The sequence below is a fragment of the Chionomys nivalis genome, chromosome 11 (genome assembly GCF_950005125.1).
Source record: "Chionomys nivalis chromosome 11, mChiNiv1.1, whole genome shotgun sequence".
Lineage (NCBI taxonomy): Eukaryota > Metazoa > Chordata > Mammalia > Rodentia > Cricetidae > Chionomys > Chionomys nivalis.
The window spans coordinates 14,332,138-14,452,719 of NC_080096.1; the positions used below are offsets into that span (position 1 = coordinate 14,332,138).

Below are 120,582 nucleotides of genomic sequence, written 5' to 3' on the forward strand. Positions count from 1 at the left end.
GCTGAGCTACTGCGAACAACTCTAGACCCCAGTGCAGAACCGGCCAGTCGGGAGAGCTGCCACCACCACCACTAACTCCAGAACTGCTCTTCCCAGGACAGCGGCCAGGACATGAATCCACGAATGCCCTTCACAGCACCGAGAAGCCGGGACCACGCTGGCACCAGGACCCACCTCTCTGCGGCTGCCACAAAAGAACCGAACAGTGCACCCAGATAACACAGGGTCACCTCTGCCTGGTATTCAAGTCCCCTTCAGACATTGAGACAGAAGTCCTGGCTGCCTGGGTGCCTGGAAGTTCCTTCTCCAGGCCTCAAGGCCCTGGAGCACAAGAAGCCATGAAGGCAGGCGTCTGGAGGGGCATCTCTGGTGTCCGCTCACAGCCCACTCATGATGATGGCAGGCGGCTGGAGGGACATCTCTGGTGTCCGCTCACAGCCCACTCATGATGATGGCAGGCGGCTGGAGGGACATCTCTGGTGTCCGCTCACAGCCCACTCATGACGCAGGCAGCTGGAGGGACATCTCTGGTGTCCGCTCACAGCCCACTCATGACGGCAGGCGTCTGGAGGGGCATCTCTGGTGTCCTCTCACAGCCCACTCATGATGCAGGTGGCTGGAGGGGCATCTCTGGTGTCCGCTCACAGCCCACTCATGACGGCAGGCGGCTGGAGGGGCATCTCTGGTGTCCGCTCACAGCCCACTCATGACGGCAGGCGGCTGGAGGGGCATCTCTGGTGTCCGCTCACAGCCCACTCATGACAGCAGGCGTCTGTAGGGGCATCTCTGGTGTCCGCTCACAGCCCACTCATGACGGCAGGCGGCTGGAGGGGCATCTCTGGTGTCCGCTCACAGCCCACTCATGACGGCAGGCGTCTGGAGGGGCATCTCTGGTGTCCGCTCACAGCCCACTCATGACGGCAGGCGGCTGGAGGGGCATCTCTGGTGTCCGCTCACAGCCCACTCATGACGGCAGGCGGCTGGAGGGGCATCTTTGGTGTCTGCTCACAGCTCACTCATCACTTCATTTCCACCCCACTTCCCCTTCCAAGACCTCTGTGAAAATACCATAAAGTGGTGTCACCCAACCTAAGGTAGGCATGTGCCAATCAAATAAGAACTGCTTTAAACTGGGCATTGTGGAGCATGCCTTTAATCCCAGCACTTGGGAGGTAGAGGCAGGTGGATCTGTGGGACAGAGACCACCCTGGCTTATATAGTGAGTTCCAGGATAGCCAGGCCTATGTACAAAGACCGTATCTTTAAAAAATATATAATAGCGTTATCCTTTGCTCCTAAGGGATCATTCACCATCCCATTGATTGCTGCACCCCACTCCTGCACGGGGGATCTGGGGTGATGTTCCTGTCTCCATGCTAGTCATGACTCCATTCGATAATCTACAGTTACACACTGGATTGTAGAGTTCACTAATCAAAAACCTCCCCGCCAAAAACAAACAAACAGATAACCGAAATCAAGGGTAACACCAGCAAGAAATTTGAGCATGAGAGATCAAGAAGAGAGGATACAGATTAATTCTGAGGTGCTGGCACACACACGCACACACACACATACACACACACACCTCACTCCGCAGCCTTGGCCTTCAGTGTGCCACTTGAACAATCTGAGGTTTGCCGTCACGGATCATCACACTTCATCGGGAGAGAGCCAAGGCAGGCCTGAGCCGTTCCTGCTGAGCAGATGTCACCTTCTATTAACTTTTACAAGTGGCCGAGGAGGTTGAAGATGCTCAGGGAGTTTCAAAGGATCTAGAAACAGACTTCTGGGTTTTCATGTGGAAGAATTGGTTACTATGCCAACCAGAACTCATCTCAGAGCTATTTATTCCCCCTCCCTCTCTCTGTGTCTGTCTGTCTGTTCAACCATGCATACGGAGTAAGGAATATGCAGTTGCCAGATGTGAGTCTCATCTTCCAAACCAGTGGGTTTTTTTTGTGGGGTACCCCGATGGAAACATGATTCCTTGGTGACGAAAATCTCTAAAGAAGCAGAGACCATGGTCTTAACAAGGGGGGGTGCCCTGGTTCCCCTTCTGTTGCTGTGATAAAATACCACAATTTAAAGAGCTGCTGAGCAGAGGAGGGGCTCGTTCGGCTTACTATCCCAAACTCACTATTCGAATTTACCATTCTGAATCGTTAAAGCCTCGCAGCAGGAACTGAAGCAGCTGGTCGCACCCCAGTCCCAGTCAACAGCAGAGAGAAATGAATGCACGCATGCTCACTGCTCAGCTCTCTCTCTCTCTCTCTCTCTCTCTCTCTCTCTCCCTCTCTCTCTGCTTCCCCAGGCCAAGCCCCAAACACACAGCAGTGTCAATCACGGCAGGATGGGTCTCCCCACCTCAACCACAGGCCAACTTGAGCTAGACAACAATGGTCATCTGTCACTGAGACGCTCTTCTCCAGTGATCCTAGGCTATAGCAAGTTGACAATTAAAGCCAACCATCACGGAGAGCAGAACTTTATGTTCCCTGCGCCATGAATTATGGAAGAGAAGTAGCTCCTCAGACTGGACTCTGGCTAGAGCATACACCAAATTTTTCACTGTGGATACATTTGAGGTTGTCTTCTGACTGACACTAACCACAGTGAGTTGTGTCTCCGACATGTAAAGCCAGGGGACTCTGGTAGCAAACTTGCCTTTACTTTTTTCGCTGAAAAAAAAAAAGGGGGGGGACTTCTGTTCAAAAGTGATGCTTTTTGGATCCCATGACATTTGGTGCTGATTATTTTTCAAGACAGGGTTTCTCTGTGTTAACAATCTTAACTGTTCTGGAACTCCCTTTGTAGACCAGTCTGGCCTCGAACTCACAGAGATCTGCCTGCCTCTGCCTTCCGAGTACTGGGATTATACCGCCTGGCCAACACTAGATATTTGTTCATCCCGCCTGAGAAGTATGGCAGGCAGAGTTAGAATAAATGTCTACTCCCATGGGGACCTATCTGGGTAACTTCCACAATGAACCGCTTCCAGTGTGACCAGCTGGCCACCAGATGGCAGACTGGCCCTCTCAGGACCTGGTACCATGCTAAAGGTTGAGTCACTGGTCTGGGCCTTTGGGCACTAGACTGCGGTGAGCAGAGACTACTAACTGCTAGGCGCTTCAGTAAGAACACCCTCACTTTATTCAGGTCACCCACATACTCAGCCTGAAGACAACTGTCTCTGGCTTCTTTGCTATTAGATAAAAGCTCATTCAGTTCGGGCAATGAAACATAAATGATGATACATCCTTCTTACCGCTCCTCCCACATTTCTTCCCTTCCCATTCCTCGGAATGAGTCTGTGAAGACTGGCACTTCAGTGGCCATCTTGGAGCTTGAGATGAATGCGGGGACAGTGTGCCACGGGGCACAGGTGGAGGTCAGAGGACAACTTGCAGAAGTCCATTCTTCCTCTACCATATGCGCTCTAGGGCTCAAACTTGGAGCGTCAAACTTAACAGTGAGCGCCTTTACCCGCTGAGCCAGCTTATCAACTGTGAGATAAATTTGGAGATGGAAGGCACAAGCTTAGAATTTAGAAACTGAATCCTCGAAGACAGTGTAAGGTACCAAACTTTAAGATAAATAAAGTTATATTTGATATAAACCAAGCTGGGCATGGTGGTGCACACTTTCAATCCTTGTACCCCAGAGGCAGAAGCAGGAGGATTGCTGCAGGTTGACGTGATGATGATATTCGAACCACTATTTGGAGTTTTCTGTAACCTGAGTTGTCTTAGAGTTTCTATTTCTGTGAAGAGACACCAAGATCACAGAGAGTGGGGGTGGCTTACAGTTCAGAGGTTCAGTCCATTATCATCACGGTGGGACAGGCAGACATGGTACTGGAGAAGGACCTAAGAGTTCTACATCTGGATCTACAGGCAGCAGACTCCCAGGAGTCCGTGTCCACACTGGGTGCACCTTGAGCATAGGAGACCACAAAGCCCACCTCCACCATGACACACTTCTTCCAACAAGGCCACACCTCCTAATAGTGCCACTCCCTATGAGCTTCTGGGGAACAATTACATTCAAACCACCACATAAGTCAACCTAGCATGTGGGTAAATCATATGTCATAGGAGAAATCCAAATGTAGCGATCAACTAGACAAGAGAGCCAACTGTTGCAACATCTGTCACCCCATTGGTCACCAGGGTAGATGCAACTCATCTGGCTTGCTAGGCAGCCGTCTCCTTTCTCCCTTGTATCTCCATGTTTGTCCCTCTCAACTCTGTGTGCTTGATTGAAAAGAATGACTCTGATAGAGAAGGGCTACTCTGTACTCCAGGGTTTACATTTACCGTATCCACTCCAGGGTTTATGGTATCCATTCCAGAGTTTACAGTATCCACTCCAAGATTTACAGTATCTATTCCAGAGTTTATAGTATCCACTGCAAGATTTACAGTATCTATTCCAGAGTTTACAGTATCCACTCCAGGGTTTATGGTATCCATTCCAGAGTTTACAATATCCACTCCAAGGTTTACAGTTTCCACTCTAGGATTTACAGCTTTCACTCCAGGGTTTACCACAACTCCACTCCAGAGTTTACAGCATCCATTCCAGGGTTTACTGTAGCTCTCTCTACTCCAGGGTTTACTATAGGTCCACTCCTTTTGGTTGTGGGAACCTCAAGACAAGCTCACAAATTACAGCAGCAGTGCCAATAAATGTAAACAGAATGAGGCTGCAAGGCATTGGCCTGGAATCCCAGCTATTCAGGAGGCTGAGGCAGGAGGACTGTAAGTTTAAGGTCAACCTGGGCTGCAGAGTGAGATGAGACCCCAGATCACACAATGAGACCGAATAGCTCAACGGTAGAACATTTGTCTAGCATGTACAAGTCCCTTAGTTCAATGCCCCATGCTGAAAACAAAATGGTAAAAGCATTAAGGGATTGCATGTCTAATCAAAGACAATTTCAGGGTTTCTTTTAATTTTTTTTATTTCCTATGTATGAGCATTTGCATGCACATATCTCTGTACCTGTGCATGGCTGCTGCCCTTACAAACCAAACGAAGGTGTTCGATCATCTGGGATTGGAGTTAGAGATGGTTGTGAGGTACCATGTGGGTCACTGGGAATTGAACCCTGGTCCTCTATGACAGCAGCTCCATATTCTTAAGCTGGCCTCAAACTCACAGAGATTCATTGACCTCTATCCCCCAAGTGCTGGCATTAAAGGCGTGCACCACCACCACCCAGCCAGCAGCCCCATGCTCTTAACCACTGAGGCATGTCTTCTGTTCTGTTTTGTTTGTTTTGAAACAGGCTCTCAGTATTTAACCCTGACTGGTCTGGAAGTGATTATTGACTGGCCCAATACTCAGAGATCGGAGATCTGCCTGCTTCTACCTCTCCAGTGCTGAGAGAAAAAGGACACGGCTATAAAATTCTCAAAGCCTGCCTCTAGTTACACACTTCCACCAGCAAGGCCACACCTCCTAGACCTTCCTAAACAGCGCCACCAACTGGGGACCAAGTGCTCAACCATCCAAGCCTATGGTGGACATTTCTCCTTCAAACCATCACATTCCAAGCCCTGAACCAGGCCCATCTATATTGTAGATCTCCAAGGAAAGGAGAATGTATTCTAATACCAGTGCCAGGATAAGTGGATATACACATGGGAAGGAGTTCACTGGGACTTCGGTTGCACAGCAGAATTAATAGAAATCAGTTCTCGTCAGGGGTTGGGGAGGTTGTGTGGGGGGGGTGTGCCTTTGGTCCCAGCACTCGGGAGGCAGAGGCAGGTGGATCTCTGTGAGCCCAGTCTACAGAGAGAGTTCCAGGACAGCCAGGACACAGAGAAACCCTGTCTTGGGGTGGGATGGACAGAAAAGAAAAAAAGAAATTCTCAGTGAATGAAAGCTTCGAAGAGAAGATTTAAAAAGCCTCCTCCTGCATATAGTCTTACAGATCCGCGCATGCACACAAAGGACTCGAATCTCCAGTTCTCAAGGTCCACACATCCCTCATTTCACTAGTTTCCAACAGACGGCCCCAGGCAGCTCCTAACCCAGGAGTTTGAGGCTTCCAGATAGCCCTCATTTTATTGTTATTTTTTAGACAGAGTCTCACTGTGTAACTGCAGGCTGGTCTGAACTCGTTCTGTAGACCAGGCTGGCCTTGAACTCACAGAGATCTACCCGCCTCTGCCTGCTCGGTGCTGGGATTAAAGGTGTGCGCTGCCACGATGCCCGGTTTCCAGTGGTGGAACACTCATCCAGTTTCTTTCTTCATGCCACTGTGCTGCCTGCAAAGTCACCTCACATAGTCCTCTCTCATTTATGTGGAAACTGACTAAGGAAATGGACCAAGCGCTCCCTGGGCAAGGGCATTACTCTGTTTCCTGATGTTTTTTACTGTTTCCCATGAGTCACCGTGTTAACTGTTAGAAAGGCCTGGTGATTTTTTTTTTCCTGTTTCAGTTTTTTAGCCTTCAGTTGTATTTCTTTACAGGGTTCTTTACTAAAGATAGCTTATTTTGTTTTGTTTTTTGATTTTTTGGTTTTGGTTTTGGGTTTGTTGTTTTTTTTTTTTTTTTTTTGTGGTTTTTCGAGACAGAGTTTCTCTGTAGCTTTGGAGCCTGTCCTGGAACTAGCTCTTGTAGACCAGGCTGGCCTCGAACTCACAGAGATCCACCTGCCTCTGCCTCCCAAGTGCTGGGATTAAAGGCATGCGTCACCTCTGTCCGGCGACAGCTTGGTTTTTATGTGGCCAAGTTTGAAGGCTTAAAAGCTTTGAAAAACTTTTTTGTTGTTTGAGACAGTGCTTCTAAGGCCCAGGCCAGTCTCAAACTCCCAACAATCCTCCTGCCTTAGCTTCCCAAACTCTGGTACCACAGGCATGAGTTGTCAACTGACTTCCTCCATGGAATGCCTGCTGAAGGCTTTGCCTTGCTTTTCTAGTGGAATGTCTGTCTTCTCATGGAGTTCAGGGGTGTTTAAATATGTATTATAGATCCTTATCCTCCGGGAAGCGTCAGTCCCCTGATAGTCTGGCCTACAAGGGTGCTTTTATTTTTACTCCTGTGCCCAGAGAATGGTGATGGTAGGAGTCTCAGTTATATCCAAGACTGACTACTAAAGCTGGGGTGATCACAGCATGGCTAAAGGGGTGCCGGGAGACTCTGATAGCATCTTCCGATACACCCACTTTGTCTGCCCCATCATTTAAGACTCCTCCCGGGCTCTAGTCAGCTAGAAAGCTTTTCCAGCCTACCCAGCCCACCCTTCCCTCCTAGACCATTAGTTCTTCAGTATTGTCATAGGCCCCAGGTCCTAATTGTGTGTCACAGTGTCTTACACCTGTTGATTTTCTGTCTCCTTCACTAGAGTGTGAGACCCTCGAGGCAGGTACCAAGTCTCCAGCACCTCTCATTGCCAGGTGGTGCCCAGGGCGAAGCCTGTCACACAGCCTTCATTACAATGTGAATTAACACGTGTTGAACCACTTGGTTCTAGCTAGCACCCTTGGGGCTGGGGATGGCTCAATGGCTAGACCGCTTCCTGCTCTTTCAGAGTTTGGTTCCTAGAACCCCCATGTTCCCCACATCCAGTGACTCCCAACCAATTACAGAGGATCTGATGTCTTCTTCTGGCCTCCACATGCGCCCACACATGTGTAGCATACACTCACACAGACATATAAATAAAAATCAGGAGGAACTCGTTCAAAAGAACAATAATCCTAGGAACTAGTCCAACACTCAGGTTGACAAAGACAAAACTAAAATAGGCCCAGGCTGGCGGGGAGTGTATGGGCTCCACTAAGAGGCAATCTAGAGTATGCCTTCAGGCCTGGCTGAGCTCCCAGAGTTTCTTCCCTCTCCTGCTCTCAGCCTTGTATCGCTTTGCATGCAAGCTCTCTGGACCAGAGGAAGCAGGCTATCAGCCATAGCTGCATCTCAGCTTACCAGCCACAGTGCCAAATACATTCCCGGGAGTCAGCTGAAAGAGGAGGCCTCTGATTGGCTTATGCCACCAGGACCTCCTGACAATGATTAGCAGCCCACCAGGGGCTCTCCCCTGGAAGCACCAAAACAAAAGCAGTGGAAAAGTCTCCCTGAGCAGAACTGTGGCCTGGTGGATCCCATTTCACCATGGGGACACCACTGTTATCCTAACTGCCAGTGAAGCAAGAAGGGCACAGGGCTCACTTGCCTAGGACCCAGAAGCTGTACACGGGAAACAGAATTACGTGTTCTCTGGCCAGCCCACTACGTCAGCTTTTCTGAAGTTCTGGGGTAGTTGAGAGCCCATTGGCAAACAAATCAGTGTTCTGGGTGGCGCACACCTTTAATTCTAGAGACAAAGGCAGGTGGAGCTCTGTGAGTTCAAGGACAACCTAGTCTACAAAGCTTGTTCCAGGGCAGCCAGGGCTGTCTTGAAAATCAAAAAGAAAGAAAGGAAAAGAAAAGACCAACCAAAGGCAACCCGGGGAGGAAAGTTCGTACAAGCCACGCCCACTCCCCCATTCGCTGAGGCAGGCTGATCTTCAGCTTCCTGCCTGAGCTTGCTCTCTTCTCCATCTTCTTCTCGGAGGGGCAGCTTCACTTCTGCCTCTCTCCCCACTTCTCCCCCCCTTTTCTCTTGCTCTGTCCTCTTCTCTCTTCCCTCTCTTCTCTTCTCCCCCTTCTCCCCTTTTCCTTCCCATTCCATAACTCAACTAATAAATATATCCAATTCTATTCTGTACGATGTGTCTATCCATGGCCGTGTCTCCTGCCCAGCCCGCCATGTGTCTCCCTGCCTGGGACCAGCTACCACTTGGGGACTGGCAGCCATCTCTGCCTGGGACTGGCTGCTCCCAGGGCCTGCTGCCTGCCGCCACATGGTCCGCTACCACCATTTGGGGACCTACAGCATTTCTGCTGCCTACTGCTGCCAGGGATCTTGCAGTATTTTTAAAAAATTATAATAGAAAGGGTTGATTTGACTGACATTTCTGTATCACAGTTTATCTTTGAGGGAAGTCAGGGCAAGAACTGAAGTAGAAGCTTAAAGCAGAAACCAGGAATGAATGGTCCTCACTGGCTTGCAGCTCAGACCACAGACCCAGGGAATGGTGCTGCCCACAGTGAGCTGTATCAGTTAGCAATCAAGGCACACCCCTACAGCTATATCAAATAGCAATCAAGGCACACCCCTACAGCTATATCAAATAGCAATCAAGGCACACCCCCACAGATGCCCCCATGGGCCAATTTGATGGAGGGTGTGGTAATCCCTCAGTTGAGATTCCCTTCTTAGGTGACTCTAGATTGTATCAAGTTGACAGCCAAAACTAACAGAGGCAATCAGGTTCTGTGACAATCAGCAAACATCACATGACAGAGGACAGATGATAAACCCCCAGGCCTCTGTCCATGGCCCATGGCCCACAGAAAGCATGATCATATCTTCCCACTCTTCTAATAATATCTGCTATGTGTCTCTCTCACAAGAGATACACGCATGTACACACACACACACACACCCCAAAGAAAGAGAGAAGGAAGGAAAGAAAAAAAAAGACTCTTCTTTCTCAGATACTCCTATTCTTTCAGATGGACAGCTGCCTTTTAATTTTGAATAAAGTAGAAATAAGAGCATGTTTAGAAAATTCTGTTAGTATTATTGATCTATATTTTATCTCTAATCAAGTTTCCAAGTCCTAAGAGCCATTCAACAGCCACCAATCCCTCTACAAGGATTCACCGAATCATGGCTGGTTCCCAGTCTCTACACAGCTGCGTTTACCATGGGTACAGTCTCCATCTTTGCCCAAGTGCAGGTTCAGTGCTTTGAAGGCTTTAACTAGTCTGGAAGTCATCTGGGTCCTAGTGCCCTGGGATCCAGAAGGGTGGGCCTGGGAGGTCCAGGCTTGTCAGTAGTACAAGGGACACAGTTCAGTATGGGCAGCCATAGATTCTAGGGCATTCTTCTCAGAAGCAGCTGGATTTGGTCTATGCCAGGACAAGTCAGCATGCAACAAGTGTGATTTTGTTTTTAAAAGGTATTTTGATTTTCAATACAGGATTTCTCTGTGTAGCCCTGGCTGTCCTAGAACTGTGCCTCCCAGGTGCTGGGATTAAAGGCGTGTGCCGCCACCAACAGGCTACAAACCTAAGATAAAAATGTGGGTCAAAAGCGGCTCTTTAGGGGCTGGAGAGATGGCTCAGAGGTTAAGAACATTGCCTGCTCTTCCAAAGGTCCTGAGTTCAACTCCCAGCAACCACATGGTGGCTCACAACCATCTGTAATGAGGTCTGGTGCCCTCTTCTGGCCTGATGGCATACACACAGACAGAATATTGTACACATAATAAATAATATTAAAAAAAGCGGCTCTTTATTGTGTTTTTTATTTTATTTATTTATTTGAGACAGAGTTTCCCTATGTAGCCCTTCTAACCTGGAACTCACTCTGTAGGCCAGGCTGGCCTCCAACTCACAGAGATCCGCCTCCGCTTCCCAAATACTGACAGCAAAGTCATGCCCATCACACCCAGACCTTGGAGGAATTCTTACTATGCACAGGCCACAAAGAAGTTAAGGCTTCCAATTTTGACTGTAAACAAAGTTCAAACTTTTGCTTGTGAAGTTATTGGAAGAAGAAGTACAGATTCGGAGACAAAAAGGATGCACAATTAATTCAAAGTTGGCCTGTTCTGACTTAAGCAAATTTCATTTCTCAACACTTTGGTTTGAGATATCTCTTTGGGAGAGGAAAGAGAGAGAGAGAGAGAGAGAGAGAGAGAGAGAGAGAGAGAGAGAGAGAGAATGAGAGTAAATTTGATCTTTATGTTAGCAACCTTCTCAGAGGCTTTGTTGTTATTGGGTCGAAATTCTTGATTCTTGCTAGGCAGGTGCAGAGGCAATTGCCTTTGATGCTAGCACTTGGGAGGCAGGCAGATCTTGTCAGAGACTAACCTGGCTTACATTGCTCTGGCTGCTCTTGCAGAGAACCCAGGTTTAATTCTCAATGTCCACACAGTGGTTCACAGCCACCTGTAACTCCTGTTCCCGGGGCTCTGATGCCCTCTTCTGACAGCCACAGGGACTAGGCAGACAGAGAAAAGATGAATACTATTTTAAAACTTCTTTACTCTCAGTCCTCAGGAGTGATGGGCTCCTTTCCGTCCCACACGTCCCCTTCACTCTCTCTCTCGTGTGCATACATGAGCAGATGTGTGAACTTGTGGCATGAGACTATGGGTGCATGCTTACCACAGCAAGCACGTGGAGGGTCCGTGGGCAGCTTTGGACCATCTGTTCTCTCCTCCACCTTTGCTGGGGCTCTAACTCAGGTTGTCAGGCTTGTTAGGCAAGCACATCACCAGTTGAGCCATCTGGCCTGATCCTTTCCTCTCTAATCTCAGGGTGGGGTGCATAGACGAGACTACTCATTGAATTCTCAGTCAGGCCTATCATGCCAAGGATGCCATCACCCTTTCCCAGTTGGGATTAAATCTGCCCCCTAAACGTCTATCAATAGGATCCACTGACCTGTCTTCATACTGGAAGTCCCCAGTCAAGGAGAATGTGCAACTGGATGGTTAGACACTGGGTGCCAAGCCGGAGGGGTAAGAGTCTCTTGAGATCTGGATATGGTGGATGGAGGGGAGGGGAACCTAATGGAGGGAGATGTGGATAGGAATGGAGACAAACCTTGCCCGCCAGGCATTGGCACTGCCAGGTGTGGCCTCCTCTGTGTATGGCTGAGAGCTAATGCTCCTGGATGCAGAGCTGCTGTCTGTGTGCAGGGGGAGATGCTGTCCTCTTCTCCTCTTCATCTCCCCTGCCTTCTTTTCTCCCCGTCCTAAGCACTACGCAAACCCCCACACAGAAATGTTTTGCTGACTCACTCCTGTACGGCTGGCCATCTGGGGACACTTGGACGTGTCTGGCTGCACTGCCTGGAATTCAGCCCATTCTATATGATCTTGGCCAAGTCACTTGGAGACAATGACCAGATTTGTTCAAAGTGTGCACGTGTGCCATTTCTAGATCCTCCCATCGGGCTCCCTGTACAGCGTTATCATCTCAGGTGTACAACCATCGACCCGAGATGTCGACTGTGCACCCATTTTGTAAATAAACGAAACCAAGGCTCAGAGAGGCAGTGCGGCTCTCCCCAGGTCATGGAGACAGCTAACAAACAGAGACCTGGGGTCCAAGCCGGAGCCCACTTTAATCCAAAGTTCCCGTGCTTTTTGCTATCCCTACTGTAGACAGGAAACTGCCAACATTCATCAAGGAACCAGCTAACATTTTTTTTTTTTTTTTTTTTTTTTTTTTTTGGTTTTTTCGAGACAGGGTTTCTCTGTGGCTTTGGAGCCTGTCCTGGAACTAGCTCTGTAGACCAGGCTGGTCTCGAACTCACAGAGATCCGCCTGCCTCTGCCTCCCAAGTGCTGGGATTAAAGGCGTGCGCCACCATCGCCCGGCCAGCTAACATTTATATGAGGAAAAAGGAACAACTGGGGTATAAATCCATTACCGGTACCACCAACCTAATTTACATGAAGAGGAAGGAAGGGAGGAAGGGAGGAAGGGAGGAAGGGAGGAAGGGAGGAAGGAAGGAAGGAAGGAAGGAAGGAAGGAAGGAAGGAAGGAAGGAAGGAGACCTACTTCCCTCTAGCTGACATGCTTTTAAATGCTAGGTTAGGACAAGGAGGAAATAAAGGCAAACCACTGAAAATAGAGACTTAGTTTCTCAGGCTTTGCGGACCTTCTGACTTGGAACACTGCCTTGGCTGCCCTTCGCTCAGTTAAAAAATAAAAATAAAAAAATAAATTAAAAAAATAAAGTCATTAGCTATTCCAAGGGCTCTGGACCCTTTGAGCTTTGACCTCAGGTCACAGAGCCACCCAGAATCCTCCTCCCTTGGACGGTGTGTCTACAGCCATCCACTGAAGTGGCACCAGCCCAGTGACCCACTCGTGATCTGTGTTGGCAGTGAGAGAAGTCCTTAAGGAGATTGCCTCACTCATGGGCACCACACATCGGTCCACCCTGGGACTCCCCAGCTCAGTCACAAACGCCATATCCTCGGGGTTCCAGTCCTAGAAGCCTCTGCTACCAAGTCCTGGCCAGCACCCAGCTTGGGAGCCTCCAGGTCTCTGGTCTCGCGCAGGGACACACCCCGGGGGAGGAGTCACCTCTCCTGGCCAGTGCAGGCAGACAGCCAGCATCGGTTTCCTCTCTCCACTACAGCCGGCTCACCCACTCCGGACCGACATGGCCCAGGAACATCCCTCCTGTGCCGTGGAGCCCGAGCACGTCCAGCGACTGGTGCTGTCCTCTCGTGAGGCCAAGAAGTCAGCCTACTGCCCTTACAGCCGCTTCCCTGTTGGGGCTGCCCTGCTCACCGGGGACGGGAGGATCTTCTCCGGTAAGGACTGACGCCGTGGTCCCCTCCCTGGCAACCTGGATGGGGCCCAGGTCCACGTGGAGAGGAGAGCAACGCTGTTCCTTCCTCTCTGGGCCTCTCCGGTCTCCTGCCCAGGCTGAGGGGCAACTCAACTGTTGTTCTACACAGTGGTTCTCTGTTCTTAGAAGTCTGGGGTGGTGAAGGGAGTTCGCAGGTAAGGCTGGAGGGAGTGGCCAAAATCAGGACCACCCACGACCCACAGGGCAGGAGCGGATTAAGACTTCCAGAAGGTCCTAGAGCAGATTAAGGCTTCCAGAATGTCCTGTATGCCTGACATTCACCTGCTCATCTGTAAATTCTTCCTCTGGCCTCCTGACCTAGGTTAGACCCATTTTCAGATAAAGAAGCTGAGGCAGAGACAGGTCCTGAGTCACAGGAGGCCCTGGTGATGGTACTGAGGGCTGGAGCCGCCCCCCCCCCAAAGCCTCACCTTCTTCCTGCATACTGGGGTGCTGAGACTAGCTGGTGAGGGATCTGGCAGACAGCGACTTGGAGGAGAGTATCCAGGCATGGTCTGGGTGTCCAGCTGTCTGCACTGAGTTTAACGTGGAAGAGCTAGTGTTCTTTAGCTTCTGGTTTTGTAGACACTCACCTAGGCCAGAGTGGGCTGCAGCTGGCGGTGGGGTGCTTGCCCGTAGGCACAAGAGTCTGAATGGGGGGCGGTGGGGAGAGGAAGGAAGGGAGAGAGGGCGAGAGGAAGGGAGGGAAGAGTCTTGGTAAACTTGAGAACACTCTAGTTGGGATACGTTGCCACGGGAGGTGGCTACAGTGCCCCTTTGTTGTGTGTCTCGTTGACTGAGGTTCTGTGGTTTCCTGAATCACCCGGGTGTTGTGCGACACTTTTCCTGGGAAGACGCAACCCATCTATTCACCCCAGATAGGGAGCTGGCGACAGACCAGCACAGTCGCCTCCAAAGTCCAACTTGGTGAACCAATGAGTTTTACTGGGGCTACTTAGAGAAGTACGGGTGAGGGGTCACTACAGGAGCAGAAATGACTCAAGAGCTGCATTGCCAAGGCCCACCCCAGCCTGCCTGACAGCTCACAAAGCTGGGAACTTGGAGCACACCGCACAGCCTGCAGGCCGCTCCACAGTTTGGAGTGTCCTTTTCATGTGGCTTATTGGTTCTAAACATCTTCCAGGCAGCTGGTCTGGTCTCACTCTTCTTTCCAACTCAACTTCCTTCATCTGAGAGAGCATCTCAGTTTTTACTGTTTACTCTGGCAGGAAGGGGTTTAGTTAATCTGGTCAGTTTCAGGGACTTCCTGAAGTTATTGTGAGTTCATTTCCTGATGAGGTTAATGGAGTACATAAGTATATGGCCCCAGGACTGTGGGAACAGGAAGAGGAGGAAAGAGACCTGGGGTGATCTGCCGGTCAGTAAAGTGCTGATCTCCAGAACCCACATAAAAGGCCAGGCTTGGTGGCACTCACTTGTAGTGTCAGGGCTGGGCAGATGGAAATGGATGGGGTTTGGGGGCTCTCTAGCCAGATAGCCTAGCCTAATTGGCAAGTACCAGGCTAGTGGGAGACTGTCTCAAAGAACAAGGTGGATGGGGTCTGAGGAATGATACTGGAAGTTGACCCAGTCTGGCCTCTATACACATATACCTGGACATACACAGAGGGAGGGAGAGAGAGAGGCAGGGTGGGGGGAGGCAGCGCTGGCGTTTTCTGAGAGATACAGGATGGAATGAAAGCAAAGATTTTGGCCATGGATTTTTCAGCCAGGTGGAGCAGGGGAATAATAAGATTTAAAAAAAGGCAGAGCTGGGTTGCGCTGGGGATGAGGTAGGCAGGGACCGAGAGCAAAGTTAGCAGCTACCATACAATGAGGAGAGCTCTGTGAACCCCATGGGAGGGCTCTTGGTGCAGGAGGGAGCCAGGGGAGTGTCCTGTGCGTTAGTCAGTGTCCTGTGCATTGGTCAGTGACAAGCCTGCCGGGTAGCGCCAATTTCAGGGCAGGCTGACTCAGGAGCTCAGTGCCATGCTGCTCTGTTTTTTTCAAGACAGGGTTTCTCTGTGTAGCCCTGGCTGTCCTGGAACTCACTCTGTGGACCAGGCTGGCCTTGAACTCACAGAGATCTGCCTCCTCTGCCTCACAAGTGCTGGAATTAAAGGCGTGCACCACCACCGCCTGGTTACCCCATGTCTTTCTTTCTTTTTTTTTTTTTTTAAATATTTATTTATTATGTATACAATATTCTGTCTGTATGTATGCCTGAAGGCCAGAAGAGGGTGCCAGACCTCTTTACAGATGGTTGAGAGCCACCATGTGGTTGCTGGGAATTGAACTCAGGACCTTTGGAAGAGCAGGCAATGCTCTTAACCACTGAGCCATCTCTCCAGCCCCCCCATGTCTTTCTTATGATGGATGTTTATTTTCTGTTACCTGGCAGATGGGTCTTCTCTATCCATTAGGGGACAAGGACGCGGGCAGCCTCTGCTCTTCATTCCCACGGCCACTGCACCCCACTTTAGATCTCATCCCAAGCTCAAGCTCTTTGGGCGGATTCTTGCTGCCTGGTGGACATGCAGAAGGACATGCAGAAACATTACCACTGAACTGAGCGAGGGTCCTTTTGTCTACAGGGAAGGAAACCACAAGGAGACTAGCATACTCTTTTAGTTTGATAGTACTGGCCCTCTAGTGCTCAAAGCTTATGGTGTGGACAGACTGATGCAGGACAGTCTGTCCTTAGCGAGGGCTTAGGGCTCCAAGTCTGGAAAACTAAGGTTTGTGGTTCCTCCAACCTAGAACTCAGAGACTGTAGAGTTTCAGATGCTCACACGGGAGGTACATGGCTCTGGGCTTTGATTGCCAGTAGCCTGGCTGGTACTCAGTGAGTTCCACTATGGCACCCATGGCCTTTAAGACTTGTCCACTACCTAGAGCTCTGAAGCCTGAGGCAGAGACAAAGGCGAGGCCTGGCTAGACCTTCTCAGTTACTTCCCTGGTGAGGTGGGTTGTCGCCCAGCCGCGCATCACTGTAACGAAATACCCCAGGCAGCTGAGTGAAGGTTAGTTTGTTGTGTGAGTTCACATTTAATCCTCAGGTTAGCTGGGGAAAAGAAGGAGTTACTAGTCGTAAAATTTCACTATTCGGCTATTTTTCGATGAGAACTGTGATTTGGTGAAGGTTTGCTTTGGCTCCTAGTTCTGCAGGTCCCTGTCCAAGGTCCAGCAGCCCTGTGCTCTGGGCCTCTGACCAGGGCTGCACACAGCACAGAGGCTCCACCACAGTCTAGTAGCAGCCAGAGAAACAGCTCTGACCCCGTGTGAGGCTCCTCCTCCACTGACCTAGGAAGCTCTCACAAGGCTCCACCTCTTATGGGGACCCAGAACCTCCCAGGGGTGCCACCTGGGGAGTACTCAGGTTTTGGGGAAGCATCTAAACCATAGTGGGTAAAGACCAAGACAATAGACAACAGAAAAATAAAACAAAAAAGATGAAGTTACTCCAAGTCTGATTTTTTTTTCTTTTTTGGAGAGAGGGTTTAATGAAGCCCAGGCTAGCCTCCAACTCGATGTGTAGCTAAGGCTGGCCTTGCTGATCCTCTTGCCTCCATCGTCACTTTCTGGAATTACAGATGTACATGAACTTCTGCATCTGCCTCTCTTTTTGGGAAGGTCAAGCAAGAGCTTCATTTCGATTTGGTGGCACGGAACATCTCAGCATGGGTGCCGTCATGTGAGGTTCAGTGCCTGAAGGGGACCCCCACACAGCAGAGGCTCCCCCCAAGACCCCGGATTAGACACAAACCACACCCAAATACCTGTTTTCACAGAGATCCTTTATTAAGTAGGGAAGAAAAGCTAAAGCGGCTGCTTTCTATCTCTGGCAGAAAAACAGCAGCAAATGACCTTGCCGGTGTCGTTTTAAAAAGAGAAAGGGGAGGGGGCTGGAGAGATGGCTCAGCGGTTAAGAGCAGTGCCTGCTCTTCCAAAGGTCCTGAGTTCAATTCCCAGCAACCACATGGTGGCTCACAACCATCTGTAATGAGGTCTGGTGCCCTCTTCTGGACTGCAGACATACACACAGACAGACTATTATATACATAATAAATAAATATTTTTAAAAAAAGAGAGAGAAAGAGGGGAGGTCTATGTTAGAATGGGCTAGGGTACAGGGGTACAGAAGATAGGGGGCAGAGGAGAAGGGGACGTGGGTAAGGAAGGGAGCAGGATGTTTGTCCCAGAGAGACAAAGTTCTGCCTCTGGACACAGCGAGGACAGATGTGGCCCATAGGCAACTGGCTGTTTATACGGATAAAATGAGAAACCCTGTGTGAGGATGAGGTGTTTAATTTTAATTGGGCATGTTAATTGGGGGGCTTTTGATAACTGTACTTCAGTACTTTGATAGCTGTACCTCGGTCATCAGCTGCAGGAGGAGGAAGTGGCCATATAAGGGAAGAGACCTTGGGGGCTAGCTTTAGGACTGTTCTTGGGTTGCCTTGTCCTGAGCAGTACAGATGCCAAAGCCTGGCAGCAGCGATAGAGATCCACATTGTCTGTTGTACACTGAGCAGTGCACAAGCTCACACAACCTCACCAGGGAAGGAACTGGAGAACATCCGGGCCTCAGGGACACCTGTCTACACACAGGCATTTCCTCAGCTCTCATTTGTGCAAAGGACCTCTAATGGTCCCTTCCTGAACAAACGACCAGCCTCAGGGCTGTTTCAGGGCAGAACAGATGGTTACACAGAGAAGAACCCTGATTGGTCAGTTTGGGTCAGATGCTCATCTGCAGGCCAGTCAATAGGAAGGCTATATGAGAAAAGATGGCAGCTTCTGCTTGAATTGCCTGCTGGAGTTGAGGTGACCCTTTATAAAATGGAGGAAGAAGAGCCAGAGAGATGATTCAGTCCATAAAGTGTTTGCCGTAGACCCGAGTTTACCTCTCCAGAATTCATGTACAAAGCTGTGTACCTGTTGTCCCCGATAAGGGCACAAGCAAAGACAGGACAGTGGGATCCCTGGGGCTTGTTGGCCACCCAGACAAGATGAATTGATGAGCTCCAGGTCTAGTGAGAGATTCCCGTCTTAAAAGAAATAACAGAGATCAATAAATAAATAAAGGCAAGGACTGGAGAGAAAGCTCAGCAGTTAAGAGCACATCCCTCTCTTGCAGAGGACCAGAGCATGGTACCCAGCTCCTGTGTCGAGCGGTTCACAACCGGGTGTAACTCCAGCTCTAGGGGAGCACATACCCTGTTCTGAACTCCACAGGCACCAGCACCCACATGTGCACAGACGCCCCCCCCACACACACGTGTATACACATAATCATAAATAAGGTGGGAAGTGATTGGGGAAGACTCCCAACATCAGCTTCTGAACATGTGTGCACACATATGCATATACACGCATACGTATATACAGACATGTGCACACACACATATACGCTAACAGAATAAAAAGGAGGAAGAGATGCTGAGATGTCAAAACAGTCAGTGCTCACTGCCATCCACCTCTAGCGCCACAGTGTACGCTTGCCCTTCTTCCCTGATGGAGGAACCTGTCGCTACCCGGCAGCTCTGAGCCAGCCCCAGCCTGGCCATGAGACACACTGGCTGTCCTCCCGGCACTCATAGCTGTGGCATCCCACCGAACATCTAGCGGCAGTGGATTTTTGAGGTCCCGGGAGTGATGAGCTACATAATAAAAGTATTCTCTCCCAGCATGCTAACACAGATCATGAAGAAACAGGAAAATCCGAGAGGAGACACCCGACTCTGGCAACAGCTGTACGTTCAATGAACTCTGTTTACAGCTTCCACATTCGATGACTACCTGGGAACAAAATACCACAGAATCATAATGAGCACCCAGACATGGACACAGGGAGTGAGACAGGCAAGAACAAAGTTGGTATGACAACTACAAACCCAGTAACTGCAGGAAGATGGTGCCTAGCGCTCTCTTCTCTGGCAGACCAGGAACGGGCTGCAGTGTAGACGTGTGGACTGCCTGGCTCTGTTCTGGAAATAAGAATCTTGTCCAGGTGTCCTACCATACACACTAGAGTGTGCCCTCCTGCACAGGATCAGACTGGCACAGTGTCTCATCCAAGGTTTAGCCTTTGCTGGACAAGGTGGTACATGCCCTTAATTCCAGGAGGCATAGGCTGGTAGATCTCTATGAGTTTGAGGCCAGCTTGATCTACAGAACAAGGTCCAAGCCAGCTAGGACTACATCCCGAGATCTGTTTCAGCAATACAAAAGAAAACCCAGTGTCAAGCCCTAGGAAGGGAAAGAGGAAGTGGAGGACCAGCAGTGAGTTTCTAGAAAGGTCACTGTAAGTCACTCATTACTTGTACTGCTTTCGTTAAACTGCATTCCTGGGCTGGAGAGATGGCTTAGCTGTGCAAACATCAAGGACCTGAGTTCAAATACCAAACACCCATTCATGTAAAAAGCTGGGTGTGGTTACCTTTGCCTGTAATCCCACTGCTGTTGGGATACCGTAGGGAGACATGTAGTAGGGGCTGTGGGCAGCATTCCCGCCCGGCTCCTGGCTGCCTGGATAGTTTATGCCCCAAAATAACGACACACAAATTGTATTCTTTTAAACACTGCTTGGCCCATTATACCTAGCCTCTTCTTGGCTAATTCTCACGTATTAATTTAGCCCATTTCTAATAATGTGGGTAGCACCCCAAGGTGTGCTTACCGGGAAGATTCTAGCCTACGTCCATCCTGGGTCGGAGCTTCATCGCATCTGCCCGGGAGAGGGGAGCTATCGAGTCTGAGCTCACTTCCTCTTCCTCCCAGCATTCTGTTCTGTTTACTCCACCTACCTATGTTCTAACCTATGAGGGCCAAGCAGTTTCTTTATTATTTAACGAATGACCTTCCTCCATCAGAGACAAGAGGCTGCTTGGAGCTGGCTGTCAGCCTAGCTCTCAGTTCTGTCTCAGTCAAATAAAGCAGGGAAGGATACAGCCAGCATCCAGTATCCTCCTTTGGCTTCCACAGAACGCAACCAGACACGTGCATGTCTCAGGCACACATTCAAGCTGGCAAAACTGCAGGACTTCAGGAAGCTCCAAGGTGGGCTGGAAAAGGTGGTTTCCAGCTGGGTAGCTCTGTGCCCAGCTGAACTCAAGTAGGAAGCAATGAGCAGCCTCTGTCCCCAGGCCTCCTTGCAAAGATCTTTTTCCCATATACAAAACACCCACCTACCACCTGGCTAAGGGAGGCCTCTGAGTTCAGAGTCACACAGCTGCCCCGCTTGATTCTTCTTGGGTCTGGATGTAGCTCTACTGGATCAGTGGCTAACGAATTGAACAGTTTTCTGTCCCCACCTCCCATCCTTTCCCACAATGCAATGTGGAGTTACAAATGGTGAATGACAATGGAATCTCCCACAGTCACCAGCCATGGCAGCTAATGAACCCTCAGACAGGAACTGTGATCTTTCTTGTCCCGGCACATTCCTTGTCTGTCGTCTGCTGGGGTCTCTAGCTTAGCTATTTGGGAACCTCTTTCTTGGTCATGTCGTCACTGTGACACATTTTCTGAGAGCATTGGGGAGCTAGTGTGATGGCTCATAAGTTAAGAATACTGGCTGCTCTCATAAAGGACCCTGGTTCAGTCTTCAGCACCCATATGATGGCTCATAGCCATCTGTAACTCCAGTTCCAGTGAATCCAGCGCCCTCTTCTGGCCCCTGTAGGCATCAGGCACACATGAGGGGTTCATATATACCAGCAAAACATACACATAAAAATGAGTAAAACATAAAAAACGAAAGCGTTCAGACCCATGATGGCCCTCGCTGCCACTTTCATCTCTTAGATCCAGACCTGAGGCTTCTCTTTGCTCCCTCTGCACACTGGAAGGCAATCCGCGTCTTCACACTAGGCAACTTAGCTCTCTGTTGACTTGGTCAAGCCTCAGCATCTCTCTTTGTCTTGAGCTTGACCTTAGGGATGCTGAGGCTGCTCACTGCCCAGTCGCGATGTCTCCTGCTGGGGAGCCAGTCTTAGCGTTAGGGAAGCGAAGACCTGAGCATTCTCAGAAATCCGCCGTACCGTGGGCCCCAGTGTCCCTCACTGCTTCTGGACACATCACCCCCCTCCTTTCCAGCTTTGTTGAATGGTGGGCCCCTCCCTGGCCTGAACTGGGAAAGCGTCCTTCTTAGGGTTTCTATTGCCGTGATAAAGACCAGAAGCAAAAGCGACCTGGGGAGGAAGGGAGGCCCCTCGGCCCACAGTTTCCCGTCATAATCCATCACTCACTGAAAAAAGCCGGAACAGGAAATGGAGAAGCCGCAAGTGGGGTACTGGCGGGGTGGTTCTTCCTCATAGTTTGTACCACCCACATCAATCATCAATCAAGAAGATGCCCCCACGGGCTTTGCTTGCGGGTGTGGGCATTTTCTCAAGAGGTTCCCTTTTCCCAAATGACTCTATCTTGTGCCAAGTTGATATAAAAGAGGCACTAGGAAGCTCTTACAACATCCGCATCGGGAGACAGTTCTGTTGTCCGTGATTACCACTGGTCTTTTCTCTCCCTTCAGGCTGCAACATTGAAAACGCCTGCTACCCACTGGGTGTGTGTGCCGAGCGGACTGCCATCCAGAAGGCCATCTCAGAAGGGTACAAGGATTTCAGGGCTATTGCTATCGCCAGGTGAGTGGGATAGGCCAGTCACAGCAGAACTTTTCATTCTTCCAGCTGATGTCCCCCATACACAACCCATTCATTCATTCACCAGACCCATGTCTATTGTACATGTTCTTCTTGGCAGACATGGGTAGGCCCTGTGGCTGGGTGCTAGGGATAAGGAGGTAAATAAGAAACAGAGTCTGAGGCTGGGGGCATGACTCAGTTGTTAGAGTGCAGAGACCCCAGCATCAAATAAAACTAGATATAGTTGCACACCCCTGTAATCTCAACACCCAGAAGATCAGGAGGTTCAAAGTTCAAGGTCAGCCTTGGCTAAATAGTGAGTTTGAGGTCAGCCTTGGCTCCTTGAGACCTTGTCTCAAAAAAGTCAAAGGGGCGTGGGTGTGGGGTGACAAGATGGCTCAGCGAGTGGCACACTTGCTGCGTGTGCTGGAAGACTTGAGTTCGATCCTGAACAAACTAGGTAGAAAGACAGTCGTGGTGGATTGCGCCTGTGACCCCAGCACTGGGCAGGTGGAGACAGGCAGAAGATCTCTGCAGCTGGTTAGCCAGCCAGTCTAGTCAAGAGTGAGCTCCAGGTTCAGTGAGAGAGCACCTTTCCAAAACCAAGGCGGGGACTGAAGAGCTGGCTCAGTGGTTAAGAGCACTGGCTGCTCTTCCAGAGAGCCTGAGGTTTGGTTCCCAGCCCTGACGTGATAGCTTACAATCATCTATAACTCCAGTTATCCAGAGTTCAGCACCCTCTTTTGGTCTCTCCAGGTGTCACACATGCACATGGTACACATTCATGCAGGCAAAATACCCATACACATAAAATAAAACAAAATACACACACACATATATATATATACATGTATATACACATATGTACCTATATATGTGTGGTGGATAATAACTGAGGAAAACATCTGGTATTGACTTCTATCCTCCACACATGCATGCCCACATTCCTGCATGCCTGCATACAGAAACACATACATACCACACACACACACAAACACAAGGAAAGATAATATTAAATCAAATAGACTCAATTGGCGGTAGTGTGACAGGAGACAGCCCAGAACTCCACCAGTAGTAGCCTAAGGTCTTCCCTTAAACTTTCAGTAGCCTTCATCTAGGTAGAACCAAATTCTTGGCTGAAGAAAAGCATTTTAAGACAAATCACTATGAAGTGGAATTGGAGTTTTATTAAAAGCCATTTGAAGTGTCTCTTAGATTTATTTTATGTGTATAGGTGTTTTGCATGAAGGTCGTATATGTGTGTGCATCACCTGCATGCCTAGTGCCTGAGCTCAAAAGAGGGCATCAGATATCCCGGGACTGGAGTTACAGGTGGTTGTGGCGCACCATGTGGGTGCCAGGAATCAAACTTAGGTCCTCTACAATAACAACCATTGCTCTTAACCACGGAGCCATCTCTCCGGTCCTTTAAAAGGTGTTTGAAATGAAGACTTTAAGCACAAAGGTTAGTAGAAAGAGAGGCACCCAGGAGAGAACGAGACTTACCCAAGAGCTGGTTATCGTGTCTCAAAGGAAACGCGCACTGTGTTGTCCCAGGGGTTACCTGAGGGATTTGGAAACTGGGATCTCGTCGTTCATCTGGTTTCTAGGGGCTCCTCCCTTCCTCTAACTTTTTCTCTCTCCTTTCTTTTTTTTTCCATTGTTGTTTTGTTTGTTTGTTTGTCTTGAGATGGGATCTTACTGTACAGCCCTGGCTGGGTTCACAGCTCTGAAACTCACTATAGACCAGGCTGTCCTTGAACTCACAGAGATCCTCCTGCCTCTGCCTTCCTCAGAACTAGAGATATGCACCAAGCCTGCCACATTCTTGATTCTCAGCTCCTGCGAAGCTTCAACCAGACTCCTGAGTGAGCAGCTTCTTTCCCTTTTCACGTCCCCTTTAATTCCCTGTCTTTCTGGTCCGCCTCAGACTCCACCCTCAAGGTTAGCCCACAGAGCAGATAGACCCAGGGAGACTCTGACACAGAAGGTGTGTTTCTGTCCCGACAACAGCAAGTACAGTGGGGTCCCCCAGAGGGACAATAGAAAGATGTCACACAGAAACAGCCGGAGGACCCGAAAGTCACTTGGTATAGACTCCCTTGCCACCACCCCACTTTTATAGACAAAAAATAAACAGACAAAACCCCGAGGTCTGAGAAGTTAAGGGAATTTCCAGGGAGTTAGCGGTAAAGCTGAGACAAAACCCAGGTCTCAGAGTCCACTGTGGTTACTGTGCCAGGAGGCCAGATGCTGTTCAACTCTGCTAACTTCAGCACCCAGGCGAAGGTGCCAAAACCAGGGTCTAAAACCAAGCAGGGTGGTGACCTGGTGACAGCCATGTAAGCAGTGGCTATGTGTTTCAGACTAATGCTACTCCAGCTAGACTCCAACTGGATAAGAATTTCAATCAAGGGCTTGAGAGATGGGTGGCTCAGCGGTTAAGAGCACTGACTGCTCTTCCAGAGGTCCTGAGTTCAGTTCCCAGCAACCACATGGTGGCTCACAACCATCTGTAATGAGATCTGGTGCCCTCTTATGGTATACAGGCAGGACACCGTATACATAATAAACAAACACACACACACACACACACACACACACACAAAAAAAAAAAAAAACCTGGCCGGGCGATGGTGGCGCACGCCTTTAATCCCAGCACTCGGGAGGCAGAGGCAGGTGGATCTCCGTGAGTTCAAGACCAGCCTGGTCTACAGAGCTAGTTCCAGGACAGGCTCCAAAGCCACAGAGAAACCCTGTCTCGGAAAAAAAAAAAAAAAAACCTGCAGTCAATGCTCTCTTGTGGCCCAGATGTGGTTGCTCTGACTCCCATGGACCTCCTCCCAGGGGAGTGTGGTGGGATCTTATTGGAGCTGGACCGAGACTGCTTGGCTAAGAATAAAGCCTGTGAGAATGGGTTCTTTTACTGGTTTAGACCCCAGTAATTTAAGGCTTTTGCAGTGAGCTGCATTTGGGTGCCCCTTTTATATTGACTAGGAGAGAAGGAACCTTGGCAAGTTAGTGGTTGAGGAAATTGACACAGGAAACGGTGAACCCAGTGAGCAGAGCCACTGATCAAGCTTCGGTCTTTAGCAGCGTGGGACACTGACTCTGGAAGAATCATTTCTTCCTATGAAGGGAGTTGTAGCCTGGGAGAGAAACAGGGGCTGTGAGAGCAAGGCTGACATGGTTTGTGCAACAGGAAGGACCTGGCTTTCCCAAGAGCCTGTGCATTGCTCCAGTCTGGCCCGGACGGGGTTCGGAGTACCCGAATACCATGCTGGAGTGACTGGGGCCAGGTACGCCCTTGAGAATCAAGGTGGCGATTCCCAGCTTTCTCTGGAGCCGAGGGTTGTCCAAGCTTCCCTGCAGCTTCCAGAGAATAAACAAGGCTGTGCTGGGAACTTTTTGTGCAGCTGAGAACAGATCGGGATGTGCATTGCACTTTATGAAGAAATGGGGAGAAATAACTCAATTTCAAAGCTGGTCCAAGAAAGTAATGATGTCCTGGGGGAAGAGAGGCCAAAACCAGCAGAATGATGCGGTAGCCTACAGGTTCTGTTAGCGTTTGCCCAATGAAAGGTTTTTTTCCTCTTGCTCCTCACCTGCTTTTATTTATTTATTTATTTTTGGTTTTTATTTTTTTTTTGGTTTTTCGAGACAGGGTTTCTCTGTGGTTTTGGAGCCTGTCCTGGAACTAGCTCTTGTAGACCAGGCTGGTCTCGAACTCACAGAGATCCGCCTGCCTCTGCCTCCCAAGGGCTGGGATTAAAGGCGTGCGCCACCACCGCCCAGCCTCTCACCTGCTTTTAAATATGACCAACAGGGGCTCACTGTGATCAGCAGATGTCCATATACAACACTCACAGTTTCCAGCACCCAGCTGGCCTTCTCTGGATCCTTAACCCATGACCAATTCCCCAGCCAGCAATGCAGTCATTATCATAATACTGACGTATTAAACAGAAAGCATGGATTTAGAGGAAGAGCAGGAAATGCCAGCCAGCTCATATTGGCACAGAACGGGGCTGAGAAGTCCTTGTCTTTCCCTGGGATCATAAAGGACAGAGATGCTGAGGGCATTGGCAGAGCCAGGTGACAGGAGCTTCTGTCTTACCAAGCTGAGCGTGACCTCATCATGTGACCAAGGTCTGCACAAACCACAGGAAACCCTTGATTGCCAGGAAAAAGAACCCAGGTGTGCTAGTTTGAAAGAAAAACGGCCGCCAAAGGGAGTGGCACTACTAGGAGGTGTGGCCTTGTTGGAGTAGGTGTGGTCTTGTTGGAGGAAGTGTGTCACCGTGGGGGCGGGTTTTGAGGGCTCATAAATTCCCAAGCCACGCCCAGTGAGATAGTTCACTCCCTGTTGCCTGCAAGATGTAGGACTCGCTTTCAACTCCTTCTCCAGCGCCATGTCTGCCTGCATGCCGCCATACTCCCCCCATAATGATAATGGACCAAACCCCTAAATTGTAAGCAAGCCACCTCAAGTAAATGTTTTCCTTTATAAGAGTTGCTGTGGCCATGGTGTCTCTTCGCAGCAATAGAACCTAACTAAGACAGCAGGGGTGGAGAATGAGGAAAGCCTTGGGGAGATGTCCAAATGCAGCCTGCGCGTCTGAGGGTTAGTGCTCACTCTTGGCAGGAATGTTGAGTGACACTTAAAAGCCCCGCCTCCAGGGTCCCTGCGGCTGGATTTCCATTCTTTCCCACTTCCACCTAAGGTCTTTGTAAGACTCTGAACCTGGCTGTTTTATTTTATTTTTTAGACTAAGTCTCATGTAAGCCAGGCTGGCCTCGAACTCACTTTGTAACTGAGGCTGTGACCCTGAAAGTCTAAGCTTCCTGCCTTCACCTCTTGGGTGTTGGGGTTATAGGTGTGTATTCCTGCTTTGTGTGGTACTGTGGATCAACTTCTGTGGCCTCTGTGCGTTATAGTCAACCCCGACTACAATCCCAGCCCTCAGCCTGACTGTTTTTCAAGACAGGATTTCTCTGTGTAGCCTTGGCTGTCCTGGAACTTGCCTTATAGACCAGGCTGACCTCGAACTCACAGAGATTCTCCTGCCTCTGCCTCTCGAGTGCTGGGATTAAAGGCCTGTGCCACCACCGCCTGTAACATGAGCGGTCCTGTTTGTTGTTGGCCTGGTTTTTTTAAGCTGTACAATTCACGAGAGGAACAGTACTCTGCTGGGCTGTTGGCAGGCTGCATGAAATGACTTCTGTGAGCTCCCTAGCACATGGTATGTTATCCATGAGAACCCCAGTTGTGGAGTTATCCTTAGGACTTCTGTGAGCCACAAGAAAAGCAAAGGCAGAGGGCATGGGTTCTGAGTTCAAATCCTGGTCCTGTCCCTGACTGGCTCTGTGATCCTGAGGAAGTTGTCTCTTTCGTGGCCTCTAATGCACCTCACATATTTCAGGGTGTCGAAGGAGTGGCAGGCTGTGTCCCGCCACCTGGCTCCCGCACGGCTAGCTTTACCCAAAATAATTACACGGAAACTGTATTCTTTTAAACACTGCTTGGCCCATTAGCTCTAGCCTCTTACTGGCTAATTCTCACACCTTTTTTTTTTTTTTTTTTTTTGGTTTTTCGAGACAAGGTTTCTCTGTGGTTTTGGAGCCTGTCCTGGAACTAGCTCTTGTAGACCAGGCTGGTCTCGAACTCACAGAGATCCGCCTGCCTCTGCCTCCCGAGTGCTGGGATTAAAGGCGTGCGCCACCACCGCCCGGCCTTAATTCTCACATCTTGATTAACCCATTTCTATTAATGAGTGTAGTACCACAAGGTGGTAGCTTACCAGGAAGGATCTTAACCTGCGTCCATCTCGGAGAGAACTATGACAACTGCTTCACTCAGCTTTCTTTCTCCCAGAATTCTGTTCTGTCTTCCCCGCCTACCTATGTTCTGACCTATCAGAGGCCAAGCAGTTTCTTTATTAATTAACCAATGAAAGCAACAGATAGATGACCCTCCTCCATCATTGGGGGACTAAACGAGCTGGTTGGCTGTCTCCTCTCTAGAGCCCGAGCTTAACGTTTGGCACCGTAGTTCACAGTAAAGTGAGCCACATTCTTCTCAGAGTCCCCGGCATGCACAGCTCAGAACTTTTCTTTCGTGGTTGCAACCACAGCTGAATCCAGCTTCCTGGTAGGGTGTAGGAGTGATCTCCTGGAGACTCCTGACTCAGGCCACCTTGTGCAAGAGAGGAAATGACAGAGCCATATCACATAGGGTCTGACCAACCGTGGAAGGGAGGCTGAGCTCCCTGGGCGACTTTTCTGGTCTTGCCCAGTCTGTCTCCACAACAGCTTTTCTTTGCTGCTTTGTCTTTCTGTCCAGGTGGTAAGGGCCCTGAGGGCAGTGATGAGGGCCCCGAGGGTCTCTGTTGCTCCTTTTTCATGACTGCCTGGTTTACAACAGGCCCTGAAGCAACACAGGAAAAAGGCAACAAAACCTGAGACAGTCTAACCTTGTAACACCTGCCACCCAGAAACCACATGAGTTAGCTGGATTCACAGAGCGTCCTGACAGGGGCCCCCATTCCTACATGTTCCCGTGGCTATTCTCCTGAAGTGGGAAGCCTCGGGGAGAACCCCACCTCTTCATGGAGCAGAACCGTTCTCTGATTTAACAGGCACAATAAAGAACTCCTTTAATCCCAGCATTCAGAAGGCAGAGGCAGGTGGATCTCTGTGAGTTCCAGGCCAGCCTGGTCTACAGAGAGAGTTCCAGGACAGCCAGAGCTATGAGTGATGCCATGTCTCAAAAAATCAATTAGCTAATTCATTAATTAAAATGTAAAACAGAAACATTCTTCGACTCGACCCTCAGATCGAAGCCAGTTATTACAAAATCTAAAAAAAGCCTCTGACTGCTCTGTCCCTTGTCCCCTGTTTTTTTTTTCTCCCTCCCCCCCTTTTTTTTTGCCTCTACTTGGTCAATTGCTGGCTGGTTAGTTGGCATCTTCCTGTCATCAGTCTAGAAAGTCCTGGTCACAGTATGTCTTTGTCATTGTTGTATCTCTAGTGGCAGCACGCAGTGCCAGGCACACAGGAAGTGCTCAATAAATATTTGCCATCTGAAATGAGCCAGCACCTGTAGAGCCCTCTGCAGGGAGGTGAGCGTGCTAGGCACACAGGTCCACAGCACGGCAGCTACTGTTAACACACAGTGAGATCAATCATAAGCAGCATAAAGCACGGGGTAGCTAATAAAGCGGGAGGTGATAAAGTATTAAAATGATGGCAGAGATTGCATGTGGAAGGGAGCAGGTGTGCAGAAATTAGCCCAGGCCATAACAATATAGCATTCCGATTCCGAGGCTTATAAAACCCTGGGTTGGGGATTTAGCTGAGTTGGAAGAGTGCCTACGTAGCATGCACCCTGGGGCGCATCCCCAGCACTTCATAAGAACTGGGCATGGTGGTGCATGCCTGTAATACATGAACTCAGGAGATGGAGGCAGGAGGATCACAAGGTCAAGGTCATCCTCAGCTACGTGGCAAGTAGACCCTGTCTTAAAAACAATAAAGTTTACACATCCTTCAGACATGTTATCTCATTTTGTTGAACCCCTGCCAAGTAGATGACATTGTTACCCACGTGTTCAGACAAAGGAACAATCCCCGGCGACTTAGGATGACTCAGAGCTGCACAGTGAGCAAAGCAGGGAGTTGGCCAAGAGTCAGAATCCAAACCCCATGTTCTTGTGAAGCAGTCACAGAGCTGTGGGCTCAGAGGACAGGGATGGTGGCACCAGGCACCACGATCCTGCAGTGAGATCTGTGTTCGCTAGGTACCGTCCTTTGTCCTCTGTCCTGACCGGAAGTCTGTGTTCCTGCCTCTCTCAGATGCCGGGAGCCCATTTTCTTCTTTGCTACACATACATGGTGTTCTTCTGCACCCAGGGCCTTTGTGTGTAACCTTTCTTCCTTTTTCTTCCATTCCCTTCTTTCTTTTTACAGACATTTTTACATATGTGCGTTGTATGTATGTGTGTGCACGTGTGTGTGCGTGTATGTGTATGTGCCAAGGAAGGTTTCAGCTTCTTTAGAGACAGAGTTAAAGATGGTTGTGAGCCCCCCTGTGGGTGCTGGGAGTGGAACTCAGGTCCCCTGAAAAAGCAACACATACTCTTAACCACTGAGCCATCTCCCCAGCCCCCCACTTCTTTCTCATATTTATTTCTCTAAGACACAGAGCACCTCCTGGACTTTAGAATAGCCTTTCTGATATTCATCTCACCAAACCTATGACCTCACTAATAAAACAACTCCCCTGATATACTGCTTGTTCTGAAAATTAAACCAAACGACACAGTTAAATGCCTGGTACAGTAGAGTTTCACTAAGTGGAAATGCATGACTCTGTTCTTCCTGCGAGGATAGGCTAATGCCACCTCCTGTGTGAGACACTGTCTCGCTCCAGTGGCAGGCTTATTACTGTGCATTCTTAATGCATTTTACTTAATAGTAATAATAATAACAATAATAAGTCACCTAGTTTTGTATCACCCACTGGGACGAGCCTTCTTATAAAGAATAGAGACAGGGCTGGAGAGATGGCTCAGAGGTTAAGAGCATTGCCTGCTCTTCCAAAGGTCCTGAGTTCAATTCCCAGCAACCACATGGTGGCTCACAACCATCTGTAATGAGGTCTGGTGCCCTCTTCTGGCCAGCAGGCATACACACAGAATATTGTATACATAATAAATAAATATTTAAAAAAAAAAAAAAGAATAGAGACAAGCTCTCTGTCACCCCTGTCTCCTGGAGTGTGGGTAACAAGACAGCTAGGTGTCCCATCAGCATGTACGAATACACTGATGAGGACAGCATTGCCACAGTGACTTTGCTTTCAGAAGTGTGGCCAGCTGCCAAGTCGCCTTCCCAGCCTCCAGGACACAGTGATTCTGGGAATCAGGAGTTGTCTGCTGGAGTGTGACCCGCTTTGCAGGAAAGGGACTCAGTATGTGAATCCCAGGCATCGGCCACAAGCCTTGTGACAGACATCCCTGAGTTGAGTCTTTGTTTCCCCAGTGACTTACAGGAAGAGTTCATCTCTCCGTGTGGAGCCTGCCGACAAGTCATGAGAGAGGTAAGGGTGTGGACGGCTCCTCCCCAGAAAACACGCCTGAGGTCTCTCAGGGGCCACACCAGACTCCAGTGTGGACTGTTACAGCGCCGTCTACCTGGCTGGCTGACTCCTGTGACCTTCCTGGGTCCACGTGAGTCACTGGAAATGAGTTCCTCTTCCAACATATGCATACCAACAGCTCTCTGGACATATACACACTATACATTACTATACATACCGACAGCTCTCTGGACATATACACACTATACATTACTATACATACTGACAGCTCTCTGGACATATATATACACACTATACATACATACTGACAGCTCTCTGGACATATATATACACACTATACATACATACTGACAGCTCTCTGGTTGTTGGTGCCAGCCCCTGAGCCAGCATGGGATGAGCTGGGCCAGGCTTGCCCTCACTGAGCTTCAAGCAGCTGTGAGAAAATACAGGAAAAGAAGTTGGGGGATAAAAGGACAGCAGGGGACAGAGAACAATAAACTCCAGCCTGCAGGCCAATCCCAGCATGCCTCTTGATTGTAGATTTTTCTGGTAGGGGCACAGCTATGGCCAATCGCTGCTGCATTGGCGGTGACCACTCTGGCTCCATGGTAGCAGGGCTGAGCAGTTACAGGAAGACCACACAGTCTGGGAAACCCCCCCAAAAAAATTTCCTATTTGTCCGTTGTCAGCAAAAGCTTTGCCACTTTCTGCTCTAGTGGCGAGGAGGGACCTCTCTTTGAAGGTGACATTCTAGTTGAAATATAAATCATGAAAAGCAATGAGACAGAGAGTTCTAGAGAAGGAGAATTCTGGACAGAAGGCAGCAGGTTTCACATTGACCTAGATGTTTGTTATGTGATGGACAGCAGAAGGGCAAAGGGCATTGGGGGAGGGGGAGGGAGAGCAATGGGATCTAGGATCACAGGCATTGGTTGAGGCCGGGTCAGAAGGCTGTACCAGCCAGGGAACAGAAGGCACATTTATTCCAGAATAAAGAGAAATGAGTTATGCGCTTAAAAATGACACAAATGGCAAGTTTTGCATAATGTGTGTTTTACTACCGTTTTCGGGAAATCAAGAAAAGTGAGGCATGGTGTTGTACGCCTGCAATCCTAGAACTCAGGAGTCGGCAGGAAGTTTGCTGCAGTTTTGTGGCCAGCCTGGGCTGCTTAGCAATTTCCAGGTCAGCCGTGGCTCTCCAGCAAGATCCTGTCTCAAAACAAACAAGCAAACAAAGAACAAAATTGAAAAAGAAGAGAGAGGAAGAGAATAAAGGGGAGGTCAAGAGAGGATATGAAGCAAGTTTTATTATTTTATTATTTATTATTTTTCATAGGGGTGTGTGTGTAAGTGCAAGTGGGTACCACAGTACGAGGATGGAGGTCAAAGTACAACTTTTAGGAGTCCATTCTCTCCTTCTACCATGTTGGCCTCAGGGATCCAGCTCAGACAGTCATGCTTGGCAGTGAGGACCCTCGCCCACTGAGTCATCTTGCTGGCTCTGGCAAGTTTTATAAAACGTACCAATACGAGGCTTTGGTTTTGTTAACTGGGAATACGAAAGGGTGGTTTGGATGGTGGGCTGGCTGACTGGTTGGTTTTGCTGTCCTGGGGGTGGATGGAACCCAGGGTTTGGTATGCGGCCAACAAATACTCTACACCGAACTCCTGCCCACCCCTCACCAGGGTTCTCATTCAGGCCCAGTAGGAGCCTGACGCTATTGTACACATTGGGGGATGTCAGGAAGACTTAAGTATTCTCAGAGAAGCCCATATCTTTTCTGATCGCCCCGAATGAAGGCCACAGCCCAGAGAGTCCCAAGCGTGGACCCTAAGGTGTGGCTTGCTATGAGAATACTCAGAACCTATCAGCTCCGTCAGAAGCCCAGGACAAAAACAGCTGCCGTCATTTTATCTCCAGTAGCATCAAAGGAGAGCCAGCAGTCCCTGAGGAGCAATGGCAGCCAAGGCTGACTCCAGGCTCCCTGCCCCTCTCACCACCTATGCCTCCTGCATGCACCCCTGAGCCACGTGCAGGAAAGTGTGGGGTTTTGCCACAGGGCAGGCACATGCTACCTGCTGTGTTTTGCTTTGGAACCCGTACTGGGAGAAGGGCAGTTTGGCTTGTCTGTCTTGTGCTTCCGGGCCCTGCAGTTCACAGAGCTCATCTCTCCCGAGCCCAGATGGAGAAGCCACCCCAGAGGCATTTAATTCCCAGAGTGACCTTCACCTCACCACAGCCATCCAGTGCAGTGACCATGTCTAAGGGATCCACCAGCAAGGACCAAATCTCTAGCCTTCAAGGTCCCAACCTGATTCGTGTGCTCTTATGGCCATTTCCTCCAAACAGATTATTAGATGAGGGGAGACGGGGGGAGAGAGAGAGAGAGATCTGGAGGGGAGAGGAAAACCTGAAACCAAATGTGAACAGTGAGTCATGAGGCCTGGGAAGCAGGGACCTGGCATCTAAACTTGCCCACATCAAGCTTGTGTCCGTACCCTCAGGCACAGCCTGCTGAGCAAGAAAATGTCCTCCCTTGAAACCTTAATTCTGAAAACCCCGAAAGATTGATAGTGTCTATTAACAGTTCAGTAATTCAGACAGATGTGTGGAAGACCAGGAGGCCATGGACCAGCCCCAGCCTCCACTGGCAGCCCACACATCAGTCATGGTGCCACAGCCTCTGTGAACTGGGTACCTACTAAATGCCAGGATCTGTGAATCTCACTGTGCCTGCCAGGAAGAAGCTGGGTCTGTTGACTTCATCTCTATCACTGACCTAACTCTCCACCTACCCAGTTCCCTTTCCTATCACTAAAACACCTCATAGATGAAGGCAGTGAGCCCCCAGAGGACCTGCAGCAAGCTAGGGCGTGGGAGAACGTTCTGGAGATGTGTTTGTCTTTGCTGATGTATTAGCAACTTTCCTATTGCTGTGATAAATCGCCGTGATCAAAGCGATTTAAGAAGAAACTGTTATTGGGGCTTATGGTTCCAGGGGGTTAGGGTCCGTAATAGAAGGGCCAGCAGATGGCAGATGCGGTAGCTGGAGCAGAAAGCTGACCACCAACATCTGGAACAGGAAGCAGGAAACAGTGAGTGCTCTGGAAACCATGGCTTTTGAACCTCAAAGCCCGCTTCCAGTGACACTTCCTCCAGCAAGGCCACACTTCCGAAACCTGCCAAACAGGCCTACCAACTGGGGACCAAGTATCCAAATACAACGTCTCTTCCAAACCACCACGGCCGACTTGATACCACTAAGCCTCATTTTCCTCAATAAAATGAACACCACAAGAGCCAGCACCTCCACGGGCAGATAAAGCTATAACGCAAACATAGTATGTTGAGTCTCGTCAGACAGACACGAACTCCTCCGAAAATGAGGCACAGAGATGAACCTGTAAGGGTTCTACAGCTGTCCTGTAGAAGGAAGCCTTGGGCATGGACTTTTTTTTTTTAATTTTAGTTTCAGTTATGTCTATAGGTCTATGTGGGGGTATGTGAATTCAAACACAGTTGCCCACGGAGGCCAGAAATATCAGATCTTCCGGAGCTGGAGTTGTAGGAAATGGTGAGCCTCCGAGTAGAGCACTTGGAAATGAGACTTGGCTCCTCTGCAAGAGTACTGTGTGCTTTTAACCGCGGCGCCATTTCTCCAGCCCAAGGCACGGTGTTTCAACGGCGGCTAGGAAGATGGCTCACTTGTGTGTAGCCTTGAAGACCAGAGTTTGCATCCCCAGGAACCCACGTGACTGCGAGGCAGTCTAGGCAGATGGTGGCAATCCCAGTCTTTGAAGGCAGAGACAGAATCCCCAGAGCAGCCGCGGTGGTGGCGCACGCCTTTAATCCCAGCACTCGGGAGGCAGAGGCAGGCGGATCTCTGTGAGTTCGAGACCAGCCTGGTCTACAAGAGCTAGTTCTGGGACAGGCACCAAAAGCCACAGAGAAACCCTGTCTTGAAAAACCAAACAAAAAAATCCCCAGACCAAATTGGCTGGCAGGACTAGCCCTAGGGGTGAACTCTGGGTTTGATGGAGAGACCCTGCCTCAGTGAATAAGGTGGCAGAGCCATGGAGGATGATTCGATACCCAACCCTTCGGCTTCTACATGCATGTGCTCCCATGTGTGCCCCCACACATGTACACACACACATGTATACCACACATACATGAAAATGGAAAAAAAAAGACATTGATCCCTCCTCAGGCTCTATGAATCAGTACAATTATTGTCACTCGCATTTGACAGGAGAGAAAAACCAAGGCCCAGAGGACCATTAGACAGAAAATACTAGGGTCATAGTCAAAGCCATGCTCCCATCGCCCTCACTCCCCTGACCTCTCTCACACAATTTTGCTCTTTTTTCCAGTTTGGCACCGATTGGGCCGTGTACATGACCAAGCCAGATGGCACATATGTAGTCAGGACAGTGCGGGAGCTGCTGCCGGCCTCGTTTGGGCCTGAAGACCTGCAGAAGAGTCACTGAAGGCGAGAGAGTGCCTGCCTATATGAGCCTGAGTTCCCTTCCTAAAGGACGGGCCCTGGAAGATTTCATAATGATGCTGTCCCTGGCTGGACCTGGAGACACCTGCCACATGGGTCCCAAATGGCCAGGCAAGGGAGACCTTGATTCCCACACTACAGTCTCCCCTAGAGTGATGGAAGTTGTCCCTCTGCCTGGGCCAAAGCCTGCATCCTTCTGGGGACTCCGAGCACTCTGCTCCCTCCTCTCCCTCCTGCTGGCCCTGGCATTCCAGGCCTGGTCTGCCTTCCTGCCAGCCTTTCAAGGCTCTGTCCTGTTCCCTGTGACTCTTCTGATTATAAACACCACAGAACATTCTGGCTGAGAAGAATGAGTTTTTAGTCTCCGTGTACAGCTCGTAGTGGGTCGTTCGTCTCATGGGACAGAGGATGTGGGTGCTTCTCTCTAAGTGACGTCTGAGGTCAGAGGCTCCTTGTCCCTGCGTTCTTAGATGGGAGGCTCCTAGGCAGGGCCTCATCTCAGGAGCCCACTTGCTACCGTGTGCACATGGGATGGAAGCTGGGTCGCTGGGGGCGTGTCCCTGAAGGATGCGGAGGCATCCAGACTTCTTCCTCCTCCTCACTTCCTAGCTAGCTAGTTAGGTGAGCTGCTCTTTACCACACTCACAGTGATGTGCACCTCCCCAGCCAGAAGCTGAAAGTCAAGGGGTCCACAGGCCAGACCCCCCTAGAACTGTAAGGCCAAATAAACCTCTCCTCTTCATAAGCTGATTCTCCCAAGTGTTTGGCGCAGGGCGGTTAGCTGCCTGACACACCATTGCTAGAGATCCGAGTCCTGATGCCACCCACGGCCACAGCTGTGAGAGACGACACAGTGTAAGGGGAAGCGTGGGTGCGGTGAAAAAGATAGCTCTCAGGACCCACTAAGTGCTGCATGCTTTGGTACTACTCTTTATTTTCAATGCTCAGTGGTTCCGGGAGCTGACTGTCACCTCCCTTTTTAGGTCATGGGGCAGAGTAAGTGAGAATTTATTCTACAACCCTCATAGAGCTCAGCAGAGAATCCCAGATTCCTCGGGGTGTGGTGGTGCACACCTTAATCCTGGCACTCCGGAGGCAGAGACAGGCACCTCTCTGTGAGTTCAAGGTCAGCCTGGTCTATGTAGGGAGTTTCAGGCCAGTCAGGGTGATATAATGAGACCCTGTCTCAACCAAAAGAAAAAGAAAGGACCCTTGGTCCACAGTGACATGGAAGTTGTGCGCTCTGCTGAGGTTTTTGACATGAAGGAACTCACTGCACCCTCACTTATCAAGCCCATAAATGGTTTTGCTTTCATTCTATCAATAAACACATTGAAGATCAGAGAGGTTAAATCATTTGCCCAAAGTCAAACAGCCAGCAGATGGCAGAGCCAGAACCTGCTCTGTCCGGTTCTGAACACTTTTCTTCCATTCTCCCATAGCCAGGACTGTTTACTGGGTGTCTCTTGTATGCCAAATATGCTGAATTCTGAAGAAAGAACAATGTAGAAGAAACAGGCTGCTCTTGAGGAATGTTCAGCATGAAGAGAGAGGGGGAGTAGAAAGATGTAATGCACGCACAGGCACTCACACCATAACTACCTAGGGAGAGACAAGGATGCACACTGACCAGGGAGGGACAGGTATTTACGCTAACCAGTGAAGTACAGGGATGCATGGTAACCAGGGAGGGACTGAGTGCTTTGTGCATTGGTAAGCACACACACATGCATACACATGCACATGCACACACATGCATATACAGACATGCACACATAAACATGTGCACACACAGAGGCACACATGCATGCATGCACTAAAAATAAAATTAAAATGTTTAAAGAAGTTTGTGCTTTGGCTTAAACAACCTTCAGGTCACGTGGTTTGGCGTGAGCTATTTCATTATTCTGAGGCTCCCTATCCTCAGCTGTAAATGGGGCTGTTGTGAGGGTCTGAATGAAACCATGCAAAATTGAAAGCCCCGTGTTTAAGCCACATATGGTGGTCCATGCCTGCAATCCCGGTGTCTTAGCTGGGGTTTCTATTGCTGTGATAGAACACCATGACCAAAAGCGACTTGGGGATGATGGGGTTTATTTCATCGTGTTCCTCACATCACAGTCCATCATTGTGGGAAGCAAGGGCAGGCACTTGAGCAGCAGCCTGGAAGCAGGAACTGAAGCAGAAGCCATGGACAAAAGCTTGCTCCCCACGGCTTGCTCAGCCTGCTTTCTTGTCCAACTTAGGACCAACCTGCCCACATCTATCATTAACCAATAAACACCCTGCAGACTTGCCTACAAGCAATCTGGTGGAGACAGTTTTCCAGTTGAGGTTCCTCTTCCCAGATGACTCTAGCTTCTTCTGTCAAGGCGACAAAACCTACCCAGGCAGGGCCCGGTGGCACACACCATTAGTCTCAGCTATAGGAGACCAGAGGCAGGCAGATCTCTGTGAGTTCAAGGCCAGCCTGGTCTACATAGTAAGTTCCAGAACAGTCTGGGCAGTATAGAGAGTCCCTGTTTCCACAAACAAATGAAACTAAATAGGACACCCAGCACGTGGGAGGCTGAGGCAGAAGAGTCATGGTAAGTTTAAGGCCAGCCTGGCAGCAGAGTGAGCCTGTTAAAAATCAGCAGCCCAGCAGCAGGTGCTCAGCAGGAAGCCAGAAAATGTCAGCGCTTGCCTTAGTCTAAGGCGAAACATTCCGGGCCTTTGAGGATGAATTTTACAATCAGGCAATCTTTACAACCAATTTAATATTCTCTCTCTCTCTCATTCTCTCTCTCAGACAGGGTCTCATGTAGCCCAGGCTGGGCTCAAACTCGAAGATAACCTTGAGCTTCTGCTCCATTTGTCTCTACCTCTCTAGTGCTATGACTACAAGCGTACACTATGGTGCCCAGTTTTATGGGTGCTAGGGCTGTGTGCATGCTAGGTCTACACTTTACCAACTGAGCCGCATGCCAACCCGATTCCCTTAACTACATACTAACAGCTCTGTGCTGGTGCTGGGACACAGCAGGGGATAAGTTGAAGTCCCTGGCCTCCCAGAGCTCAGTCATGTCAGCCAAGGGGAAGACAATGGCAGGGGACAGAAGGCACAGAGCTCCCCAGAGAAGACAGCCATATTTCAGCCAAGGGTCAAGACAGGTTGGGAGCATACAAAAGACTGTAGCGTGGAGCATTGGGGGTTTCGGGAGGGTGAAAAACAAGGCCAGACACAGGGACTCTGTGAAAGCAGGCAGGGGAAGTCATTACTCAATGGAAGCTTCCAGAATTAGTTGAATAGTATCTCCTGAAGAGCTATAGTTATTGGTCCAAGAGAGGCTGGGATGTTAAATCCAAAGCATTTTCACTTGGCACCTGGCTGTGCAGCACACATGCGCTGTCAAGCGGGGTTTTCAGAACCCCACCTGCTCTATTGTTCAGTGTGTTGGTGCCTGTAGAACCCTAAGGCACAGACCCAGATTCCGATGGAAATAAATAGAAGCATGTCTGCTTCCTCTGCTCTTGCCAGCTGCTGCCGCCTGCCTCCTTCCATCCCACGAAGCTGGAGGATTTCCTCTGGGCAGGAACAAGGTCACAGCTACAATGACAAATACCAGCAGTACACAGTGTGTCTCAAGTGAAAGCCACTATTCCTTAGCAAGTAGCTGGGCGTAGTGGTGTAGGCCTGGAATCTCAGCTACCCCGGAGGCTAACGTGGGTGGAACAGGAGTTCAAGGCCAGTCGCAGTTAGTTAGACACACAGTGATTTGAGGGCCAGCCTGGGTAATTTAGCAAGACCACACCTGAAAAAGAAAGGTTAGGACTAAAGATTTGGCTCAGTAGTTAAGAGCATTTAGCATGTACTGCTCTTGCAGAGGACCGGGGTTCAGTTCCCAGCACCTATATTAGGAGGCTCACAGCTGCCTGTAACCCCAGATCCAGGGGACCCAACACTCTTTTCTGGCTTCCACAGGCACCTACACACATGTGATGCACATGTCACACAGAAACACAAGTATATGTAGAAATCAAAATAAATACATACAAATAAAAAGTAATGAAGCAGGTGGATCTCTATGAGTTCAAGGCCAGCCTGGTCTACACAGTGAGTTCCAGGACATTCAGGGCTATAGAGAGAGAACTCGTCTCAAAATAAATAATCAACGAATTGGGCTTTTTATTTATTTATTTTTTGTTTGTTTTTTGTTTTTTGTTTTTTGAGACAGGGTTTCTCGGTGGCTTTGGAGCCTGTCCTGGAACTAGCTCTTGTAGACCAGGCTGGCCTCGAACTCACAGAGATCTGCCTGCCTCTGCCTCCCAAGTGCTGGGATTAAAGGCGTGCGCCACCACCGCCCGGCCGAATTGGGCTTTTTAAAAAGATTTATTTGTTTATTATGTATACAGTGTTCTGCCAGTATGTGCCCCTGCTGGTCAGAATAGGGCACTAAATCTCATTGCAGGTGGTTGTGAGCTACCATATGGTTACTGGGAATTGAACTCAGGACCTCTGGAAGAGCAGCCTCTGCTTTTAATCTTTGTGCCATCTCTCCAGACCAAATTGTTTTGTTTTTAGGGGCTAGGGACATAACTCAGTGGCAAAGTACTCACCTAGCATGTGCAAGGCTCCAGTTCAATCCACCATAATGCAAACGATGGGCTTGCAGGTATGGGGGGTGAAGAAGAAGAAATAGAGCTGGGAATGTAGCTCAGAGTGCTTGTCTGGTATGTGTGAGGCCCTGGTCTTCCCCAGCACCACAAAGATAGAGGGTGGAGAGAAAGAGCATAGAGATGGATGGATAGATAGATGATAGCTAGCTAACTAGCTAGCTGAAAGGATAGATAGATAGATAGATAGATAGATAGATAGATAGATAGATAGATAGATAGAGTAGTTAGATTGATAAAGAGAATAGATGGATAGATTATAGATGATTGATTGATGATAGATGATAGACAGAGAGAAAGATAAATAATAGATGATAGATAGGCATAAAAAGAGAGAAAGACAGAAAAACAAACAGACAGAAGATAGATTATAGATAGATGATTAATGATAGATTATAGATAGGTGATAAGTCAATGATAGACAAATGACAAGTAAGTAATAGATGATATAGATTGTAGATCATGATAGATAAATGATAGATGGTAATGGGCAATGATGATAGATAGATGATAGATTAATTATAGGTAGCTATCTTACTAAGTCTCAGACATGTACATCACAGAGGTTGTGCTAGAAGTCTGTTGATGCCTGCAAGCCAGAAGAGAGCACCAAATCTCATTATAGATGGTTCTGAGCTGCCATGTGGTTGCTGGGAATTGAACTCAGGACCTCTGGAAGATCATCCAGTGCTCTTTACCTCTGAGCCATCGCTCCAGTCCCTGCCTGATAACAACTTAAAGGAGGAAGAATCTATTAACTCCTGACCTCAGAGGTCAAGTGCATTGTGACCTGGGGGACCCAGTGGTGGACAGAAGCAGTCAAGAAACACACTTGCTCAGCTGGCTTTCTCCCCCCGCCCCCACTTGCCTTTTACTCTGTGCTGTCCCCAGCCCAGGGGATGGTGTCACTCACATTCAAGGTGAGTCTTCCATCCTCGCTTAATCCTCTCTGGACACACCTTCACAAACACCTAGAGGTGAGCTCCACCTAGGTGCTTCTAAACCCAGTCACACTGACAATGATGATTAATCACACATCCAACTCTTTCCACACATCCTACCCTAAAAGCGAGTTCCCGAGGTCCAGTCTGTATCTTTTGTGCTCACACGGGACCATAAATACCAGGTCCTGGGCATTCTAAAAATACAAGTGTTGAAAATGTATGTGGGCAAGGAAAAGAACAGGAGACGAGAAAAGATTCCAGTGGCAGGAGGGTCAGAAGAAGTAAGCGTGGCTGGCCCTGTGTGGGAGTCCACCTGACTGCAATGGACTCTGTCAGGTTCAAGACAGAGAGGCTGGGCATGGCCAGGCTAGCACCTGATATAGCCCCCTCTTCTAAATCAGGAGTCGCATGGCTGCAAGTGTAGCTCCCTCAGTATAATACTTGTCTGTAAACACCAGGCTCTGGGTTCCGTCCTCAGAGCCACGTAAGCAGTATGACAGGAAAACCCTGTTTCAAGGTGTGGGGGGGAACGGGATGGAGAAGAACAGCAGCAATGTAGTGGAAACTACTTAAAATAACAGTTCAAAAGTAAAATTTCATTACCTCTTGGGGTGGAAACAAGGCTTGGGGAGAGCTGGGACAGGAGACAGCTGCTGGTTTCGTCTTGCTTTAGCAGAGAAAGCCCACTGAAGGCTTGCATTCCCAGTAGACTTTCAAACAAGGGCTGGGGACCCAGGAAGCCTTTCATTAGGTGCCAAGGAAACCAGGTTTAAACACCACAGGCCCCGTTCTTAAAGAGCTCACATGTAGCACGGGGAGAGAGGAAGAGCTTCCAGTCCATTCCAGAGAAAGGCAGGGGAGGCTTCCTGAACCTTGAGTACGAACAGAGATTTGGAGAGGCATATTAGACCCTCAGGATCAGAGAGACAACCGGGGCCACAGCAAATGGTCCCAGTACTGCAGGTCCCTACAGGGAAAGCAAGGGCACAGTGAGATGCCAGAAGAATAGTGAGGAACATTCTGTGCCTAGGGAAGGAGCTTGGACTTTGTCCTAAGAGCAATAAGCCAGGACAGAGAGCCTGGAGAGGACTTTGTAGCAGGTGGCATGGGTGCTTTATCCATAAGAAGTCACTACAGGGGGCTGGAGAGATGGCTCAGTGGTTAAGAGCACTGACTGCTATTCCAGAGGTCCTGAGTTCAATTCCCAGCAACCACATGGTGGCTTATGGCCATCTATAATGAGACCTGGCGCCCCCTTCTGGCTTGTGGGCACACATGGAAGGAATGCTGTATACATAATAAATAAATAAATATTAAAAAAAAAAAAAAAAAAAAAAGAAGTCACTACAGGGCAGCAGAAAACCAACGGCACAAACCACACACCGCTGATCTTCTCAACAATATGGCTTCTCCCTGTTCCACTGCCCACGATGTCTCCAGCCTTCTTGGCCCAAGCACCACGGTGATGCTTGTGAAATGTGCCTCCCTGTCCACTGTGTTCTGATGGTAGCCTCTAAGGCCTCCAGCCAAGGGGTTTTAGGGGGCAGGATTTTGGGGGGTTTTAGGGGGCAGGATTTTGACGTGGTCTCAGCTTTGCTCTGTCAACAGTTCCAGGAGCCTGCCCCTCCCACTCTGCTGGAGTTCACAGATAGCCATTCTGAAATGGGCTGTGGCTAGAGGACATTGCTGTTTTGGGAAAATGCATGCATCCCTGCCAGGAGGAGTCAGTGATGAGCTGGTGAGCCAGTGCCAAGGGATGCTGTCCAGAAAGGAAAGGACAAACACACTCAAAGGCTGTTTTTTTTTTTTTTTCAACTCTTGCCTTTTCCATTTTTACATTAACATCAGCTTTTCCTCTCATGTCCTTTGGGAGAAGGTTAAACGATGCTTCTTAGGACTAATATGCACTTTACCAAAACTCAGATGTCTCGTGCGCGTGGGGGGAGTGCTGAGCAGACACAAGGATGCCCTTGGAAGGGAAGTAGACCAGAGATTGGTCCTGTGGCCTCCCTAGCACCCTTTCTGTCCTCTCATTTTTGCTTCTGAGCAGATCAGAGCTTATCTGGCACATAGCTGCTGTCTAATGTGCTGTGGATGAACGGTTCTCTCGTATAGAAATATTAAGCCTGCAACGTAAGCAGGGTTCTCACAGAAGGCCATATCCCATGTCCCCACTTTGACCTTCTTGGGTATCAGTGCCAAGCTGGGAGACAGTATAGGAGAACTGGGGATTTCCCCCCTCTGAGACCCTCGGTGGCACAGAAAGGTTTCCATCATAGGACAAAAGCGGGCTGGGAAAATGCCTTATTAGGTAGAGTATTTGCTGCACAAACGTGAGGACCTGAGCTCGAATCCCAAGGCCTATATAAAGGCTGGGTGCAACAGTGCATGTCTGTAAGCCCTGCGTTGAGAGTGGAGGGGCAGAGACAGGCAGATCCCCAGAGGTCACTGGTCATTCACTCTAGATAAATGGAGTGCTTCGAGTTGAGTGAGTGACCATGTTTTATTTTATTTTTTTTCTTTTTCTTTTTTTTTTTTTTGAGTGACCATGTTTTAAAAAGATAAAGAAATATTGTGACAGCAATAGAGGAGGATACCTGATGTTGACCTCTGGCCTCTACCTGCACAGGTGTGCACACAGAAGCACGTACCTCCCATAAATAAACAAAGAAAGGTGGGGAAGGTTGGAGAGAAAGGTACTTCCTGAGCCAGTCATCGATGACAGGTGGAGAACACAGGGGCCATCAGGCCCTGCCAGGAGCTTCTGTGTGCAGACCTCACCTGTCTGTACAGCTGTCTGCCAAGGAATGAGGATTCACGCTGTGCTTGGCTCAGACCTGTCCTAAGCAGCTAAGACTTCCCCTAAGAAGGAGATGTGAGCACAGCCAATTTATAGTGGCAGCGGGTTAATTAACATTAGTCTGGAGAATTCGCTTCCAGCAGGCGGGTTACCTATCCCGGTCCAGTGAGACTGCCTGCGGGGTTTAGGAGAACAAATCCCGAGGCTTATCACAAAGGCACTCCTGAACTCCAAAGGCTGTGCTTCTCAGGCCTCGTGGAAAAGGATTGTGTTACAGGAGATTAGAGAGCAAATCCTGCTGGGGATGGAGCGCAGTGGCTGGAGAGCTCGACTAAGGCAAATGAAACCTTGGGTTTGCTCCTAGGCGTTGTGTACCGCAGCTGGGTGTGCTAGAGCATCCTATGGTCTCAGGACTGGGGAGGCAGTCCGCCACAAAATCTTTATTGGAATAGTATACTCAGGACCAGTGAACGAAATGAATTTTCATCACATGGACACACAGGTCATGAAAGAGGTCACCAGCATCCAAAAAACTCTTCACATCCCTCTAGGAACTGCCCACTCAAGGACACTCAGTGTCCTGACCCGGAACACTACAGATGAGTCTCACTGCCTCTGAACATCATGTAAATTAAATAACAACATTTATCCTTTTATTCTTTTTGTTTTCCTAAGACAAAGTTTCTCTCTGTAGCCTTGACAATCCTGGCACTCGCTCTGTAGACCAGGCTGGCCTCGAACTCCCAGAGATCCGCCTGCCTCCACCTCCTGAGTGCTGGGATTAAAGACAAGCACCACCACCGCCTGACTTGTCCTTTTATTCTTGCCTTTAGCTCCTTACTATGTTTATAAAACGCTAGCCATGTGGTTAGAGGGCACTCATTCCTATGGGTGTCTTCAGTTTTACACTCTGTGGAATGACATTTTTTTATAGGCATGGTTTCACTATGTATCCCTGACTAGCCTGGATCTTTCTATGTATTTCAGCCTGTGGGCCACCACACTCAGTACTCTGAACATATGTATGCGTTCTGTGAATCAACAAGCAAGTGTGAAATTACTGGGTTTCCATCTGCATAACTAGATGCATATACCTTATACACACACCTTATACTTACCATTCAAATATGGATCCCTTTGCAGTTGCCTGATTTCTAGAGCTAAACTTCACACACACACACACACACTCACAAATATGCAAACAAGTAAAGTTTGCTTTGCAAATGTAAGAACCTGAGCTAGAGCCCTGGACCTCAGGCGGTTTTGTTGGTGGTGGTTTTGTTTTGTTTTTTATTTTATATGCATGGTTTTCCTGCATACATCGCTATTCACCACTTGTGTACCTGGTGCCTGAGGAGGCCAGACGACAGTGTTGGATCCTCTGGAACTGGAGTTACAGATGATTGTGAGCCTGGGGCCTCTGGAAAAGCCGCCAGTGCTCTTAATGAGTAAGTCATAACTCTAGCCCGTTAGGATTTTTTGTTTGTTTTAAGCCTGGAAAGCGTGTGGTGGCACAGGCTTTTCGTTCCAGCACTCAGTAGACGTACATTGGGGCCTTTGGTTGAGATTTTCCTCCTAAATCCTGAGTTCTGGAACCTCTACCTGTACAGGAACGAGGGCACTTGGGGGTGAGGGAGAAGAGACCAGGCCCTCGACAGCCAGAGCGGCTTGAACTTCAACCTCAGCTCTGATATCTGCATGCAATCTGGAAACAGAGCACTCTCTAATCTACAAAATTGGCACTCTTCTATCATTGGCGGGGGAGTTACATCAGTTTGAAGGTGTAAAGGGCCTGGATTGGTGATTGATAACAGGTATTAGTTTACCGGCTCAATTTCTCAACCAGGATCAGGGAAGTTTTTTGCAAACGCTCCATCAGGGTTCAAAGTGCAAACCAGCCAGACTAGGAGAGACTAGCGGATGAGCGCACAGCGCCCTCGCGCACCTAGCAGGGGAACTGCCGCGGCCCCGCCCCCCGCGCCTGCGCATAGGCTCCGCCCCAAGTTTGTTGTTGTCCTCTGCTTCCCGGACGTTTGTGGCGGTGGCGGTGGCAGCGGGATCGCCGCGCTACCATGGCGGTGCGACAGGCCCTGGGCCGAGGCCTGCAGCTGGGTCGGGCGCTGCTGCTGCGCTTCGCAGCCAAGCCCGGCCCGGTCTCGGGCTTGGGGAAGCCCGGCCCCGCGGGAGCCTGGGGCCGCGGAGAGCGTCCGGGCCGGGTCGCAGGCCCTAGAGTACAGCCGGGCCCGCTCGGGCTCCCCCTTCCCGACCGCTACCGTTTCTTCCGCCAGTCGGTGGCGGGGCTGGCGGCGCGGATCCAGCGGCAGTTCCTGGTGCGGGCCCGGGGCGGTGCTGGCCCTTGCGGCCGAGCAGTCTTCCTGGCCTTCGGGCTGGGGCTGGGGCTGATCGAGGAGAAGCAGGCGGAGGGCCGGCGGGCCGCCTCGGCCTGTCAGGAGATCCAGGTGAGCGTAGCGGGGGGCGGGGCCTGGACCAGGAGGAGGCGGGGCTAGGAGAGTGGGGCTGGGCCGGGGGGCGGGCCCTGAACCCTGGGTGCGGAGCCACAGCTAAAGTGGCGCTAGGGTGGAGGCGAGGCTAGGATCAGGGGCTGGAGTCCGTCGAGGACCTGGAACCAGACAGGGAGAGGCTACAGCTAGAACCAAAGCTGGAAGCAGGGGCGTGGAGGCCCCTCGAGTCAGTAGGAAATAGGGAACGCGGGTTTAGGGTGGAGGCGTGGCTAGGTGCAGGTCTGGAAAGCGTTTCTTGAGTCTTTAGGTTTGCGCCGCTGATTGGGGGCGGAATTAGGGGCGGAGCTAGCTGGCCAGTTTTGGCCTCAGGCTCGGAGTCTTAGTGTAGGGGCAGGTCTGAGGATGAACCAGGAATCTGAGATAGGGCCTGGGCATTTGGGAGGGGCAGGGCCCTGAGCCGTGATTGGGCAACTCAAGGGGTGGGGTACTCGCGGACCGTACTAAGTGGTGGGTGGCATTTTAGTTATGCCTCTAGGAGCAACACGTCATGAGGGCATACCTAGACCTGGTAGTGGGGGTAGGTGGAGGGATAACATAAAGATTAAGGTCTGTTTTTACTGAACTGTAAATCGGAAATCATCAGTTAAGTCCGACTTACTTCCCATTACTGATGGCCCGATAGGCCAGCACTTTGCATTTCTTTTACAAACAGTATGTTTTAGAAGAGATATTGCTAATTATTAGTTCCTGTTGCATTGTGGCAAGTGGCTTTGAGTAAATTTTTTTCTTTTCTTTTAGAGCGTGTGGCGGGAGTAAGGGGGCTGACTTGTTAAGTAGTTCAGGTTGGCCTTGAACTTTTGATCTTCCTATCCATCTCCCAGGTGCTGGGATTATTGGCCTGCGCCACTATGCTTTGTATTCATTTTCTAAAAATCATAATACTCTTATTCCTTGATGCAGTTGTCATCCCAATTTATGGAGGACACGTACTCAAGAAAGGTGAGATGGCTTACCCAAAGTCACACTGCTGGTTAAAGGTAGTGCCCAAAGCCCGCCCTCTCAAAGCCAGACTGCTGAGCCAGACTGCTGAGCCAGACTGCTGCTCCAGTTTAGACAGACGGTGGGCGAGAGGCTGAGCAGAAACTACAGACGAGACTGAGGGAGAACACAGCGGATCTGCCATGCTAGTTAACCCGAGCGGCTATCATTGGATACATGGGAGTTCTTCGATCTTTTCAACTCTTGAAATAGCACAGCGACCTCTCTTTCTGCTCACAGAGTCTTCTAGTCAAGGTCATCCAGACAAACAAAACTAACAGGGTGTATATATTTAGATCCGGGGACTTATTTTGAGGACTTGGCTCTTGTTGGGCTGGCAGATCTAAAGCCTGCAGGCAGGCCCGGGAAAGAGCTGGCTGTATAGTTCAAGTCTTTCCATTGTCGGCTGCCAGAATTCAGCCTTTTGGGAAGCCAACCTTTTTTCTGGGGTCTGGAACCATGTGCCGAGTGAAGGTAGCCCCTGCATCTTACAGGGTTGGGCTGAGGGGCAGAGGATGAAGCATCATGTTTAAAAACATGGATCAAAGAAGAACCAAGCAAGCATTTCCTCTACTTTCTGTTCCTAATACTATGATTCAATTTCTGTATTTTTTTTTTTTTTTTGAGACAGGGTTTCTCTGTAGCTTTGGAGCCTACCAGACTGGCCTCAAACTCACAGAGATCCTCCCACCTCTGCCTCCCGAGTGCTAGGATTAAAGACATGCACCACCACCACCCGGCTTCAATTTCTGTATCTTACATAACCACACAGTGAGACCCTGTCCCAAGCAAGCAAGCAAACCAATAGAAAACTATGTACAGGTGACAGGTAAGCATATGTGAAGATTTTCAGCACCACTGGCCAGGTGTCATGTCCACTTTAAAATGAGATGAGATATCCGTGCACGCTTACTAGAACAGCTAAGATAGAAATAAGGACAATAGCAGGTACCAATGAGGGCAGGGAGATGGGCTCTCTCATGCCTTATTGGTGGCTATCGCAGATGGAAAGTAATACAAAATTAAATATGTATTTACCCCACCAGCCTGTCATTGCAGTCATTGGCATCTACTGGGGGTAAGAAAACATTCATATAAAGTCCTGTGTGCTGCAATTGCTATGGAAAATGGTAGCAAAGGCTAAGAACAGAACCACTCTATCTAATCCCTCTCTCCATGGATACCCGACAGAATGGAAAGCGTGCACAGACCTTGCTACGCTTACGCTCAAGACAGCTTATTTACAGTAGCCAAGGGGTAAAGGTGACCCCACGTCCGTCAGTGCCTGAATGGACAGACAGAGTGGTGCATACACACAATGTAGGATATTATTCAGCCTTTGAAAAGGAAGGAAATTCTGGAACCTGCTGCAATCGGATGAACCTTGGTGACAGTTTGTGCTACCACTGTATAGGTGTTGCCATTGGGAAGGCTGGGAAAGGGCACCAGGGACTTTTTGTGCTATTTTTGCAACTTCTGTGAGAGTAATTGCTTCAAAACAAAAAGTTAAAAAGTATCTCGAACTCAAAACCCTGGATGATGGGGATTACTCTGCAGGCATCTCTCCTGCCCCTGGATCTTATGAAGCTGATAGCAAGGGACACCCATTTCCGTTGTACTGAACAGTTAGAAGTTTCAGTTCAAGGTGTAGTAGTTTCTTTCTAGGGACCCAGAGCCTAGGGAACCGCAGAAGGCATGTGTGACAGGTTGGTCCCCAGGGCTGGTTATGGAGTGGGATGACCTGAGCTGGCCTTGAACAAACAGAGGTGTGCTCGGCACAGCAAGCATGCAGAAGGGGGCCTGGAGAGGTTCATGAAGGAACTCGGGGAGAGGCAGCTATGGGATAAGTACAGAGTGACAGCTAGGGCTGGGGTATAGCTCAGAGACAGAGCACTTGCCTAGTGTTGGGAAGGCCCCAGCTCCCCAGAAATAAACAAATATAGGCATTCACAGCCTGGGCTGGCAAAGCTCCAGGACAAGCCAGAGTTGTCCCTTGGTGTCCACAGGGAATGGATTCTAGGTCCTGTTCAGATATCCAGATCAACAGACCCAGTTTGCATCTCTTTGGTCAGATAGTGGTTTTGTATGGACGGACCTGTGTGCAGCTCCTGTGTGCTGCACATCATCTCTTGATCACCGGCAGTGCCCGGCATGGCCTCACAAAGACCTAACACATGCCATGTGAAGAGTTGCTCACTGTGGTGTTCACAGAATAATGGCAAGAAAAACGTACATGTGAATTACTTGTTTAGGGTGGCAGTGGCGCACCCCTTTAATCCCAGCCCTCGGGAGGCCAGCCTGGTTTACAGAGTGAGTTCCCGGACAGTCAAGACTACATAGTGAAACCCCATCTTGAAAAAACAAACAAAAAATCAAGGTCTCACTATATGGCCCAGGCTCAAACTCGTGATCCTCCTGAGTGCTGAGACAGGTGTGCACCAGCATTCTGGACTGCAGATATAATTTTTTTTGAGACAGGGTTTCTCTGTTTAACAGTCCTAGCTGTCCTGGAACTAGCTCTTGTAGACCAGACTGGCCTTGAACTCCTGAGATCCACCTGCCTTTGACTCCCCGAGTACTGGGATTAAACAGTCTGCAGTTGTATTTTTTAAGACCCTTTTCACCACAGAGAAACCCTGTCTCGAAAAACCAAAAAAAAAAAAAAAAAAAGACCTTTTTTCAGTCTGCGGTTGGTTAACGCCACCGATGCGGGGCCTGCATTGGTGCATTGGGCTGTCTCCGATCACAGTGAAGGGGTGTCTGGGAAAGACTGTTAGACAGTGAGACAGAAGCAGGCTAGCCTGTACCCGGGACAAGCCCACCCTCAAAGTCAAGGTGGCGGTCTTGGTGAGGACCCTGCCTCACTGTGCCTCTCTCCCTCTTGTGTTTGCTCTATGGTGGCCTCACTAGAGCCCCCAAGATCACAGTGCCTTTTTCCTCACAGGCCATTTTTACACAGAAGAACAAGCTGGTGTCTGACCCCCTGGACACACGGTGCTGGCACGGCTTCCGTCTGGAGGATTATCTGATAGGACAGTCCATTGGCAAGGGCTGCAGTGCTGCTGTGTACGAAGCTACCATGCCCACGCTGCCCCAGCACCTGAAGAAGGCCATGTGTGTTAGCCTTCTAAGAAATGGTCCGGATATCCTCCCAAAGGGAGCAGATAGAGAGCAGGCTCCAGGGACCCTGGCCTTTCCCTTTGCCATCAAGATGATGTGGAATATCTCGGTAAGGATGGCCCTTTCATCTCTGAGTAGGCACATCTCAAAGTGTCAGTCTTCAGGGGCGGGGGAGGTTCTCACAGGTTTTCCTCAAGAACGGCCTGTGGGGTTAGATGTCCGCTCTCTTACGTGAGAGCTGGAGTTAGCAGTCTTAGACTGTAACATATCCACCATCCACCAGAGACTCAGCCCCATGACGGATTTGGATTCTGTCAGTCAGGGCTTGAGAGTCTAACTTTTATCCAGGTTCTGATGATGCCCAGGCTTCTGGTCTGTGAACCACTCTGAGTGGCAACTGCTTAAACCATGGGTTCCTGAGCTGCTGGTTATTTCATTTGAGGTCAGCCATATAACCATTCACCCCTCATGCCGTCTATGACTGGCTTCCCTGGCCAGGGGAACCATGTTTTTCCCCATACTTCAACAACCTGATCCAAGGCTTGCTGCCACCCTTCTGTGGCCAGTTTGAGCTGGAGGTGACCAGAGACATCCCTGTGTGAAGCATTCTGGGCTCTGAAATCTTGGCCTCTGTTCCTGCCCAGGGCCGCTTGACTGTACCAAGGGTTTGAGGTGTGGGAGGCATGCTCCAAGTGGTACCTCCCTCCAGGCTCCAGGAGGAACTATTTTTGCCTCGCTGCTTTAGAGAGGTTACTTCACCTTGACTGTCAAAGCCAGTTCTAGGTTGCAGACGTCCTGGTTTAGATCCCAAGCAGGCCGTGGACTTGACATTCCACGCATGTCTGTGGAATCATGGGTGCACTGTGGATGTGTTCTAGGCAGGTTCCTCCAGTGAAGCCATCTTAAGCACAATGAGCCAGGAGCTGGTCCCAGCAAGCCAGGTGGCCTTGGATGGAGAGTATGGAGGAGTCACCTACAGGTAAGCACTGCTTTGCCCACCAGAGCAATCACAGGTTCTTTGAGAACACATCATTCTTATCTCCAGCACTCAGCGCCATGTCTGATGTGCCACACAGCAGTGGGTGGTTATCGAGTGATGTCCTGGAAGGCAGTCTCCAGGTGGAAACACTGCTGATGTTGGCCACAAGCCTGATGATGTGCAGACTCCCATCTGAAACAGCCTGACCCTCCCTCTGCTTGTTCCCAGGGCTTTCATAGCCATCTGGCCTCCAGTCCTGTCTGCACAGGTGTCTCTGGTTATACAGTTACAGTTGGCTCTGCGTTCTAGCCTGGGTGTCTGTGCAGGGCACTAGCTGACGTGCTGCTGGGTCTCCAGAGAAACTCCCCTAAAGCACTCGGGACACGTCTACTCAGCCGGCCTTCGTCCAGAGGCCTCGGACTCAGCTCCTTGCTGCTTCTCCCACCTCCTTTTTCATCCTTGCCCGTTCACACCCTCCCCACTCTGAGTTCCACACCACTGTCCCTAGAAGTACAAGCTCTGTCTGCCATGTCAGGCTGCTCTCTGAGCACTGCAAACAGACCTAGTTCAGACATACCCTGCCCCTCTCCCATCTCCCACACTGCCTGAAGGCTCTTAGGACACCTGCCCTGGCGCTGCCAGCCTTCTGCTTAGGTCCTGACTTGCATGTCACCAGTGACCCAGGTGCAAGAACAGTGCTGTATAGTGCAGGGGACCACTCCTGTGACACAGAAGGGCAGGACAAGGGCGCATGTGCACTCAGCCACAAGGCTCCAGGACAGTGCAGGCATCCTCCTAATTCTCCTCTCCACCCTCAGTGCTGGTGTTTCTTCCCCGTGGCTTTTCCATTTCTTCAGCTCTTTGCTTCCTGTGGCCTTCCCTGTGTCCACTAAGAGAAGCGACCAACCTGCCCGTTCCTTTCCCCACCAGCCCAGTCTTGGTCCAGTCAGGCTTGAGGATCAGAGCTGGCACACAGGAGGCAGAGCCACCCTGTCCACAGTGTTAACCACTGTGCCTCTGTGGGGCCATGGCTGTGGGAGTGGACAAGGAGCATCCTGTAGGAGTGGACAAGGGCCACCGGGTGGCACCATTACAGCAGACTGCACCTGTGTTGGGGTGTCATTTGGGAAAGGGGATGTTAGTCCCTGTAATCAGGGAGAAGATTTGGACTGGATCCCTGTCCTCAGAGAGCTGACTTGGTCCTTGTCCTTGGAAAGCTAAAAGAATTCCTCCTGTGTTAGATCTCAAAGTGGTGGCTTTAGTGACTCTGTCCTGTCTGTGCACAGCTCCCAGCATCATAGCCAATGCCTGGTACTCAGTGCACAGTAGCGAATGCTAGACAAGTGGCCAATAGTGGGCACCAGCACTGCTGGGTGCGCACTGCTGAGCGACTCTAGCGCTGTGTGCTTGCTGACCCCTTGCATGGTGCATCTCTGTCGTAGTCCCCGTTTCCCACTCTGCCCTGAGCTTAGAGCACATGAGTGACAAGGCCAAGGACTGAGTGTGGCAGCTTCCAGGGTGTCTTAGCCATTGTGTTTGGCCACGTGGGATGAAAAGATGAGCCAAAGGGTGGACTAGAGGAGCCCTCGAATGTGAGGGGTCACCCCTGTTGGGGTGCCCCACGGTGAGTGCCCCATGGTGCATGCAGTAGCTGGAGCAGGGCAAACCTGCAGTGGATACTGGTCACTCTGCCTGAGTGAATGAGCGCCTTTGCGGTGGCCTTAGCTTGTCCTCCCAGCACTTGTCTCTGGTCCGGCCTCATCTGCTGTCCCATTTGCCTGAACAGAAGATCCAGAGGCGGTCCCAAGCAGCTGGCCCCACACCCCAACATCATCCGGATTTTCCGCGCCTTCACTTCCTCTGTGCCCCTGCTGCCAGGGGCCCTGGCTGAATACCCTGATGTGCTGCCAGCGCACTTCCACCCGGAAGGACTGGGCCACAGTCGCACACTGTTCCTGGTCATGAAGAAGTAAGTGCTGGTGTGTGGGGAACAGGGGCCCTAAAGCAGCCTCTCCTTTCTGGTGGGAGCTGGTCCCTGTCCTTGGAGCATAGAGCTTCTGGGAACACCGAAGCATGCTGTGTGCGGGAGACAGCTGTTGGGATGGTACAGACTCCCCATCTTCCAGAGTATATGTCCCAACCAGCGCTCTTATCAGTCACAGGTCCCCTCTCTATGGGTTCCTTTCTCTGTGCCACCCCTCTGCAGAGATGGATCTGAGGAGGTGGGGGGGGGGTGGCACTGTCATGGCTTCCGAGTTTCAGGGTCAGGAAGGGTAGGATCTTAGAGGATGCTTGGGGATAAAGAACAGAAGCTCCAGAAGAAGAAAGGCCCAGTCCTAAGAGTGGATGAGGCTTTGGGAATTGTGATGCCCAGCCATTCTGTCCTCCCGTCAGCTATCCCTTCACCCTGCGCCAGTACCTTCAGGAGCACACTCCCAGTCCCCGCCTGGCTACCATGATGACCTTGCAGTTACTGGAGGGTGTGGACCACCTGGTTCAGCAAGGCATTGCCCATCGGGACCTCAAATCTGACAACATACTTGTGGAACTGGACTCAGGTAGGTGCTGACCACACCAGAGTGCTCCAGGGAGATGGGGGAAGGGAAATGGAGACACTGAGGTCAGGGTTTGTGTGTGTACATGTGAGGTGCACATGTGGGGTCCAGAGGTTGATGCCAGGCCTCTGCTTCCATCATTCTCCCTTATGTTTATTATGTGTATATGTGTATATATATGTATGTATGTATGTGTATATGTATACATACCAGAAGAGGGTACCAGATCTCATAGATGGTGCAAGGTCACAGCTTTGACATGGGGCTGGGGATCCAAACTTAGGTCCTCATCACTGTAACCATGGAGCTGTCTGCCCAGTCCCTGAATGCTCTAAGATTCTGTACTGTCGTCTTTAGCTCCACAACAAGAGATGGTTCCCCCAGCATCAGATGGGTGACACAGGAGCAGCTCTCCTACAGTTCCCAGGATTCTCTCTGTGGCCCACTTGCGGACAATACCATTAGTTTGGCAGTTCTTCTCAAAACAGTGAAAGGAAGGTAGATTCTAGCTCAGTGAAGTCTGCCTGCACAAACCTGGCCTTCTTTGTCACTGGCAGCACTCAGGTAGAAGACACCTGCCTGGGGATGTTCTAAAGGAGTCATGGGGCTGGGGAGCTCAGTGGCTAAGTGCTCCACTCTCTTCCTGATGACCTGAGTTCGGTTCTCAGCACCCACAAGAAGCTCACAACTGCCTGTAACTCCAGATGATCTTTTCTGGCCTCCATGGGCACCTACACACACTTGACAGACACATACATGTAGATAAAACTAGAGCCGGGCGATGGTGGCACACGCCTTTAATCCCAGCACTCGGGAGGCAGAGGCAGGCGGATCTCTGTGAGTTCGAGACCAGCCTGGTCTACAGAGCTAGTTCCAGGACAGGCTCCAAAACCACAGAGAAACCCTGTCTCGAAAAACCAAAAAAAAAAAAAAAAAAAAAAAAAAACTAGAAATAAATCTTTTTTAAAAATTAAACTTAGGGCTGGAGAGATGGCTCAGAGGTTAAGAGCATTGCCTGCTCTTCCAAAGGTCCTGAGTTCAATTCCCAGCAATCACATGGTGGTTCACAACCATCTGTAATGGGGTCTGGTGCCCTTTTCTGGCCTGCAGGCATACACACAGACAGGATATTGTATACATAATAAATAAATATTCTTTAAAAAATTAAACTGAGGGGGCTGGAGAGATGGCTCAGCGGTTAAAAGCATTGCCTGCTCTTCCAAAGGTCCTGAGTTCAATTCCCAGCAACCACATGGTGGTTCACAACCATCTGTAATGGGGTCTGGTGCCCTCTTCTGGCCTGTAGGCATACACACAGACAGAACATTGTATACATAATAAATAAATAATTTTTAAAAAATTAAACTGAAATTTAGCTAGGTGGTTTACGCCTTTAATCCCAGCCCTTGGGAGGCTGAGGCAGGTAGATCTCTGTGAGTTTGAGGTCAGCTTGGTCTAAAAGAGCTAGTTCCAGGACAGGCTACAAAGCCACAGAGAAATCCTGTTTGAAAAACCAAAACCAAACAAACAGTAAACTTAAATTTAAAATTATTAAATGTATAACTAAAAAGCTAAAAGTGAACTGGCTTTTTCTTTTTTTTTTTTTTTTTGTGAACTGGCTTTTTCAAGGACCTCTGTGTGATGTGTGGAACCCCTTTATCTCCCAAGACCCATTTATTAGATTTATTGGCATTGCATATTCAAACCTAAGACTCCTAAAGTGTATAGACCCTTGGAGATCATTTAGCCAAGGCTGAGGTCCTTTGGTCTCTGTACGCATCTAGTTAATTAGAACATTTTCCATGGAGCTCCTCCTCACTCCACCTAGTCCCCTACCTGGGCCTGGGTTTTGGCCCTTGTTTCTGGGTAGCAGTTCTATGTACCTGTTGCCAGCCCTGCTGTGAGTTCACTCATAGACTCTCATCCAGGCCTTGGTGGCCTGGGCTCCTGGACACAGCCTATTTATTCGTTCATTTCACCTATGTGTTGGTGGTTTTTGGAGGGACCCAGGGGAGGGAGAAGGAGCAGACCCTGCTGCTTAGCTTTGCTGCCTCTGCAGACAACTGCCCCTGGCTGGTGATCTCGGATTTCGGGTGCTGCCTGGCTGACGAGCGCATTGGCCTACAGTTGCCCTTCACCAGCTGGTATGTGGACCTCGGTGGCAACGGTTCCCTGATGGCCCCTGAGGTGAGTCCTGCTGAATGTGTGTTTTCTAGGTTTTCCCAATAAGCGAAGGTTCCCGCCCCATGGCTCTGCTTTAACTAGGCTGACCTGAGGTTCCTGGATGTTTGTCAGCATTAGCCAGGCAGCTGTGACAGCTCCATGGCACATTTAAATTCTGGTTTAGATTTGACCCTGGCTAAGGTGACATACATGAACACAAATGGTAGGTTTGATCTCTTTCACTGTCTGCTTCCTGCAGGTGGCCACAGCCCGTCCTGGCCCCAGGACAGTGGTTGACTTCAGCAAGGCTGACACCTGGGCTGTGGGGGCCATCGCCTATGAAATCTTTCGGCTTGCCAATCCCTTCTATGGCCAAGGCAGAGCCCACCTTGAGAGCCGCAGCTACCAGGAAGCTCAGCTGCCAGAGATGCCTAAACTGGTGCCTCCAGATGCAAGACAGCTGGTGAGGTCATTGCTCCAGCGAGAGGCCAGCAAGGTGAGGCTGTTCCTGGCTTTGGATTGTGTGGATGAGGGTCCCTTGTTCAAGTCTGAGTAAAGGCCAAGTTTAGGCAAGCCCTATGGCATTAAACTCTGTCATATACAGGCAAAGGCCAACTACAGGACAGAACAGCTTTAAGAATAGGAGCAGGGCCCGGCAGTGGTGGTGCACGCTTTTAATCCCAGCACTCGGGAGGCAGAGGCAGGCGGTTCTCTGTGAGTTTGAGGCCAACCTGGTCTACATGAGCTAGTTCCAGGACAGGTTCCAAAGCTACAGGGAAACCCTGTAAAAAACAACAAAAACAAACAAACAAACAGAAACAGGAAGCTGGCCAGCAAGCCTTTAATTGGAGTCCTAGGGTCAGAGGCCTAGCAATGCATCTTTTGGTCTCCTTTCACTCCCTATTCATGGGGCTCAAACCCAGGGTCACATGAATGTTGGGTAAACACCATGCCCTCCATGTTTCCCAGTCCTCTTGGCTTTGGTTATGTAGGAAGTTGCTTAGAAGGATGGGCTGGTGAGATGGCTCAGCAGGTAAAGGTGCTTGGCACACCGGACAACCCGAGTTCAACCCCAGAACCGATGTGAAGGTGAAGAGAGAGAGAGCTGACCCCACCAAGTTGTGCTGTGACCTCCACACATGTGCCATACACACACACCCGTACGCATCATACAATCCAACAACGATAATAATCATATAAACCCAGGGCCAGCGGATGACTTGGTGGATAACGGCACTTGCTGCCAAGTCTGACACTGAGTTTGACCCCCAGGACCTATGTTACAGAAGAACTAGCTCCTTCAGCCCCACCCCAATATATAAGTAAACGTAAGAAAAATATTTGAATTTTGTTTCAGTAAGAGAGTGGCTTAGAAAGAAAAGGGTGTGTTTTTGAGGAATGCATAACAAAGAGGCCACACTTGGAAGGGAATGCTGCTCTCAGACAAGCTGTGAGGCCAACCTCTGAGCGGGAACTGCAACTGCAGGTCTGGCCCAGGTGGCTCCTTAGAGAAACCCCGAGACAGACCCAGCCTCAGCCTGCTGCTCTGCAGCCTGCACACCCCTCAGTGTTCATAGCCCTTACTGTTGACCCCCTCACTGTTCACACCTGACTGTACATGGACCTCACTGTTCACCCTCACTGTTCACCCCCTCATTGTTCACACACCTCAGTGTTCACAGCTGCCTCCTCACAGCAGATGCTCAGACAGCGTTAGCTCAGCAACCACAGCAGGTGAGAACTCTTGTACCAGTGCTAGAACCCAGTCATGTGGGTTCCCTCCATGACAAAGGTGTCCCAGCAGAGCTGACATGGGCTAGGGCCTGTGCTCGGTTAGGGAGCAGCTGACGGAAGACAGAGGGTGGAGGACGGATGGAATTGGGGCAGGCAGTTCCCCTTGCACTCCCTCAGCAGCACAGTGTGGACCAAGTGCCTGCTGACGGCATGCTGACGGCACCCTCCATTGCTTTGCAGAGACCTTCTGCACGTGTGGCTGCAAACGTGCTGCACTTAAGCCTCTGGGGTGAGCATCTTCTAGCCCTGAAGAATCTGAAATTGGACAAGATGGTTGGCTGGCTCCTTCAGCAGTCAGCAGCCACTCTGCTGGCTGGCAGGCTGATGGAGAAGAGCTGTGTGGAAACAAAGCTGCAGATGCTCTTTCTGGCTAACCTGGAGTGTGAGGCGCTCTGCCAGGCAGCCCTCCTCCTCCGTTCCTGGAGGGCAGCCCCGTGAAGACTCTGTGTTGTGCGGTTACTAAAAGACTCGGGGCATCTGTGTCCTGATGTCATGAGGGTGTGTGAAGGCCAAAGGAGGTGGCTTGGCTGGTGGGTGGGAGTCGGGACAAGCTGAAGTGGGGGGGGCTGGTCAGCCAAAGAGGAAGCCTTAGGTCTAGGAAATGGAAAGTGACCTCAGACAGAGTTCAGGCTGTAGACATTCACTAGCTGTGCAGGTCTGAATAAATCCTATGGCCCATCCCACTTAAGTTCTCCCATAGGATTAAGGCATCAGCTCAAATCAGGAGTTGGCAAGCTGTAGAAGGCCAGACAGGAAATCAAGTAGCTGTAATGACTCAACTGTCAGCGAGACAAAAGGATGAACAAATACTGCAGAGGATCAACACTCAAATTTGGCTGTCAGTAAATTCTTTGCATTCCCCCCCCCCCCATCACTTAGAAATGCCAAAACACTGGCTAGGTGGTGGTAGTGCACACCTTTAATCCCAACACTTGGGAGGCAGAGGCAGGCAGATCTCTGTGAGTTCGAGGCCAGCCTGGTCTACAGAGTGAGTTCCAGGACATCCAGGACCAAACAGAGAAACCCTGTCTCAAAAAACAACAAAAACGAAAAAGAAATACCAAACCCACACTTATTAGTGAGTGACAGGCAAGCATGGCTCACAGATGTGTTTCCCAGTCCCCGGCTAGATGCTCACTGATGACTAAGACAAAGTGTCCATGCGAAAGATAATGTGAAGCTGAGACCTCACTCAGTGCCACTGTTGACCAGAAAGCACCCCCTTCCCTTACTGTCCTCAGTTTAAACAGCTGTGCTGTCAGACAAAGACGGGCTGAGGGCGGGTTAGACCTGCACTTCATCACTGAGATCTAAGACAAGGCAGCAGGTGACAGTTTGTGATATCTGTCCCTAGTACCAGGAATGTGCTATTTATCTGACAGAGGTGGCCATGGTGTGGCTTGGAATGTGCTGCCTAGGCTAAGGGCAACTTATGTGTGAGACATGCTTGTGTTCAGAGATCAGCAGGAAAAGCTATCCTCTGATAGCCAGGTGTCTGCCAGGCTGACCTGAGGAGCACCTGGGAGTGTGTCCTTAGCAATCGCCCAGTTGTGTATTTGCTCAGCACCGCTGAACTGATCGTGCACCAGGAGCTAGCAGAGCCGCACACGAGCTGCATGGTTGTGTTTGGCCAGCGTTCCTTACAGGAGCTGTCAAATATTAAATGTACAATGCAGAGCAGAATGTAATGTGCTGAGCAGAGTTTCTGGCTTACAGAACAGTGCCTATCCCCTAACAGGAAAGGTTCACATACAATCTAATATGTGCTTGATAAGAACACAGGTGTAGCCTAACGCCAGTGCAAGCTCTTTTTAGTTTAATATTATGCTTATTGGGGTTTTGCCTGAATGTATGATGTACCACTTGAACGTATGGTGGCCTGAGAGGACAGAATAGGGCATTAGATCTCCTAGGACTAGAACTACAGACAGTTGTGAGCTACCATGTGGGTGCTGGTAATTGAACCGGTCCTCGGCAAGAGCAACCGGTGCTCTTACCCCGCCGAGTCAACAGTCTTTCAGAAGCAATTCTTAGTCCAGCACTGTGATCCCCACCCTTCCTCTGAAGAGAGTAATTCCGAGACAGCAGCCCTGCCATCATGACGTGGGGGCCAGGGGATGGGTGAGGGCAGCGGTTCTCTTTATTTTAGAAATGGGGTGGCTGCACATAGGAAAAATGCCACAGTGATTCAAAGTGGGAAAACTTGAGAAAAAAGATGTTCCCCGCCCCACCCCATAGTCATCCTCACTCACTGAGTAAAGAAAGATGTCCCCCCCGCACCCCATAGTCATCATCACTGAGGTAAGGCTGTGCCACTTTCCCATGGCCTTTTTTAAAACAACGACAAAAGCCCAGCCCATCGGTTCCAGTGGAATCCTCTTGCCGTCTCTGCTGTATGGAGTCCCAGGTTCAGCTCAATCAGACTTCTCCTTCTCCTTCATGTGTAAGAAGACGATGCTAAAGATGAAGAGCCCGGCCATCATGGAGAAGGCACTGGCATAGTAGGGATAGGCTGAGGGGATGAAGCGCTCATACTGTGTGTGCTGCAGTGGCCTCACTGACACCTGTAATAGGACAGAGGTAGCAGGTCTTGGTGGGAGGCCCAAGGAGGACACCTACTGGCCAGAAACGGACTGCCTCCCGCTTACCTGGGTGGAGGAGTACAGGTGTGTGTAGCCTAGCCGATTGTAATCCACTTTAAACTGGAACACACCATACACATCAGGCAGCTTGAACTGGACGCTGTACTTGCCACCTGGGGAAGCAGCAGCAGCAGCATTCAGACCAGAGTTTCCCTGAGGGATGTGTGTCCTGAGGCAGGCAGCTGGCTGCTCTGTGTAGCTTTCTCTGACAGGCATCACACTTACCTTTCCTCTTCAAGAAGGTCCTCACAAAGGGGTCAATGCGCACGAACTCCAGCTGAATGTCATCACCGTCAAAGGGGACCCACTTGCCATTGGAGAGCTGCTCAATCGTGATGCTGTACTCCTGAGACGAAATGCTAGGTCAGCTAGGAGGGCCGGCAGTTGGAGGGGCACCACTACTAACACGGCGGGACTTGAGTCTGCCCGCAGTCACAGAGCACAGATGACTGCTTCTCAGCAGAGCCAGCACTGGCAGCCCCTCTGCCTTCCCTGGGACTGAGGTCCTTAGCAGAGTCCCCTCCATCCCGAGTGGGCAGGTACTGACAATTGTCCAGACACTAACAGTGAACTCAAAATCCAACGGCAAGTTCCACCTGCCATGTCACTTTTCTGGTCAGCCTGACTTCCCTGTCAGTTCAGCGGAGCTGAGCTCCACTGCACCTCAACCTCAGGGGCTTCAGTTAGCACTGGTGGCCGGCTCCGTATCTCTGCTGCCTCTTAGGGACAGAGCGAAGTACATGTTCATCCTGGATACCCCTAAGGCTTCTGAGCTAACTGATCCACCCTGGTCAAAACCTTAGGACCCGCCCACCGACCCCAGGAGTTCTTACCACCAGGTCGGTGACAGTATAGGCATTGGGTGGGGCCGTCTCGCCCACCCGATGATGAGACACAGGCCCCACTCGGAGGACACCCTCCTCCTTGAACACCCAGCGGGAGAGAGCCACAGCTAGCTCATAGTTGCCTGTCTGAGAATACCTGGAGGAGGGAAAGGAGAGGCTGGGGCTGCAGCCCACTTCCTGCTGGGTGCCTAATGGAGACCGCCCCTGCTCAGCAGACCAGTGCTCAGTAAGCGAGGAGCAGAAAGCAGGCTGCACACAGCTACTAGCCCATGGCTAAAGGGAAAACTGAACAGCAGCTGCAGGCGGTTTGCTGTGGGTCACCTGCACAATCAATCCCACCTATTTTCATGCTGGAGACTAAACAGGAACTTATGCCTGTCAGGTGTGTGCTCCAGCCACAAGTACATGATCTTCTAGGCGTGTAGGTGAGAGGGCTCCACACAAGCCACTACCACCCTGGTGAGCACGGGTGCCAATACCAGCAGCATCACAGCAAAGCTGTGGATCACGCGAAGCTCTGAAGACACACAGTTCAAAGTGCGCTCCTCCTCCTCCCGCACACAGACAGACCTCATGTGCCAGGCTCTGGCATTACCTCTGGGCGCCGGGTGTGGCCTTCTGCACGGCCGAGTTGAAGAAGGCATCGCTGAAAAAATCCAGGGAGCCACTGAAGATGACCCGGGCATTGTTCCTGGCCTGGAGCCCCGCAATCAGGAGAGTGTTCTTCCCCACTGCGTGGGGGTACTGGGGACAGAAGTGGCAGTCACTTGAGCATCTCCAAAGTACGAGCAAAGCCAACACAGCAAGGGGACAGCAGGCTGGACACCTACATGACTATGTCCCCACGCCTACCTGAGGGAGGACCTAGGATCCCACTGTTCCCCCTTGTCCTCGGTCCTAGCATCCCATCAGCCTCAGCAAGGCCCACCTCTCCTGCTTTGCCTGGTTTTCAAATAAAAAAAAGGGCTTATCCCTGGCCCAGGAGCTGGAGGCTGCTGAGGCTCTCACCTGGGTGATGGGCTTATCTGGGAAGAAGGAGTAGGAGGTTGAAGAGCCTGTGAGGATGTCCAAAACCAATGGATTGTCGGGGTCTGCTACCATTCTGCAAGGAGGAAGAGAGAGAAGCCTAGCGCTGAGCAGAAAGCAGGTGCAGGACACGGGGTCCCATGCCATTGCCCCCAGGGAAAAGCTCTTCCATGTCTTCCCAGAAAGAGGTCAGCCCTTCTCTCCCCTTTCTCATCTGTTCACCATCAACTCATTCAAAGACAGGGTCTCACTAGCTAGGCTGGCCTGCAGCCCCAGTCCTCCTGCTTCAGCCTCCACACGGGCCAGGAAAGATCCTTTCTCAACAGTCAAGCACTCAGGGTTCCTCTTGCTTATAGTAAAACTCACTGCTATCACCTGGAAGAACAAACATTCTAACCCTAAATTTGGCTGGGCAGTGGTGGTACACGCCTTTAATTTCAGCACTCAGAAGGGCAGAGGCAAGCAGATCTGAGTTCAAGACCAGTCTGGTCTACAGAGCAAGTTCCAGGTTAGCCAGGACTACAGGGAGAAACACTGTCTCAAAAAATGAAACAAAATTGGCTTCATGTCCACTAACAGAAAGTGAGCCCTGGTCCTCCAGGTCCCCTTAGTGTCCCTGCTCACTCACCCAACTCCTCGGAAGAGAATGGGGTTCAGCGATGACTTCCCAACAATGGTTGGGGCCTTCAGCAAGTTCTCAGTATCAGCCACGATAAGCGTATGCTGCAAAGAGGACAGGGAAACAGGGTAGAAGATGGTCCAGGGCCAGGGGGTCCTCCCTGACTCCCACTTGGTCTCTAAGTAGAAGCTGCTGAAGGGATGAGCCTGGTTACCTGGCCGAGGTCTGAGACGTCGTAGCTGTGATGGTCAATGACAGCCGTCTTCTCCTCATCAAATTCAATCCCACACTCACTGCCCAGCTCCCGAAGAGGGTCACCTGGACAGACCCAAGAGATTGCCCAGCTGAACCCTGACCAGCAGGCCAGACAACACAGGTCACGGCTTCTTCAGACTTCACCCTCTACTGGTCAGCCACAGTGCCCAGCGCCTGCATCAGGCAGGGCATCAGTTCCAGGGCTGAGAAGATGCTAAGTGGACCTAAACAAGAGCCTTCCCTCTTCCCTGCACAAACATAACAACGAGGTTCTGCACAAACCCCCTTAACAAACTTAGCAAAGGCACAGTCAATGGTGGCGTTAACCAGGAGACCCACAGAGAGGAACAGGGCTAAGAGGCTCTCGCTGCTGAGAGAACGGGTCCTTGGCTGTTCGCTGCTGAAGCTGAGGGACCAACATGAGCTGAGGATGTGATTCTCTCCTTGCTTGCAGCAAAACTTTCAAAACCAGAATCTGAACAAAATCCATCTACTGCCTCCCCTGACTTCCTCCCCCTATCAGAGCAGAACCAACTAACAGAACACAACAAAGAAAATCACGGAGAAGGCCAACCAGGGTCCTCACTGTCTCTGGTCACAGGACCGTACAGGAGGGACCCAGGGCCAGATAAGCCCTGCAGCTCCCTCACTGCTTCCTTGATGGCTGGGGCTCACCTAGCCAATGCCACCTTGGTAGCTCCCATGTATAAAGTTCTCTGAGCTCCGTGGAGAACTGCTGGAAAGCCCTGGAACTTCCTAGGCAGACTTACCAATGTCAGAACTGGCAGCCACCAAAACACTGCCACCACCGTCAATGAAGGCGCTGATGGTCTCCACGTTGATGTTGCCTCCGAAATCTGAAAGAAGGCCCCAGACACAGTGACCAGACAGTCCTGTCCCCACTCCCTGGCTGCTGGACGGAGGTAGGGGACCCTCGAGAGCAGCCACAATTGATTTGAATGGGTTCCCATGGATCCAGAAATGAGAAGGAAAGTAAATCCACCACAGCTGCTGCACGTATACTCAAAGGAACGCTCAAAGCGATGCCTTGGTCATTCAGGTGTAATCACCAAACACATCCTAGTGACATTTGTGAACATATTCCAAGCCACATCTATTCAACCTGAAATACTGCACTTTCTACCCACACTTCAGAGCAATGCTGTCCAAATGCTCACATTCCTCGAACACCCATAGCCTTGGCCATCGACCGGCTCCATGCCTGGGGTCACCTTACAGTAGTCTATCAATGTCACTCCACCTGAGCTGTTTGAGAAGGCACTGCGGAACCCACGGGTGACACTGCCACTGACCGTAAGGCTCAGGGCTGACACCAACCAGCTTCCTTGTTCACATTCCCCACAGCAGAACCATCCAGAGCTTCCACATCAGCCAAAGGGCTTGTGGGTTCCCAGCAGTTGATGGATGAGAGTCTATCCTGTCAGTTCACTTAGTAACTAGCCATTGCTGCCACCAGCCTCCAAACTGGCACTGGGTGAGGCTTGAGCTCTGGAGTTATCACCAGAGTGAGTCTGGTGTTCAACATAAGACAATCCGCTTACCTGCAAAGTATTTCTACGGACTGGGAAGAAAGAACAGGACAATGAGGGAAGGGAGTGACTGTGCCAAGGTTGGCGAGAGCCTCCAACCAGCGACACATGAGAAGTTGGAAGGGTGGGTCGGACAGCAACAGCATTCAGGAAGAGCAAAAAGCACACAGGCAGAGTAAACAACAGGTGTGAGGTCCGCCGGGTAGGGTGAGCCTCGGGGCTGGACCAGAGACCAGCAGTGAGGCAGGGTGGCCAGCTATTGGAAGGCTTGGGCTGGTGGGGCCCACTGGAGAATTGTGAGCAGGAGAATAACGTGACTTCCTTGGTTCCAAGGTAGAGCTGGGTACAGGTGGCCTCTGTGTGAGAAGGTGCTGTGAGGCCACGCTGTGAAAATATTCCGAGACCATTAGTAGGTGATGGGAGCTCTTCCAATGGGACCTGAAGGAAAATAGCAGGAGCTGGGGCAGGGGGTGGGGTGGACGGGGACGGGACACGGGACATTCTGGACAGCTGGAAGAACCCACTCTTGAGTGCATTACAGAATACAAAGTAGCTGCCAGGGAAAGAAAAGCCACCCATGTGTCGCCAAGTGAAAGAAGGATGGCAAGGACCTCTTACCGCAGACAGGGACGACCTGAGTCTTTTGACACAAAAATGAAATGGAAAGACTATCTACCATGCTCACCAAAACAGCAAGGCAAAAGAAATGGCCAGGGCTGGAAAGATGGCTCAGTGGTTAAGAGAACTGGCTGCTCTTTCGGAGAACAGGGTTAAATTCCCAGCAGCTCACAAGTGCCTTCAAGTTCAGTGCCAAGGAAGCCACCACCTTCTTCTGGCCTCGGGAGGCATCAGGCACACACATGGTGAGAAACATAAGCTGACCAAACACCCATACAAGCAAATAAGAAATAGCCGAAGGAGCTGGAGATACCTAGCCAGATGAAGACAGATGGGGGCAGGCTACAGCTATGTGAAAGCCACGCAGCTCCACAGGATAAAAATGAGACCCCACCCCACCCCCATCATCTGCTCTTGGTCTGGGAAGACAAGACTCTCAAGCCCGGGAGACTTGTAATCTTATGATCAACCACCTACAGCAATCCGTGTTAATAACGGGGCAATTCTTTGTACACAAGCAAGTCAAATCAGGGGCTTCTTTTTTTTATTTTTTAGGTTTTTCGAGACAGGGTTTTTCTGTGGTTTTGGAGCCTGTCCTGGAACTAGCTCTTGTAGACCAGGCTGGTCTCGAACTCACAGAGATCCGCCTGCCTCTGCCTCCCAAGTGCTGGGATTAAAGGCGTGCGCCACCACCGCCCGGCAAATCAGGGGCTTCTTTACCAGAGCCTTTGTTCGACAAAACCCCCATCTCCATAAAGTGTCTATCTTTTTTAAAGATAACGGCCCAAAGGCCCAGGCTGGAATTAACATTTTCCTCCCCTGTGTTTCGAAACTCATCCCGAGTCCCAGAACATGCCCAGGAACCACAAGAAGACGACGGAATCCTGCACCTCGAATCCCAGCCAGTCCTGGGGGCGCCGCGCCGCCCTTACCTTCCACGGAGGGGGAGAAGATGATGAGGTTGTCATAGAGGAACTCTCCGTACTTAATGAGGGACAAGCTGGGGTCATCGGCAGTCTTGAAGGTGAGCTCAAAGGCCCGGTCTGGAGAAGAAAAGAGGGAGTTGGAGCAGATGGTTATCAGGAGGAACCCTGGCTGCCGCCGGCGGAGGTTGCAGCCACCCCGGGTCTTCCCAACCCCGGCCATGCCCTCGCCGCGGCGCTCACCCTTCAGGCTGCGAAAGAACATCGAGTGCGTGTCCCGCACATTGAGGTTGTCCAGCAGCACGAGTGTTCGGGGGCCGCTGGCACAGACGCAGGCGAGCGCAGCTAGCAGCATCCCACAGAGGGGCCAGGCACGAGTGGCGAGGCGGGGATCCATCTTCATCTTCCAGCCGGAGAGGCGAGCACCTGGACACCGGAAGTGTCCTTCGCGGTCGCCCAATGGCCGCTCAAGGCGCTGGAGTATCACCTGGAAGTGGTCCGGGTACTCTGTGGCCCCCGCGGCCCATGCCGCGGCGGGGACGGACTGAGAAACGGGGAACGCCGCCGGAAGTGCCTCAGTGGAGGCTCATTTTCTGCACTTTATTGGAGGAATGAGCTCGAGGCTCCGCCTACCCATGGTAAAGGACCAATCCAAGAGAGACAGCTCCGTAGCTGCGGCCAATCAACAAAGCCGGGCGCCCTTAGGCTTCTCCCGTGTCGGCTCCCGCCGTGGGTCTCAAACCCACCTATCTCTGAGGGACTCTAGGATTTAAGTTTCTTTCCTAGGCATGTCCTAGTCCCCTTGGACACGATTGTCGCCAGTTGGACGAGATCGGGACGGGGGGTGTCACCTCCTCGTCGGTCACTGGTCTAGAGGGCTAGGAAGCAGGCCCTTCCCGATAGGGAGCAATGGGGTGGGGACGTAGGCTCCTGGCCTCGTCCCAAACAGCAGGGATGGCACAGGTCCAAAGGCCAAAAGGCTCGTCACACCCGGGATTGGTGTCTCATGCCTTTAATTCCAGCTCTCAAGTGGGAAGCAAAAGCAGGCGAATCTTTGTGACTTTGAGGCCAGCCTGGCCTATGTAGGGAGTTCAGGCCTGTCAGGGAAAGGGAGAACCGACTCCTACAAATTGTCTTCTGACTTACACACAGACACCAAGACAAGACTCGGGACAAAAATAAAATTTAAAGGGCGAGGACTGTAATTCAGAGGGTAAAATGCTTACCTAGCATGCATGAAGGCCTGGGTTTGACCACCAATATCATATAAAACCAGGCCTGGTGGCCCACGCCTGTAATCTCAGCACTAAGCGACAGGGTAATTAGTTCAAAGGCATCCTCAGCTACCTAGCAAGTTTAAGGCCAGCCTGGGCTCTATGAGACCCTGTGTCAATATAAATCGATCTTGATATAAAAATTTAAAAACAGGAAAAAGATTTTTGCTCCTCACTTCTCTGCAGCCAAGCCCACCACCCGCTGACACTGACTCTAGGGGCATGCCACTCACTGCTCAAGACACTCGGGTCTCCGCCTCAGCTCACCTCCATACTGCCATTACCCCCTGCTCCCTGCTCTGAGTTCCATCAGCCTTTAGCACATACGCCCTGAGTTGCCCATCTCCTGCTTGCTGTTCTGCTTCCTCTACAAGAGGTGCCTGCCCTCCTCAGGATCCCCTGAGAGATCTAGGATCTTCATCCCTGCGGTGGGTGGAGGGCGGAGCTCTGCTCCCATAGAAACCTGAGCAACCTCCCCTGATTGGTTCTACTGCATTGGTCTTTGGTAGCCCCACCTTCAACCCTGGCTTCTGCAGGGAACTCCTTGGCCCAGGGGTAAAGCCTTGGGCCAACCACAGTAACTGAAATAAAATGAGGATGGCGGCAGAATGGGGGGAACCGGGGCTAGCTCAGTGCTGAGCTACTACCCTCTCTAACCCTTCACAAAACACCATGAAGTGGGTGCTTCTCCAGTTGACAGAGGTGACTCGGGACCCATCACGTCCCTGTTTGTGGGCCCACCCATAGCCCCTGGATGGAAACAAATGACAACTGGACTTATTTCTGGCTATGTCGGGACCCCCAGTTCCAGTGCAGGCCCCTGAAGACTGCCTGGGCGGGAGAGCAGGTCACAGCACGTGCGCACAAGCTTGAGTTCCATCCCTAGTACCCACAGTGGAAGGAGGGGAGGCAGCCATTCCTGGGAGCCATCCTCTCACCTCCACACCCAAGCAGCATGACATATGCTCCCCCAACCAGGCACTCACACTATTGGGGGGACGCTTGGTGGCTGGGGACATAAGGAGGGTTGCACAGTGGGTAGGGACACTTGCCACCAAGCCTGATGACCTAGATTCCCTGAGACCCGCATGGTGGATGGAAGGAACTGACTTCCACAGGTTGTCCTCTGACCCCCACATGCACACCATGCCCCGCCACTAAATAATAATAGACAAATAAATATTTAAAAAAAAGAGAGAGAAAAAGGCCCAGGCTGGGGAGATAGCTCAGTTGGTAAGTGCTTGAGGAATGATACCTGAGGTTGCTCTCGATCTTCACAGGCACGTGTGAGGGCACAAGTGTGTGTTGTGTACACTACAACCCAGGCCACTTCTGCCTCAGCAAGACATAGTTCTGTTTCTACAGTCGCTTCTGCTGCTGGCGACAGAAGCCCTGGAGCTGCTGGCTTGCAGCCTGAGGCAGTGGATAGGACAGTCTCTCTCCAGGACAGCAAGGGATGGGGGCAGGAAGCACCAGAGGGTTGGGGATGGGATCTTAATCCAAAAGGCAGTTTATTGGGCTGCTTATTGTAAAGCACCTTCTTTGGGTTGTGCTCCAGCCAATAGGAGGCCAGGCATAGCAGTTGGCTCCGGTGACAATCAGAGAGGCCTGAAGCTTAGTCAACCAGATGTTGAGCTTCATCCTCGTCCACATGGCAGCTTCTGTGCCCCATGCTGAGGATGCTTGTGAAGGCCCAGTGGCACCTGAGCCCATGGAGGTAGACCCACACTGGCCAGTGTAGGCTCTGTGGCAGGAAGTCAGTGGGGCATGGCTGCTCTGCACGGCTGGAGCAGGCCTCTTTCAGGGAAGGGTAGCCCAGCCTCCACAGAGCTCAGGCCCTGGGCCAAAGCGAGTTCTCGAGGGAACAGGGAAGGGAATGGGTCTTCCCAAGGCTAAGATCCCCTTGGGCTTGGGGATCCTGTGGAGTAGGGGAGAGGAGGCCTATTTAAGGCTTCTTGGGGAGGACTTGGTAAGTTTCTAGAAGCCAGAGGACAGGTAGCAGCAGGCAGCTGGATCACAGAGGCTCACCGCCAAAGCTGCTTTTGCTTTTCTTACGCTTGGCTTTGGAGAAGGGGATGTCGAGGGACTCCAGGCGGAAGGGCCGGGGCTGGGGCATCTCGGGGGTCTGGGCGGGCGGCATGGCAGAGTTGTTGCTGAGAGGCAAATTGAGCCCCGGTGGTGAGTTGTGATGTGCTGTGGACAAGAGGCAGAGGCGCCAGTGAGCCAGGACAGCAATCATGAAGAAGGCAGAGATCTGGCAATCCTCACCCTGGGTCTGAGGCCCTGCCTCTGCAGCTGGGACCCCTCTGAGGCGCTCTGCTGAGACGTCAGACCTAATATCCCTTCTGCGTCGAAAGGGTCCAGGTTAGGGGACTGGAGTTTAAAATCCTCTAACTGAGGTTCCAGCCTGCTACCTAAGGCAGATGAGCCTGGACACAAGGTCCAGCCCAGCACTTGCTACCAGTGCTGGCTCTTAGGTCTCAGTTTCCTTATCTGTCACTTGGATAGGTCAGGCCCTCAATAAATTCTCATTTCTTCCCTCTCCCATCCCAACCCACTCCACTCTGCATCTGCTTTAAGTTTAGAAATTGTAAAAAATGTAATGTCATGGCTGGAGAGATGAATCAGCAGTTAAGAGCACTGGCTGCTCTTCCAGAGGACTCAGGTTCAATTCCTTGATAATAATAGCTCACAGCTGTCTGTAACTCCTGTTCCAGGGGATCTGATACCCCCATACAGACACACTTGCAGGCAAAACACCAATGTATATGAAATAAATGCAACTTAATACTTAAAAACTTTAATATCAGTTTTCAAGAATTATTATTTATTTAATATGCGGGCATTTTGCCTACGTGAATGTGTACTATGTGTGTGCAGTGCCCACAGAGGCCAGAAGAGGGCACTGGATCCCCTAGAACTGGAGTTACAGAAGGTTGTAAGTTGCCATAGTGCTGGGAACTAAATATCCTGTCCTTCCTCTGCAAGAGCAGCCAGTGCACTCTCCACTGAGCCATCCCTCCAGCCCTATGGTTTGCTTTTAATGGATATATTACTGGAAGCCCTGTGGGTTCTGTTTTTTTCCCCAAAATTCTATTACATTTATTGATTGATTGATTCCACAGTGCCTGTATGGAAGTCAGAGAACAAGCTGCAGAAGCCAGTCCTCTTCCTTTCACCACATGGGGCTTGGGGATCAAACTCAGGCTCTCGAGCTTGGTGGCAAGCACCTTTATCCTGCGAACCATCTCATCAGCCCATTTTTAGTTTTAAGAGAATGAAGTGATTTTTCAGTTCTTAGAACTGTTTTGCCCCGGGCACCTTACCATAACTGGCCTCAAACTCCCTTTGTATCCAAAAGGGATCTTGAACTGCTGACCCCTCGCCCCCACTTCCCAAGTGTTGGGATGCCAGGCAAGCATCACAAGCCTGGTTTATGCAGTGCTGGGGATTGAACCCAGAGCTTTGTGCCTACCAGGCAAGCACTCTCCCGACTGAGTCATGCTCCCAGCACTCCTCCTCCTTGCTTCTCTCAGGTAGTCATTGTAGCAATGAACATTGACTAACATATTACCTACTCTACGGCCCTATTCCCTCAGCTCATCTGCTCTGATCCTGAGAAGTGAGCGTCGTGCTCCTCCTCATTTTACAGCGGAGGAAACTGAGGCTGCCTAACTCCAAATTCATCCCCGTGGCGTACTTCCCAGTGGGTGTGGAGGAGGGGAGGCCCCAGTGGGCAGGACACTCACTCAGACTCTTCATGGGGTCCGTGCTGAGAATCTGGCTGGCCCGCTTGGACCGGAAGTAGTTGCTAGCAATATTTTCACTGTCGCTTCGACTGAGCATCAGCTTATACCGGTCTTCCTCCTGCTGAGATTTCAGAACCTCATAAGTGACAGCCCTCTCATCTATGCAGCCACTGTGCGCCCTACACTGGGCTCAGGAGCTTTTGGGCGTGTGTGGTACTATGCCATGCTGGGCATCTCCTGGGCTGTATCACTCACAGGACCAGGGTAGGGACCCTGGCAGCTAGGACCAGGGAGGTCACAGCCTCCCCTCACCTCCCTTGTCATGGGGAAGGGGACCCATGTTCCTTCCTCCAGCATTACCAGGGGCAAGGGTGAGAGATACTGTGTGGCCCAAAGCCCTCCACATATACACAATCCACAAAGCCTCAGCTGTCAGCTCCCTCTGTGGCCAATGCATCCTCACTGTCCCCTTCTGGGAAGGCTCTTTCTCACAACTGCTGTGGCAGGCTTATTTTCCTCAATCTCTTTTGCACTGGGTAACTCTTTCCTCCCAATCTGGTGGGGAGAGAATTCACAGGGCCAGATGTAGGACCCAGATTTGCACCAATCACAGAGTCACATCATCCTGAACAGAGAGCAGGCATGTGACCAGGGAGAGCCAACCTCAGCCTTTCCAAAAGCTTGGATGTAATGGTGGCATCAGGCAGCGGTTCTCAGCCTTAATCCAGTTCGCGCTGTGGTGACCGCCAACCATAAAATTATTTTCATTGCTACTTCATAACTATAATTTTGTTTCTGTTATGAATCATAATGCAATGCAGGGTCTCTGATATGTGACCTCCAACAGGGGTCACAGCCCACAGGTTGAGAACCACTGGCTGAAGGGACATTATCTTTCTTCCTTTTGGATCTTAACTGCCGGCAGTCACCGCCACCTGCCCTTCCGTGGGGGAGAAAGCCTGAAGCTAGCTAGCTCAGAGGCAGGGACAAAGGGCAAAGTCAGACACAGAACCCTGACTGGGCCCCAAGATCGGTTCAGCCATGCTTGAAACTGATCCACCTACATGGGTCAGTGAGGTCTCTATTTTGTGTGTGGCACTGTCGCTGGGAACTAAAAGTGTTCTGGCATAACTTCTCTGTAGTCCCAGGCTGGACATGTTTTAAAGCGTTTTCTCTCTTAGGAAGTTAAGTCACCGAGGTAAACCGAGCTTTAGGTTAGCAGGAGGCACTGAAGGTGGTTACCACTGACTCTCCCTTTGGTTAGTGCTTTTAAATGAGAGGCTACTTGAGGGTCCAGGTCTATCTCAATGGTAGAAAAGGGTCTAGGCTCAGCATCTGACGAGCCTGAGGCTTCGCGGACTCGCAGCACTTAGTGGGCCCCCCCTCCCCAGCCCCACCCTCTAGTCCTCCCTTCCCCCTCCCCAGCCCCACTCTCTAGTCCTCCCTTCCCCCTCCCCAGCCCCACTCTCTAGTCCTCCCTTCCCCCTCCCCAACCCCACTCTCTAGTCCTCCCTTCCCCCTCCCCAGCCCCACTCTCTAGTCCTCCCTTCCCCCTCCCCAGCCCCACCTCTCTAGTCCTCCCTTCCCCCCCAGCCCCACTCTCTAGTCCTCCCTTCCCCCTCCCCAACCCCACTCTCTAGTCCTCCCTTCCCCCTCCCCAACCCCACTCTCTAGTCCTCCCTTCCCCCTCCCCAGCCCCACCTCTCTAGTCCTCCCTTCCCCCCCAGCCCCACTCTCTAGTCCTCCCTTCCCCCTCCCCAGCCCCACTCTCTAGTCCTCCCTTCCCCCTCCCCAGCCCCACTCTCTAGTCCTCCCTTCCCCCCCAGCCCCACTCTCTAGTCCTCCCTTCCCCCTCCCCAGCCCCACTCTCTAGTCCTCCCTTCCCCCTCCCCAGCCCCACTCTCTAGTCCTCCCTTCCCCCTCCCGGCCCCACTCTCTAGTCCTCCCTTCCCCCTCCCCAGCCCCACTCTCTAGTCCTCCCTTCCCCCTCCCCAGCCCCACTCTCTAGTCCTCCCTTCCACCTGGGGCCTCACCGAGTGTGGCTCGCCGTTGTCCACTGCAGAGGTTTTGCGGGCTGGGGCTGGCTTGTTCTGTGGCCGGGTTGGAACTGCCATGAGAAAACAGAAACTGAGGAGCTGGGCAGAGGGTGCAGGGGGAGGAGCCCTGCCTGGGGCGGGGTGGGGTGGGGTAGGGTGGGCGTCAGGCTGGCTGAAGGCTGGAAACAGGGAGCGCTTCCCAGTTCCCCGGGGATGAGGAGGAAACAGACGGCAAAGGACCCAGATACAGAATGCCCACACTGCCGGTCCAGGCTGGACATCAGGAGAGGAGAACTGGGAGAGGCTGCAGCTACCCAGAGCTCATGGGAAATGGAGCTTACTGGAGTTTTAATTGACTGACTGGCATCTGTGGCTACCTGTCACTTCAGAGATGGAGGTGTAAGTAAACAATGACCAGGAAAAGAACTTCAGGGTGCCACTTAGGAAAGTAGAGATACACACACACACACACACACAGAGGCACGCACGCACGCGTACACACGCACGCACAGAGACACACATACCCACCCGGTGGAAACAGATCCACAGAAAATCTGACTTTACTCTGAGGCTCATCAGAGCTGGATAGGTCCTTAAGGTCATCTTATCCAATCCCTCCTTTGTTAAGCTTAGGGAGGGACAGTGATCTCCATAAAATCACACAGGAAGTCAAGGGCCCAAGCACAGGCAGAACCATGAGCAGCTGATGTCTATCCATGGCCCTAGCATAACACACTGCTCTGGTAGGAAACTTGATCCTATAAGACTTGGTTTAATTTTTCTTTGCTTTGGTTTTGTGGGCTTCGCTTATTAGTTTCTTATTTCATGTGTACAAGGGTTTGGCCTGTATGTCTGTATGTGCCTGTATGCACATGTTTGCAGTATGTGCGTGCCTAGCACCCACAAAGGCCAGAAGAGGAGTTACTGCCAGCGGGAACCGCCAGATGTGTGTGCTGGAAGCCAAACTGGTTCTCTGTGAGAGCAGCATGTCCTCCTAACTACACAACTGGGCCAGCCCTCCAGCCCGTTGTGCTTTGTTCTTGAGGCAGAGTCTCACATATCCCAAGCAGGCCTTGACCTTGCTGTGTAGTCAAGGACATCCTGAACTGACCCTCCTGCCTCCACCTCCCAAATGCTGGGATGCTGGGCGTGCACGACTAGGCCCTGTTTTGAGATCCAGTTTTAATCACAAACCTTTGGGGGACTCAGGACGGAACGACAATAGTGGCAGAACCAAGCTCCACTCTGTGCCAGGCAGAACTCAGAGGCATTTACATGTCTGAGCATACCACAGACCTTTAAGGAAGGCACTGCCATTTATTCCCACGTCACAGACGATGGTCCCACAGAGGTCACACAGCCCCCACCTGTCTGCCTCCAGAGCACACCTTCTCGGGGCCCCAATGATTGGATCCTCAGGAATACCATGCCTGTTGCACCCACAGCTTTCAGGAAGAGGCCAGGCTTTGTCCCCCTGCAAGGTGGCCAGCTGTCAGAGACAGGGAAGGGTGGGGGCAGCCGAGTGCCTGACCTACTGGGAGGCTGGTTTTTAGGATGATGGGATCCGGGATCTTCCAGAAGCCGTTATCCTCATCCCAGCTCGACTCTCGCCTTATCTTCTCCAGGTTGCTATAGTTACAGTCCCTGCGAATGAGTGGCTGCACCTGCTCCAGGAGCTGCTGGAAGAGCATCGAGTCCCGCTCCTGCCTGCGGATGGTCGCCAGGTAGTCAATCTTCTCTAGCTGGAACTCGGACTGCAGATCCTTAATTTCTACCTCCGCTGCCCGCAGCTGAGCCAAGGACGGGTGACAAGGTGGTGAGCAGGGGGAGACTGCTTAGCACCTGTCTGCCCACTCGGTCCCCAAGTGGCCCCCAGCAGCCACTCACCAACTGCTCGCTGGCCCTATTGACAGTGTCCAGTCCCCAGCCTTGACCCACCATTCACCCACTCCCTTCCAGCAAGTAGTGAGCGCCTCCTGTGGCCACAATTCCACAAAACATTGGTCTCCAACCACACCTGTGGCCCCAGCCTCAGCTGCCAAGCCCTATTCAGACATTCCTTCTGGAGCATAAGAGACATACAGCAGGCACTTAATAAGTGCTCGTGTGGAGAATAGGGGTTGCCAGCTATTTGCAAGGAGAGTTGATGCCCAGCCGGGGAGTGGGGCCAGGGGCCTGAGCCAGGGCCTCACCTTCTTCTGCATCTTCTCCAGCAGCTTACTCTTGGCCCGCACTTCCTCCTGGATGGAGTCATAAATGTTGAGCAGCACCCAGTCCCCACTGTCCTCATCCGAATTCTGCAGCGCGGCCACCAGCTGCTTCTTGCGCTCGTCCGCGTACCGCTTGCGCCGCTTGTGCTTCTCCTTCAGGTCCTTGTTCTTAGCCTGCTCACCCCCCACCACCTGCTGCTCCAGCAACTGCAGGCTGCAGCCAGGAGGGGAAAGCAAGCATGACAGATCCTGTGGGTCTGCCAAGGTCTGTCACCCGCTCCCCCACCACAACCCACTTCACCGAGTGGTAAACTGAGTAGCAAAGGAGATAATAAGACTGCTGGGTTAACTGAGTGTCCTGAGGGCTCAAAGCTGAGCCACTGCCCAAATACTGATGGTGCCGGCCGCGGAGCAGGGGAGCAGGCTTGCTCCATCAGCATAGGCGTGGGACTTTGTGGCTTTTATCTGTTATAGAACAAGCACATCCCAGCAGGTGACTGAGCAGAAACTGGCGCCAATGTGGCTCTGGGTGAGAGCTGTGGCATCTCCCAGGCCTGCCGTGGCACCTCCCCGGCCTGCTGTGGCATCTCCCTGGCCTGCCGTGGCACCTCCCCGGCCTGCTGTGGCACCTCCCTGGCCTGCCGTGGCACTTCCCTGGCCTGCTGTGACATCTCCCCAGCCCCACTGCCCCTCTTATGATAGAGGAGAAGCCTGGTGTGGTCTCAATAGAGGTTGAGAAGCAGAACTCACCTCAGCCCAGCCTGCGCCCTAATTCCTCAACCCCCAACCTTGGGGAGGGTTCTTCCAGTCATACCCTTGGCTCCTGACCCCTGAACCTGCTGCTCACCGGGCCAGCACCCGCTGTTGATCCACAGGCTGCAGCTCCTCGGTCAACACAGCCACTTCCACACCCACGCTCTCCCTTCTCACGCTCGCCATGGCCAGCAAGGGCTGAGGCTGGGCCACCTTGGCCACCTGGGCCATGTGGGCTTCAGACTCCATCCACATGCCAGTCTCTGCCTCAGCCACCACCTCCTCAGCCACCTTCAGGCCTAGATCGGGTTCCTGGGCACAGAGGGAAACAAGATGGGAGGGCACATGAAGGAACCTGCGCGGTTCAGCCCTTGCCACAGACACACAAGCTGAGCATCCCTAATTCCAAAGTCTAAAACCCAATGGGCATAGAAATCCGAAAAGCTCTGAGCTCCAGGGTGCTCCAGAAGTTTCACGTGTCAGTGGCTGGGGAGATTGCTCAATGGTTAAAACTCTTGCAAGCATGAAGGCTATAGTCCAGACCCCTAGAACCCATGTAAGTTCTGTGTAATTCCAGCCTCAGAAGGCAAGAGTCAGGGAACCCCAGAGCAAGCTGGCTACCGAGACCAGTCATGTGGGTGAGATCTAAGCCTGGTGGGGAGAACCTGTCTCTGTGAACAAGGTGTCAGAGCAATCGAGGATGATTTCCAACACCAGCATGGAGCCTCCACATGCATGTGCACACATGTGCACCCACAGACTTCGGCCCATACACATGCAAAACATGCACACATGCACACGGAAATGGAAAAAAAATGGTTCAGATGTTAGAACATGGATTTAAGATAATAGAGAAGAACCAACCTTTAGCAAGCTACGAAAAGTTTGCACTCAAACAAATTCTTATTACAATTATCTTCACCAACACCCCAAAGGGGCTCCCAGGCTCCTCTCTTGAGCTCTCTAATCCAGTCACCAAGGCAGGTAGGATAATTTCCTCCAAAATATAAACTGACCATAGAGTCCCTCTTGTACTAGAAGCTTCCATTGCTGCCCATGGAACTGATCCAGAGGAAACTCCGGTCTCCTCTCTGGCTGTTGCCTCTCCCCCATGTCTCTTCCTGGCACCCCATCTGTCCACCTCGGTACCCCCCCGACCCCGAGGACGACCTGGGCATGAAATGCTCTCCCTGGCTTCGCCTCCCACCGTTTTGTCACCGACTGTCACACCCTGTCCTATGACCATGCCTAGAGGCTTGCAAGCTTATGGCTGCTCTCCCTAAGTGTGAAGAAATTTAGAAGCCTCCTCTCCCAGGTCTGCTGCAGGGTCCCAAGCAGAAGACAAAGGGTATCCAAAGTGGGTACCCCAGCCTACAGGAGGTCCCAGACAGCGCCTTAGGACCCCCAGGCCTGCCTGCGGCCCTAGCCCTCTATGCAGACCCTACCTTTGCTCCCATAAGACAAGAGCCCCAATGCCATTGTCTTCAGAAGGTCTCCTATTCACATCACCCATGCACCTAGCGGCGGTCCTTTGTTTAAACATTGCTCAGCCATGGGGCAGCTGCCTGGGGACGGCGGAGGTAAGGAAGGGAGGGCACAAGTCAGATAGAGCTGGGCCAGGCACTGGGAGGCACTGGGAGGCTACACAGGTACTCACAGTCCCGAGGAGGAGGCTGTCAACCGCCTCAGGTTCTGACTTCACGTCACTGGAATCCAGCAGGTCCGTCAAGGATGGCTGATTGGGGGAGAGGGGGCGAAAACAGATAAGGAAAAGGAGGAATGATCTGGGCCAGAAATCCTCTCTACTTCCTCAATGCCCTGACACCCACTTCTTGCCTCCTTGGGGGCTGCAGACCCATTCACGACCTCCTCTGCCTGCCTGCTGCTGCTGTAGGGGTGAAGAAGTGAGGGGGACACTGGGCATGGGTGAGCGCTATGGTGTCCCAGGCTATGCCGTGTTATCTCATGCAAAACACAAGCTGGCATCTCTGCTATTCAGAGGAGGAAGCCGTGGCCGAGAGAGGCAAATGGCCAACGTTACACCGTGAGGTGAGAGCTGGGATTTCAAAGGCCTGTGCTGTTAAATGTCTGTGCATATGTGTGCTTACATGAAGAAAACAGAGAAAAACAGGGAGAAAAGAGAAACGTTTTCTTAAAACAGGAAGGGACCAGAGATTGGGAAGGAAGGGAAGGGAGGCACCCCCTAGTTTTGGGGTCTTGAAGGGCAGCCCCAGGCTCCCTGGCTGTCTTAGGTTGGGAGCTCAGGATCACTACGGCAACTAAGCAACCTAGCCTTCTTTCCACACACACTGTGTCCTGTCCAAGGAACAGGTGCCTGCCTAACGTGACCTGGGGGCTCCATCCCGGCTTTCTTAGTGTGTGTGACAGAGTACGCATCCTTCCCAGCCACAGGACAGCAGGCTCCCCAACCAGGCCACTGAGTCATGGACGACACGTGGTCAACAGTCCTTTGTGTACAGTGAGCCCCGTGCTCCCAGCCCATCCTGCCTGCTCCATAGGACATTAGCTACCTGCTCAGGGGTCTGGAGGGCATCTGTCTGGGTCAGGTCCGTCATGGCCACAGTAGAGGAGAGCCTGGTTAGCTTGGCTTCCATTTGGGCAAAGGAGTCTTGCAGGCCCGCTAACATCTGCAGGGGCTCCAGCGCTGGCACCTCCTCATAGACATAGTTTTCTGCCCCCAGTGAAGACGCAGCAGCTTCTGGACCCAGATACTCATCAGAGAAGTACCTGCTCTCAGCCAGCACTCCAGGCATGGAGAACTCCACGTTGGAAAGCTCCTCGGGTCCAGGGAAGGCTTCCGACATGGAGGAGTCTTCGAGCGTGGATGACTCATTGGATCCAAAAGAAATCTCTGACCTGGAGGCCTCCACATGGGACAGTTCCTCAAACGCGAGGGGAGCCTGGCTCTTGGTGACCTCATCACTGGGCAGTGTGTCGGGCATGGAGAGGATGGTGGGCTTCACGGCCATCTCGTACCGCAAGGCTGGTGAGTACTCGGACCCATTGGCTAACTCAGCCCTGGACATGACCTCTGTCTTATAGAGGACTTCGGCCTTGAGAATGGCCTCTGCAGTAAACAGGAACACCTCAGTCTCCCAAAGACCAGCTTGAGTCAGAACCTTGAAGAGCCCCAGGGTCCAGGTACAGTTCCCACGCCATCCATCCCTGCCCTTCTGCCTTCACCCCCTCTTCCAGGAAGCCATCCCTGAGCAGCACCCATAAGCCCGGATGTGGCCCAGCTTGTGGACAGAGCACCCCAAGATAGTGTGGTGTGACAATATCAACTTTGGACCCGGAGTGCCTGGACGCCAGTCCTGACTCTATTTCCCCAGCTGGGTGGCCAAAGGCAATATAGCTCTCCTCTCTGGGCCTGTTTTCTCACCTATAGGCGGGGTAACTATTGTACCTGCCCGGCTGGATGAAAAGGGGTGGAGCCTACCACGCAGAGGACGCTTCACACACGTGTCACTAAGAGGAAAGACGGGGCACACACCTGTTTCCTTCTCCTTGCGCAGGTTCTCCTCCAGCGTGGACAGCTTCACGTCATATGAGTTACGCATGGCAGTGATGTCCTCCTGCAGCCTGGCCCGAGACTCTTGCTCTGCCTCGTAGTCAGCCTTCAGGCGAGCCAGGCGCTCCTCATATTCCTGGGGTGGTGGGAGACACAGGTGGTTAGTGACCACCACTCAGAACCGGCCCTCAGAATGGACCTCGTTCTAGATACTCAGACAACGCAGGAGAGGACGAGGCGAGAGTCTCTTTGTCACATGGGGGTGACAGCTCACAGGCAACAGCCCCTCTGCAATGTTCTCCGCTCAGTTTGGATGGACTGTGCTTTCCACGTGTTTTCAGGCTAAATTTCCACGCTACACTATGTCATGAACGCCTTTCCTCATCTAGCCACATTTACACAGTGGTACTCGAGCCATCGACAACAAAATCCGTTTCTGTTTTCTGGCCTCGCTCTCCCATCTCTGCTGGAACCGCTGGCTCCTGTCACAACATCATCCCCCTTGGCCCCCACATCCACTCTTGGTCCCACCTCAGCTGTTCCCCACACTGCTGCGGCCTACCCCCCTGTAACACCATATTCTCCGCTTAGGGTGGGTGGCTTCCAGTTTCACCAACAGTCTAAGCTCCTTGACTAAACCTGAGTCCCCATCTTTCTTCCTTTCTTATTATTGTGGTTGGAGTTTTTGGTTGGTTGGTTGGTTGGTTGATTGGTTTTTTTCAAGACAGGGTTTCTCTATATAGCTTTGGAGCCTGTCCTGGAACTCGTTCTAAGACTAGACTGGCTTCAAACTCACAGAGATCCGCCTGCCTCTGCCTCTGAAGTGCTGGGATTAAAGGCGCCAGCACCCGGCTCTTGTTATTGTTTCACATTATTATTACTTTATTTTAAGAGCATGGGTGTTTTGCCAGTGGGTAGATCTGTGTACTATGTACATGGGCCAGAAAAGGGTGTTGGATTTTCTGGAACTGGAGTTATAGATGGTGTGAGCCACTTTGGGGGTGCTGGGAATCCAACCCAGACCCTCTGGAACAATAACCAGTGCCCTTAACCACTGAGCAATCTCTCCAACCCCTTCTTTTAAAATTAAAAAAAAAAAAAAAAACAAGTTTTGGCTGCTGTGGTTATTGCTTTTTCTGTGCTGAGCATGGAACCCAGGTCTTCATTCATGGTGGGTGCAATGGGTTGTCAACTTGATCATTGCTATGACTTTAACTGTCAGCCTGACACAGCCTAGAGTCACCTGGGAGGAAAGTCCCAGTGAGGGTCTGTGTACGCTGGGTTGACCTGTGGGGGATGGTCTTGGTTATGTTCATTGACGCAGGGAGACCCAGCCCACAGTGGGTGACACCATTTCCTAGGCAGCAAGACTTGAGTGTGTAAGAGAAGAGACGTCAAGCTGAAAGAAGGAAATGAGCATGCGTGTGCTCACATCTCTCTGTTCCTGACACGGATGTGACATGACCAGCTGTCTAAGCTCCTGTCTTGACTTCCACGAAAGCGATGGACTGTAACCTGGAAGTGTGGGCTAAAACCAATCCTTTTTCCCATAGCTTGCTTTCTGTCAGGGTATTTTCTCACAACCACAGAGATAAAATTAGAACAACTGCCAACCTGAACGGCCCGAGAAACACAGGTTAGTGAGGAGGCCCACCTCTGAATGTGCCTGTGACGGCGCTTCTGGAGCAGACTGACGGACAGGGGACTGACTACCTGCCCTGACCATTCCCAATACTAGCGGCCAGGTGGAATAAAGGAGGACGGAAGGAGGCTGCTAGCGTAGTCTCTTTCTTTCTCTTTGCTCCCTGGCCCCCATGAGACAAGCCTTCTTCATTACCCCCTTCCACCAAGACCTTCTCCCTGGCCACAGTCCAAAAAGCATGGAGCCACTGGACCCTGAACCAAAACCTCTGCAACCATGAGCCAAAATAAAATTTTTCTTTTTAAAAGCCATTTGTGGCAGCTCTTCTGTAACGGTGATGAAGAGGCTGGCAGCCACTAAGCAAGGGTGGTACTCAGAATGTGGACCCTCAGCCTGTTCTCCCCTTATTGCTGTTTGTTTCTTCTTCTTCTTCTTTTTCTTCTTCTTCTTCTTCCTCTTCTTCCTCCTCCTCCTTCTCCTCTTCTTCCTCCTCCTCTTTCTTCTCCTCCTCCTCCTCTTCCTTCCCCTCCTCCTTTTCTTATTCTTCTTTGGTTTTTGGAGACAGGGTTTCTCTGTAGTTTCCTGTCCAGGAACTCACTCTGTAAACCAGGCTGGCCTCAAACTCACAGTGATCCGCCTGCCTCTGCCTCCCGAGTGCTGGGATTAAAGGTGTGCGCCACCACCACCCAGCTTGTTTGTTGTTTTGATTTGTTATTATTATTAGCATATTTGAGCTTCTGATAACTTGCTCTGCCCAGAAATGCCCACCCCTCTCATGATTCAGGGGCTCTGCCCTGCTCCCTGGCAAGTTCGTTCCCAGGGCTCACAGAGGCCTCCTTCCTAACTCGGCCACTCTGCCATTCAGCAGCGTCAGAAATGGAATCCGGGGACAGCAGTGTCTGTGGGCATCCTCTGATGGCCTATCCTGTCCACTAGGTTTTAGGCAACACCCATGGGGACTGTCTGCCCAAAGTGGGGTGTTTCTCCCTACAGACCACTAGGGGGAAGCAACATCCAATCTACCAGATAACAAGGACCCTGCCTAGAAGGTTCCATTCCAGGTACTGTCCGGTTCTCCCCTCCCCTGAGGATCTGTGACCTAGATCTACTCATAACTGTAGGATTCTACAGTCACTCCAAGCCACCTGGTGTGGCTCCTGGGCACTGGTACCTGAAGAGCACCAAGGTTGCTAACATAAGAGGGGCTGCCCCCTAGTGGGCTTACAGGCTTAGCCCTCCCCAGAGGGCCACTTCTTACCTACACAAAGGGTCCTGAGTCCTAGAGACACACTCAAAGCCCAGACTTAATCTGGATGGCCCTGAAGGCCAGAGCTCCCAGGACTGGGGCCACCAAGCCAAGCCTCTGGTCCCACAACCTGACAAGGATCTTTTTTTTTTTTTTTTTTGGCAGGTTTCTTTGTAACTTGGGAGCCTGTTCTGGAACTAGCTCTTATAGACTAGGCTGGCCTCGAACTCACAAAGATTCGCCTGCCTCTGCTTCCCGATTAAAGGTGTGTGCCACCACCACCCAGCTGACAAGGATCTTGAGGGCTGGCCCCTAATTGAGGCCATAGCTGAGAGAAAAGACCCCCCCCCCAGCTGTAAACAAGACCGCGCCAGAGCTCCCAGGAGCTCCCCCTCAGGAAGAGCCAGTTCCCCCCAGGGACCACTAAATGTCAAACCAGGCAAGGACAGCAGGCAGCCTTTAAGCTGCAGGGCCTCGGGAACTCATAGAGCCTGAAGTTGAGAGGGACCCTCTGTCATGTCTTCGTATGTTTATATCCCTGGAGACCTCCTGCCCTGCCCTGGTACTTCCCAGGGATGCTGGGAGATAGATGGTGTGAGGACCTAGGTGTCCTGTGAAGCCAGTGCTACACATAGGAGAAACAGGCCATGCTGCTCTCAGGCCCAGGCTTGGCTGCAGCACCAAAGGCAGATTCCTTTTCACTCTGATGACCTCTGCCAAGAGCCCACCCACTCCAGGGATAGCTCTCTACTCCCATCAGTCTCCAGCCACCTTTTCCAGAAAGTGCTGGTTTGAAGGAAAAAGGCCCCCAAAGGGAGCAACACTATTAGGAGGTGTGGCCTCGTTGGAGTAGGTGTGGCCTTGTTAGAGGAAGTGTGTCACTGTGGAGGCCAGCTTTGAGGTCTCATAAATGCTCAAGCCATGCCCAGTGAGATAGTTCACTTCCTGTTGCCTGCGCAAGATGAAGGACTCTCAGCTACCTCTCCAGCACCATGCCTGTCTGCACACTGCCAGGTCCCACCATGATGCTAACGGACTGAACCTCTGAGCTGTAAATGAGCCACTCAGTTAAATGTTTCTCTTTATGAGAGTTGCCATAGTCATGGTGTCTCTTCACAGCAAGAGAAGCCCTAAGACACAACAACGTTACCAAGGAGACCTTCTCTTGGGGATGTGCCTGGTCCTCAGTTCTCTCCCCACACAGCTTCTGTTGTGACATAAAGAACGGTCTGAGTCAGGAAGCAACTCTTTGACATTCCTGTCTTCCCTGTAGCTTTGGAAACATCGTGACATCCTCTTTGAGACCCAGCTTCCTCAGAAACAAAAGGGGCACACCGGCTCTCTCTGGGGCACCCTCTCCTTCACACTGGCAACTCGCTGGGGTCTCACCTCCCGGATCAGCTGCTTCTCAGCCTCAGTGTCCTGCTGCACGGCAGTGGGGGGCAGCATCTTCTCCTCAGGCTGGGCAGGGCTCAGGGGTGTCTGAGAGGACAGTAGGGCTGGAGATAAGGAGACAGGAGGAGTTGAGCATGAGACACCCAGGGACCAAGCATAAATACACCCCATGTAAAATACTATCCATCAGTCAGTTACCCAAGAGTTCAGGACACTGGGGAAGTAGCGCTAGACACAACTCCACACCACTGTGCACCAGGGGAGAAAGGCAAGTGGGTGAGCAGATGTGTAATGAATACGAAGAAAGGGCAGGGAGGGGGCCCAGAATTAGACATTTGTGAGCTCCTGCGGGGTCCTCTGGAAAAGCAGTCAGTGCTCTTAACCACTGAGTCACCTCTCCAGCCCCAGTAGTAAGGGTCACCGCAGAGGCCACGAGACAAGGGCTATTCGATGGGTGGGGCTGGCCTGCCAGGATTAGGGGCAAGAAGAAGGTGTGGGGGAGAGGAATGGGAGCCAGCAGAGGCAGACACTCTACGTCTTGCTAAAGGATCAGAGAGAAGACGTGCAGTAATGGTGGGAAAGGGGGAGGCTGAGAGGCCCCGCATGAACGCTACTGAGCACTAGGCTGGAAGTCTCGCACACAGAGCAGCCCATGGACTATGACAATGGTCATTTGGGTGCTAAGCCCCCACGTGTTGTCTCAGGTGAGTCCTTTACTGCCCTTCCCCCTCCCCACTCCCCAAAGAAGCCAAGCAGTTCTTCTGAGTCCATCTTAATCAAGATTAAGATACAGCTCCTGGGGCTCGGTCACTTGCCCACGGACCAGGTAAGCTAGCTGTTGGTCTCAGCACATCACTTGGTACAAGGCCAGCCACTGCCAGTGCCTACTGAGCATCAGGATTCTAGCCCAGGAAGGCTCCCATCCTGGAAGGCTGTATTAGCTGCCGGGTTGGGGACCCATTGGGGATCCGGCACTTCTTCCACTCCTGTTTTGGGGATATACAGTCAGGACAGGGGGACAGGGAAGGAGGAGGCAAGGTGATGGACATCCTGCTACTTTACCTGGCCCCTACTGTCCCCTGCCCCACCCTAAGGCAGCCTGCAGAAGTGTGGAGATAGCCAAGGGCACTTCCATGTTTGTGGTTCATCACACAGCCCCTGATCCTAGCAGGCACGATGCTCATGCCCCAGGACTCAGCTTGGCTACTGTGCCTCTATAGAGCCTTTTCTAACCGATAGGCTTGGAGCCTCTCTGCCCAGCATGGCTGCCTGCCTTAAAGCTTGTTCCTCTTCCTCAAAGAGGTAACGTCTGGGTCTGAGACATGCCCAGTGTCCAGTCCTGGTTTACATATGAAGAAATGTTGGAGGGGGAGCTGGAGAGATGGCTCAGTGGTTAAGAGGACTGACTGTTCTTCCAGAGGACCTGAGTTCAATTCCCAGCAACCACATGGTGGCTCACAACCATCTGTAATGAGATCTGGTGCCCTCTTCTGGCCTGCAAGCATACATGAAGGTAGAATGTTGTATACATAATAAATAAAAATCTTAAAAAAAAAAAAAAAAAAAAAGGAAGTGTTAGGGGAACACTTGGTTGAAGGGTGGGGATTGGGGAGGTGGGAGGGTTCAGGAAGGAGAATGAATGGGTGGATATATGAACAGTTGGGGGGATCTGAACGGGTAGATGGGTAGGGGAAGAGTGGATGGGTGGAGGGTGGGGCAGGGGGTTGGGAACTGTATGTAGAACTGGGTCAACAGAGGTGGGAGGGCAGGAGGACCAAGAGTCTGATGCTAGACTCTTCTATGCCCACTGCTCCTGAGAGACAGCCACAGAACACTCTCTCATCTCCTTGTTCCAGGCCCAAGTTTCTGTGCCTGCCAGATGACAGAATGAATGGCAGCCGCAATTACAGGAGCTGGGGTGGGATGTGGGCAAGTGAGTCATCCAGATGCCAAGAGCGTGATGCCCCTACCACTGAGCTAGGGAGACAGTCGGGTAGATAGACAAGTAAGCCTAAGGCAGGGAGTGGACTGTGAGCTTACGGCTGCTGACCGGACAGGCCAGCCAGCCAGGCCTCCTTCTGGGGCTATCGGTAGGTAGAAGCCATCACTACTGGGGTGTGCTGAGTGGTGCCAAAGGACCTGACAAGAGAGTCAGAGAAAGTAGGGACATATGGATGGGATATCCGCTTGACCCTGCCCTCTCCTGCTACCCCAGGCTATCCCACCTGATAGGTGGCCAGGGTCCATCTGCTGGGCCAGGATGGCCTTTAGCCTCTTGATCTCCTCCTGGTACTCTCGAAGCAGGGCATCCTTGGGGTCCTCGTTAATGCGTGGCTTGTTCTTGATATTCTTGGCCCGGTTGGCATAGCGCAGGGTGCTGAGGCTCTCGTCGTAATTGTTGTCGGCAGGGGACAGGCAGGCCACCATCAGGGTCTTGGTGTTGCCTCCCAGCGAGTCCTGCAGCAGTCGTGTCAGCTTCGAATCCCGGTAAGGGATATGCTTGCAACGGCCGTCCACCAGGGCCGAGATGACGTTTCCCAGGGCTGACAGGGACAGGTTGATCTTGGTGGCCTCCTTCAGCCTTTCCCCCGTGGCCCCGGTCTTGGATTGCCGCTCACTGCCCGCCAGGTCTACCAGGTTGAGTTTGCCTCCACGGAGGTGGTCCTTACCCCGCTCATCTGCAGACAGGCAGGCAGGGAGCATCAGCTGGTGAATCCCACATCTCACCAAGGTGAGGGTGGTTGGCCACCAAGCCCCCAGAGCCTACCACTCACTTGGGGCGACATTTGAACCTATCAGGAGTCTGTAAAGGAGGGTCTGCCATGGTATAGGTAAGGAGACTGAGGATCAGAGAGGGCGTGGAACTTTCCCAAGGCTACACAGAAGCCAAGGATGTAAGTGGAGAGATAGCTCAGAGGTTAAGAATACTGGCTGCTCTTCCAGAGGACCCAAGTTCAATTCCTAGCACCCACATGGGAGCTCACAACTGTCTTTAATAAAATGTTTCCAGGAGATTTGACACCTCCACACTGACATATATGCAGATAAGACAACAATGCTCCTAAAAAATAATAAAGCATCTAAAAATAAAAAGAAGAAGCCAAGGAGGAGGGACAAGGTGGACACCTGGGGCTGCCTGACTCGTAGGTAAGGGTCTGTTCTCTGGAGACTGTAGTGTTTTGTTTGTAAGCTAACAAATAAAGCTTACCTGAAGATCAGAGTGCAGAGCTAAGCCACTAGTTAGCCACAGAGGCCAGGCAGTGGTGGCACACACCTTTAATCCAAGCGCTCAGGAGACAGAGGCAGAGGGATCTCTGTAAGTTCAAGACCACCCTGGGCTACATGAAATTGACTCTGCCTAAAAGAGAAACAGAGCTCACACAAAGGTGATCCCAGCTTTTGGAATCACGCACCTTTAATCCCAGCACTAGGGAGGTGGAGACAGGAGTGATATGGCTGGGTGGAGAGAGGAATATAAGGCGGGAGGAGACAGGAGCTCAGACGCAGTCAGGAGTCTGCAGTCTGAGGTGTTGTAGAGATAGGATCGCCCCTTTGGTCTGAGCATTGGTAGAGGTAAGAATTCTCTAGTGGCTGGCTGCTCTGCTTCTCTGATCTTTCAGCATTAACCCCTATATCTGACTCTGGGTTTTTATTATGAAGACCAATTAGAATTTGTGCTACAGGGGACAGCAGAGTCTCTTTTGGACAGATTTCCTATGAGGCCAAAGGCAGAGGAAGACGAGGGGAGATGGCAAGATGGCCAGGGAGTTGTACTTCTGCATGCAAAGAGTACTGGCTTTGAAGGTCAGCCCCGCCTCTTCCAAACTGTATGGGCATAAGCACAGCCACACACGTCTCTAGCTCTCCAGTGATTCCATCTGCAAAGAAAGACGAGCCTTGACTGGCTTCCTATCAGGACTGAATGTGTAGGGTCAACTGGCCACATATTTTCTAACCAGTGCAGAAAAATCTTAAGATAAAACGTTTGCTGACATCAGATGGGTGTTAGGGATCTGGGTTTGTAAGATCTTTTTTTCTTTCTTTCTTTTTTTTTTAATGGAGCAGGGAACCAGGCAGTGGTAGCTCACGCCTTTAATGCTAGCATTCAGGTGGCCGAGTCAAGCAGATCTCTGTGAGTTCGAGGCCAGCCTGGTCTACAAGAGCTAGTTCCAGGACAGTCAGGGCTGTTACATAGGGAAACCCTGTCTTGAAAAAACAGGGGGGAAACAAATAAAGAAAAGAAAAGGAGCAGGAAGGGACTAGCAGTGTTTTTGGAGAGTGCTTGTAGAATGTACCAGAACGTGTCATGAGCCTTGAGGATGTGTGTGCTCTGTGATTTCACAGCACACACCAGGTCTAGCCTGAGCAAATGAGTCTCAGAGGAGAAACAGCCCTGTGCACACAGGTGTCCCCAGCAGCATCTCCCAGAGCACTGTGAAACCAGAAATGATGTCAATGCCACAAGGATGACAGCTTAGAAAGGGGATGAGAGATGCTGGAGAGATGCTGAGAGCACCGGCTGCTCTTCCAGAGGGGCTGAGTTCAATTCCCAGCACCCACATGGTTGCTCATAGCCATCTTTGATGAGATCTGGTGCCCCTTCCCGGCATGAGAGCAAACAGAGGCAGAACACTGTATATGTAATAAATAAGTCTTTTTAAAAAAAAGAACAAAAGAAAAGGGCTGAGTGTGGAGCATCCTCTGTCCACCATCCACTCTTGTGAAGACCTGGAAATGATTCATAGAAGAAAACAAAACAAAAGAGGAGCCAGAGAAAACAGACTTCGCTGTGTGGCTGTTTAGGCATCAGCCCGCCCTTCAAACCTTCTACAAAGCTCACTGTGCTCATGAGCCTTGCACATCCATGGAGCCAGGCAGCTGTCCTGGCCCCAATGCCCCAAGCAACTGTGAGGTCTTCAGGGGGCATCCCCAGGGACACCCAGGTTGATGCTCTTTGTTCCAGCAAGCACCAGAGCGCTGGTCTGGGAAAGGTTGCCCAGGCTGACAGTATGCAGGGAGGCTACATCAGCCCTGGCCTTGACCCTGCGTCACAGGGTCTCTTCAAAGTTACCTTCCCAGCTGGGCTAGGCCGCTTCCTGCGCTGTGTTCTCCGCAGTTCTAATTGTGACAGACCACAGCGGGCAGCATTAGGGGACAAGGTGCCGGGAGGCCCTGGGTTCAAATTCTGACTCCTCCATTCTATGACTGGGGTACCCTGCATGAGCAACTCTCTTCACTTCTCAGAGCCTAGGTTTCCTCTGTGTAAAAGGAGAATGATACCGCTGGCCTCGAGGGCTGCCACAGTTACACAGGGGAGTCCTAGGGCACCCTCACAAAGCATCTCCCTTCACGCAGCATCTGGCCTACAGGTGCCCAGAGTCAACACTGCTTTCTGTCCCCTTTCCCAGCAGCTCCCCCGTGAACAGAGAGAGAGGGAGCTGAATAAGGGGCAGAGAACACAACTGAGAAAGAATAAAGGCGTGAGTGACAGACTGATCTCTGGCCCCGCATGTCTTCCAGGGATGGAACCCAGAGCCCGGAGCAGGCTATTCATGTCCTCAAGTATTGAGCTACAGCCTCAGCTCTGAGACTCAGTCTCCTCATCTGTAAAATGGGGGTGTGAGCAACTAGCTCATGAGAGGGCTGAAAGAATGGATAAGGTAACGGGTGCATGCTGCCTGGCCCACGGGAAGTGCTCAGTGGTGTCCACCAGTTTTGTGGTTGCTGGTGCCGATGCATGAAACAGGTCAGGTCCCAGCACAGGGAGGACCGTCATCTGTTTCCTTCAGGCACTTAAGGGAATCTTTTCCCAGTTTGCCACGGGGCTCTCCAGGCTCCAAAGAGGTGAGATGCCCTCCTGGCAGGAGTGTGAAGCTGGCTCAGGACGTTTGGGTCACCCTCTGCCCGCAGCCGGCCCCGTACCCACGGCATAGATCTCGATGCTGATGGTGAAGATGGAGTGTGAGCGGGAAGAGTCCTTATTCATCAGGGTGTAGCCAACCGCACGGTTCTTCCAGCCGGTCTCCATGACGCGCTCGCACTGGGCCACGCTGTGCACTGTGTGCATGGACAGCCCCTTGACGTACACGCCCTTCTCGGGGTGCTCCTTCAGCTGCAGGGAGGAGGAGCACGGAGGACCTCTGACAAACCCAAAGGCGGAACTCTGTCCAGGTGGCCACTTGTGCCCTCCTAAACCATCCTGTAATAGGCAGGGGGTTCACTCTGGTGAAGCCAGCTGCAAACCTACTCCTGCCTCCCACCCGTTGCAGGATCTTGGACCAGTAACATCCTGAACCTCAATATGCACAACCTGGAAAATGGGCACGAGATACCTACTTCATTGGCATGATAAGGATTCGGTAAAGTAGGCACACACAAGTTTTTCTGGGATCCTCAGGTTCTGGAAGCTGATGGGTCTGGCACCCAGAGCTCTGAATTTATCTCCTCTGTCCTGTCCACATGGCTTCTGTTAATGCCCTCTGCTGATACGACCAGGGCATTGGAGAGTCGTTTGCTGCCTGAGCCTACAAGGCTTTCAGTTCAGCCCTCGGAGACGGCAGCTGGTAAGCTATGCCCCCGCGATGTTCCCGGCTTCCTTCCAGGCAGCCAAGGAGCTTTTTGCTTACTCAAGAGCAGGGAAATGCAAAATTTCTCAATAAGAAAGAAAACCACACTGGCAAGACCAGAATGAAGGGCTGGGTGCGGTGGGGTGCATCTGTAATCCCAGCACTCAGTGGGAAAATAGGCGAAAATTACTGCAAAATCAAGGCCAAGTTGGCCTGCACAGCAAGACCGTATCTTGGGTGGGACAGGGAAGGAAAGCAGAATGAGCAATAGGTGTTTGCCTGCCAAGTGGCCATGCTGACTGGGGCCCAGAAGGCTCAGTGGTCTGCTCTGGAGGGTCCCAGGAGGGGACAAATCCCCTTCTGTAAGGAGTCAGGTGTGGGTGCAAGCTAGCTCTACCTGCTTGGGTGTGAGGTCCCACCAGGACTGGGTCTCTGGAACAGAAAAGTAACTGAGGCACAGAAAGGTTAAATGACTTGCTGAAAGCCTATCGCTATAATTGGGTTCCAGTGACAGAGGACTTCAGAAACAGGATAAAGAGAGTCACGGAGGATGGGTGCAAAGGACGGACTCCTGCAAACAGAGGCAGGCAGCGTTTAGGGCTGGAAAGCAGACGACATGAATCCCACTACACTCCTAGAATCCAGAACCCAGTTGGGGGCACACAGCAGGTCTGGTGAATGTCTGGTCACCCACAGGGCACATTGGGCTGGAGCGATGGCTCAGTGGTTAAGAGCACTTGTTCTTGCACAGGACTGCGGTTCAATTCCCAGTGTCCACACAGTAGCTCACAACTATCTATAGTTCCAGTTCCAGGGGACTTGACACCTTCTTCTGATTTCTGGAGGAACTAGACATGTACACAGTGCATATAGGAAAACATACATACATATAGGCAAACTACTCATATATGTAAAAATAAAAATAAACCCATTGGTTTAAAAAAAAAGTCTATTTAGGCTGGGCAGTGGTGGTACATGCCTTAAATTCCAGAACTTGGGAGGCAGAGGCAGGCAGATCTCTGAGTTAAAGGCCAGCCTGCTCTACATTAGTGAGTCTCAGGATAGCCAGACCTACACAAAGAAACCATGCCTTGAAAAATCAAAAATAAAACAACAAAAAGAGCCTATTTAGTTGGGCATGCTGGTGCCCACCTTTAACCCCAGCATTTGGGAGGCAGCAAGTAGATCTCTGTGAGTTGAAGGCCAGCCTGGTCTACATATCGAGGTCTAAGACAGCCAGAGCTAGAGCAGAAACAGGCTAGAGCCTATTGAAAAAAGCACACTTAGCCACTTTTCTGTTTATTCTGCTGGATGAGGAATGTCACCTGGCCACTGTAGGTCTCAGTGGTCGCCTCCCCTATGAGATGAGGATAAACCCCATTTCCGAGAGACAACAGACCTGTGGTACCTCAGTGGGCTCAGTGGAAACAGGTCACGAAGAGGACGGGGATGCTTCCTTGAGCTGGGTAATCTCAGAAGGCAAAGCCAGCCCCCCATCTCTGACACCCTCAGGGGTCCTTCCCACCACCGTTGCCCACAGCCTTGCCAACACTGGTCCTGGGGAGGTGCTGAGTGATGGCCACCAGCTGTCCTCCTATCCCCCCCAGTAACTGCTCTTCTAGGCTGCAAGAAACCAGAGCCAGGTCTCCATGGCAACCAGCTGTGCTACGGCAGAGATGGAGAGGGGCACAGGCATATGGCCGTGACTAGGGTCCATTTGGGAGGGGATGCTGATATGCTTCCTCACACGTGGCTCAGAGAGGGCTCTTGGGAGGCCTCTGCAGACTCCGCCATGATCTACTGAGTGGAGCTCTGGGACAGTATTTATACTGGCTTGAGGGTGGGGAGGGGAGTTGGCGTCCCTAAATCTCTTGCTGGCCTTCGCTGACTGAATAATTCCTAATTATAAAATGTACCAGGCAGGCCCTATGCTAACCACAGGCTAAGAGCTTGCTCACCGGAGCCTTGGGTTCCAATCCATTCCCACTCTGTGTGTTCTTTTGGTTATACATAGGTGCCTGAATCACAGACGATGAGAACAGAATTCTCCTCCGCTCACATGGAAACCATCTGCATATCACCCACAGAGCAGTCTATCAAAGGCCCAGTGCCCACAGGGTGTGTACCAGGGAGCACATCTATCACCTGCAGCCCCCGGGCAGTGGCTTGGCTAAGTGAGGCCTTCCCAGGGTCCGGGGTCGACAGGGAAGGACAGAGTCTCCACGCCACCCACACACGTTGGCTGAAAGGTCTGTGAGGGTTATGACCCTGAGGTTAGTTCTTCTAGAGCTCCCAGCCCCCACCAGACTCCTCTGCATCTTTCTCTGGCTCAGGGTGAGTCATGACTCCCAACACCCTCTCCTGGTGAGGGGGATGCTGTAGGCTGGTGGTAGGAGAGGTTCCTGGCAAGGAGGGCAAAGTGCCACTAGGTTTGTGCACAGCCCGCTGCAGGAGAATGGCAGGGTCTTGAGTGGAGGGATGGAAACGGAAGAGAGGAGGGTCCAGGGCAGTGCATGGCCTGGCACGCTGGTACCCATGGGTCCTTCCCAGTAAGTCAACCAATGAACGACTGTACTTCCCTCTCCTAAAGCTGGAGTCACTGGCTTTCTGGTGGACCCTGGGAGGTGGGGGTGGTCAGGTCATAAGCATCGTAGCTAGAGGGAGAGTCCAGCGGTATCCCAGCACAGATGAGGAGTGGCATCTCACACTGGCCTATCCTCCAGGGACCAGGCCATCTAAGAGCCGCAGGCGGGAGCAACACCAGTACCTCTGGCCAACATTAAGGCCAAAGCATCCCAGCTGGAACTCCATGCTCTCCCTGACTTCTGGTCCTGGCAGTATTTGTTCATTCTTTCTCGCTCCTCTTTCTCTCTTTCCCTCCCTCCCTCTCTCCTTCCTCTTCTCTTCCCTCCCTCCTTTATGTTTTCTTTCTTCTCTTCCTTTCTCTTCTTCCTTTCCTTTCTTCTTCTTCTTCTTCTTCTTCTTCTTCTTCTTCTTCTTCTTCTTCTTCTTCTTCTTCTTCTTCTTCTTCTTCTTCTTCTTCTTTTTTTTGTTTGTTTGTTTTTAGACAGGGTTTCTCTGTAGCTTTGGAGCTTGTTCTGGAACTAGCTCTTGTAGACCAGGCTGGCCTCGAACTCACAGAGGTCCGCCCGCCTCTGCCTCCCGAGTGCTGGGATTAAAGGAGTGCGCTACCACCGTCCAGCTCTTTTCTTTTTTTAAACAGTTTCTCTATGTGATCCAGGTTAGCCTGGAACTTGCAATCTCCCTGCCCCAGTTTTCCCACTTCTGGGATTAAAGCCTGTGCCAATAAGCCACATCCGACAAGGTTCTTGATCTCTCTGGGTGTCCCAAACAGTCATCCTGGTCTAGTCTATCCAAACACAACCCTGACATAGTGAGCTTTGCTTCCACCGTTAGGAAGCAACGCTCTTCCACCCTAAGCCCATTCTTTGAGGAGACTGAGGACAACTTATGAAATGCGTCCGAGACTCTCCGACTAAGTCAGTCTTCACCACCATGAGTGGATCATCTGTCATTGACCCTGCCCCCTAGGGGCTCCACTTGCCAGCCCCCCGTCATTGCTGTTTTTTTTCTCTAATCCCCAACAGCTTGAAAAGCTCACATACTGAACACCTAGCAGGCACTGGTGCTCCGCTGAGGGGCTTGTCCAATTTACTGTCTCCAATCCTCAATACCCCTTTCCAAAGTGAACCAAGACAATGGAATCCTAGCCATATAAACATCAGTAAAATAAGGTGTTTGAAGTTCAAACCCTTCAGTTAGGCAGACCTGGGTTCAAGCCCAGGCTCAGCCACTTGCCGAATTGTAGAACCTGGACAGATTGAAGCTCTCTCAGCCTCCTTTCCACACTACTGGTAAACTAGAGATGACAACGTCCACCAGCAGGGACACTCCAAAGATGAAGTGGGGTGATGCACCCGAAGGGCCCAGTGAATAGTAAGTGCTTGGTAAATACTTCATACCTTCTGTTAGATCATCAGAATAATTTTTATCAGTGCAAGTGTTTTCTAAAACAGAACTCAATTGGGAAACATCACCTTGTTTCCACAGAGGTGGCCTTGTTCAAGGGGAGAGCCAGCCTGTGTGGTGGCAGCAGACACAGCCCATGCATTAGGTTCTCTAAGGACTCAAGTTCAAAAGGCCCCACTCCGACCAGACATGGTGATGTTTGTCTATGATCCCAGCACCAGGGAAACTGAGGCAGCAGGATCCTGAGTCCCAGCACCATCTGATACTAGCCACTGCCCCTGCGACCTTCCTGACCACCCCACATGGGGTCTGCACCCACCTCCAGCTTCTGCTTGGTGTCAGCGCCCAGCAGGTCACGGACATCTTCATTGTAAATCTCCAGATAGGAAGCCCGGACCAGGAACTTGGTATTTTCTGCACACTGCGGGAAGCAGAACATGAAAAGATGGCTTCTGCCAACCCCACCCGGTGCTCAGGCCTCCACAGCTAGACATCAGAGGAGGGAAGGCCACTTGGGCCCTCATCCCCACCCTACCCTGCCTGCCCTGCTGACAAACCTTCCTCTCCAGCTCCAGGACCCTCAGACTCCAAGCTGTGCCGTGGCTATCCAGCCAATGTGCTGCCTATAAACCTCATGGCAGAGGCGGAAACCTCCCTCCTGCGGCCACAGTCCCAGCGGCACCTGGACCAAACCCTGGCTCTGGGCTGAAGAGTGAGCCTCTGGGGCCACCACAACTGGGAGCTGTCCATTCTGGAGTCTGTGAGATAAGTCTACAAAAGGCTTCATGCAAGTCTGGTCTTTAGTCATCGCTCAATAAATGCGGGAGCAGTGGCTGTTAAAACCACTTCCCGTAGCCATGTTCAGACTCATCATACAAGAATGCTAAGGGAATTTCAACATTCAAGAAAAACATGGAACCAACAGACTCTTCTTAGTTCTGTTTTTTGCCCATGATCTTTTTAGAGCCCAGGACTTGCCTCTGTTGACCCACACAGAGTCGAGACCAGGATCTGACTGCGACCCACGGTCCACGCCTCTGTCATAGGTGCCCTGGGGGCCATCTGGGACGCTAACCTTACCCCTTCACAGGTGAGACCCTTACCTGAACGCTCTCAAACACGTGCTCGAAGGCTCTTGGAATGATGCCTCTCTGGCTGGGGGGATCCGGCAGGCCCTGCATGGTGAAGGACTTCCCACTGCCCGTCTGGCCATACGCAAAAATAGTACCATTGTAGCCCTCAGTGACACCCTATGGGAGAGGGAACCAAGGTCAGGCGTTCAGCTGACAGGTCCAGGTGTGTACCATGGCCTCCAGACCACAGACTCAGGTACCCTGCCTGGGTGGCCACTGAACAAGGCATCGCTTTGTTTCAAACAACAGTCTGATGGGGTTAAACATCGTGCCAAGGTGGGCTTATCTAAAAGCCTGTGCTGGGAGCCAACTTGGTTCAAATGCTTGTTCAAGTGTATCTCCATGCTTGTTTTGTTTCTCCGTGTACTGCTGAAGACAGAACCCAAAGTCTCCTACATGCTAGGCAAGAGCCCAACCACCAAGCCACACCCTCAGCCTGGCGCTGCTCTTTACCACATGGTCTTTGGCACATGGATTTGCAGTGTCTCCGCCCGTCATAAAGGATAAGAACGCAGCCCTTCCTAAAGCTGACTCATCTCGTGTATTAGGCACGGCAAATGCAGGCACGGACAGGTACTTGCTAAATGTCTGCCGGGAACTTGGGGAGGCAGACAGTGCTTCTCACCCAGGCCAGGGAGGTACACAGGGCAGAGGTCCAGAGAACCATGAAGGAAGAGAGTCAAAGAAAGGCAGTAGAAAGGCGTGGGAAGAAGCAGCCTCCTCCTCCTTCTGTGTAGCTGAGGCAGGATGGAAGAGAAGCTGACACTGAGGAGACCTGGACAGGTGACAGGGGACTGGCAGGAAGAGGAAGTGGATCCAGGCCAAGAGGACACAGGAGAGTGGCTGACAGCAGGTGGAGCTGGGAGTGGGGTATGGATGAGGAGGCTGAGAAGGAGAACTAACTGGGTACCACATCCAAGGCCGTTCTTCACTCATGGCTGCATGCATTCGCCCTGCAGGAACTGGCTGTCTTTCCTGAATCGGGAACTGAATCATGTTCTGGGTAGAGGGAGGTGAACAAGGTAGCCACAGCCCTTGGCCTCGGAGCTCTAGGGGTTACAGATAGCAGAACTATCTATGGGGCATCTGTAATGGTTAACACTGTCAACTAGATTTAGAGTTACCATGGAAACAAAATCTCTCAACGTATCTGGGAGAGGATAGCTAGGTTTGGTTAACTGAGACGGGAAGGTCCACCCTATATATAGGCAGTACCATCCTGTGTGCTGGGGTCCCAGGCTGAATGAAGGAGAAAGCTGAGCAGCAGTGGCATTCATTTCCCGTGCCTCCTGATTGGATGAATGTGACAACTGCCTCTCACTTCTGTCACAGAGCCCTCACAGTTGTGAGGGAGCGCACCCTCCAGCTGCGAACCCAAACAAGCTCTTTCTTCCTTAACCTGCTGTCGCCAGATGTTTTGTCGCTGCCAGACAGGCATGCTGCTGCCGCTGGCACCCAAGAAGGCCGGTATCCCACCTAAGCTCCCCAGCCCTCGCAGAGAAAAAGCGCTTCCTCGTCTGCAGTGGAAATGGTCGTCTACCCTATCTAGGGAAACTGTGACCACACTGAGGTCCTGCAGCTCCTTAGAGGTGGTGGGCTGCACACAGGGGTGTGGGACCTTTAAAATGGGGACAAGTGACTTCGGTAGAGGGCGCATCCCTGTGCCGGGCTTCTCAAATCCACATGCAGCTAAAGTGGGAAGCACCTGACCCCGCTGGAGAACTGTCACTGTAGCGGTACCAGTCTCCTTCCTGTGTCACTTGCCCCCATGTCTAGCGGGTACATAACTGGTACATGCACGCACAGAGCATTTCCACTGTTCTGGTATGTTCCATAGGACAGCACTGCCCGGATTAAGTAGAAAACAACTTTAGGTATATTAGGTATATTTATAAGATGAAAAAAGATTTCAAAAAAAAAAAATTCGACACGGTAACCCTTAGGGGGCTCCTAGGGGACAAGCACATGTGGGGCAGGTCCCCAGTGTCCACTCAGTCACTGCGTACTGCTGCCCCGTTCTGTATTATTGAACTATGAAACTTAGTGAGTTTTCATGAAATCAACGGTTGAATATTATTTTAAGATGTGTTACATTATTTTATGCCATGGAATATTTGTTTAATGGTGCAAAAATGTGTTGCATTCTTTTATGTTGTATTTATTTAACTCTGTGAAGCTGTGCTACTTTGCCTGTCTAAAACACCTGATTGGTTTAATAAAGAGCTGAACGGCCAATAGCTAGGAAGGAGAAAGGACAGGCGGGGCTGGCAGGCAGAGAGGATAAATAGGAGGAGAAATCTGGGAGACAAAAGATTGAGGAGCAAGAAAAAGAGGACATCAGGGGCAGCCATCCAGCTACACAGCAAGCCACAGAGTAAGAAGTAAAGAAAGGTATTCAGAAATAGAGAAAGATAAAAGTCCACAGACACAAGGTAGACAGGATAATTTAAGAAAAGCTGGCTAAAAACAAGCCAAGCTAAGGCTGGGCATTCATAAGTAAGAATAAGTCTCCATATGATTTATTTGGGGGCTGGATGGCAGGCCCCCAAAGAGCAAAAGAGGATAAAACAACAGTTGATCTCCCTCCCCCCACATCTCTCTCCTCTCCTCTTCTCTCTCTCTCTCTCTCTCTCTCTCTCTCTCTCTCTTTCTCTCTCTCTCTCTCTTTCTCTCTCTCTCTCTCTGTGTGTGCGTACTGAGATCAAACCTAGAGCATCACACACGCTGGGCAAGGGCTCCACACTTGAGCTGTGCTCCCAGCCCAGCAAGGAGCTTCAACCTGGTGTCATCCTCAGCAATCAGCCTCATGACAGCACACTAGACATACTACATATTTCCTTCAACTATTCAATGAAAGTGGAGATAACTGTCCAAAATTGCACCACATCTTCTGTACGCCCCCTCCCAAATGTCCCCCTGGGTGAACGTTGTACCACTGCTTCCCCACAGGGAACCGGGGCCACCCTTCTTAGCCTGATCATAACAGAAGCTGTGGCTATGGCGCACTGGGGGAGACTAGAGGTAACTCATCAAGAGGCAACTCTGGAGAAATCTGTCAGGGGCAGGAGACAGAATGCCAGGGCTGCTGGTTAAAGGGGCGGCAGAAGCTGGATCAGGCAAGATGGGATGGGAGTCAGCCAAGGGTGGGTGTGGAGAAGGAAGCTCCAGGAGAGTTGAAAAGTTCAGTCAGAGACAAGAGATGAGGGACAGAGTCTGGACTGAAGGGATGGAGGATGGAAGGAAAAAGACAAAGTGGATGTGAAGTATGGGGACAGCATGGGACAGGAGCTGAGGGTGGATCCTGGCTAGGAGGCCCAAGCTACCTGCCCAGAAGCCCTGGAGAGGGACAGAGCAGGCAGGCCCATGGTCTACCCAGCTACTGGCCTCACTTAAGCTTAAGCAGCTAGGGCTGTGACCTGCATGGGCTTTCCATGCCCATGGGAGCATGGAATCTGGACACAGGGATCTGGAACTGTCCCTAATTTGTTCCATGATTCCTCAGGCCTCAGTCATTTCTCTGACAAGAACGACTCCAGCTCTTCTTGTGAGGATCAAACGCTACACGCCAGTCTTTCCCGACAGCCTTCTACCTTCTGCTTGGCTAGCATCCTGCAGGTCCTATCTTAGTCTGTTCTGCCCTCCATCTCTCCCAAGGTTTGCTGGCCTCCCCATGCTGCCCATCCCTGATCACCAATTGCTAAAGGTTAGCTTAGCTGTTTTTCCTTTGACCTTGATGAAGGCAAGTCCTATTGCCTTCACACACCCTCCCCACAACCTGGGGGCTCACAGTGAAAAAGGTAGTGTTTCCGTACATGGATTGGTGAATGGATGGATGTCAAATCTGAGGTCTGGGGAGTGTCTAGAGATAGGGCTGCACAGTGGGACTCAGAAGAGAAAGCTGGTGGGAGAGCGATCCAACAGGCCTGTCACTGTGTCCTTAGTGTCTTCCTCTCTGGGTGGGACTTGCTTGGCTACTGCATAATCCACAAAGCAGGCAACTGAGGCCTCACCCTGACAGCCCTAGACATCCCTAGAGAGAATCAAGGCCACAGAAGAACGTGAGTTCAAGTCTTCAAGATGCCAAGCCTAGATAGAAGAAGACAGTGCCCGGCAGGGTTCCTGGGACCGTGGAAGGACAGAAAGCTCCAGGGATGCCTCGGAGTGGGTGTAAAACTCTGAAGACCATGAAACCAAAGAGGAACAGAATACTTTAGAAGCATGAACTTCAGCCACTGAAGATACGCAAGCAAGAACTGGTTCTTTACGTGATGGAGATTCAGACATCTGATAAACAAGAGGGACCCAGTCAGATGACCTCTTGGGTCCCTTCTAGCCTAGAACACCTAGCCAGCAGATAGACAACTAAGCTATCCTGAGAGAGTGGGACCAGCCCCTTTGGGGGAACTGTCCATCGTTCTCTGAGTATTCCGAGGGAATCACCTCTTGCCATGAGCTCTGTGGTCCACATCACCAGTCAGAAAGGCTTGGGAGTAGGGTCAGAGCTCAGCAGAGTAGAGATACACACTTGACCCTAGACTCTAATGGTGCGTTTACTCCTGGCTCAAAGCCAGACAGTGTGGAGGCTTCGGAATACATCAGCCCTCCCAATAGGCAGGACAGCTGAAACAGAAAGCAGCTATGATAAATGTTTTGGCAAGGCCAGGTCAGTGAAGTCAAATGGGTTTCTTTGCAGCAGAACCTCTCCGAATCTCAGATGCTGGGGCACGATATGGAAGCCACGTTCCCTCTTAGAAAGAGGAGTTTCCTCCACTGCTCTCATGAAAAGAGGAGCGTGCAATGAGGAGGACTTTGGGGGGGGAGGGGGACTGAAATGGGAGCAAATGTGGACCATCACCTGTTAGAAGAGAAGAATCTTGGGACTCTTGGGAAAGAAGAAGGCTGGGGGAAATGGTGGGGGCTTTCAGGATTCTGCAGGTCTGGAATGAGTGAAGAGGACCTGGGGACCTGGGTCTGGAGTCTGTGATCAAGGGGCTGCAAGGGATGAGGGTCAGGACAAGCTGGGGCGTTGAGTGGTCCTAGGTTCTGTGGTAAGGGCTGCAAAGTACGAGGGTGCGGACAGGCTGGGGCGCTGGGTTCAATGGGGACACCACACTGGAGATAGGTGCCAAGTGTCTGCAGCCAGGACAAAACCTTCAGACTAACCTGTCGCTATCCTCCTGTGCCCGGCGCCTCCTCGCTTGGCTTGGGCAGCAGGGACTTGAGTTAACCAACCTATCCCGTCTCCACTTTCGGGGAGCCCCAAGCCTGGCCCTGCAGTCTCGGGGCACCCTCACCTCCACCAGCGGGTAGGCGATCTCGTTGTAGATCTGCTCGGTGAAGTGGTCCATATAGTAGGCGCCGTCGAAGGTGAACTGCTTCGGAGGCTCGTCAGCCGCTCCTGGGTTCTGAATGAAGCATTGGCCGCGCGCGCAGTCCACCGTCACCACCGACTGGCAGCTCAGCTCGCGCTCGCGCTGGTTCATGGGCCGGCAGCGGACCACCACCTTCACGGACTCCGAAGCCATCGCGCCCCGCGAGCCCCGGGGGCGTGGCCCACTCCAGGGGGTGGAGCCAGAGCCCTCGTGGGGCGTGGCCTGACGGCAAGGGCGGGGCCGCAGCCGGGGGCCGGGACTCCGCGCTGGGCGCTCTGGGAGCAGCTGGGGCGCGGCGGACAAGTCTCCGGGCTGGAGCCCGGGCCGCCGCCTCCCGCGCCCGGGCTCGCCCGTCCCTGAGGCCGGGCCCGGGCGGGGAACGGGGTATCCGCGCTTCAAGCGCCGCCGCACGACCCGAGCCCCGGAGCAGGCCGGGCCAAGCTCGCGCTCGTGCACGCCGTCTCGGCGTTTGCCGTTGCCGGGCAACGTCCGTGACATCACAGGGTGGACCGCCGAACGCCCAGAACCCGGAGAGCCCGGCTGCAGGCTGGAGATTGGGATGCACCCCGTGGTAGGGGCTGCCCTGACCCTCCTTTCTGTCTCCCAGGCCTCGCAGCTCCAGCCTAGAGGTTCAGCAACCCGGCATTGGCAACCAGGCTAAAAATCTGGAACTTCACCTTCTTCAGGGGTTAGAGACTGAGAGGGTGACGTGGACTTCGCTGTTCCTTATGGCAGGGTGAAGCTTCCAGATGATAGAGCCAGTCGTAAGAGCTGGGATTTTATTTTTATTTTTTTATTATTATTTTTTTTTTTTTTTGGTTTTTTTCGAGACAGGGTTTCTCTGTGGCTTTGGAGCCTGTCCTGGAACTACCTCTGTAGACCAGGCTGGTCTTGAACTCACAGAGATCCGCCTGCCTCTGCCTCCCGAGAGCTGGGATTTTAAAAGACACGAAAACTGGACCAGCGAGATGGCTCAACTAGTGAAAGGCGCTTGCTGCCCAGCCTGATGGGGCCCCTGGGACCCACACGGAGAGAATTGACTTACAAGGGGTCCACATACATAAATAAATGTTTTGGGGGCCTTTTGGGGGAGGTTGGTTTTTCGAGACAGGGTTTCTCTGTGTTGTCGTGGCTGTCCTGGAACTCGCTTTTGTAGACCAGGCTGGCCTGGAACTCTCAGCCACCACTTCCCAGCATAAATGTACTTAAAAAAAAAAAAAAAAACAATTAAAAAGACAAAAACTTTAGGAGGTAGTATTTCTGTTGGAAAGACCACAGAGCCCAATCTCCTGGCCCAGTTTAAGTCACCAACCACCTACCCAGCTGCAATGCTCCTGTGGGTTCCTCTGCAGAAATACCATGATGTCAGTCATATGGCAGACGCTGGGAAGGCAGCCCTCTTGCAGACTAGTAGGGAAAACTAACATTGGAAGGGAAACATACGCACGCACGCACACGCACACACACCAAAGTGACTACGAATGAACTACTAATTCAGTTGCAGGGACTCAGGACAGGTATCTTAGGTCTAACTGGAGCTCAGATCAGGTTTAGGCAGGCCTAGGCTGTGCAAATGGTCTGCTCTGCGTTACTGGGGCAGTAAGCAAGCCTGGGTTAGCAGCACAGTCTTATTTTTTTTAAGTGTGTGCGTGTGTGTTTGCACGTGGGTGCAGCTGCATGAATGCACAAACGCACACCGACTGTGGAGGCCAGAGGACAACTTGCAGGAAATGGTTCTCTCCTTCCCCCATGTGGGCCCAATGGATCAAACTCAGGTCAGCAGGTTCGACAGAAAGCAGTGAGCCTTCTCACTGGCCCTTGGGTCTTTTTCTTAGAAGATCTCTCCACCAAGCCCCACCTCTCCCTTCCGTTTCTTTCTGGACCCTGGTGGCCAGGACCTCGGTTAGGCTCACCACCCCATACCATCTGCAGTAAGTTTGGCAAAGAAAAGCAAAACAAGAAAAGGTCAGTGAAGATCTAGCCACTCAAGGAACTGCAATAAACCATGAAGAAATGTGTTTTATTTCTCTCGAAGTCCACACAGTGGGGGCTCGGTGATATTTGAATAAAGACAGAACTATGGTCTGTAATTAAGACACAGTTCGAACACATGGGCTCCAAACTGTGCGGTCTGTACCATGGGATCAGGAAAAGCTCTGGAAGAAGTGTTAAGGGGTATGGAGAAGGCCTGTCCTTTTGGATGTGTTGAATATCCCCTGGTATGGCCTACAGCAGTGACTCACGCTGTGCACACACCCCCTGGGGGTGAGAGCTGATCTAAAGTCTGGGTCAGTTAGTCACCCGCTTTCCTTAGGTGGAACTTTCTGGGGTTGAAATCCTAGGCACAGGATATGCTAATCCCTCTGCTCCTCCTGGGGACCAGGCCCCTACTCAGAGTGGGGGATGCCAGGGGAAATGGCCATGGAAGGAATACCACCCACATCCAGTCGGGGCATGGTGTTATCCCTCTGAAAGGTTCCCACAGGCACCATTCTCTCCATCCCTCACGAGACATGTCACTCGAAAGAAATGACAATGGCCTTAGCTTATCCTAGTATGTGGATGTGTGTGGGTGGGTGCTAGAAGGCGGAAGTGCCAGGCCTGGCCTGCCTCTTGTTATCAGGTTCGGCCGCTCTCTGTTCTGTAGAGGCTGCCCCCTTCCCTTGGGATCCAAAACCCCAAACCTGTGGCCCCCAAAGCACTGAACACAAACATCCTCTCCCATCTGTGCCTCTACCTCTGCTTCCAAAAGAAGTCTGTTTATTGTTTTTTTAAGACAGTTTCTCTGTCTGTCCTGGAACTCATCTGTAGACCAGGTTGACCTCAAAACTCACCTCTGCCTCCCGAGTGCTGGGATTAGAGGGGTGTGTGACCACCTCCTGGCTAAGAAGTCTGTTCTTTTGGGTAGATTCATATATTCTGCTGAGCTGACATGAGGGACACCTGGATTTGCCACTGCCTTCCTCTAGAATGGGTCCCTGGATCTCCCACTGCTCAGGCCACACCCCCTCTGTGGGGTTTGGGTTAATTCTACTTCTCCATTGCAAGTGGGGCTAACTTACCAATGAGGTGACCAGTGCCAGCCACGCCCAATGGCCAGCATCTGCTGGCTTCCTAAAGCAGTTACCAAACTGACTGCAATTTGCTCACTGCGGGCCCCACTCCGTGCACTGACCCCGGGAAGTGAGCTAAGGATGGCAAACCTCCAACTCCCTGAGCATCTGGTTCCTTATGGGAGTTCTCTGGGCTTCCCTGTCCAGCGGAGGCTTAGCTTCCTCCAGTCAGGGCAGCTGGGAAAGCCTCTGCACAAGGAGGACAGTGGGAACCTGGCAGTAGCTACCGCCCAAAGTCACCAAGAGTTACCAACCCTTGGGTCTACCTGCTTGCTCATCCTGACGTCTCAGCTGGCCCCAGGTCCTGCGAGAAGCCCTGTTATCTCCAGCTCCAACCTCAGGGCTCCCCTCCCATGGGCAGTGAAGTGATGGAAGACTGATCAAGGGGCAGATGGACCTGTTTGAAGCTGCTGACCAGTGAGTGGGGTACAAGAAGGGCAGAGTGGCTGCCGTAGCCCAGGGGCCAAGGCAAGGCCAGGCCCACAGGGGATTGAGGCCTTGCGTCCTAGCCCAGGCCTTGCAGTTCTGCCTCAGACTTGGCGTGGCTGAGGGGCCGCAGAGTCCGTGGGAGTCTGCCCTCAGGACCACAGTCCTGCTCTTCATAGATGGGGTTCAGACGGCCCATACTGAGTGGGCAGAATAGGCTGCGCTCCATCCCGGCGTGGCTCTCCACCAGGGCCTCCAGGCTGGGGAACTCTGCTGGCAGGTGCTGGGGAGGAAAGGTCTTTAGCTCTATTCCCTGCCCCACGGTTTTCATGCCATAGATCAGCACCTCCCTGGTCTCCCATCATGGGGAGGGATACATTTGGAAAGGCGGAATGCGCAGTGACCACGGGACCAGTCACCATTTCCTATTCTTCCCAGCCTGGGCAGGACTGAGGCATTTGGCTTGGAAGTACAGACGCCATGTAAAAGCCTTCCCAGCCCAGTCCTGGAATCAGACCAGAGACTCAGAAGCTGTGTGCATTTAAGTCCAGCTCTACTGGAGGTAATCTCTGAAAGACACCTCTAGATGGGAGGACCTCAGTGGTCAGGAACCTCAGAGATTCTCCTTGATCTCTGTGGTCAGCACCAAGCCAGAAAGAATGAAAGTAAGGGCTGTTGTGGTGGCCCACGCCTTTACTCCCAGCACAGATGCAGGAGGATCTGTGAATTTGTGGTCAGCCTAATCTACAGAGTGAGTTCCAGGACAAGCAGAGTTATACAGAGAAACCCTGTCTTGAAACAAAACAACAACAACAAAACCCCAAAAGAACAGAAGTAGAACCAGCAGGACCAAGGGGACAGGGAGTGGACTAGGAGAAGGGGTGGGGCCAGAGAGCACCCAGTGGGCAGGCAGGATGAAGTGAGCTGGGCTCAGGAGCTCAGAGGCTGGAACAGGGCAGAGTAAGCATAACAAGGGATGGAGCCAGCACAGGGGTGGAACTGGAAGCCCCTTAGGGGAACCCCACAGTCTCACCTCTAGGCAGTACCGGCCCAGGTGGTTCCGGAAGACCTGGTGAGGCACCACGCCACACTGGGTCCGTACAGACAGGCTCCACTGATCAGTGGTCCCTGGCTCTGGCCACAGGAGGAAGGCCCCATGCACATCTCTCCGCAGCAGGGCAAGAGCACAGGACCTAGGGGGACGGAGTCAAGGTTAAGACCACCAGTCTGACCCCAGACTCCAGACTGTTGTCCTGAGCAGGGACATACTAGCCCCAAGAGCTTGACCGTGGTGACAGAGGACTGATGTGTGCTCTCAGACGTTCTGGATCAGATCAGCCAGCCACTCCGTGAACAGAATTCGAAGGAACTCAAGGCCTTCTGGGGACCTGACTTGCTGACTTCAAGGCCCTGGTCAGGAGAGGTCTGAGGAACCTCGGGAAGGCTGGCAGGGACAGGCTAGACACTGTGTCTTGTTCCTCTCCCATTTTAAGTTCTGGAAAACTGAGGTTCAGGTAGAAAAAGACCATGACCTGAGGTCACCTAGCTGGAAGCATCCCATACCCCCCAGTCAAGGCCCATACACTCTATCTATGTGCCCCATGCACACACGACAGGGGCCGGCCTCACATTTCTATACCCAACCCAAGGGACAGAGCTCCCTTACCTGGAGAGCCCAGCAAAGGCCCAGATGTTCTCAGTCAGGCTACCCTCATTCTCCACCAGGCACGAGGGACTGCCAGGGCTGCGGGGCCATGCCTCCCAGGCAGCAGGAACTGCGGAGACCACAGAGATCAGAAGGAGCACGGAGGACCCTCTCAATGCCAGACCTGATCCTCTACCACACCCCCCCATCGCTGCCCCCCCCACCAGAAACCCTATGCTCACCAGCTAAAGTCCATATACAAATGTTTAGTTGCCTCAAGCCTGATGCACAGGCAATCAGGGGAGGAAGGTGGGTACTAGGGGGTGAGGCCACAGCCTCAAAAAAATTATGCATGAACCCTGCGCCCTGCCAAGTCCACTAGCCAGCCAGCCAACCTCCTCCAACTCACAGGCCTCCCGTGCTGATAGCTGGAGCTGAGTCTCATAGGTGCAACCTCGATAGGCCCCAGAGCGGATCACCTTGCTGCGAATGGCCTTCTTGCGCACCAGTGTGGGAGAGCAGTAGGGGTTCCCCAGGCGAGTGTGACGGCTGCCACCACGGCCCTCGGGCTCTGGCAGCTCCTTCTAGGGCACCAAGAGGGGCCCGTGGGCAGGCAGATTCAGACCCGTCTCTTCGAGCCCAGGTGAACTCTGCAAGAAGCCCACCCCTCCAACATAACCTCCAAGCCCCTGATCCTTCCCCCATCCACCTCCTGACTGGGGTGCTGCATACCCCACTACTGCCCAGTAGCCCTTCTGCAGGAACTCGACGGAAGGAAACCAGGGCATGGACGTTCTGTGATAGCTGACCCCGGCTGAAGGGCTCTCGCACTAGGGCAGGGGGTGCCCCAGGGCTGCAGAGTGGCTTCAGGGACATGTCCCCCGTTGGCAGGCAGGGCTCAGGCTGCGCCCTCTCCTCCGGGTGTTGCAGGAGGTAAGCAAGCTGGAAGGAACGGCAGAGCAGCAGGTACAGGATCTGGACCTAGGACAGGAGGGGTGGGCTCAGCTGCAGCAGCATCCTGGAAGCCCCCCACGCACCAGCCCACTCTTCAGAGCTGCAAATGCCCCCCTGGCTTCAGGTGCCACTCCCAGGACTTCCAGGGAAAACTCCTACTTAGCGCTCAAAATCCCACCCCAGGCAGCCTCTGCCAGCTACCAGCTCTCTCTAGTCTGTTTACTACCAAGTCACTTTGTGCCGGGCATCAAGCTGGGAGTAGAGAGCACAACCCTGGGCCCGCTTGCACGCCTACACCACACTCAACATCCTCCCAGTGCTCAGACCCTCAACACCCCCGAGAAGGATCAGCTAACAGCCTTGGCCCCGGCGCTCTCAATTAGGAGCTGTTGGGTGGCTCAGGGTACAGCAAGGCGCCCCTGTGCCTGTTGCTTCATCCTCGCCTCCCCACGATCCTCTGAGGAGTTAATGAGATGGGGCACTGTTTGGGGCCTGAACGTGCAACCCCTCACTCACTCACAAAATCCAGACCCAGGATGGTGGAACCCTCAGCTTCAGCCACCTGCCACCCAGGGTCCACATCCAGAGGGGAGGCCAAATGCTGGAACTCACTAAATGACAGGCTGCCACAGATCTGACATTCACAGTGACCACGCCCTCTAGTACACCTGCCTATGACCCACCCCGTATGCTACTCAGGGTCACCTAGGGACAGCTCAAAACCTGGAGCAAGCCTCTGCTATTAAAGGACTCAAGGGTCTTGTCATCAGGGACAGCCCCTTGCTGGAGTGTGGATCATGTTACGTTCCGGTGGGCTGGGCTTTGAAGGGTGGTGGGAACTAGCCAGGGTGAGGGAAGGTGGGGACCCTACAGCAGAGAAAAGTCCCGGCTAGTCCAGGGAATGTTACCACACACGGTCCTAGGAGGGAAGAGCCAAAAGCCAGGGTGGGGAGGCACGGATTCACCACTGCCACCTGATGACAGCACAGTCCCCTCAAGGCACACTACCCCCTGGGTCTCAGGTACCTCTCCAGGCTGGCTCCCCACAAAGAGGTGGCAAAAAAGCTTGCTGGCTGGGCTGCGTGGGTTCCGGGCAACAAAAGCAAACTGACAGGCAGCTGGGCACCAGGTGGCATAGAGGATGCGCTTCAGGGCATGGGCCATCAGGAGCACCTGTGAGGCATCGTGGTGACAACAGGCCGCACTCACCTGTGTGGCAGTGGCCTGAGGGCCTCACACGTCTGGCATAGGCCACCCACCTCCTGGGGCGAAGAGATCCTTCTTTCCCAGAGGTCTGCCAAGCCCCAGCCCTCAGCGTTCATAGCTCTGGGCGTGTTGCAGACAGATAGGTCGGGATGGTCACCCCAAGTTAAGGAACCAAGGGACAGAACAGTGACCCAGCGATCTCTGGCTGGAACCACACACAGGCTGTGGCAGCAGGCCCTGGGGTTCTGCGCTGGTACCTGGGGTAGGCCGCTTGGAGTTCAACTCCCAGCTCTGCCGCTCACTCTCCTCTCCATAGGAGGGCAGTCCCCTGAGTGTCTCTTGCTATCACATCAGATAGTAGCAATGCCTCAGGCCCCTGGTGTAGGACTCCCGAGCATTGCCACACCCAGCACTGGGCTTTCTAGAAGAAGCCTGCAGCTGTGGGTTGCATAATCTGGCCTGGCAGTCAGTGGGCAGCCATGTTGGTTGTACAGTGGGAAGCCAGGGAGGGGCAGGCAAGCATGCAAGAGCTCCCTGTCATTTCTAGCCCATGGCTGTCCACAGCCACCAGCCAATGCTGGGCCAGGCACTTGGAAAAATCTCATGGGGTGTTTGTCCCTGATATTTAGGACAGGAAGTGGCTTCTAGAGAAGATTCTGGAGGGCTAGGCAAGCAATTGCTGTCTGAGCGTGTCCTGGGGGGGCATAAGGCAAACTGTAAGAAGACCAGTGTGGCCCTCACCACTGGGGCCCCTCTACTCCTCCTACCTCGCCTTCCCCACTGTAGACCTTGAGACCCTGAAGGCTGAATTTCAGGATGACAGCGCGGCGTCGGGAACAGTCCTGAGGGGACGAGAGTTGGCAAACGTGGGTGTCACTTCCTAGTTCTGGCCCAACGCAGACCCGCCACAGCGCCCTTCATCAAGGCTGCTCAGCCAGTTCCAACACCCCTGCCCTGGGACGGAGACCTGGGTGACAGTCATGCTATGACCTGTGTGTGGGTCATGGGTCCCCAGGCATGCAGGAAGAGTCCTGGGACCTCTCAGAAGACCTTTGGTCCCATCGTGCTCCCTTGGCCCCCCATGTGTCCATCTGGACGATGTGGGGGTGAGGGGAGACTGGCCTCGGGGCTCCATCCAAGGCTGATATTCACAGTGCGCAGCTCTGGGTTGTGCCCCCCAAGACCCTCACCTGCAGTGCCCACAGCTGCTGCTGCACAAGGTACACACCCTCCTGTGTATCCAAGTCATCCACAGGAAAGGATCCCACATACTGGTGGTGACGGGGAGAAGCAAGACAAGGAGTAAGGGCCATGACTCCAGCGCACACAGCACTCTGCCCTGCAGAAAAGCTGTGGGCAGTGACCAAGCACTGTCCTCGGAGGCCAGTGGTCTTTGTTAATGTTTTCAGCAGGAGACCCTGGTCAGGTCACATGGGCCTCTTCTCACTTACACCAATGTTCACGTACACGCATCATCCACTCCATAGGAGATGGAGTTAGGTCCTTGGGCCCCAGGTCCTCCCCAACCCCAGGGAGCAGCCACCCCACACCTGTCTTCCAGAGCACACAAGATGGACACCCACCCACCTGGGCAAGCTTGGCAATGCACCTGGGCCGGTAAGGTATAGGCCCACAGTCGGAGGCCCTGCGGGCCCCGGCCCCAGCCCTCTGCATCGTCCCCAGCATGCCCAGCTTCGAGCTCCACGGAGAGAAGGCTACAAAGGGCAGGGCAGAGGTTGGTTTTCAGGCAGGAAGGTTGAAGGCTCCCTCTCAGGGGCTGGTGTGTTCATTCATTTGCTTGCTCCAACACTCATTCATCCATTCAGCCAACCAACAAATCCTCACTGAGGGCCTGCTACGTGCCCATCAATATCCTGGGCCCAGGACAGAGAGACAAAAGACAAACTGCCTGCTTCTGAGAACAGCGGTCTTGGGCGGGGGCAAGGCGGGAAACGAAATAAAAAGCCCCGAACAGGTGAGACGGTGGCAAAATGGAGAAGTGTGACAGATGGGGTTGGAGGCTCCTCTGTGGCTGAAAACTGCACTGGCAGGCGGTTTGGGGAGGGATTGATTAGAAGTGAAAGAGGAAAAAAGAAAGGTGTTCTAGGAAAAGCCAAATGGTATGGGAAGAGTCCACTGAAGAGTGGAGCAGCAGCAGCAGCAGGAAGAAGGGAAGCCCTGCAGCGGACTGCCAAAACAGCTGGCTGCATCCGACTCAGGAGCAGCCTTAAGTATGAGACTTAGGCTGTGGACGATGGGGAACCATAGCAGGCCCTGGGGCAGCAGCAGGGCACGGGCGGTGGTGAGCTGCATGGCTGGCATTGATGATGCCAGGAACCCGTTTTAAAGGCTGCTGGCGCATTTGTCACGCCTGATTCCAGTCCCTTCCTGAGTCCCAAAGCCCTTTCTTTGCAGGGCAGGAAAACCACGATCCACGTAAATGGGGCACGGGTACTTAGTGGGATGTGGAGAAGATGGACAGTTGCCCAGGAGACTGACAAACAGCACTCCTGCTTTGCCCCTGTTGTGTTTTTTTTCGGGACCCTTGGCCAGACCCATTGGGAGGGAGGGGGAGTCATGTGGGACAGACGAATAACGGACCGCTATGCAGGGCAGAATCCGCAGACTCAGCTCCCCCCACCCCTGGACAACATAAGACACTCCCCTCTCTCACATTCACACCAACCTTTTTGCAATTACTGACTTGAGTCAGAGAAGTCTGGGTGCAAGGTCTGCGTGGCTTTGGGCCAGCTGCCCTACCTCTCTGTGCCCTCACTTCCTCACCTGCAAGCCTTGTGTAATTAGTGAAGTGCCTGGCATGATGCCAACCTGACATGGCACAGGAGACGAGGTCCCGAGCCGCAGTTGGGAAGGGAGCTTGGGAAGACAGTAAACTCTAGCGCTTTCAAGACTTTTGAACTGGAGACCCTCACCACCACTGGGAGTAGGCTAAGAAGGCTGGCTAGAGGCTTTGACTCCCCTGGAGAGACCAGGGGTTAGTAGCGTGGCCTGGGTGTGCCAGAGTATCAGGTGTGCTTGGAAAGGGAGGGACTTGGCTGCCTTAAAATTGACCCTCTTAGAACCCAGGAGAGGCCCTCCATCTCTGACTGACAGTGACCTTCAAGCCAGAGGCCAGCCAGGAAGAGCGGGAAATAAAGGCTGCAGCCTCCCTTAGAGCCCACTTAGGCCTCAGTGAGGCTGCTGCCAACCTGGGTTCTGACCCCCTTTCTAATCCTGCTCATTTTCCAGTCGCCTGTCCCAAAGGCACATCTGATGTTTGCGGAAAGCAAACCACACTCCACCTGCCACGGGTTGCCCGCCCCTTCCCAGCGGGGGGACCGGGTTACCGGGAGGCAGTGAAGTGCTTTTTCACTTTCCCATCACCCTTGTAGGCAGAGGAGGCGAAGACCACAAGACACACGGCAAGCAATGAGATACACAAGGAAGGGGGATGCGGGGAGGAGGAACCGGGTGAGAAGAAAAGCAACCACAAAAGAGACAAAGAGCTGTCAAGAGCCCTTCATGCCCTGCCTGGGCCACAGGGCCCAGCAAGCACCAGGGAAAGGAGGGATAAAGAACCAAGGGTTAGGGCACCTCATACTTTCACACAGAGATCCGCTTGTTGTCTCGTGTGTGTGTGTGTGTGTGAGACGAGGTAACAACTGCACACCCAGCTCATCTCTTTGAATCGAATCAAAGTTTTTCACAGTGATCTTCTGGGCCAGGACCTTCCCACAGAAAGACACATTTGGGATGGCGCTGAGCTTCTGTTTTCTGGGTGGTTCTGCTTAGGAGCTGGGAACTGGCTAGGCTGACTGCACATCTAATCACAGGTCCCTCTACACCTTAAAGCGTAACTACCCATCCCCCCAGGCTACTGGGGAGACAACCCTGCCTGCAGATCCCAGCTACTTGACCAAAGACACAGAGCACAGGATAGGGAGCTGGCAAACCCAAGACTCTCTGCCTAGGCATGGCAGTGCCCTTCTGCCTAGAGTCTATGGGTCCCCCAGGCAGGCGTCCATCCTTGGCACACACTGAATCTGGGTCTGCGCAGGAATAGGTGCCGCAGGAACAGCAGCCAGTAGTAGAGTCGCATAGTCCGTACCAACTCAGGAGCTGGGGACAGAACTGTTTAGAAAGGCAGAACTCCTTCTCCCAAGCCCATCACACCCCTGATCCCCTGCGCCCACGCTCCCCGCCCCCCCACGAGTTCTGGACCCGGGCAACCAGGGACAGGACTGGGTTCAGCAGGGTTAGTTGGTGCGACCTTGTCCTGCCAACCTCCAGGATCTCAGCTGTGGAGGGGACCGCGAAGGCAGCCACGTCCTGGTAGCTGTTCATCAGCCTCTGTTCCTCCCGATAATCTATCTGAACGCGCAGAGCACGCTGGCTGGATGCGGAAAACACCGACACGGTCGCGCGCAGAGGTGCGGAGCGCGTGCGAGCGTTGACAGCGACCTCCCGAACGTCACAGTCCCCACATTAGGTTTTTGGGGAACTCAGGTGCCCCGGCGCCAGGAAGGAAGGGATGGAGACGAGGGCTGGGATGATGACAACAGCTCGTGGCGGGAGGTGGTGTGGCTCGTTTCTGGGAGACCCCTCCGACCCGACCCGCGCCCGGAGGGTCCCCGCGCGCACTCACCACCGCTGTCGCGTTTCTTGGCAGGTCTCACAGCTCGAGTCCTCGCTGCCTGCGCGCCTCCCCAGAGCCGAGCCCGTCCCGCCCCCGCCTCCGCGCCCCCCACGTGGCCCAGGGACCGATCCTCGGCATCACCTGGCCGCAGCGCCGGCCTCACCAGCCAATCGGAGCCAGCGGAGCAGCTCCGCTCGGCTGCGTCGCCCAATCAGAGGCTGTGAGGGTCCCTGGCTCCGCCCACGCCGCGGCCCGGGGCTAAGGTCCTCCTTGTCGCTCCTCCTCCGAGAAGCCATCCTGACCCGCGGAGCTCAGGGCCTCGCGACTCGCCAGGTACTCCCATCTCCCACTCCAGGGCCCAGCTCCGCTCCATGACCACACAGTTCCACACCTTCACACGCAAATGGCAGGGGACTTGGTGACACGGATTACCTTCCCGTGGAGGGATTCTCTGGGCTGCTCGGCTGGGGTCCAGCACAGAGCGCTGACCCTGTCTTTAAGGCTGCGTGGAAATCCACTTAGATGGGGAAATGGTGAGTGAATTTAGCCAGCGCGCACAGAGGGAGGGCCCTTCTGATCCCATCAATCAAGGAGCGCTGTAGGTGGCCCAAATAAATGACAAATCCGAGCCAGGCAGGCACTTGGTGTGTATTAAACCCGAAGTCCGCGGAGAGAACATATCAGAAACTGCCGATGCCCCACACCACAGAAATCCAGGACGCCGGGGTCCTGGACCAGGGGGAGTAACTGCTGTCCTCATCTCACGGGACACCCGGGCAGATGACACCGCCAGCGAGAAGGTGAACCTGGATTTGCTGCCTCAGAGGAGTTCCCAGGGGCAGGTCGGGAACTGGGCATCCCGTCTCTACAGAGCTCCTGGCACCTTTTCAGAGGCAACAGTGAGGTATGATCCTTAGAGACCTAACCCACAATGGGGCGCTTCCTCGCTCTGAAGTGGGACTTGGATAAACATTTTAATCGCGTTAATCCTCCAGGGCCTCTCCAAGGTTGTTGCCACCCCTGACTCACAGCCAGGTGAGGACTGGAAGGCGCTGCCAGAGGCACCAGGATTGAATTTGGCCTGGTGAGTAAAATCAATAAATCCCGGTGATACCTGTGCAGAGTGCTAAGGGACCTAGCTGACAGTCTCCAGGCAAGGACCAAGGAGGAGCAACGTGGCAAACTCAGTTTACCATTTGGCAACTCAGTAGACATAAAGATGAAAGGGCTAAGTCCCAACTCTTAAAAAGAAAAGAAATATTTGAAGTAACTTACTCCATTTAAACTAATTTATTTTTAATTGTGAGCTATGGTAGTTCATTCCTTTCTTCTTTCATTTTATTTATTTTTATCTGTATGGGTGTTTTGCCGGCTTGTATGTCTGTCCACCACATATATGCCTGGTACCCTCACAAACCGGAAGAGGGAGTTAGACCCTCTGAAACTGGAGTTACAGTTTTGAGTTGGCTTTTGGGTGCTAGGACTTGAACCCAGGTCCTTTGGAAGAGCAACCACTTAGCCATTTCTCCACCCAAATTTATGAGTATTTTGTCTGCATGTATGGAGGGATGCATCATGTTTAGTCACATGCATGCCTGGGTCCCTCAGAGAACAGAAGAGGGGCCCACACCTCTGAATCTAGACTTACATATAGTTGTGAGCCACCATGTCGGTGCTAAGAACATAACCCAGGTCCTCTGCATGAGCAACTAATGATCTTAGTGGCTGAGCTATCTCACTAGCCCCCAAATAAATACAACTTTTTTTTTAGAAGGGAAAAAATGGCTGGATATCAGTGGTAGAGTATTTCTCAGGCGTGCACAAGGCTGAGTTCAGTTCCTAGCACTGACAAAAGAAAAGCCAGGCAAGATGGCTCAGTGAGTTAAGGCACCTGCTGCCAAGGCTGATGACCTGAGTTCACTTCCCAGGACCCACATCGTGGAAGAAGACAACTCCTAACAAGTTGTCCTCTTCCTTTCAAATGCCCACAACCTTACATGTGCACAAATAATGAACAAAATGTAATAATAATAATAATAATCCTATAGGCTGGTGAGAGATGCATTGAGTAAGAGGTCCCAAGTTCAATTCCTAGCACCCACAGGGTATTTCACAGCCACCTAGAAGTCTAGCTCCAGAGGGATCCAAGACTGTTTTCTGACTGCTTTGGGCATCAGGCATGCATGTGGTACACAGACACACAGGCACATAAAACACCCATACACATAAAATTCAAACAAACAAAACCCTACATGCTCAAGGGTTTCCATCAAAGGTGACAATCTTTGGAGGTGCTAGCCATCTCTGGGCAAGCTGACCAAGTCCCACTGAGAACTGTAACATGAAGCAGTTGTCACTACCTCATCTGTCATGCGTCTAACCCTGCATTCCTAACGGCACGCGCTCTGGAGTTATAGAAGCAGCATTTCAACTGGACGGGTGACTCACCTGTGCAGGAAGCCTGGTCTTACCCATATTAAGCAAGGAGAGGGATGTCAAATAAAAGACAGGCTGGGGCGGGAGTCATGATTGCCAAATGTGTTAGTGCTCACCTTGCAAACCATGGTTATTTCCTGATGAGTCAAGGATGATCACTAAACCACACAGGTGGGAGCTTGCTATCACAATCTCCCCTTTTCTCGAAATTCTGAATCTGGCGGTGTGCTTGCCAGCTGACGAATGTGAGTGGGAGTAACTGCACATCAGCAGGAAGCTGCTCTCCAGCCGGCTGCGGGGCCGGGTGATGCATCTCCTCCACCCCAAGTATCCAGTAGAGTCAGTGCCCAGGAGAGATGCCATGTTTGCCAATGCGGAGAGGAAGCGATCTGAGAAGGGGGCGTCTTCCCAGGAACCTAACGGTTGCTGAGACAGACTGGGCATCTGGGGATGCATTTCCTACAGGAAGACTGTGCTGTACTCAACCCACTCTCTAACACCTACATTGAGAAAGGGAAGCCGCTAAGACAGGGCTTTACTTTGTACCCTGGACACACCGAACACCTTTGGTTCTGCCCTCGGCTCTGCTGTTGATCCATGCTGACAGAGGTGCCTGCTGATGGCTGCATAGGCCTTGGAAACCCACATGGAACTGTCTGGTTTCTGACCACTGAGCCATCTCCCAAGTTCCCTACTACTGTATGTTATCAGCAAGACGGACTTATACCAACAGGCAAATTAAGAGGGTTGACAGAAGAATTCCATCAGATCCAAGGCTCCAGAATGGTGAAATGGAGTGAGGTTGTTGCACAACTCCAGGCTGAGACGAACAAGGGGAGGCTGGCAGGAAATGGGTTGGTAGTGGAGGGCTGCAATCATTCCAGCTCACGGCTGTTAAGTGAATAACCTACATTCTGGGCCGTCTCTTGGTGGGTATCATGGAAAATGAGCTCATTTTTTAAATATAAAGTGTTAAGAAGCCAACCTTTTAACACGGGAAGTTCTGACTGACGCCATGGCTCCTGGGACAGCTCATCCTGTGTACTGGGTGGTGGTGGTCCTGGAGTAAACTGACAGTACCAAACATAAAGCGTTCCAGGGCTAGCACCTGAGAGTGGCCGAGCATCTCTACAGTCCTCTCAGAACCTTAGGACCAGGAATGGAGAAATGGCTCAGTAAAGAGCACGCACAACTCTTGCTGAGGACCCCAGTTCGGTTCCTGACACTCGTGGGGATACTCACACTTGGCTATCACTGCAGCTCCAATGGGATCCAATGCTCGGCCTCCCAGTAGTAGTAGTAGTAATAGTAATAATAATAATAATCTTTTAAAACCCTTAGGGCCACATAGATAGTACTTCCCAGTATATAAACAGCCTAACATTCTGGCAGCAAACACTACACTGAAGCTGGATATAGGGGCTATTGCCTATAGACCCAGCACTGGGAGGCAGAGGCAGAAGAATCACTGCAAGCTCAAAGACAGTCTGTTTTATTGGGGAGTGCTAGGCCACCCAGGAATATATGTCTCAAAACACCCAAACAACAAAATGCCTGCCTGCCACCCTGACTTATTAGTAAACCTATCTTCCAATGGTTTCATTTCCCAGTCTTCATACAGTTCTTTGCTGTGGGACAATCCTTCTGTACACTGTATGTATTGCTTTCATTAATTAATAAAGAACTCACTGGCCTGTAGTTGGGCAGGAACAGATTGGGTGGGAAAGCCAGACTAAGATGCTGGGAAGGAGGGTAGAGTCTGGATAAGTGACCAGATGCAGAGAGAAGCAAGATGCCATACTGACACAAGGTACCAAGCTACGTGGCAAGCATACATAAAAATATGGGTTAATTGAAAATGTGTTAGCTAGTAACAAGCCTGAGCTACTGGTTGAGCATTTATAATTAATATTAAGAGTGGCTTGCAGGACAGAAACTTGTGCCTACAGTTCTTTCCAAGGGTAGAGATAAGTCACTGGGCCAAGAGGCACTTGGGACAATTCAAAAGCTTAAAAAAAAAAAAAAAAAAAAAAAAAAGGCCCAGGGGGAAGTAATCAAAATGGTTCTGTAGTCATAGTGCATAGGGCAGTAAGATGTCTCAGAGGGGAAAGGCACTTGCCACCAAGCCTGATGACTTGAGTTAAATATCTTGGTCTGCTGTGGTGGAAGGAAAACCAACTCCAAGTTATTCCCTGATCTCCACATGGGAGCCACAGCCATACGGGTGCCTTATCACATGAAGACACACCAGATTTTTTTAAAGTGCACAGGTGCTAACTCCACCTTGGCATCTGCTTGTGACATACTACAGAATTTTTTCCTCCCATAAAATGGAGACAATAAACCATTATCACAGAACTGCTAGGTATGTGATAACACAGTACAAACCCTGGCGTCCAGACATGGCTACTCTTATTTATTTTGTTTTTTTTTTTTTAATATTTATTTATTTATTTTGTATACAATATTCTGTGTGTATGCCTGAAGGCCAGAAGAGGGCGCCAGACCTCTTTACAGATGGTTGTGAGCCACCATGTGGTTGCTGGGAATTGAACTCAGGACCTTCGGAAGAGCAGGCAATGCTCTAAACCACTGAGCCATCTCTCCAACCCCCTTTATTTTGGTTTTTTGAGACAGGGTTCCTCTGTAGCTTTGGAGCCTGTCCTGGAACTAGCTCTTATAGACCAGGCTGTCCTCGAGCTCACAGATATCCACCTGCCTCTGCCTCCCAAGTACTGGGATTAAAGGCATGCGCCACCACTGCCCAGCTCTATTATTTTTTTTAAGATTTATTTATTATGCATACAACATTCCTTCCATGTACACCTGCACATCAGAAGAGGGCACCAGATCTCATTATGATAGCTGTGAGCCACCATGTGGTTGCTGGGGAATTGAACTCAGGAGTCAGTGCTCTTAACCGCTGAGCCATCTCCCCAGCCCTACTCTTACTATTTTATATTAAGTGGTTTGGGTACGTGCTCCTCCAAAGTCTTAGTCACCAGGTCGTGGGAGGTAGCAGAAGCTTTAATAGGTAGCAGTCTAGTGGGAGAAGTTGTGCCCCTGCCCTGCCTTACTAGAGAGCCAGTGTGTGGTGATTTGGATGAACGCAGGCCCATTGGCTCATTTATTTGAATACTTGGTCCCCAGTGGGTGGGAACTGTTTGGGAAGGATAAGGTGGGACCTTGCTGGGAGGTGTGTCACTGGGGTTGGCTTTGAGATTTCAAAAGCCCATGCCACTCCCGGTTCTCTCTCTCTGCTTTGTGCTAGTGATTAGCTCTCAGCTACTGCTCCAGGGCCACATCTGCAGCTATGCTCTCTGCCATGGGGTCATGAACTCTAACCCTCTGAAAGCACAAGCCTCAAATTAAACACTTTCTTTAATAGGTTGCCTTGGTCATGACAACTGAAAAGTAAACACAAACTAAAGGTGCTCCTCCTTATAGATTCTTTCTGCTATTTTGTCACAGAAACAGAGAGTAGCAAGCCAAGTTTATATCCAAGCCACGTGTTGCATTTGTTTGGTTCTTGTTTTCAAATAAACTTCCCACAAACTATCGCCAACAGTCATGACTGAAACAGCTCCTGCTGCTGTGATGACAGGCCTGGACACCACGCCTGTCTACTCTGAAGCGGACACAGGACTAGATCTGCTGTAATTAGGCTCAGGTGGACCAGGTCTAACCCTTGCTAAATGGAAAGACATCAGAGAATGTAGCTTAAGTCAACCATCTTCCTTCCAAGCACCTTCAGATACTCATTTACCAAAGAGTTTGTATTTGTAGCAAGTGGCTTCAGAGTCTACAAAACACTGTAAACCAGCTCATTAGGCCAGAGATCCACTTGCTCTTCCCATTTAACACAGAAGTGCAAATTATAAAGGTGTTCTGCTGAGTGCACAGAATTAAACAAAAATCAAGACGTTGTCTATGTCAGTGCAATGAAAGTGTGTGTTTGACAGTTGGGGCTTTCCAACTGAGTAATCCAGTCTTTTCCCTTCCTACGATGTTAAAGCAGACTGTCCTAACCTGAGAGTTTGTAAGTAATAGAATTCACAGTGGAAAGAGACATTAAATGACTTCAACTTCTCATACTACACGCTAAGTGCCTGATGTACATACAGATACTAGCTGATCACTCAAAAAATCTTTTCAGAAGCAATATTATAAAACAGATAAACCAAACCTCTAACTTTTGATTCCAAAACAGCAGAAAATTGTTGATACAGGCAGCTAATAACACATTATTAGTAACCATTACCTGGCAAGCGGCACAAGAAAAATTCAAACACTTTCCAGAATGAAGTCTCTAGTGTAGGCTGCTGTCCTTTAACTATGCTGTCATTTTCTCCAGTCCGAGGATTTCCCTAAATATTGAATATTAATTAAACAAAACTTAATATTAATTAAACTCTTATGATCTTGAGAAAAGTCTTTTATAGAAGGTGATTCTTTAAGAAACCTTTGATTTAAGACTGGCATGGTGACACACACCTTTAATCCCAGCACTTGGGAGGCAGACAGATCTGTGAGTTCAAGGCCAGCCTGGTATACACAATGAGTGCAGACAGCCAGGGCTACAGAGAA

General features: G+C 51.6%; 5 protein-coding genes across 12 annotated transcripts; 2 read left to right on the forward strand and 3 right to left on the reverse strand.

Moving 5' to 3' along the window:
* Window positions 1–13,247: 13,247 nt before the first annotated feature.
* On the forward strand, window positions 13,248–35,953 carry Cda (cytidine deaminase). Its single transcript, XM_057785348.1, has 4 exons — window positions 13,248–13,401; window positions 21,973–22,084; window positions 31,127–31,184; window positions 35,559–35,953. Exons 1-4 carry the CDS (start codon window positions 13,248–13,250, stop codon window positions 35,673–35,675), a joined length of 441 nt encoding a protein of 146 aa, XP_057641331.1. The 3' UTR covers window positions 35,676–35,953.
* A 10,153-nt stretch (window positions 35,954–46,106) lies between these two features.
* On the forward strand, window positions 46,107–59,916 carry Pink1 (PTEN induced kinase 1). The gene is made up of 8 exons (XM_057783866.1): window positions 46,107–46,551; window positions 50,537–50,821; window positions 51,591–51,691; window positions 53,478–53,660; window positions 54,086–54,249; window positions 56,306–56,433; window positions 56,669–56,905; window positions 58,384–59,916. The coding sequence occupies exons 1-8, from the start codon at window positions 46,165–46,167 to the stop codon at window positions 58,639–58,641; spliced, it is 1,743 nt and encodes a 580-aa protein (XP_057639849.1). The 5' UTR covers window positions 46,107–46,164; the 3' UTR covers window positions 58,642–59,916.
* Window positions 59,917–60,297: 381 nt separating this feature from the next.
* Ddost (dolichyl-diphosphooligosaccharide--protein glycosyltransferase non-catalytic subunit) lies at window positions 60,298–67,205 on the reverse strand. Its single transcript, XM_057783867.1, has 11 exons — window positions 66,925–67,205; window positions 66,691–66,801; window positions 64,361–64,447; window positions 63,550–63,653; window positions 63,345–63,439; window positions 62,699–62,792; window positions 62,286–62,434; window positions 61,679–61,826; window positions 61,071–61,191; window positions 60,852–60,958; window positions 60,298–60,767 (listed from the first exon to the last, which is right to left on the reverse strand). Exons 1-11 carry the CDS (start codon window positions 67,082–67,084, stop codon window positions 60,618–60,620), a joined length of 1,326 nt encoding a protein of 441 aa, XP_057639850.1. The 5' UTR covers window positions 67,085–67,205; the 3' UTR covers window positions 60,298–60,617.
* A 2,238-nt stretch (window positions 67,206–69,443) lies between these two features.
* On the reverse strand, window positions 69,444–101,750 carry Kif17 (kinesin family member 17). 4 transcript variants are annotated; one of them, XM_057784260.1, is made up of 15 exons: window positions 101,502–101,750; window positions 96,178–96,324; window positions 95,394–95,495; window positions 90,441–90,630; window positions 86,744–87,196; window positions 84,513–84,622; window positions 80,218–80,371; window positions 79,235–79,791; window positions 78,361–78,438; window positions 76,798–77,015; window positions 75,933–76,164; window positions 75,272–75,530; window positions 73,738–73,811; window positions 71,705–71,822; window positions 69,444–70,148 (listed from the first exon to the last, which is right to left on the reverse strand). In XM_057784260.1, the coding sequence occupies exons 1-15, from the start codon at window positions 101,730–101,732 to the stop codon at window positions 69,970–69,972; spliced, it is 3,102 nt and encodes a 1,033-aa protein (XP_057640243.1). In that variant the 5' UTR covers window positions 101,733–101,750; the 3' UTR covers window positions 69,444–69,969. The 4 variants fall into 4 exon arrangements, with proteins under 4 accessions (XP_057640243.1, XP_057640242.1, XP_057640241.1 ...); XM_057784259.1 differs by having other exon boundaries at window positions 71,705–71,825; XM_057784258.1 differs by having other exon boundaries at window positions 90,441–90,717.
* A 1,842-nt stretch (window positions 101,751–103,592) lies between these two features.
* On the reverse strand, window positions 103,593–113,651 carry Sh2d5 (SH2 domain containing 5). 5 transcript variants are annotated; one of them, XM_057785226.1, is made up of 11 exons: window positions 113,569–113,619; window positions 113,194–113,467; window positions 110,533–110,638; window positions 110,114–110,194; window positions 109,691–109,765; window positions 108,744–108,890; window positions 107,496–107,744; window positions 107,173–107,347; window positions 106,785–106,893; window positions 106,152–106,311; window positions 103,593–105,401 (listed from the first exon to the last, which is right to left on the reverse strand). In XM_057785226.1, the coding sequence occupies exons 2-11, from the start codon at window positions 113,265–113,267 to the stop codon at window positions 105,198–105,200; spliced, it is 1,380 nt and encodes a 459-aa protein (XP_057641209.1). In that variant the 5' UTR covers window positions 113,268–113,467; window positions 113,569–113,619; the 3' UTR covers window positions 103,593–105,197. The 5 variants fall into 5 exon arrangements, with proteins under 5 accessions (XP_057641209.1, XP_057641211.1, XP_057641210.1 ...); XM_057785228.1 differs by lacking the exon at window positions 113,194–113,467 and having other exon boundaries at window positions 110,511–110,638; window positions 113,569–113,651; XM_057785227.1 differs by having other exon boundaries at window positions 107,173–107,344; window positions 113,194–113,641.
* Between the last annotated feature and the right edge of the window lie 6,931 nt (window positions 113,652–120,582).

Bases quoted from the DNA above. Each gene is read 5' to 3' on its own strand.
- Cda (XM_057785348.1), top strand. From the start codon at position 13,248: ATGGCCCAGGAACATCCCTCCTGTGCCGTGGAGCCCGAGCACGTCCAG. The intron at 13,402-21,972 runs GTAAGGACTGAC...CTCTCCCTTCAG, and splicing joins GGACGGGAGGATCTTCTCCG to GCTGCAACATTGAAAACGCC. The intron at 22,085-31,126 runs GTGAGTGGGATA...TTGTTTCCCCAG, and splicing joins AGGGCTATTGCTATCGCCAG to TGACTTACAGGAAGAGTTCA.
- Pink1 (XM_057783866.1), top strand. From the start codon at position 46,165: ATGGCGGTGCGACAGGCCCTGGGCCGAGGCCTGCAGCTGGGTCGGGCG. The intron at 53,661-54,085 runs GTAAGTGCTGGT...TCCTCCCGTCAG, and splicing joins CTGTTCCTGGTCATGAAGAA to CTATCCCTTCACCCTGCGCC. The intron at 56,906-58,383 runs GTGAGGCTGTTC...ATTGCTTTGCAG, and splicing joins TCCAGCGAGAGGCCAGCAAG to AGACCTTCTGCACGTGTGGC.
- Ddost (XM_057783867.1), bottom strand. From the start codon at position 67,084: ATGAAGATGGATCCCCGCCTCGCCACTCGTGCCTGGCCCCTCTGTGGG. The intron at 64,448-66,690 runs GTAAGGGCGGCG...GCCTTCTTTCAG, and splicing joins CTTCTCCCCCTCCGTGGAAG to ATTTCGGAGGCAACATCAAC. The intron at 61,827-62,285 runs GTAATGCCAGAG...TCCCTCCTCCAG, and splicing joins GCCACACCCGGCGCCCAGAG to GTATTCTCAGACAGGCAACT.
- Kif17 (XM_057784257.1), bottom strand. From the start codon at position 101,732: ATGGCTTCGGAGTCCGTGAAGGTGGTGGTCCGCTGCCGGCCCATGAAC. The intron at 95,496-96,177 runs GTAAGGGTCTCA...TGCTTCCCGCAG, and splicing joins ACGTGTTTGAGAGCGTTCAG to TGTGCAGAAAATACCAAGTT. The intron at 75,531-75,932 runs GTGAGGCCCTGG...TCCTTGGCTCAG, and splicing joins TGGAGAAGATGCAGAAGAAG to CTGCGGGCAGCGGAGGTAGA.
- Sh2d5 (XM_057785226.1), bottom strand. From the start codon at position 113,267: ATGAACAGCTACCAGGACGTGGCTGCCTTCGCGGTCCCCTCCACAGCT. The intron at 108,891-109,690 runs GTAGGAGGAGTA...GATGCCTCACAG, and splicing joins TCTACAGTGGGGAAGGCGAG to GTGCTCCTGATGGCCCATGC. The intron at 106,312-106,784 runs GTAAGGGAGCTC...CCGTCCCCCTAG, and splicing joins GCCTTTGCTGGGCTCTCCAG to GTCCTGTGCTCTTGCCCTGC.